A 144,179-nucleotide genomic window follows, 5' to 3' on the forward strand; every position below is an offset into this window, starting at 1 on the left:
GACATGGCTCACTCGGGATATGTTGTCAGAGTCGGTACAGCCACCCGGTTTCTTCATGCGTTGCGCCGACTGAAACGAACAGGTCTCTGTCAAGAAGAAGGGCGGGGGTGTATGCCTCTATGATTACACGAGTCATTAATCATAACATACAGGAACTCAAGTCCTTTTGTTCATTTGACCTATAATTCCTTACAATCAAACCCTGACTGCATTATCTTCCAAAAGTATTCTCTTCGATTATAGTCACAGCCGTGTATATCCCCCCCAAGCAGATACCTCAACGGCCCTGAAAGAACTTCAGTGGACTCCATGTAAACCATATACCCTGAGGCTGCATTTATTTTAATGAAGCTAATTTGAGAACAAGGTTACCCAAATTCTACCAGCACATTGATTATTGCACCCGCTCGAGCAAAACATTGGACCAGTGCTACTCTAACTTCCGTGATGCATTCAAGGCCCTCCCCCCCTTCGGCATATCTGACCATGACTCCATCTTGTTGCTCCCCTCCTATAGGCAGAAACTAAAACAGGTCACGCCCGTGCTTAGGTCTATCCAACACTAGTGTGACCAATCGGATTCCATCGATCACGTGGATATGTTCCGGGTAGCCTCAGACAATAACATTGACATATGCTGACTCGGTGAGTGACTATTAGAAAATGCATTGTACCCACTGTGACTATTAAAACCTTCCCTAACCAGAAACTGTGGATTGATGGCAGCATTCATGCAAAACTGAAAGCGCGAACCACTGCATTTAATCATGGCAAAGCGACTGGAAACATGACCGAATACAAAGAGTGTAGCTATTTCCTCCGCAAGGCAATCAAACAAGCAAAGCGTTACTATAGAGACAACGTAGTGTCGCAATTCAACGGATCAAACACGAGACGTATGTGGCAGCGGCTACAGACCATCACAGATTACAAAAAGAAAACGATCCCGGTGTGGACATCAATGTCTCGCTCCCAGACAAATTAAACAACTTCTTTGCGTGCCTTGAGGACAATACAGTGCCACCGACACGGCCCGCTAACAAAGACTGTGGGCTCCCCTTCAACATGGCAGACATGAGTAAAACTTTTAAACGTGTTAACCCTCGCAAGGCTGCTGGCCCAGACGGCATCCCTAGCCGCGTCCTCCGCGCATGCACAGACCAGCTGGCTTGTGTGTTTACAGACATATTCAATCAATCCCTATCCCAGTCTGTTGTCCCCACATGCTTCAAGATGGCCACCATTGTTCCGGTTCCAAAGAAAGTTAAGGTAACTGATCTAAATGACTATCACCCCATAGCACTCACTTCTGTCATCATTAAGTACTTTGAGAGACTAGTCAAGGATCATATCACCTCCACCCTCAACTGCAAGGCTCTCCAGAGGGTAGTGCAGTCTGCACAACGCATTACCGGGGGCAAACTGCCTGCCCTCCAGGACACCTACACCACCTGATGTCACAGGAAGGCCAAAAAGAATCTAGAACAACAACCACCCGACCCACTGCCTGTTCACCCCGCTATTATCCAGAAGGCGAGGTCGGTGTAGGTGCGTCAAAGCTGGGACTGAGAGACTGAAAAACAGCTTCCATCTCAAGGCCATCAGACTGTTAAACAGCCATCACTAACAGAGTCTGCTGCCAACTGTAACAGATTTGACTTGAGGTTATTGTTTATAGGGGTGCCAGGTAGGTTGTGCCTACCAGAGAAAACACGGATTTCTCCTTTTGGTTTGGGAGGGAATGAGTCCCGTCTGGTCCGTCAAGTCTACACCAATACAAAGGACTCATGTAAAAGTCAGGATGGAAATACACTTTTCTTTCCAATGTTTTAAGGGTTTATGAACTCTTTTGCGTGGGTTGTATTACCAACATAAATGATCACACACACAGAATAATATAACAAATATTGAGCTCTGGTTCCTCCAGAAAAGTCCTGTACCTCGGGTCTAAACGAGTCCAGCCTGGTAAAGGAGTTCAGGGAACTCAAGTGACCTTAGTCCTTAGTCACGCAATGTTTGTCTGTTCATAAGTGTAGCGTAAACCCAGTCTCAATCATACAATCAAATATCAACTCTTTTACCACACAACCATAGAGTATCAAATCTCAACAAGTCTTCAACTGACCACAAATCACGGTATGAATCACACCAAAACAAATGAAATACCTTATACAAAAAGGTGGTAGTCAGTCAGACAATCCAATCCCCCAACAGATCTCCAGTGGAAGAAAGGCCACGAAGAACAACGGAGATGTATAGTCCAAAGGAAGCAATGAGTTACTCCGATCCTGGGTAAACTTGCGATTAGGCTATAAAGCACACTTAAATACAACAAAACAAACGGAGTAAAGAAGCTGAGTAACTGAGGGTTGAACACATCCTCATTCGCGTCTCCATCACAACCACTTTTGCGCAGCTCATGCTAGCTATTTAATTGGGAGTTAAAGGGGAAGCGCCCTATTGGAAGGAGAAACACTGAGATGGTTCAGACAAATTCAGGGCCGTCACACACCCCTCCCCTGGAAAAAGCTGACCATTGCCCTGGAAGGCACATCTTGGTCTGTGAAACCGAGAAAAGTCTTCATCACTTTCCTCCACAAAAATATTCATGATTTTGTGGCACTCACGCTCCTCAGCTGAGGGGGTAACAGGCCTTAAGGCGTTGGACACGGACAGCGCGCATGTCTTCACCTTTGTCCTCTTTCACCACTCGGTAGTTCAGAGGGCCCATCTGCTCCACAATCCTATATGGTCCTTGCCATTTAGGAGCGAACTTGGCTGAGAAGAATTGTTCAGCTTTTGAGTAAGGATGAAAGTGAAGCCACACCCGATCACATGCCGGTCCAGGTTAGTCTCTTATCATAATTTCTCTTCTGCTTGAGTCGAGCCTGGATCATGTTCTTTGAGACAAGAGCTCTCAAGTCGTGGAGATGGACTACTTGGTCATAGCATGCAGAGTCTGGAGTAACCTGCCGGGGCTGTAGTACCATCTCCAAGGGTCCTCGGAGAGGACGACTCAGGTTCAGTTCTGCAGGTGTGACTCCAGTGGACTCTTGCACAGCAGAATTCAGGGAAAATCGAAACTCGTGAAGGTGCTTGTCCCAGTGTTTGTGTTGGGTCCCTACATAGGAAGCAACCATTGTCTTCAAGGTTCGATTAACTCTGTGAGGTTGGTCTGTGGGTGATAGGCTGTGGTCAACTTCTGTCTCAGGTTCCATCTTTCGCACATCTCCTCAAAGAGATCAAAGATGAATTGTGAACCTCGGTCAGACAGGATGTAAATCAGGCACTCCACAGCGAGTCAGGATCTCTTTCGTGAGGATGTTAGAGATTATCCTCGCTGTGGCCTGACGCAGGGCAAAGAGCTCCACCCACTTGGAATAGTAATCAACAAAAACAAGCATGTACACATTCTGATTGGAGCTTCTAGGAAATGGACCCATCAAATCCACTCCTAACATTTCCCAAGGTCTGGTAACCACCGTTTTCTGCAACTTGCCAGCAGCCTTTCTACCTTCTGGTTTGGACATTTGACAAACCTGACAGTTTCAGTTTTTTTGCCTTCACATCCATGCTCAGATGTGGCCAGTAAGGTAATGCTGGAAATATTCAAATATTGCAGCAGTTAAAGGCGTAGAGGTTCAGGCATGTACATTTGGTAGAGTGTTCTGTGAGGTAGTTGTACAACTCGGTAGACTTTGTCTTCAATGATGGTCAGCTTGGTGGTAGGATTGACCATCTTTTCTCCATCTTCCAGGATAGTCTGGTACAAAGCCTGTACGTCTGGATCATCCTGTTGGGCCTTCCATATGGCCTCAGAGATGGGAAAGTCAGTGTTGGGTGAGTCGCAACTTCTAGACAGGACAGTAGCACATGTAAGATGAGGGCCACCATTACCACCAGCAGGAGCTCTGGATAAGGCGTCTGGAACAGTGTTGTCTTTTCCTTTCCTGTATTCTACTGCAAAGGTGAACTCTTGCAACCGTAGAGCCCATCTGATGAGTCTGGTACTTGGTTTGTTGGTCTTCAACACCCACGCAAGGGAGGAATGGTCAGTGACCACAGTGAAGTGTCTTCCCTCCAGGTAGTACCTCCACTTTTACAAAGCCCAGACAACTGCAAGGCACTCTTGCTCAGTTGTGGAGTAGTTCCGTTCTGCTCCATTCAATGTCTGACTGGCGAACGCTAGCACTTCTTCAGTGCCAAGTCCCATCTGTTGGACTAGGACAGCACCAAGTCCAACATCACTTGCATCAGTGTAAACAACAAAGGGGCAGTGACATGGTGTCGTTTCAGGTTTGGCACTCTGCTGTCCAACGGAATTCCGCTCCAACGCGTTGAGTGGTTCTGCCACCTGGGAGAAGTTCGACACAAACCGATGGCACCATCCAGCCATCCCAAGGAACCGTTGAAGGGCCTCGAGTGTGGTTGGCACAGGGAAGTCTTGTACAGCCTTGGTCTTTTCAGGATCCACATGAATGCCATCAAAAGACACAATATGGCCAAGGAATTACAAGGAGGCATGGCAGAAGTTGCACTTCATGTTCAGTGTCAGACCAGCTTCTCTTATCTTGTCCAACACTGTTTGAAGATCTAGAAAGTGTTGTGCTCTGGTCTGGAAGTAGATAATTATATTGACCAGGTAGACAAAACAGATCTTCACTTTGAGCTCACCTAAAGCAATCTCCATGAGTCTTTGGAAAGTGGCAGGTGCATTCTTTAATCCAAAAGGGATCACCTTGAAGGAAAACAAGCCCTCAGCACAGACAAAAGCAGTCTTGTCCTTGCTTTTCTGGTCCATCTCAACCTGCCAATAGCCACTATTGAGGTCAAGGGTAGTGAACACAACAGTGCCAGACAATGACTCCAGGATCTCTTGGATGGTGCGAAGAGGATAGGCATCAGTCTGGGAAACATTGTTGGTCTACAGTCCACACAAAATCTAAGACAGTCTGTCTTTTTTTGGATGAGGACAACAGGAGCAGCCCAGAGAGAGGAGGAACGTTCAATTATATCTTGTGTCAACATATCATTAAGAGTCCCTTTTGGATGATTAGCGTCACTAGGGACGACGATATGGCTTCTGCTTGATCGGCATTTCCCGTGTAAGGAATATTTTGTGCTTCATGAGCCCGGTGCATCCCAGCTTTGAAGTACATACATCAGTTATTCTGCAGCTGTTCCAACAGCCTTAACTCCTCTGGCTGTTCCAGCTGAGCTCTTCTCACAGCCTGTAAAAGGAGATCAGAAGGTTAACCAAGGGTTAGTGGTACCAGAGCAATGGCAGAGAAGACTGACACATTTGGACCCCAATCATGTAACTTCGTAGCTTCTGATTGGAAGAAATGCTTCTCGCTCTGATTGTGTGGAAACCAGTAGCAATTGTGTGCGATATCCATCTGGACACCACTGAAGTACATGAAATCAATTCCCAAGACAACAGGAAAAGCAAGGTTCTTGGTATGTAGAAAAACTGAAGGAATCATATAGCAGTGGTTACAAAGGCAGAACTCCACCTCACTCCATCCAAGTGGTCGTTTAGCCTCACCATCAGCCAGATAGAGTGGACCTTCTGTCCACTGCTTCAAGTTGTAGTGTGGACCTTTAACCTCCTTCCCCAATTTCTCAGTGTGAAGGATGACCCGGGGTCTAGGATGGCTCTTCCTGTCCACGGGCCTATGGACAGGGATAACACCAGTTGGTGCGGTTTTAACCTCTGGGCTAGGCGGGATGAAATCGTCCCACCTACGCAACAGCCAGTGTAATCCCGTGGCACGATTTTCAAATACCTTAGAAATGCTATTACTTCAATTTCTCAAACATATGACTATTTTACACCATTTTAAAGACAAGACTCTCGTTAATCTAACCACACTGTCCGATTTCAAAAAGGCTTTACAACGAAAGCAAAACATTAGATTATGTCAGCAGAGTACCCAGCCAGAAATAATCAGACACCCATTTTTCAAGCTAGCATATAATGTCACAAAAACACAGAAGACAGCTAAATGCAGCACTAACCTTTGATGATCTTCATCAGATGACACACCTAGGACATTATGTTATACAATACATGCATGTTTTGTTCAATCAAGTTCATATTTATATCAAAAACCAGCTTTTTACATTAGCATGTGACGTTCAGAACTAGCATACCCCCCGCAAACCTCTGGTGAATTTACTAAATTACTCACGATAAACGTTCACAAAAAACATAAATTATTTTAAGAATTATAGATACAGAACTCCTTTGTGCAAGCGAGGTGTCCGATATTAAAATAGCTTTTCGGTGAAAGCACATTTTGCAATATTCTGAGTAGATAGCCCAGCCATCACGGCTAGCCCTTTAGACACCCACCAAGTTTAGCCCCGACCAAACTCCGATTTACTATTACAAAAGTTTGATTACCTTTGATGTTCTTCGTCAGAATGCACTCCCAGGACTTCTACTTCAATAACAAATGTTGGTTTGGTCCAAAATAATCCATCGTTATATCCAAATAGCGGCATTTTGTTCGTGCGTTCAAGACACTATCCCAAGTGTAAATAAGGGTCACGAGCATGGCGCAATTCGTGACAAAAAAATTCTAAATATTCCATTACCGTACTTCGAAGCATGTCAACCGCTGTTTAAAATCAATTTTTATGCAATTTTCTCGTAAAAAAAGCGATAATATTCCGACCTGGGAATCTGCGTTTAGGTAAACAGAGGAAAGAAAACAAAGCATTCGGTCGACGCAGGCACGCGCCTGTGTCTCACAGTACTGTAACCAGCCACTATCCAAACGCGCTACTTTTTTTCAACCAGAGCCTGCAAAGCCACGATTCAGCTTTTTCCCGGGCTCTGAGAGCCTATGGGAGCCGTAGGAAGTGTCATGTTACAGCTAAGATCCTCACTCTTCAATAAACAGAGACAAGAAGAACGACACCTTGTCAGACAGGCCACTTCCTGCATGAAATCTTCTCAGGTTTTTGCCTGCCATATGAGTTCTGTTATACTCAGACACCATTCAAACAGTTTTAGAAACTTTAGGGTGTTTTCTATCCAAAGCCAATAACTATATGCATATTCTAGTTACTGGGCAGGAGTAGTAACCAGATTAAATCGGGTATGTTTTTTATCCAGCCGTGTCAATACTGCCCCCTAGCCCTAACAGGTTAACTGAAAAGGGGATGCCGACAGGAGGGGGGGCTGTTGTTGATGGTCTGGCTTGGGTAACCGTTTCTTCCTCTGTTCATATTACTGTTGGCATTCTCTGTCCTTCTCGAACTGCTGTCCCAGTCCATCGACAGTGGTGACTCTTTCTCGAAGATGACTGGCTAGTATAGGGTTGATGTTCTTCAAGATCAACTTAATGACCGCTTCCTCCTCAATGCCAGGTTTTCACCTTCTGTACACGGAGTGGTAACCGTATGCAAATTCACAGATACTCTTTCTCTCTTTGCACTCGATTCCTGACTGTCTGCCAACTCATCTGTGTAGTCCTCAGACAGAAATGCAGAGGAAAACTTGGCCTTAAAGTCAGCCCAGGAGGTAGTGGTGAGACGAGCCACATCCCACCAGTCTCGAGGTGTCCCATGCAACACATTCCTTAATGTGGCAAGGAGTTCTTCGTCAGCCAGGGGATTGAGGGCAAGAAAGTCACAACATCTTCCCAGATACATTAAAGGATCAGGACTGTCATCCTTTTTTGCAATTTAATGGGCATCGCCCCCACATTACATCTACTCAAATCACCATGAACAAAAGAGCTAGGAGGGATTGAGGAAGTAGAGGGTGAGGGAGTTATCGTTCATTTTCATGGTCCACCAGGATGCATGGTGGATTGCATCCTGCAAGGGGTGGCTGCAGCATGGCTTTGTCTTGGTTGTTCTGAGGTGCCAGCTTGGCCCTCAGTGGTCTGAACAGAAGTTGACACCAGAGAAGCTCTGTGCAAGGAGTTGTGCCTAATGGAGGCCATGTCAACAGACATCATCCAACATTTTAACACAATTAGAGAGCTCTGTCTGCAAGTGGTCTACAGTGTTAAGAGGAGAAAAAACAGAATTAACGTCCTTGAGGAGTTCAGTGTGATGTTGCAGGCGCCACTGGAGAGTGGCAGTGAGTTGGTTTCGTTGGTAGTCAAACTGCCTGTCCATGGAACCAGTAATTTCCCGTCTTGCACTCTCACTGAGCTCTGTCAGTGTGTGGGTTAGAATGCTCAGTGAGTCTCTGAATTCCATTGCACTCTTGTTGCTCTTCACTCCGACATTTTATGGTGGATTAGAGTTCGGAGATGGTGTTGAGCCCGACGAATATCAAGGATGTCACCTTGAAGTTGTAATACTACAACCTCTGGAGATCAACCTTCCTCCATTGTCTGGTTTGGTATCAGAGGGTGGGCTAGCTCAGTACTTCCACACAGGTCCATGTCAATAACTGAGTAACTAGTTAGAACTCCTGTGGCCTGTGGTCCAGACCGAGCATTCAGATTCCCAGGACTCTGGCCCAAATCAAATACATTATCTCCATTCACATTATGATTTATATTGTCAGCTCAATGGTCAGAATGACCCTGACCCGGTGTATTCCCATTGACAGGTAGGATATGGATGAGCACATTTTCTTGGGGTGAATCCATTGTTTTAATTCAACACAAAATATTTACTTTGGTTATTTCTCAATGTTGACTTGAGGATATTGTTTATAGGGTTGCCAGGTAGGTTGTGCCTACCAGAGAAAAAAAAATGTATTTCTCGTTTTGGGAGGGAATGAGTCCCGTCTGGTCCGTCAAGTTTAGACCAATACAAAGGACTCACGTAAAAGTCAGGATGGACATACAGTTGAAGTTATTCTAATGTTTTATGAAAAGTGTATCTGAACGGAACCTCCGTACCTTCAGGCTCTGATCAGTCCCTACACCCAAAGAAGGGCACTGCGTTCATCCACCTCTGGCCTGCTCACCTCCCTACCTCTGCAGAAGCACAGTTCCCGCTCAGCCTAGTCAAAACTCAGGGGCGGAAATCCTGGGGGGGACGGGGGGACACGACCCCCCCATCCTGGGAAAAATATGATTTGTCCCCCCCAATATATCACTGAAACATAACTATGTAATTTAAATAATATTAATAATACGCAATGAAAGCAATTGTGCTGATTATAGACACTTAATAGCGCGTTTTTAAGTTTCAAAAGATTGCAACCCCCCCACCCTTTGCCTCACAATGGTTTGATCCACTGCCAGTTCCTTAGTTTGCTAGGTAACAGAGAGGTCGTATCTACTGTCTGAAAGGCACTCAATGCATGTAACTGACGTGAGGTTAATCCAGTCAATCGCGCACACACACTAGCTGAATATGCAGAGCTAGCGCACAAATATTAACTATTAAGCTAGCTAGTACCTATTCCATTTATGTGGCGTCGTTAAAGATGGAATCAGCATGCAGATGATGTAAGTTAGTGCTTCAAAGTCCCTGTGATAAGGTTAGCGATAAACTGAAATCCAAACTGAACAGAACTACACTCTCTTCTACCATTGTCTTAAATATATTTAATGGTCTCGTTGCAAAAGCTAAATTGTCGCAAGTGAACTTTTATTTATTTTATTTCACCTTTATTTAACCCGGGTAGCAAAGATTATAGCAAACACCACTGAAACTGAATTGGTGCTCGCTAGCTTTGCAAATTCAGCTATTGTTGGAAGCCAGCCAATATGAAACAAACTATTAAAATTACAAAAGGTTGCAGCATATGTTGTGTAAATGGTGAACTCATACAGCTGTCAACTCTTGTCATTTTAATCCGTTTCACATTTGCTAGCTACCTTTTAGATCGAAGCCCAAATAGAATGATTGAAGATGATAGAAGCCCATCTCCTACTGTAAATAACCTACACACTGTGTGTGTAGCCAGCCAGCCAGGTAGAAAAATGGCAGAAAAATAAAAGACGGACATCAGAGTATTTTTCAATACACCAAAACGCATAGTAAGAACCCTAGTAGCCTAATATCTCAAAGACTAGTTGATAAAATGTTCATAAGAAAGAAATGAAATTCTAATGGAAATGTTTCACAATGATGTCATTAGGCAGAGCAGGCAACAGATGGCACACAGACAGCAGAGTTGGGGACAGATATGCAGGGACAGACTGGCAGAGACAGGGAGTCTCAGGTAAGTTTGTTGAGTCTTTGTTTGGCAACATTATGAAAGGTTCTCAATTTTTTTGACTTGTAAAATAGGAACATAATTGGAAAATGCCATGGATACCCCCACTCTCAACTGGTGACTGAACTAAGATTTGTTAAAGGCAATGGTATTGCTGTTGTGATTAGTTGTGTAGTTTTGGGTACCGGTAGTTAGGAGTATGGCAAACACCTTATTTCTTTGGTTCCTCAATATACATTTACCATATTACAATGTAGGCTATGTGTTACAGCACTACTTTTGGTGTCCCCCTCAGGAATTGCTCTTGAGAAAATTTCATCTAATTGTCCCCTCCAAAGTTGATATCAGATTTTCGCCCCTGTCAAAACTATTCGCTGCTCTGGCACCCCAATGGTGGAATAAGCTCCCTCACGACGCCAGGACAGCGGAGTCAATCACCCCCTTCCGGAGACACTTGAAACCCCACCTCTTTAAGGAATACCTGGGATAGGATTAAGTAATCCTTCTAAACCCCCCCTCAAAAAAAGATATAAATGTACTATTGTAAAGTGGTTGTTCCACTGGATATCATAAGGTGAATGCACCAAATTTGTAAGTCGCTCTGGATAAGAGCGACTGCTAAATGACGTAAATGTAATGTATCTTTGCATGGGTTGTATTACCAACATAAATGATCACACATAATAATATAACAAATATTGAGCTCTTGTTCCTCCAGAAAAGTCCTGTACCTCGGGCCTAAACGAGTTCAGCCCGGTAAAGGAGTTCAGGTAACTCAAGTGACCTTAGTCACGCAATGTTTGTCCATTCATAAAAGTGTAGCGTAAACCATCTCGATCGTACAATCAAATATCAACTATTTTACCACACAACCATAGAGTATCAAATCTCAACAAGTCTTCAACTACAACTGACCACAAATCATCACGGTATGCATCACACCAAAACAAATGAAATGCCTTATACAAAAAGGTTACAGTCGGTTGGTCAGTCAGTCAGACAATCCAATCCGCCAACAGATCTCCAGCGGAGAAAAGCCATGAAGAACAACGGAGATGTGTAGTCCAAAGGAAGCAATGAGTGGCTCTGATGCTGGGTAAACTTGCGACTAGGCTATAAAGCACACTTTTAAATACAACAAAACAAACGGAGTAAAGATGTTAAGGAACTGAAGGTTGACCACATCCACGTCTCCATCACAACCCCACTTTTGCGCAGCTGATGCTGGCTATTTAATTGGGAGTTAAAGGGGAAGCGCCCAATTGGAAGGAGACGCACTGAAACAGTTCAAACAAATTCAGGGCCGTCACACAACGTACAGACTCAAATCACTGGCCACTTTATTAAATTAATTTAATAATGGTATCACTAGTCACTTTAAATAATGCCACTTGAATAATGTTTACATATCCTACATTACTTATCTCATATGTATATACTGTGTTTTATACCATCTATTGCATCTTGCCTATGCCGTACTGCCATCGTGCATCCATACATTTAGATGTACATAGTCTTATTCCATCCCCTTACATTGTGTGTATAAGGTAGCTTGCACTTTATACACACAATGTAAGGGGATGGAATAACATCCAAGTATATCTGACCAAATTATGAAAGACAATCATTGTAATTTTGCATTCCGTAAAGTGAGTGTGGAAGAGGTGAGAAAATGATTGGTGTCTATCAATAATGACAAGGCACCGGCGTCTGGCAACTTGGATGGAAATGTAATGAGGATAATAGTAGATGATATTGCCACTCCTATTTGCCATATTTTCTATTTTAACCTACTAGAGTGTGTGTGCCCCCAGGCTTGGAGGGAAGCAAAAGTCATTCTGCTACCCAAGAATAGTAAAGCCCCCTTTACTGGTGTCACGTCCTGAACAGTAAAAGGGGTTATTTGTTATTGTAGTTTGGTCAGGGCGTGGCAGGGGGTGTTTGTTTTGTGTGTTTCGGGCTTTATGTTCTATGTTATCTATTTCTATGTGTTTATCTAGTTTTCTATTTCTATGTTGGGTTTTGTCAATGACCTCCAATTAGAGGCAGCTGGTTGTCGTTGTCTCTAATTGGAGGCCATATTTACTTGGGTTTGTTTTCTCTTATGTTTGTGGGTGGTTGTTTATAGTATAGTCTGTGCTCCTTACTGGACTGTTTTCGTCGTTTGTTTATTGTGATTAAGTGTCTTCTTTAATAAAATAAGAAGATGAGCACTTTACCTGCTGCGTTTTGGTCCGACGCTTATGACAACTGGCTCAAATAGCCGACCAATCAGCCTGTTACCAACCCTTAGTAAACTTCTGGAAAAAATGGTGTTTGACCAGATACAATAATATTTTACAGTAAAGAAATTGACAACAAACTTATAGGGCTTTACACCCCCTGCTATACTGTGGATAAAGAGTTACCTGTCTAACAGAAAACAGAGGGTGTTCTCTAATGGAAGCCTTTCCAACATAATCCAGGTAGAATCAGGAATTCTCCAGGGCAGCTGTCTTGGCCGATTACTTTTTTCAATCTTTACTAATGATATGCCACTGTCTTTGAGTAAAGCCAGAGTTTCTATGTATGCGAATGACTCAACTCTATACATGTCAGCTACTACAGCGACTAACACTTAATAAAGAATTGCAGTTAGTTTCAGAGTGGGTGGCAAGGAATAAGCTAGTCCTAAATATTTCTAAAGCTAAAAGCATTGTATTTGGGACAAATCATTCACTAAACCCTAAACCTCAACTAAATCTTGTATTAAATAATGTGGAAATTGAGCAAGTTTAGGTGACTAAACTGCTTGGAGTAACCCTGGATTGTAAACTGTCATGGTCAAAACATATTGATATAACAAATCAAATCAAATTGTATTGGTCACATACACATGATTAGCAGATGTTAATGCGAGTGTAGCGAAATGCTTGTGCTTCTAGTCCGACAGTGCAGTAATATCTAACAAGTAATCTAACAAATTCACAATGACTACCTTATTGATAGACACCAATCATTTTCTCACCTCTTCCACACTCACTTTACGGAATGCAAAATTACAATGATTGTCTTTCATAATTTGGTCAGATATACTTGGATGTGTAGTGTCAGTGTTTGTTGCTGATATGGCATCCCTAAGTTTGCTAATCTTGCCAATTAAAAAAATATTAAATTAGTTTGCAAAGTAGTTTCCTAAGTTCCAAAGCTTCTTAATATCATTCTTTTAGTAATTTATCTTTGTTTCATCGTGTAGTTTCTTCTTATTTTTATTCAGTTTAGTCACAGGATTTCTCAATTTGCAATACGTTTGCCAATTGGTTGTGGAGCAATACTTTTTTGCCATTCCTTTTGCTTCATCCCTCTCAACCATACAATTTTTCAAATCGTCACACGGGGATTGAACAATTTTTACAGTAATTTTCTTAAATTAATGAATGCTTATTAGTAACTGGAATAAGCAATTTCATAAATGTGTCAAGTGCAGTGTATGGTTGCTCCTCATTACACACCACAGACAAGCAAATATTCTTTACATCAACAGCACAGGAATCACTACAAAACGTTTTGTATGACCTCTTATACACAAAATTAGGCCCAGCCTTTGGAACTTTGGTTTTCCTAGATATGGCTACTATATTGTGACCACCACATCCGATGGATTTGGATACTGCTTTCAAATCAAATCAAATGTATTTGTCACATACACATGGTTAGCAGGTGTTAATGCAAGTGTAGCGAAATGCTTGTGCTTCTAGTTCCGACCATGCAGTAATATCTAACAAGTAATCTACCAATTCCACAACAACTACCTTGTACACACAAGTGTAAAGGAATGAATACGAATATGTACATAAAAATATATAAATGAGTGATGGCCGAACGGCATAGGCAAGATGTAATAGATGGTATGGAGTACAGTATATACATATTAGATGAGTATTGTAGGGTATGAAAACATATAAAGCAGCATTGTTATGGTGGCTAGTGATACATTACATCAGGATGGCAAGATGCAGTAGATGGTATAGAATACAGTATATACATATGAGATGAGTAATGTAGGTTATGAAAACATTATATAAAGTGGCATTGTTTAAAGTGGCTAGTGATACATCTAATTACATCAAGATGGCAAGATGCAGTAGATGGTATAGAGTACAGTATATACATATGAGATGAATAATGTAGGTTATGTAAACATTATATAATATAAATAATATTTTAGTGGCAAGTGATAAATTGATTACATCAATTTTCCCATTATTAAAGTGGCTTGAGTTGAGTCAGTATGTTGGCAGCAGCCACTCAATGTTAGTGATGGCTGTTTAACAGTCTGATGGCCTTGAGATAGAAGCTGTTTTTCAGTCTCTCGGTTCCAGCTTTGATGCACCTGTACTGACCTCGCCTTCTGGATGTTAGCGGGGTGAACAGGCAGTGGTTTGGGTGGTTGCTGTCCTTGATGATCCTTTTGGCCTTCCTGTGACATCGGGTGGTGTAGGTGTCCTGGAGGGCAGGTAGTTTGCACCCGGTGATGCGTTGTGCAGACCTCACTACCCTCTGGAGAGCCTTCCGGTTATGGGCGGAGCAGCTGCCGTACCAGGCGGTGATACAGCCCGACAGGATGCTCTCGATTGTGCATCTGTAAAAGTTTGAGAGTGTTTTTGGTGACAAGCCGAATTTCTTCAGCCTCCTGAGGTTGAAGAGGCGCTGCTGCGCCTTCTTCACCACGCTGTATTTGTGGGTGGACCATTTCAGTTTGTCCGTGATGTGTACGCCGAGGAACTTAAAACTCTCCACCCTCTCCACTACTGTCCCGTCAACATAGATAGGGGGTTGCTCCCTCTGCTGTTTCCTGAAGTCCACGATCATCTCTTTTGTTTTGTTGACATTGAGTGCAAGGTTATTTTCCTGACACCACACTCCGAGGGCCCTCACCTCCTCCCTGTAGGCCGTCTCGTCGTCTGCAAACTTGATGATTGAGTTGGATGCGTGCATGGCCACGCAGTCATGGGTGAACAGGGAGTACAGGAGAGGGCTGAGAACGCAAACGCAAACAAATCTCTGCAGCATTAGTAAAAGTATGATCAATACATGTTGATGATTTCATTCCTGTACTGTTTGTAACTATTCTGGTAGGTTGATTAATAACCTGAACCAGGTTTCAGGCACTAGTTACAGTTTGAAGCTTTTTCTTGAGTGGGCAGCCTGTTTAAAGCCAATCAATATTTAAATCAATTAGAAAGTAAACCTCTATTGACATACATTATCAAGCATTTCACACATGCTATCCAGATACTGACTGTAAGCAATTGTGGGTCTATAGCATCTTCCCACCAGAATTGGCTTAATGTGAGGCAGATGAACCAGTAGCCATGTTATTTCAACAGTATTTAACATGAGATCCTCTCTAATCTTTACAGGAATGTGGTTCTGAATATATATAGCAACACCATTGGCATTTCTATATTTTCTGTAATTCTTATAACCTTGTATTGCTACCAAAGGTATTATCTAAGTGACTTTCAGAGATAGTCAGAATATGAATGTCATCTGTTACTAGCAAATTTTTGATTTCATTAACCGTGTTTCTTAAGCTACATATGTTAACGTGGGCTATTTTGAGCACTTTTCTTCTGGGATGCTAACTTGTTTTTATTGCTTTACTCGGAAGCTTAGCAGTAGTATATGTGCTCATGTTCTTTACGCTAGTGCAGGGTAAGCTGCACACAGTGTACTTCCTCCTAGGGTACACCAGCTCAGTGCTAACAGTATAAATTGGGTTAGTAGGCATGAGATTGCTGCATACAATAGCTGTAGGATCAGTAGAGGCATTCAGAGCAGTTAAAGGGACATAAATTATGTTACTTATATTGTGTCTACAGACACCCCTGGTGTAATGTACATTTGCTGAAGTATTATGACTACGCTGCATCACAATGGTAGGGATTAGCTGAGCTGGCCTTGGGTCATTGATAAGTCATTGTCTCAATGCAGCCTAAATAATGCTGTGAAAGGATCCAGGAACCCAAATGATTTGGGTTGATCCGATCTTTCTTATAAAACGTGTTTTGTTTCCAAAATGTATTGAAATTGTCAACACAAGTCCACCCATTGAGCTGCAATAATCACAAAGCCAGTTGTGAAGAGAAATAATCCTGCTAAAGCGTTCATTACCACGATTCAGAGAAGGCACAGGGCCGATATGATGGGTCTTTTGTTAGTGTCTAGCAGAGAGTCAATCAGCCTTTAAAATCCAGTTTCAACTGTTCAGAGCTGCCCTTCATAATGTCATTAAAACCCACATGGACTACAATAGAATTGATTTCCATTGTCACGTCCTGACCAGTATATAAGGGGTTATTGGTTATTGTTGTTTGGTCAGGACGTGGCAGGAGGTATTTGTTTTATGTGGTTCGGAGTTTTATGGGATATGTATTTATGTAAGAGGGGTGTTTGATTTATGTGTTCCGGGGTTTTTGGGTAATGTTCTTGTTTTGTATTTCTATGGTTTTCTATGTTGTGTATTTCTTTGTGTTGGCCTGGTACGGCTCTCAATCAGGAACAGCTGTACATCGTTGTTGCTGATTGAGAGTCATACTTAGGTAGCCTTGTTTCACCTGTCCCTTTGTGGGAAGTTGTTGTTGCACTGTTGTGTGTTAGCCTGCAATACTGTTCGTTCGATTGTTTTCGTTCATTAAAAGTCATTATGAGCACTCAACCCGCTGCGCCTTGGTCCACTATGTATGACGACCGTTACATCCATGTCTTGACGTAGTACACTCGGGAGCAGCTTAGTAATGTCATTTACTCTCGCTCCGGGATAGGACATTGTTTTTGCACCAGGAACGGTCACATTTCAAATCAAAATCAATTTTATTTGTCACATACACATGGTTAGCAGGTGTTAATGCAAGTGTAGTGACATGCTTGTGCTTCTAGTTCCGACCATGCAGTAATATCTAACAAGTAATATAACCTAAAATTCCACAACAACTACTTTATCCACACAAGTGCAAAGGAATGAATACGAATATGTACTGTCACAGGCCGGCTCATAGCCTGTGGCAAAAATGAGGGGACATGAACAACAGGTATAGGCCAATCACAAGGTTCTTTATTGTAAACCAAAAACGATTAACTTGAAACAAAGAAAAAGGAATGAGGTGTGGAAATGTCATAATGTAGGGTGTATGTAAGATGCATGAATCTGTGTGTGTGAACATGACTGAGTGGAAACTAAGTAAACCTATGAAGGAACAAACAAAACAGGATCATACCTGGAGGAGCAGGGAGAGAGAGAGAGTGGTTAGTGAAGCAGTATTAACCTGTTTGGGATAGGGGGCAGTATTTTCACGGCCGGATAAAAAACGTACCCGATTTAATCTGGTTACTACTCCTGCCCAGTAACTAGAATATGCATATAATTATTGGCTTTGGATAGAAAACACCCTAAAGTTTCTAAAACTGTTTGAATGGTGTCTGTGAGTATAACAGAACTCAAATGGCAGGCCAAAACCTGAGAAGATTCCATGCAGGAAGTGGCCTGTCTGACAAGTTGTGTTTCATCTTGGCTCTTTTTATTGAAGACTGAGGATCTTTGCTATAACGTGACACTTCCTACGGCTCCCATAGGCTCTCAGAGCCCGGGAAAAAGCTGAACGATATCGAGGCAGCCTCTGGCTGAAACACATTATCGCTTTTGGCAAGTGGCCGATCAGAGTACTATGGGCTTAGGCGCGTGCCCGAGTCGACCGAATGCTTTATTTTCTTTCGTCTGTTTACCTAAACGCAGATTTCCGGTCGGAATATTATCGCTTTTTTATGAGAAAAATGGCATAAAAATTGATTTTAAACAGCGGTTGACATGCTTCGAAGTACGGTAATGGAATATTTAGACATTTTTTGTCACGAATTGCGCCATGCTCGTCACCCTTATTTACCCTTTCGGATAGTGTCTTGAACGCACGAACAAAACGGAGCTATTTCAATATAACTATGGATTATTTCGAACCAAAACAACATTTGTTGTTGAAGTAGAAGTCCTGGGAGTGCATTCTGACGAAGAACAGCAAAGGTAATCCAATTTTTCTTATAGTAAATCTGAGTTTGGTGAGGGCCAAACTTGGTGGGTGTCAAATTAGCTAGCCGTGATGGCTGGGCTATGTACTCAGAATATTGCAAAATGTGCTTTCACCGAAAAGCTATTTTAAAATCGGACACCGCGATTGCACAAAGGAGTTCTGTATCTATAATTCTTAAAATAATTGTTATGTTTTTTGTGAACGTTTATCGTGAGTAATTTAGTAAATTGTTAGTAAATTCCCCGGAAGTTTGCGGGTGGTATGCTAGTTCTGAACGTCACATGCTAATGTAAAAAGCTGTTTTTTGATATAAATATGAACTTGATTGAACAAAACATGCATGTATTGTATAACATAATGTCCTAGGTGTGTCATCTGATGAAGATCATCAAAGGTTAGTGCTGCATTTAGCTGTCTTCTGTGTTTTTGTGACATTATATGCTAGCTTGAAAAATGGGTGTCTGATTATTTCTGGCTGGGTACTCTGTTGACATAATCTAATGTTTTGCTTTCGTTGTAAAGCCTTTTTGAAATCGGACAGTGTGGTTAGATTAACGAGAGTCTTGTCTTTAAAATGGTGTAAAATAGTCATATGTTTGAGAAATTGAAGTAATAGCATTTCTAAGGTATTTGAATAACGCGCCACAGGATTCCACTGGCTGTTACGTAGGTGGGACGATTTCGTCCCACTGGCCCTAGAGAAGTTAATAATTAATGTCCCAATAGCTTCTTCTTGTTAGCGTGTTCCGAAAGCTACTCAAAATGTACCATAGTGCGCGGGACTTCTTGTCACGAATGTGCAAAAAATATATATTTATGTTCGTTCAAACATGTCAAACGTTGTATAACATAAATCTTTAGGGCCTTTTTCAACCAGAGCTTCAATAATATTCAAGGGGGACGATTGCATTGTCTTTCTAAACGTTTCGAAATGGGAGGGTAGCCAGGGGCGTCCGCATCATAATGGTAATGGCCCTCCCCCTATGACCAAGTTCCACAGCCTCTCATTCGGTCAGTTTGTACTGTAGAAGACTCAAACACTAAAGACTGGTGACATCTAGTGGAAGCCATAGGAAGTGCTCAATGAATCCTAACTCACGGTGTGTTTTATAGGCAAAGTGCTGAAGTTGAGTCCACAAATCCAATTTCCACTTCCTGTTAGGATCTGTCTCGGGGTTTTGACTGCCATATGAGTTCTGTTATACTCACAGACACCATTCAAACAGTTTTAGAAACTTTAGGGTGTTTTCTATCCACATCTACTAATTATATGCATATCCTAGCTTCTGAGTTTGAGTAGGAGGCCATTTAAAATGGGCACATATTTTTTTTTTTAATCGCTGTATCCTTGGCGTGCGTCAAGAGGTTTTAATACTGGTAAAAAAATCTGTGGAAAAACAATTCCACTCCGATTCCCTTTATGGATAGGTGTATCTTTGAATTCACTGTTGAATGGCCTGCTCCTTCTCCATTTTCGAAACACCATTCCGCTCCCCCAAAGTGATCGATAGTATATTTTGGCTCGCACTGTGATGATTGTGATTCTGAGCTCTCAGGTTCATACAGCGAGTTATGGTATTCACTGATCTCTCTCCGTCAGCTCCATCTGTGGCGTATAGGGGCAAGACTTGATTGTATACGGATGGTCGTGAGCTCAATCTAGCTGCGTCCTGAGCTCTTTAGGGATGGTCCCGGTGGACCTCTTCTCCACCGCAGCACAGGAACACACTGCCACCCAGGGGTCAGTTTGGCATGCTGTACTAACCGTTCTTTCCTGTTGGTAGAAAACAATTAAGGCATCTATTAGATTATAGTTATACTCAAGAATCACTGCATATACTTCAAATAAACAATATCCTTAGAATGAACATGGATTTGCATGTACCACCTGCCTCCTGCACAGTCTCCTCCAGGATGAAAACATTTTCAGGGATGAAAATGTCCTCCTGAAAACAAACAAACGTTTTGTTAAGACAACTGAACCCAAATAATCAGTTAGCATTAACAAGCTACCTGTTGTATGCTTTGTCATTGTCAACACACACACACACACACACACACACAGCAAATGCAAGGACATTTATTTTTCAGCAGACATTAGCTATGTCATCTTCAGTCTAGCTAAATGAGGTGGAGCTAACAAAATATTACAAAAACAAAATTGTCAACAAAATGTATTTGACTAACTGAGGGGGAAGCTAGCAACAGTAACTAACGTTACCTTATAACCGGTACCCTGATAAAATGTGTTGCAATTTTAGTTGCAGTTGAGTTGCTGGCTACATTTATTTGCTGTGGGGTGTTTCACAAAACAATTCAGACACAATTAGTAAGTTACCTTCAACTGGAATTGCAACAAAGTTGTCCAGTGTCTAACGCTAGCATAGTCAACAACAGTCATGACCGGTTAACGTTACCTCAGGCTCCATTGCATTGACTCCTCCGTTCAGTCGCTTTTGCTTGACTCCAAAGTCAGCGATGTTGATGATGGTCGACCTACACCATAACCCTCGAAATGTTAAATGGAGGAGCAAGCAGAGGGCTTCAACGTAGGCCTATGATTCCTTTCCATTCAGAAACCCCAGTTGCTGCATTGAAAGTGCCCTTCATCGCAAAGTCTGCCTCTGCGAAATGCTGTCTGCAGATCCCGCTAGCTCGAGCTGGCACGTCCTTCCTCTTCAGGACATGGAGCTACTTCTTCAAAAGTTGTAGGTCTTGGTAGTCGACGGTAGTTTACCGAGGGATTTTTTTGGAGACAATTCATACAGCCTGGCGCTATACAGTTCATGTTTGAATTACTACTTGCTGTTGCCATCTTCTTGTCCGCCCCCTAAACTCACTCTCTTCGATTCACTCTCCGCGCAAAATCTCAATACCACAGACAATTTGCTGATTCCTGCCAGTCACGCACTGGTGTCAGTCGTTACTATGACAATTTAAAATGGCGCTGACCATAGCTCAAATAAACCTTGTCGACAATCAAAATACTAAATATAAAGATGTTTTTGTGTTAAATGTACGTTTAGTATTAGTGGATTGAAATCATCTCTTTGCTTAGATTTACTTCCTAAAGTGTTTCCATTCCCCTTTAAAGTAATGATGGACTGTCATTTCTCTTTGCTTAATTGAGCTGTTCTTGCCATAATATGGACTTGGTCTTTTACCAAATAAGGCTATCTTCTGTATACCACCCCTATCTTGTCACAACCCAACTGATTGGCTCAAACACATTAAGGAAAGAAATTCCACAAATTAACTTTTAACAAGGCACACCTGTTAAATGCATTCCAGGTGACTACCTCATGAAGCTGGTTGAGAGAATGCCAAGAGTGTGCGAAGCGGTCATCGAGGCAAAGAGTGGCTACTTTTTTGGTTACTACATGATTCCATATGTGTTATTTCATAGTTTTGATGTTTTCACTATTATTCTACAATGTAGAAAATAGTTTTAAAAAAAGAAGAAAAACCCTAGAATGAGTAGGTGTGTCCAAACGTTTGGCTGGTACTGTACTTTGATCACAGACAGACTGGTATTCATGTCTAGACATCTACTTTTCTTGATCTACACTTGAACAGAACAGATTTTAAAAGTTCAAATTAGTGCTGGTGGACGCCTTCCTCATAAACAGACTAAAGCACCTTATAGACTTACAAACCTTGATCTTTTAAGTGTAAATGATTTCATGAGTCAAGTCAAAACAGAGGATTGTAATATTTTAATATGTGTTTCCTTCATGTTAGATTAGATCTGGTAAAAGATAATACAAAGAAAAAAACGTTTGTTTGTATTATTTTGTACCATATTTGAAATGCAAGAGAAAGGCCATAATGTATTATTCCAGCCCAGGTGCAATTTAGATATTGACCACTAGATGGGAGCATTGTATGTGCAAAGTTTTAGTCTGATCCAATGAACCATTGCATTTTTGTTCAAAATGTTGTATCAAGACTGCCCAAATGTGCCAATTTGTTTATTCATAACTTTTCATGTTCAAAACTGTGCACTCTCCTCAAACTATCTAGGTAAAGCTCCACCTTATCTCAGCTCACTGGTCACGATAACAACACCCACCCGTAGCACGTGCTCCAGCAGGTATATCTCACTGGTCATCCCCAAAGCCAACACCTCCTTTGGCCGCTTTTCCTTCCAGTTCTCTGCTGCCATTGACTGGAACAAATTGCAAAAATCGCTGAAGTTAGAGACTTATATCTCCCTCACTAACTTTAAACATCAGCTATCTGAGCAGCTAACTGATCACTGCAGCTGTACTTAGCCCATCTATAAATAGCCCATCCAATCTACCTACCTCATCCCCATATTGTTTTATTTACTTTTCTGCTCTTTTGCACACCATTATTTCTAATTGCACATCAGCATCTGCACATCTATCACTCCAGTGTAAATTTGCTAAATTGTAATTGCTTCGCCACTATGGCCTATTTATTGCCTTATCTCCTCATGCCATTTGCACACCCTGTATATAGACTTTCTTTTTTCTATTGTGTTATTGACTGTGCGCTTGTTTATTCCACATGTAACTCTGTGTTGTTGTTTGTGTCGTACTGCTTTGCTTTATCTTGGCCAGGTCACAGTTGTAAATGAGAACTTGTTCTCAACTAGCCTACCTGGTTAAATAAAGGTGAAATAAAAAATTAAATAAAAAACAATAGCATGGTATTCTTACACTCTAATAGCTACTGTAAATTGGACAGTGCAGTTAGATTAACAAGAATTTAAGCTTTCTGCCAATATCAGATATGTGTATGTCCTGGGAAATGTTCTTGTTACTTACAACCTCATGCTAATCGCATTAGCCTACGTTAGCTCAACCGTCCCTCAGGGGAACCACCAATCCTGAAGAAGCTAATTATAGATTAGCAATTACATTTACTTTTGCTACTTAAGTATATTTAAAACCAAATACTTTTAGATTTTTACTCAAGTAGTATTTTACTGGGTGACTTACAGTGGGGGGAAAAAGTATTTGATCCCCTGCTGATTTTGTACGTTTGCCCACTTACAAAGAAATGATCAGTCTATAATTTTAATAGTAGGTTTATTTAAACAGTGAGAGACAGAATAACAACAAAAGAAACCAGAAAAACGCATATCAAAAATGCTATAAAATGATTTGCATTTTAATGAGGGAAATAAGTATTTGACCCCTCTGCAAAACATGACTTAGTACAAAACCCTTGTTGGCAATCAGAGGTCAGACGTTTCTTGTAGTTGGCCACCAGGTTTGCACACATCTCAGGAGGGATTTTTGTCCCACTCCTCTTTGCAGATCTTCTCCAAGTCATTAAGGTTTCGAGGCTGACGTTTGGCAACTCGAACCTTCAGCTCCCTCCATAGATTTTCTATGGGATTAAGGTCTGGAGACTGGCTAGGCCACTCCAGGACCTTAATGGGCTTCTTCTTGAGCCACTCCTTTGTTGCCCTGGCCATGTGTTTTGGGTCATTGTCATGCTGGAATACCCATCCACGACCCATTTTCAATGCCCTGGCTGAGGGAAGGAGGTTCTCATCCAAGATTTGACGGTACATGGCCTCGTCCATGGTCCCTTTGATGTGGTGAAGTTGTCCTGTCCCCTTAGCAGAAAAACACCCCCAAAGCATAATGTTTCCACCTCCATGTTTGACGGTGGAGATGGTGTTCTTGTGGTCATAGGCAGCATTCCTCCTCCTCCTCCAAACACGGCAAGTTGAGTTGATGTCAAAGAGCTCCATTTTGGTTTCATCTGACCACAACACTTTCACCAGTTGTCCTCTGAGTCATTCAGATGTTCATTGGCAAACTTCAGACGGGCATGTATATGTATTCTTAAGTAGGGGTACCTTGCGGGCGCAGCAGGATTTCAGTCCTTCACGGCGTAGTGTGTTACCAATAGTTTTCTTGGTGACTATGGTCCCAGCTGCATTGAGATCATTGACAAGATCCTCCCGTGTAGTTCTGGGCTGATTCCTCACCGTGATCATTGCAACTCCACGAGGTGAGATCTTGCATGGAGCCCTAGGCCGAGTGATACTGACAGTACTTTTGTGTTTCTTCCATTTGCGAATAATCGCACCAAATGTTGTCACCTTCTCACCTAGCTGCTTGGCGATGGTCTTGTAGCCCATTCCAGCCTTGTGTAGGTCTACAATCTTGTCCCTGACATCCTTGGAGAGCTCTTTGGTCTTGGCCATGGTGGAGAGTTTGGAATCTGATTGATTGATTGCTTCTGTGGACAGGTGTCTTTTTTACAGGTAACAAGCTGCGGTTAGGATCACTCCCTTTAAGAGTGTGCTCCTAATCTCAGCTCGTTACCTGTATAAAAGACACCTGGGAGCCAGAAATCTTTCTGATTGAGAGGGGGTCAAATAATTATTTCTCTCATTAAAATGCAAATCAATGTACACTGCTCAAAAAAATAAAGGGAACACTTAAACAACACAATGTAACTCCAAGTCAATCACACTTCTATGAAATCAAACTGTCCACTTAGGAAGCAACACTGATTGACAATAAATGTCACATGCTGTTGTGCAAATGGAATAGACAACAGGTGGAAATTATAGGCAATTAGCAAGACACCCCCAATAAAGGAGTGGTTCTGCAGGTGGGGACCAACAGACCACTTCTCAGTTCCTATGCTTCCTGGCTGATGTTTTGGTCACTTTTGAATGCTGGCGGTGCTTTCACTCTAGTGATAGCATGAGACGGAGTCTACAACCCACACAAGTGGCTCAGGTAGTGCAGCTCATCCAGGATGGCACATCAATGCGAGCTGTGGCAAGAAGGTCTGCTGTGTCTGTCAGCGTAGTGTCCAGAGCATGGAGGCGCTACCAGGAGACAGGCCAGTACATCAGGAGACGTGGAGGAGGTCGTAGGAGGGCAACAACCCAGCAGCAGGACTGCTACCTCCGCCTTTGTGCAAGGAGGAGAAGGAGAAGCACTGCCAGAGCCCTGCAAAATGACCTCCAGCAGGCCACAAATGTGCATGTGTCTGCTCAAACGGTCAGAAACAGACTCCATGAGGGTGGTATGAGAGCCCGACGTCCACAGGTGGGGGTTGTGCTTACAGCCCAACACCGTGCAGGACGTTTGGCATTTTCCAGAGAACACCAAGATTGGCATATTCGCCACTGGCGCCCTGTGCTCTTCACAGATGAAAGCAGGTTCACACTGAGCACGTGACAGACGTGACAGAGTCTGGAGATGCCGTGGAGAACGTTCTGCTGCCTGCAACATCCTCCAGCATGACCGGTTTGGCGGTGGGTCAGTCATGGTGTGGGGTGGCATATCTTTTGGGGGCCGCACAGCCCTCCATGTGCTCACCAGAGGTAGTCTGACTGCCATTAGGTACCGAGATGAGATCCTCAGACCCCTTGTGAGACCATATGCTGGTGCGGTTGGCCCTGGGTTCCTCCTAATGCAAGACCATGCTAGACCTCATGTGGCTGGAGTGTGTCAGCAGTTCCTGCAAGAGAAAGGCATTGATGCTATGGACTGGCCCGCCCGTTCCCCAGACCTGAATCCAATTGAGCACATCTGGGACATCATGTCTCGCTCTATCCACCAACGCCACGTTGCACCACAGACTGTCCAGGAGTTGGCGGATGCTTTAGTCCAGGTCTGGGAGGAGATCCCTCAGGAGACCATCCGCCACCTCATCAGGAGCATGCCCAGGCGTTGTAGGGAGGTCATACAGGCACGTGGAGGCCACACACACTACTGAGCCTCATTTTGACTTGTTTTAAGGACATTACATCAAAGTTGGATCAGCCTGTAGTGTGGTTTTCCACTTTAATTTTGAGTGTGACTCCAAATCCAGACCTCCATGGGTTGATAAATTGGATTTCCATTGATTATTTTTGTGTGATTTTGTTGTCAGCACATTCAACTATGTAAAGAAAAAAGTATTTAATAAGATTATTTCTTTCATTCAGATCTAGGATGTGTTGTTTAAGTGTTCCCTTTATTTTTTTGAGCAGTATATAACATTTCTGACTTGTGTTTTTCTGGATATTTTTGTTGTTATTCTGTCTCTCACTGTTCAAATAAACCTACCATTAAAATTATAGACTGATCCTTTCTTTGTCAGTGGGCAAACGTACAAAATCAGCAGGGGATCAAATACTTTTTTCCCCCACTGTACGTGAGTCATTTTCTATTACGGTATGTTTACTTTTACTCAAGTATTACAATTGGGTACTTTTTCCACCACTGCCTACGTCCTACCACACCATCTTCAGAGATAGCTGTGCACATGGAGATGTTTCCCCCACATTGTCTAAGCACTTGGACGGTCGGCCATTGGCCAATGAGGTTCTGCCACAGCGACGAGTTTTGGCCAGGTTGAAGCCTGCTTCATCAAAGATACACTTGTGATGGTTCACAGCAGCATCAAGCACCATCACTCTCTAAAAATATATTTAGGATAGTTCCTTTTACACTATAATTCCAATATGATATTGTGAAGTAGCATTTGCATCAAATAGTAACAGTATATAGTGCGGTACCTGAACATACTCGGCTTGCAGTTGTTTCACCTGGTCGTTGTTTCGCTCAATGGCCTGCTTAATTTCGAACAGCCGTATGTCATTCCTGGCCCTAACCATTTCCACCACTGCCCACTCCTGCTGGTTGGTCAGCTCATGGCCACCACAATGGGGTCTTCTGTCAATTCTGAGGGTAAAACAGAATATACTGTCAATAGTTCATACTGTAACTTGTTTTGTGAATTTACATGCATTACAGAGTAATTTACTGTAAATGTAATGTAATGCATAATGCATAATGCATATCCTGCAGACTTACCAGTTTTCTTGGCAAAATGTTCTCATGATCAAATTGACAGTTCATCTTTTCAGATTGAGGTGAACTAATCTGTTAGCTTCTGCCATGGTAAGGCCCTGGTTTGCCCCATGGTCAACAACGACGGCCCAGACTTCATTAGACACAACAGTTCCCTGCTGCCTGCCTCCCTCTCTCTGATGTCCACCACTTTGATGGGGCCCATGTCCACCTATTTGATGGGGCCCATGCTCACCTCATAAACAGGCCCCTTGTCCACGAGCTCTATGATTTCTTCCTCTCCCTTGCCATCTATCCTGTTCCATATTGAAAGAAAGTGTTCACACCTTGGAGTAAAAGCCAGCAACGACACAGTCCCCCTGCAAAACGAAACATATTTGGTTAGAAGTAATCTCTAGTGGACAGATTAATGGTTAGTGACACTTCTGCAAGAATTTTACTTCTCAGTAACTGAGATTAGGTTAGTAGAGACCATACTGAGTCCTTTCCACCTCACTTTAGCGCTCTACAGTTCAATATGAGTTCCATTGTTATGTTCTATGTTCTGTTGCATGGGTAAACAGTCTCAAACTCTGAAAGACCAAATAATTAGTATTTATTAGCAAAAGATAGTAAAACAACTGCTGGACACAGTACATAGTGTTATAGTTTCACAGAACTAGGATAAGACACATGAGGCTTTAAGCCACTAGGATAAAGATAAGGACAATTTTTTTTATTAATTGACCTTTATTTAAATAGGCAGATCAGTTAAGAACAAATTCTTATTCTTAATGACAGCCTACCGGGGAACAGTGAGTTAACTGCCTTGTTCAGGGGCAGAACTACATTTTTTTTTTTACCTTGTCATCTCAGGGATTCAATCCAGCAACATTTTGGTTACTGGCCCAACGTTCTAACCACTAGGGTACCTGCTGCCCCACCACTAGTGCCATATAATCATCCAGGAATACATCTCAAGCAAACTGGAAATACATTTAAACTGTGATAGGATCTGTAGAACCAAGAAACACCTTTAAGCACAGAACCACTCGTATACATAACATAGCCATTTTTCAATGTGCTCCACCTTACAATATTATTTATCTTATGTAAAGTTGTCATTCTCTTTTGTGCACTATGACTATGAAAAACTGCAAAAAAATATTGATTTCGTATCATACACAGCGTTATACAACAGATGTTTATTTTGAAGGCAAATCGGAAAACCGGAAGTCTTAATGTTGCTGCTGGGAGGCTAATGTTGCTGCCATGACGCTAATAAAGACCAACGAAGCAAGCAGTCCCTACACATAAACCTTCCGGTGAAGAACACGATAGCTCGAAGGTTCTGCCTATGAGAGTGTTGAATCACGCAGGTTGTTTGCATTCGTTTTTTATCAGTCATGATTCATTAATAGTGTCTACAACTCAACAGACACATTTTCTTCAATACCTTTTACTTATAAATTCATTATTTTCAGAATGTTTCACGTCCTGCAAGATTTCAATTTCCCATACCTCCCTATATGTCCGTCCGTAAAATATTCCGACTGATACATACAGGAAGCACATTAAGTTGTGTGTAGTTCAGCTCCTATATAGTTCATCTTAAACATATAGTCAATTTATCAATAATTCTGAAACATGGCTGTATCAAATTATTCATTGAAGGTCAACAGACGGCTTTTGGATCCCAGCTTTGAGAGTTACAGACTGTCTCTGGAGCCCATACCAACTTACAACGTAGAGCTAGATGCTGGTGAGAAACTGCCCGCCACGTCGCATTATCCTTAGAACATGCTAATATTGCCATTATTTTGATTTAGCTACAGGGCTGCTAACTTTTGAAGAAAACTTGGAGTGAGTGAGATTTGCTCTGTGAATTTCATTTCCCCTAACACAACCCATGTTTTAAATCTAATTTCCTGCAATTCTATGTATTTTGACATGGCTTAAGCCTATGACCAGGGTGGAATTAATACAAAAATCACAGGTCAGGAGTGTTCAGGGTGCTTTCAACATTAAATGAACATTCAACATTGGATGACTTTGTTACTTAGCGATTTTTTGGGGGGGATGAAATTTGCTAATAAAGTATGCTAATATTATTTCAATTTGTTTTGTGGTTTGACACTATTCAGACTAATTAAATACTACAAACAGTGGGAAGATTGGAAAGCAGAGATTGATCCCAGTTCTTATGCAACACGTGCCAGGGAGTGTTACCAATACACCAAGGCTCTGCACAGGAAATATTCATGTTTAATGGCAGTGGGTAACCAAATCATAGATTGCAGTTGACTTGTCTATATACTGCTTTCAAGATAAGGACACAAACATTTTGTAATTTGTGTGAACTCTCTCTTTAAAAAAGGTCTGTAAGAAAATCCTGCTTGCTCTCCAGGAGGGTTGGCCACCACCCCTGATCTATGTTTCCCAAGTGCTGGGTGTTTGAAATGTTTTTCTTATTACAAATAATTTCTCAAAATCACCAAACCTTGAAGAAAAATCTGATGAATTTGGGTGGTTTATACCTACTAGGTGAAGATCCTTACCATCATCTTACTCTACCTAGACACAATATTATGCTTTATGAGTTGCCTAGAATGTGCACAATAGTAAAATGTCAAATTATATTTGATTCTTGGAGCATTTACTATCCAATGCTTATTTGTATGACTTGTTCATGAATGGCTGCAAAAATACATGGCCTCATAATTAACTTTCAAAGACACAAGTAGGCATATGAGATTTCTAATATGTGATTACACTGGCAAAATTGGGAAGAAGTGGAATAATAAAATACGTGTGGGGAATAACAGCAGTATTCTTGCTGACAAGCACAGTAATTACCCTATATTTTAGCCCATTGTTAAGAATGCACATTTTTCCACTGATCAGACTAAATATAGTAAATGGATAATAACATCCATTGATGACAAATCTGCCCCTACACCCTAACCAAATTATTTTCCTATTGTCCCCCATCTAGAATCAAATGAAATGGGTTCACAATCTGTTTTACATTTACATTTAAGTCATTTAGCAGATTGTTTTAACAAAATTATTTTCATAGTTACAAATCAGGTCACCCTACCAAACTTCCCTCCTAAAACATACTGTAGGTCTGTCTGCTGCCTTTTCATTGTCACAGGCTAAATGCCAATCCCCAAACGGGACTAATGCAAGTGTTGATCAACTTTAGTACATGCTGTCAAAAGGCTGCATTCTGCAATAAGGACGGGAGTAAAAGCAACCTAATTTTGTCAACAACATTGTACATAAAACAGCGCTACCGTGCTACTCTTTTTACAGTTTTATAAACTCAGTGGAGAACGTTCTAGCTCTCCATTCAGTTCCACTCTAATCTTGAGGGGCCTTTCTTTACAACATGATTCCTTACATAACTAGACCAATCATAATGGTTCAATGTGCCGTGATTCGGAGTGCTGCGGAAAGACAGGACAATGATAGAAGTTCCGCTCGTGATGTTGAATTGCAGGCGCAGATGCTGCAATTTCAAAACGATTTGGAGCACAGTTGAAAAGTCATTAGTAACACGCTGACTATACAGTACAATGGACAAATACTAGCAGTACTTTTCAATGCTTGAGATATGAGGTATGTCGTGAGAGCGGGAGAAGAGGGTCAAATGTGTGTCTCACGGCCAATAGGTAAGAATTGGCAGCTCTATAGCTAGCTATTTTTTTTCCATTGTTTGACTATATACAGTATTACAATAACTGCACATGCAATACTAATGACATGGTCTTTGAAAATCATTTGTCAATGTTAAAGGGATAGTCTGTGATTTCGACAAAGAATGAAGCCCTTTATCTAAGAGTACTTCCCCAGAGCCACTTGTATATATCTGAGTCCGATTTAAAGAAAGTTGGAGGTAGTTTCGCGAGCCAATAGAGATCAATGGCGACTATAGGCTCCTACTCCACCATGGCTCATTGGCCAAAGCCTATGGAAATCATTTTTTGTTGTTGTTGGATTAATGGCAAAAATAAGATCTGTGGTAAACAGGTTTAAGAGATTTTCTATGTTTTGTTCTGAGCATTTTCATCAGCTAGTCACTTTTAGTGAATGTTAAAGCATTTATATAATAAAAGCAAGGACATAAAGCACACAGGCTTAATAATTCATAAAGGCCATGTTAACTGATAATAATTTCACAAATGCAAAATATACATTTGCAATAGTATTTTTTTTCTGTGACAACACGTTTGTGGTGTCTGTCTTCTATTAACACATAGGTGTTCAGAGACGCAGATACCTTAACCTCTATGGGCTACTCAACAGCCAGTGTAATCCCATGGTGCGTTATTCAAATTTCTCAAAAATGCAAAAACTTCAATTTTTCAAACATATGACTATTTTACACCATTTTAAAGACAAGACTCTCCTTAATCTAACCACACTGTCCGATTTCAAAAAGGCTTTACAACGAAAGCAAAACATTAGATTATGTCAGCAGAGTACCCAGCCAGAAATAATCAGACACTCATTTTTCAAGCTAGCATATAATGTCACATAAACCCAAACCACAGCTAAATGTAGCACTAACCTTTGAAGATCTTCATCAGATGACAACCCTAGGACATTATGTTATACAATACATGCATGTTTTGTTCAATCAAGTTCATATTTATATCAAAAACCAGCTTTTTACATTAGCATGTGACTAGCATGTGACTAGCATTCCCACCGAACACTGCCGGTGAATTTACTAAATTACTCACGATAAACGTTCACAAAAAGCATAACAATTATTTTAAGAATTATAGATACAGAACTCCTCTATGCACTCGATATGTCCGATTTTAAAATAGCTTTTCGGTGAAAGCACATTTTGCAATATTCTAAGTAGATAGCCCGGCATCACAGGGCTAGCTATTTAGACACCCAGCAAGTTTAGCACTCACCAAAGTCAGATTTACTATAAGAAAAATGTTATTACCTTTGCTGTCTTCGTCAGAATGCACTCCCAGGACTTCTACTTCAATAACAAATGTTGGTTTGGTCCAAAATAATCCATCGTTATATCCAAATAGCGGCGTTTTGTTCGTGCGTTCAAGACACTATCCGAAAGGGTAAATAAGGGTGACGAGCATGGCGCAATTCGTGACAAAAAATGTCTAAATATTCCATTACCGTACTTCGAAGCATGTCAACCGCTGTTTAAAAGCAATTTTTATGCCATTTTTCTCATAAAAAAGCGATAATATTCCGACCGGGAATCTGCGTTTAGGTAAACAAACAAAAGAAAATAAAGCATGGGGTCGACTTGGGCACACGCCTAAGCCCATAGTACTCTAATCGGCCACTTGCCAAACGCGATAAAGTGTTTCAGCCAGAGGCTGCCTCGATATCGTTCAGCTTTTTCCCGGGCTTTGAGAGCCTATGGGAGCCGTAGGAAGTGTCACGTTATAGCAAAGATCCTCAGTCTTCAATAAAAAGAGCCAAGATGAAACACAACTTGTCAGACAGGCCACTTCCTGCATGGAATCTTCTCAGGTTTTGGCCTGCCATTTGAGTTCTGTTATACTCACAGACACCATTCAAACAGTTTTAGAAACTTTAGGGTGTTTTCTATCCAAAGCCAATAATTATATGCATATTCTAGTTACTGGGCAGGAGTAGTAACCAGATTAAATCGGGTACGTTTTTTTATCTGGCCGTGTCAATACTGCCCCCTAGCCCTAACAGGTTAATAGCACAGGTCTCTGTCTTCCGTCTGTTTTGTGTAAACAAACGCTGTAATGTGGAAATATGGCTGTGCGAGAACCCTATCCCTATGAAGGTGTGTAGTAATTTAACCTTTTTTTATATTATTTCTCGCTGAAATGAAAGATGCGTTCCTTACGTTTCCAATACCGTACTGCAAGCGATGCGTTTTAATGTTTAAAGCAAGCATCGGGGCTCTTAACAAAAACTCCACCAGCCAGAAGATCGTCAATAGGAGCTAAAGGTACTTAGCAACTTCCTTCAAACTGAACACAGAGACATAAAATGGTATCCATGAGTTCATCTGACTCTGGGGAAGTGGATAAAGGGCCTCATTGCCAAAATCCCGAACTATCCCTTTAACCTCTTACATCTAGACGTTCTGCTAGCGGAACACCTGCTCCAATATCCAATGATGGGCGTGGCGCGAAATACAAATTCCTCTAAAATCCGAAAACTTCCATTTTTCAAACATATGACTATTTTACAGCCATTTAAAGACAAGACTCTCGTTAATCTAACCACACTGTCCGATTTCAAAAAGGCTTTACAGCGAAAGCAAAACATTAGATTATGTCAGCAGAGTACCCAGCCAGAAATAATCAGACACCCATTTTTCAAGCTAGCATATCATGTCACAAAAAACAAAACCACAGCTAAATGCAGCACTAACCTTTGATGATCTTCATCAGATGACAACCCTAGGACATTATGTTATACAATGCATGCATGTTTTGTTCAATTAAGTTCATATTTATATCAAAAACCAGCTTTTTTACATTAGCATGTGACGTTCAGAACTAGCATACCCCCCGCAAACCTCCGGTGAATTTACTAAATTACTCACGATAAACGTTCACAAAAAACATAACAATTATTTTAAGAATTATAGATACAGAACTCCTCTATGCACTCTATGTCCGATTTTAAAATAGCTTTTCGGTGAAAGCACATTTTACAATATTCTCAGTAGATAGCCCGGCATCACAGGGCTAGCTATTTAGACACCGACCAAGTTTAGCACTCACCAAAGTCAGATTTACTATTAGAAAAGTTTGATTACCTTTGATGTTCTTCGTCAGAATGCACTCCCAGGACTGCTACTTCAATAACAAATGTTGGTTTGGTCCAAAATAATCCATCGTTATATCCAAATAGCGGCGTTTTTGTTTGTGCGTTCCAGACACTATCCGAATGGTAAATAAGGGTCGTGCGCATTTCGTGACAAAAGATTTCTAAATATTTCATTACCGTACTTCGAAGCATGTCAACCGCTGTTTAAAATCTTTTTTTATGCCATTTTTCTCGTAAAAAAGCGATAATATTCCGACCGGGAATCGGAGTTTCGGTAAATAGAGGGAAAAACAGAAAGACGGGGGCGGCCAGTGCACACGCCTAAGCCCACTGTCCCCTGATCGGCCACTTGACAAACGCGATAATGTGTTTCAGCCAGGGCTTTGAATTACGTCATTCAGCTTTTTCCCGGGCTCTGAGAGCCCATTGGAGCCGTGGGAAGTGTCACGTAACAGCAGAGATCCTTTGTAATGGATAGAGATGATAAAGAAGGCCAAGAAATGGTCAGACAGGGTACTTCCTGTACAGAATCTTCTCAGGTTTTGGCCTGCCAAATGAGTTCTGTTATACTCACAGACACCATTCAAACAGTTTTAGAAACGTTGGAGTGTTTTCTATCCAAAGCTAATAATTATATGCATATTCTAGTTTCTGGGCAGGAGTAATAATCAGATTAAATCGGGTACGTTTTTTTATCCAGCCGTGAAAATACTGCCCCCTAGCCATAACAGGTTAAGTCAATGGCAAAGTATTGCTGAAACAAATCTGGGCTGTAGATTTATTTCTAGGGTTTATTCACTTCAGATTGCTCACACTATTTGGCATAACTTATTCCTTATACTCAAAAAATAAGTGTATGCAGGAAAATTATTTGTGCTTCATAGATGAGAGTTGCAATATCATCTATGCAGAATGATTGTACCTTTTTATAGGTTATGCCATAAAAACACTAGACTAGATAATATTCATCAATGGTATAGCACCCAGTTTTTTTAAATGACATTTCACAAATTTACATTACCTCCTCTCTATAGCTGTGGCGGAGGTGAAACTGAAGGACAGTCAATACACCCTGGACCATGTGCGTGCTTTTGGCATGTACAACTACCTGCATTTAGATCCCTGGTATGAGGACAGTGTTTTCTTTGTTGACTGCAAAGGGCGAGTGCTGAATCTTACGGTTACCCTGGTAAGTAAGTCTCTCAAAATGCTTCATGGGTATCTTGTAAATTTCTTCTGAAAAATGAATACTGCTCCACAGTGGAAATGTTTTTTTAATTTTTTTATACCAAGAGCCCAACACCTCTCAGGACATTGCTTCAGTTATACCTCCATCCAACTTGAAATTGATGCCTCCATAATGCATAGCTTTTGAGAATTATTATTAGTGGAGCAAAGTCTATCTGATACTAATATTCTGACTTGTCCACTCAATACACTGGTAAAACAGCACATGGGTAACCCACTTCATATGTATATACTGTATTCTAGTCAAGGCCTACCCTATAGAACTAGTGTTGTACACACCTTTTTATATTCCTATACTGCCCGTGTCTATCTATACACACCATCATATACATACAGAAAATTCAGAAAGTATTCAGACCCCTTGACTTTTTACACATTTTGTTACGTTGCAGCCTTATTCTAAAATTGATTAAATGTTTTTCCTCATCAATCTACACACAAAGCAAAAACTGTCTTTTAGAGTTGGTGCATCCTGTTTCCATTGATCATCCTTGAGATGTTTCTACAACTTGATTGGAGTCCACCTGTGATAAATTCAATTGATTGGACATGATTTGGAAAGGCACCCGCCTGTCTATAAGGTCCCACAGTTGACAGTGCAGTGTATGTCAGAGCAGAAACCAAGCCATGAGGTCGAAGGAATTGTCCATAGAGCTCCAAGACAGGATTGTGACAAGGCACAGATTTGTGGAAGTGTACCAAAAAATGTCTGCACCATTGAAGGTCCCCAAGAACAGTGTAACCATCAAGACTCTTCCTAGAGCTGGCCTGCTCGGCCAACCTGAGCAATTGGGGGAGAAGGGCCATGGTCAGGGAGGTGACCAAGAACCCAATGGTCCCTCTGACAGAGCTCCAAAGTTATTTTCTGTGATTGTAGAACCTTCCAGAAGGAGAACAATTTCTGCAGCTCTCCACCAATCAGGCCTTTATCGTAGAGCCATGAGATCGAAGGAATTGTCCGTGGAGCTCTCGAGATCGAAGGAATTGTCCGTGGAGCTCTCGAGATCGACGGAATTGTCCGTGGAGCTCTCGAGATCGACGGAATTGTCCGTGGAGCTCTGATACAGGATTGTGTCGAGTCACAGATGTGGGGAAGGGTACGAAACAAATTTTGCAGCTTTGAAGATCCCCAAGAACACAGTGGCCTCCATCATTCTTAAATGGAAGAAGTTTGGAACCACCAAGACTCTTATTAGAGCAGGCCCCCCGGCCAAACTGAGCAATCGGGGAGAAGGGCCTTGGTCAGGGAGGTGACCAAGAACCCGATGGTCACTCTGACAGGCGTGGCTTTGGTACAAGTCTCTGAATGTCCTTGAGTGGCCCAGCCAGAGCCCGGACTTGAACTCTATCGAACATCTCTGGAGAGACCTGAAAATAGCTGTGCGGCAACGCTCATCATCCAACCTGACAGAGCTTGAGAGGGTCTGCAGAGAAGAATGGGAGAAACTCCCCAAATACAGTGTGCCAAGCTTGTAGCATCATACCCAGAAGACTCGAGGCTGTAGTCGCTGCCAAAAGTGCTTCAACAAATTACTGAGTGAAGGGTCTGAATACTTATCTAAATGTGGTATTTCCGTTTAGAATTTGTTTTACATTTGCAAACAATTTTTAAAACCGGTTTTTGTTTTGTCATTACAGGATATTGTGTGTAGATTTGATGAGGAGAAAAAACAATTTATTCCATTTTAGAATAAGGCTGTAACATAACAATGTGGAAAAAGTGGAGGTCTGAATACTTTCCAAATGCACTGTATATATTTATATTCCGGACTCTGACATTGCTCGTTCTAATATTTCTATATTTTTGAATTTCTTTTACATTTTTTGGATTTGTTTGTATTGTTAGTTATTACTGCACTGTTGGAGCTAGGAACATAAGCATTTCATACACCTGAGATAACATCTGCTAAATATGTGTACGTGACCAATACAATTTGTTTTGGGTAAATCCATTTGAATTGAACCACTTTTTGACAGTATCCCTTTTGACTCCAACAACACTTTCCATATGTTTTCCCGTGGAAGAAGTGGTCAGAAAATGACTTTTTGTACCTAAATGCCAAAACATTCAGTAGATAAAGCTGCTCAAATTTTTGCCAATTTTGCACAGCCCACCATACCGTGAGATCCATGTCTTCATCACTGGAAAAGGTATACAGCTGAGTTTTATATCATTTAAAAGGTTACTAACAGTGTTGTCCTTATTTAAACATTATTTTTTTATTTCATAAAAAAATAATGAATCGTTTGAACCATGAACATCAATTATCTATAAAAGCATAAACTAATTCACATATGTTGAAGCTTAGACCCTATTTTTCGTCATCTGAGGTTTTTGTATTGTGCCCGCCATCGGTTGAGACACAACATGCTCTTGAATACAGGGTGGGTCTCATTTCAGTCATAGAAATAGAATTGACTATCCCTTCAAACCGCTGCAATTTAGTTGGTACACCATTGAAATGTAAATTGAATTGACATTTTTACTTCTATTTACTACCACAAAGATGGCTGCCGGTCCACCCACTGTCAAATGTCAACTTAAGTGGTCATGTCCATTCTATTATCTATATTTCTATGGTTTCCTATGGAGGATTGACAGTATACTTTAAAACAGAGATATTCCCATTCAAGTCAACATTCTCTGATGTGTGAGCCTCCAACCATATTTGTGGTACCATTTAAAAGTAAACATTTTAAATGTTATTCCCATTTTAGTACGTTTATCAGCCGAAACATGACACCCACCCTGTATTCAAGAGCATGTTGTCTCAACCGATGACGGGCACAACACAAAAAACAAAAGATGTCAAGTAGGGTTTAAGCTACAACATATGCAAAAAGTTTATGAGTTTTTTGATCATTGAAGTTTAAGGGGGGGGGGGGGAAAGGGAAATTTTACCGCTAGACCCTATTGTTTTTTAACCCAGTCTCTGTACATAATTATGAGTGATGAAAGGTGTTTGAGACATAATTATGCATCATAGCGGTATTTTAGAATTTTGGCGCCGGGAGAGTTCAACCAATCACGTCATTAGTTGATTGAGCCTGCTGCCTGACCTAAAAATGAACGGAGTTATGTTTTGTAGCAATTATTGTGTCCTTTGTTTTGACGATTGCACAATCACGCTAGCAGCATGTAAATATGGTTGTCCTTGTTTAATAGAGCCATTGGACTTGTCTCAGCGTTGTTCTTATCTGCCACGACATTGCAGGATATCTAGATTGACACATTTTTCCTTGTTTTGTAAAGACTACCGCTGACGGGAGCCCTAATTCCTTGTCCAATTGTGTTCCCATCCTCCAAGGAAGCCTTTTAAAAATGGAGACTGTACTAGTTTCTACAGGTTCACGGGAGCTATGTCTAACCAAGATTGCTAAGTAATTACAATGGCTGCTTCTGATGCTTCCTCTTTCCAAGAAGAGCTGGACGACAAAACCGTTTTTTAAATATTATTTTACATAGGGACATACAGCCCTATTAATTTGAGCCGGAATACAATGAAGATGAATTGAGACAGCGAGAACAAGAATTTCGTGACTAGCGTGCAGCGATGGGGAGCAACGGTCAGGTGGTGCCTATACAGGCGCTGTCCGGCCATGCCAACAGAAGAGGAATGTCTGCTGCCACGAATTAGATCGCGGACAGTTGTTACTGGAGAGGGTCACTGCAGACCCCATGGATCGTGTGTGTGTGACCGACATCAAAGTTTCAACGCACATAAGGATAGAGGGGTGCTGGAGACGTTCTTCAGAACCTTCCAGATCAACTTGCGGCGGCAACCAAAACCAGCTGGACCGGGGGGCAAATTACAGAGTAAGTTATTTGGCTGTCAGTAGCTAGCTAGCAATATACACTTTCTTTTCACACAATGCAGTGTTCGGTAACAGTATAATGTTGTGATAGTTTGGCCATAACGTGGCTTGCTAGTACCACTACAAGCCAAGTTGAGCAAGCTAGCTTTGTTTGCTATACCCAGAATGTACTGTAGCCTAATGTAGCTAGCTAGCCAGCCTCCGTGCATCTAGTAGCAAAACTGGATAAATGTTTTGACGATGATGACGAAGAGTAAAGGGATGACTTTGGCTTCGACTCATTAGTCAAAGCTTATACCTGTGTGTTCTAGTTAACGTGTGTCTGAGATGTGTAATGTACTCCATCGTGCTGCGACAGTAGCAATACAGACAGTACACAACGATTGCCCATGAAAGTCTAATCGCATTTTTTTGTCATTCTTTTACAGACAATACCGCTTGGTGGCCTACATATTATTTTTGGAGTTTGGTCTATGTGGGGAGAAGTTAGGCAGAGAACACCGAATACCCTTGCCTGCATGTGTTGTTGGGGCCATTTGAGCAATTTATTGCTCACTTGATGGACAGTATATTGGATACAAAGAAGTTGATGACTCGAGGGGATGCGAAAGGTTCCATAACAACAATCTCCCCTTGTATCAAAGTGACTATGAACACCTCACTGCACCCCCCACACCAAATGCAAGTATTCCCTTTGTATAACTGTAGTATTTATTATAGTCGTTAGTATTTTTTTTATTCTGTTGTATATCATACATTGCCTTTATTTTTTTAGTTTAGCCTTTAACTGTTCCTAGGTCTCCAGAGTAAATAAACGTTGTCTTGAATACAAGCCATGTCTACTTATTTGCTACATAGACAGACTAATCTACTATTTTATTTAAACATATTTACTTGAAAAAATGTATTTGAAATGTTATGCCAACTCCCTGCATAATTATTTTTTTGGCAGTAAGATTGGAGCTATGTACTTTCAAATACATTTCATGAATATCACAATGAATTGATCCAGAAGTTGAAGTCAACACTGTAACGGTCGTCGTAGTAAGTGGACCAAGGCGCAGCGGGTTGAGTGCTCATTTTCACTTTTATTGTGAACACTTAAATAAACAAAACAATAAAGGAACGAACAGTCTTGCAGGCTAAACTCAGCAGTGCAAAAAAACAACCTCCCACAATTCCAAAAACAAACATACTCCTAATTATAGGACCTTCAATCAGAGGCAACGATAAACAGCTGCCTCCAATTGAAGGCCCAATCCCAAATACCAAACATAGAATTAAACACCCTAGAACAGACATAGACCAAAACCCCGGAATACATAAATCAAACACCCCTCTACATAAACACACACCCCGACCCATATAAAACAAATGCCCCCTGCCAGGTCCTGACCAAACAATAATAACAAATAACCCCTTTTCTGGTCAGGACGTGACAAACACTTTTGGTTTCTGATGCAACTGGTCACTTGTCAGTACACTTGTAAAAAGATTATAAAACATTTAATCAAACTCCATTAAATGAGCTAGCAATATCTATAACACAATGCAGTTGTGTGCATACTAGGCATTCTATATTATACGACATCAGTCTAACTGAATATGGATGTTGTGTTGGCTGAATGTTCTAGGCAGGGTCCTGAATGATGTTCAGCTGGTGAACCTCATCTTGTGTTGGGCAATGGCAGCTGATCTGGCAGAACTTCATGAGCTCCATGACCTTGGACTCATAGACTATACACTTTGTCGCTTGCCAGCGTCGTGCAGTCTTTTCCTCTTCCGAGTCAGATGATGTTGAGTTTGTTCCCGGCTGAAATCTTTCATCCAATGGGTCTACATGATCTGTACTATTAAAGCTAGTGTCAAGGTCATCATCAGCAGGGGGCGGCAGGTAGCCTAGTGGTTAGAGCATTGGACTAGTAACCGAAAGGTTGCAAGATCAAATCCCCAAGCTGACAAGGTAAAAATCTGTTGTTCTGCCCCTGAACAAAATTTTACGAACTGACTTGTTGGAAAGCTGGCATCCTATGACAGTGCCATGTTGAAAGTGACTGAGCTCTTCAGTAAGGCCATTCTACAGTCAATGTTTGTCACTGTTCCTAGGCTGTCATTGAAAATAACAATGTGTTCTTAACTGACTTGCCTAGTTAAATAAAGGTAAAATAAAAAAAGCAGCAGGATTAATCTGTAGGACACTAGTCCAGCATTTCCCAAAATTGGGCCTGGGCACACGTTTAGATTTTTGCACTACACAGCTGATTCAAATAATGAACTCATCACGATTTGATTATTTGAATCAGCTGTGTAGTGCTAGGGCAAAAACCAAAATGTTGCACCCCTTGGGGTCCCCAGGACAGAGTTTGGGAAATGCACTACGGTTTAATCACTGCAACACTTAATTAACAAAAAGCTGCAGTTAGTTCCAAATGGATGGTAAATAATAAGTAAGTCCTAAATATTTCAAAAACTTAAAGCATTGTATTTGGGGCAAATAATTTATTAAACCTCAACTATAGTGTATAGTCAAAGGTGTTAAATCACCATTGGCAGCGACTATGGCCTTGAGTCTTCTGGGTATGATGCTACAAGCTTGGCACACCTATATTTGGGGAGTTTCTCCCGTTCTCCTCTGCAGATCCTCTCAAGCTTTGTCAGGTGGGATTGTTAGCATCACTGCACAGCTATTTTCAGGTCTCTCCAGAGATGTTAAATCGGGTTCAAGTCAGGGCTCTGGCTTGGCCACTCAAGGACATTCCAAGACTTGTCCCAAAGCCACTCCTGCATTGTCTTGGCTGTGTGCTTAGAGTTGTTGTCCTGTGGAAGGTGAACCTTCGCTCTAATATGAGGTCCTGAGTGCTCTGGAGCAGGTTTTCCTCAAGGATCTCTCTGTACTTTTCTCCGTTCATCTTTCCCTCAAACCTGACTAGTCTCCAGGTCCCTGCCACTGAAAAACACCCCCACAGCATGATGCCACCACCGCCATGCTTCACCGTAGGAATGGTGCCAGGTGTCCTCCAGACATGCCGCTTGGTGTTCAGGTCAAAGAGTTCTATCAGAGTATCTTGTTTCTCATCGTCAGAGTCCTTTAGGTGCCTTTTGGCAAACTCCAAGCAGTCTGTCATGTGCCTTTTACTGAGGAGTGGCTTCCGTCTGGCCACTCTACCATAACGGCCTGAATTGGTAGAGTTCTGCAGAGATGTTGGTCCTTCTGGAAGGTTCTCCCATCTCCACAGAGGAACTGTAGAGCTCTGTCAGAGTGACCATCGGGTTCTTGGTCACCTCCCTGACCAAGGCCCTTCTTCCCTGATTGCTTAGTTTGGCCGTGTGGCCAGCTCTCAGAAGAATCTTGGTGGTTCCAAACTAATTCCATTTAAGAATGATTGAGGCCACTGTGTTCTTGGGGACCTTCAATGCTGCAGAAATTGTTTGGTACCCTTCCCCATATCTGTTCCTCAACCCAATCCTGTCTCGGAGCGCTACGGACAATTCCTTTGACCTCGTGGCTTGGTCTTTGCTCTGACAGGCACTGTCAACTGTGGGACCTTATATAGACAGGTGTGTGCCTTTCCAAAAATGTCCAATCAATTGAATTTACCACAGGTGGACTCCAATCAAGTTGTTGAAACATCAATGATGATCAATGGAAACAGGATGCACCTGAGCTAAATTTCGAGTCTAATAGCAAAGGGTCTGAATACTTACAATGTGCAGTAGAGGGTAAAGCAAAAAAACTTGGGGGCCAAATAAACCCTGGCATATACTATTTCATTCATAAACAGAATTCATAACAGAGATGAGGTTCTGTAGAAATCCTCCATTGATGACAGGAGACTGACAGGTCTTTGTATTGTGTTGACAGGACACAGCACTGGGGAAGCCAATAGAGGTCTTCCACATGTCCTCTGACCACACTACGTGTGAGGACCGTCTCTGTGCCTCTCTTAGCTTCATCTCTGCCACCTGGGCATCCCTCTCCGACGGTGCGGGCAGACTCTACCTCCTCAGAACCAGCATGAGAAGGGAGAATCGCAGTCTGAAGTGGGAGGTAAGAAGACTTGGACATGCAATATAATCTGTCATAATCAATGTTCAGATATTGACCAAAAACATTGCATCCACTTTGCTCGTAGTTTTTTTCCCTGATTTAAAAAAATAAAACGTTACATCCCATTTTAAAAGGTCAGCAGTTATATCTCACTTGAAAAAGAGATCTCAATTGTCAAATTAACCTACCGTAAACCCTTGGTGGAATATATTAATCCAGGCCTGTTTTATCTTGAGTCCTTTTTTATATACCATTCTGAAGATCAGGTTTAGCATGTTGATAAGCTTGAAAGAAATGAATAACCTCTACTTACGGTAATCACAAGCCCAGCCAGTTAGACATTTGGCTAAAGCTTTACATTAACTCTATCTGCATTAATAACATAGGTTACCCAGCGACAGGGAATTCACATTAAATGAACATTGTACATCATTATTTATAAAAGCTTTATAATGTATTTGACATGATTATTTATGGTATAAATGCATAATAAGATGTAGCTTGTTATATGAAGCTTTACTCACGCTATGTCACATACTCAGTGGACAGTTTGTTAGGTACACCACCCCATTCACGAAAAATTATTCGCTCCTACAGACAGTGAGTCACGTGGCCGTGGCTTGCTATATTTAGCAGGCAGATAGGCATTATGATACTGTTCGATGTAAGGTTAGAATGGGGAAAACGAGTGACCTAAGTGACATTGAGCGTAGTATGATTGTCAGTACCAGGCGCCGGTCCCAGTATCACAGAAATGGCCGGCTTCCTGGACATTTCACGTACAACAGTGTCTAGGGTTTACCGACAAACCAAAAACATCCAGTTAGCGGCAGTCCTATGGGCGAAAACGTTGATGAGAGGTCGAAGGAGAAAGACAAGAATTGTGCAAGCAAACAGGAGGGCCACAAACCGGGCAATATTAATGGCGCAGAACGGGATCTCGGAACGCACAACTCGTCGGTCCTTGTCACGGGTCGGCTAATGCAGCAGGGAACACACCGGGTTCCACTCCTATCAGCTAAAAACAAGAAGTAGCGGTTCCAGTGGGCACACGATCACCAACAATTGAGGAGTGGAAAAACATTGCCTGGCCTGACGAATCCCGGTACCTGTTGCGTCATGCTGATGGCAGAGTCAAGATTTGGCGTAAGCAGCATGAGTCCATGGTGCCATCCTGCCTGGTGTCAACGGTACAGGCTGGTGGCAGTGGTATAATGATGTTGGGAATGTCTTCCTGGCACACATTAGATCCCTTGATACCAATTGAGCAACTTTTCCATGCCCCAATGAATTCAGGCTGTTCTGGAGGCGATGTGAGGTCCGACCCAGTACTAGACGGGTGTACCTAATATCTTGTTCTTATAGATGTGTTATAAATACTACATTTCGTACCCACTGTGCATGGATTGATCTTAACTTAGTTCACAGACAGAAATGTGTTCTAACTAGACTTGTTGATTGTGTGTGTTTGTCAGCCCATGTTCAGTGAGGAGATGGGGGAGCCCTTCACCATCCTCCACAGCATATCTCACGTCCAGGCTGGGGTCCACTCCATGGAGGTCCTGCTCCTCCGCATCCAGAAAGACCCATCATCGGACTCTGATGCAAAGGGAAGTGGCTACTCTGTTTCTTTGGAATGGATCACAGTCTCTAACACTGCAGAACAGGGTGAGTGGGATGGGGCACTGTGATTGCGTCCCAAATGGCATCCTATATTCCATATACTGCTCATAACACTAGGGGATGACGAAACCTAACTCTTCTATATGGGTGCTGGTATAGTGTATGTAGTTCACTATACCATTGTATGTGATCTACCTCGTTGTGTTGTCAATGATGAGGGAGTTGGGAATAGTAACTAAGTCATTCAGGATAATTTTGTGCCTCAGTTAAATTAAACATCTTATTCATATGGAGATGGATCACATCATTGCTTTTTTAGTTTCTCAGTGAAAGAGCATAAGTTGATGACGGCTAGCTAATTAGCATGTAGCTGTGAATTAGAATGTGAACATTTGTGGCATGTTTACCACCTTCATGCACATCATTTCTATTATCAATGGCTATAATTTCTATTATCAAAGGCTGGCCTACAGAAACAACATTTACTTAGGGTTTGGGAAATCGAAATGTGCATTAATTGACTTTAATTTGCTCTGATATCTCAACTGTAGATCTGTGTCTTAATTACTTGGAAACTTCCTTTTGCCATGGAAAATCGAGTATTGCAGTATTGTCATGATACACCACAGGAGGTTGGTGGCCTGGTGCACAACTGAGTAAGAGGACAAGTACATTAGAGTGTCTAGTTTGAGAAACACGCCTCACAAGTCCTCAACTGGCAGCTTCGTTAAATAGTACCCACAAAACACCAGTCTCAACGTCAACAGTGAAGAGGCGACTCCGGGATGCTGGCCTTCTAGGCAGAGTTGCAAAGAAAAAGCCATATCAGACTGGCCAATAAAAAGAAAAGATTAAAATGGGCAAAAGAACACAGACACTGGACAGAGGAACTCTGCCTAGAAGGCCAGCATCCCGGAGTCGCTTCTTCACTGTTGACGTTGAGACTGGTGTTTTGTGGCTACTGTCTCTGGCTTCGTGGAGAGTAATCCACGGAGACTCTGTGCCACAAAATGAGTGACAAAACATTACAAAACCTGGCCAAATAATTTCAAGTCATCAGTCTCAAGTCAAAGACGAGTCCCGAGTCTTGAGGCTCCAAGTGAAGTCGAGTCTCAAGTCATCAAATGTGAGACTCAAGGCCAAGTCATGTGACTCGAGTCCACACCTCTGAAATTGCATGTTTCTTTTGAGTCCGATAGCCTATGCGTTAAGTTTTGTCAGTACGAAAATGTAACAATCCTCTATGTAACAAGCATTTTCTTAATTTGTATACTAGACAAATATTTAGAGGTAATAACTTGAATAATAATGAAATGCTACTGATGATAATAAAGACATGTAATATTGAAGTTGCAGAGAAAATACATGTTTGTAGCCAGGTATGAGAATTAAACCTGTAAATTGCAATCAAATCAGTCTAATAATGCTTGAACATGTATTCTGTTTGTGCTGTATCGGCCATTTTCAGGTCAGGAGAAGAAGTACAAGGTAAGGAAGAGGAAGGTGCTGAGGGGGAAGTCAGTGCCCCACTATGCAGCGTTGGAGCCCCAAGGGAAAGGGCTAATGGTGGCTTCGGAGAAACCCTTTGTTTTTACACATGTGGACGGGGCACTGCTGGAGCAGCCTGCGGCACAGGCCATGGAGATGGAGTCGAGCACTGGTGGGTCAATGCTACAGGTCATAGGTAAAAGCTGCATAGAAAATATAACCTATGAAGAAACTGTTTTAACTATGCCATTTTTTCCACTGCTCAGGATTGGATAGAACATTGAAAGGTGGTGTAAAAGGATTTGTGATTGATCAGTTTGTATTTGAGATTGGAACGGGCGTGTTTATGTGATAAGCATCAGTTGCCAGGGAAATAACATGAAATGGGTGACAGGCAACATTAGACTAAATTCATAGATTTTAGTATTCTGAATGCATTGTCATCCCAGTGTCTGAGTTTTGTGATGAAGTGGCACTTTGTTGTTTTGAAATTGTGATTCAAGTGTAACCCTCTCACCAGGCTCGAATATGACTCTCACAATATTAACTTATGCAGAGTATCTCAGCAGCATGGGATGTTAGGTGAGAAGGATATCTCCAATAGGAATTCCTATTGTAAACTATCTAGGGTTATGACAATAGGGTATTAACTTCAGATGAAATTATTATAGGTTTCTGTTATTGAATCAGGATAAACCATCCCATGCATTAAATGAAATTGAAACAATCAATGACTCCACCAAGGCAATATACATAACGTTCCATATGTGTATTAAAACATTTTCAAACACAAATACATTTTCAGACACAACATCAAAATAAATAAAAAAAGAATCCCCAATGAGTCGTGCACAAACCGTGTCCAAATTATTTCAAGTTTGCTTAAATAAACCGTTGGCGTGCGTTGGAGCTCCAAAAAAACTGACGACACCCAAAAATATCCTGAAGTACCTCACGTTGTGGTTACTCACTCCTTGGTAGATATTCCCTCAGCGAAGTATGGCAGTTCCATGCAGGTTTCCTCACAAAGTCCAAGGCAAGCACAGCTACCCATGCAGACAGTACTCCTTAGCCGTAACCGATATCCCATGGGAACACGAACTCGTTAAGCTTCCCAAGCAATTATCTCCCGGTGTCACACGATGCTAGGCTAACCTCAAGGCTGGCAAATACCTCCACGACGAGACGATAGCTTCAGTCTTTACTAAGTTTTAACAAAATTATAACTCTTTTTTTTATAAAATAAAATATGTATTTCCCTTCATGTCTTAGTAGGTATGGGTTTTGTTCTAGTTCTGTCGTCTTCTTTTATAACTTTTCTTTACCAACCGTCCTAAGGTAACACGTCCATCCTTTCATCAACGTCTTTTTTCCCTCTTTTTTTTCCCAGGCCTCCCGTTAACCAGTTCAACTCCCATTGGCCACAACTTAACAAGTGACCTTATTGGTCAAAACTTAAACTTCAAAGTAAAACAAACTATTCACTTATACATTAAATAAATATTTCTTCAAAAGCATAATGCATTAACAACATTACAGTTTAGGAGCAATTCAATCATCTTAAATATATAACCAATTAATTATAACAAATAAACTCAATACTTGGTTCAAACAAGGGTATTACACAAGCATGGGGGAAACCTGGCACCATTATAATAGGCCTAATGGTCGGCTAATAAAAACTTTTGCTAATGATAAACGAGATGCATTTGCCATTAAGGAGATTGCGTGTAGCCTAATATGTGTCTTTGAGTTCTTTGAGTTTTATTATATGGGCCTAAATCATTATAATATTTTCTGACTGGTTTATTCCCTCTACACAACAAATATTAGGCTACCATTTATCCATCTCTCATTCAATAACCAAGCATGCTCAAAAGTAATAGACTGGTAGCCTAGACAGTATACAGTGCCTTTTGGAAATTATTCAAACCCCTTGATTTTTCCACATTTTGTTTGGTTACAGCCTTATTCAAAAATGTATTAAGTTGTTTTTTTTCTACATCAATCTACACAAAAAGTTTTTTTTTAGAAATGTTTACTAATTTATAAATTTTTTTAAACTGAAATATCACATTTACATAAGTATTCAGACCCTTTACTCAGTACTTTGTTAAAGCACCTTTTGTTAGCGATTACAGCCTCGAGTCTTCTTGGGTATGATGCTACAAGCTTGGCACACATGTATTTGGGGAGTTTCTCCCATTCTTCTCTGCAGATCCTCTCAAGCTCTGTCAGGTTGGATTAGGAGCGTTGCTGCACAGCTATTTTCAGGTCTCTCCAGAGATGTTCGAACGGGTTCAAGTCCGGGCTCTGGCGGGGTCACTCAAGGACATTCAGAGACTTGTACCGAAGCCATTCCTACATTTGTCTTTGCTGTGTGCTTAGGGTCGTTGTCCTGTTGGAAGGTGAACCTTCGCCCCAGTCTGAGGTCCTGAGCACTCTGGAGCAGGTTTTCATCAAGGATCTCTCCCAGTCCCTGCCACTGAAAAACATCCCGACAGCATGATGCTGCCACCACCATGCTTCACAGTAGGGATGGTACCAGTGTTTCCTCAAATGTGACGCTTGGCATTCATGCCAAAGAGTTCAGTCTTGGTTTCAGCAGACCCGAGAATCTTGTTTCTCATGGTCTGAGAGTCTTTAGGTGCATTTGGCAAACTCCAAGCGGGCTGTCATGTGCCTTTCACTGAGGAGTGGCTTCCGTCTGGCCAAACTTCTTCCATTTAAGAATGATAGAGACCACTGTTCTTGGGGACCTTCAATGCTGCAGAAATGTTTTGGTGCACTTCCCCAGATCTGTGCCTTGACACAATCCTGTCTCAAAGCTCTATGGACAATTCCCTTGACCTCATAGCTTGGTTTTTGCTCTGACATGCACTGTCAACTGTGGGACCTTTAATATAGACCGGTGTGTGCCTTTTCAAACCATGTCCAATCCATTGAATTTACCACAGGTGGATTCCAAGTTGTAGAAAGATGATCAATAGAAACAGGATGCACCTGAGCTAAATTTTGAGTCTCATAGCAAATGGTCTTGAATACTTACAGTGGGGCAAAAAAGTATTTAGTCAGCCACCAATTGTGCAAGTTCTCCCACTTAAAAAGATGAGAGAGGCCTGTAATTGTCATCATAGGTACACGTCAACTATGACAGACAAAATGAGAGAAAACAAATCCAGAAAATCACATTGTAGGATTTTTAATTAATTTATTTGCAAATTATGGTGGAAAATAAGCAAGATTTCTGGCTCTCACAGACCTGTAACTTCTTCTTTAAGAGGCTCCTCTGTCCTCCACTCGTTACCTGTATTAATGGCACCTGTTTGAACTTGTTATCAGTATAAAAGACACCTGTCCACAACCTCAAACAGTCACACTCCAAACTCCACTATGGCCAAGACCAAAGAGCTGTCAAAGGACACCAGAAACAAAATTGTTGACCTGCACCAGGCTGGGAAGACTGAATCTGCAATAGGTAAGCAGCTTGGTTTGAAGAAATCAACTGTGGGAGCAATTATTAGGAAATGGAAGACATACAAGACCACTGATAATCTCCCTCGATCTGGGGCTCCACGCAAGATCTCACCCCGTGGGGTCAAAATGATCACAAGAACGGTGAGCAAAAATCCCAGAACCACACGGGGGGACCTAATGAATGACCTGCAGAGAGCTGGGACCAAAGTAACAAAGCCTACCATCAGCAAGGGCATTGAAGATGAAACGTGGCTGGGTCGTTCAGCATGACAATGATCCCAAACACACCGCCCCGGCAATGGAGTGGCTTTGTAAGAAGCATTTCAAGGTCCTGGAGTGGCCTACCCAGTCTCCAGATCTCAACCCCATAGAAAATCTTTGGAGGGAGTTGAAAGTCCGTGTTGCCCAGCGACAGCCCCAAAACATCACTGCTCTAGAGGAGATCTGCATGGAGGAATGGGCCAAAATACCAGCAACATTGTGTGAAAACCTTGTGAAGACTTACAGAAAACGTTTGACCTGTGTCATTGCCAACAAAGGGTATATAACAAAGTATTGAGAAACTTTTGTTATTGACCAAATACTTATTTTCCACCATAATTTGCAAATAAATTCATAAAAAATCCTACAATGTGATTTTCTGGATTTGTTTTCTCTCATTTTGTCTGTCATAGTTGACGTGTACCTATGATGACAATTACAGGCCTCTCTCATCTTTTTAAGTGGGAGAACTTGCACAATTGGTGGCTGACTAAATACTTTTTTGCCCCACTGTATGTAAATACTTAAACTGTTTTTAAAAAATAAATTTGCAAAAAATTCTAAACCTGTTTTTGCTTTGTCATTATAGGGTATAGTGTGTAGATTGCGGAGGAAATGTTTATTTAATCCATTTTTGAGTAAGGCTGTAACGTATCAAAATGTGGACAGCTCATGTTAGCGTCCCACAGTGGACTTCCTACAAGGTTACACTGCCTCAGTGCCAACTGTATCTCTTTCTGGTTTATATGCACATGATTACTGCATACAATAGTTGTATGTTTATTTATTAGGGATCAGCAGAGGCATTCAAGGCAGTTAGAGAAACATACAGTGCATTCGGAAAGGTATTCGGACCTCTTCCCCTTTTCCACATTTTGTGACGTTACAGCCTTATTCTAAAATGGATAAAATCATTTTTTCCAGGTCATCAATCTACATAAAGACAAATCGACAACAATTATTATTATTATTTTTTTCATTTTAGCAAATGTAAAAACACCTTATTTACATAAGTATTCAGATGCTTTGCTATGAGACTCTACTTTTTGCTTGCTTGGTGCATCCTGTTTCCATTGATCATTCTTGAGATATTTCTACAACTTGACTGGAGTCCACCTGTGGTAAATTCAATTGATTGGATATGATTTGGAAAGGCACACGCCTGTCTATAAGGTCCCACAGTTGACTGTGCATGTCAGAGCAGAAACCAATCCATGAGGTCGAAGGACTTGTCCGTAGAGCTCAGAGACAGGATTGTGTTGAGGCACAGATCTGTGGAAGGGTACCAAAATCTCAAAACACTCTTCTTAGATCTGGCCTGCTCGGCCAACCTGAGCAATCGGGGGAGAAGGGCCTTGGTCAGGGAGGTGACCAAGAACCCAATGGTCACTCTGACAGGAATGGCTTTGGTACAAGTCTCTGAATGTCCTTGAGTGGTCCCTCTGACAAAGCTCCAAAGTTATTTTCTGCGATGGTAGAACCTTCCAGAAGGAGAACAATCTCTGCAGCTCTTCACCAATCAGGCCTTTATCATAGAGTGGCCAGACAGATGCCACTCCTCAGGAAAAGGCACTTGACAGCCCTCTTGGTGTTTGCCAAAAGGCAGCTAAAGGACTCTGACCATAAGAAACAAGATTCTGTTCTGATGAAACCTTGATTGAACTCTTTTTGGAATGTCAAGCGTCACGTCTGGAGGAAACCGTGCACCATCCTGAAAAAGATCCCCACAGCATGATGCTGCCACCTCCGTGCTTCACCGTAAGGATGGTGCCAGGTTTCCTCCAGACGTGATGCTTGGCATTCAGGCCAAAGAGTTCAATCTTGGTTTCATCAGACCAGAGAATCTTGTTTCTCATGGTATGAGAGTCCTTTAGGTACCTTTTGTTAAACTCCAAGCGGGCTGTCATGTGCTTCCATCTGGCCACTCTACCATAAAGTCCTGGTAGGTGGAGTGCTGCAGAGATGGTGGTCCTTCTGGAAGTTTCTCCACAGAGGAACTCTGGAGCTCTCTGAGTGACTATCAGGTTCTTTCTTGGTTTTCATGGTCCTTCTCCCCCGATTGCTCAGTTTAGCTGGGCGGCCTTTTTAGAAGAAGGCGTGTGCCTTTCCAAATCATGTACAATCAATTGAATTTACCACAGGTGGACTCCAATCAAGTTGTATTAACATCTCAAGGATGATCAATGGAAGCAGGATTCACCTGAGTTTCATAGCAAAGGGTTTGAATACTTATGTAAATAAGGTATGTCATTGTATATTTCTTTGGGGGGGGGGTCAATGTAATCCGTTTTTGAATAATGTGATGTATATTTGGATATATGGTTCCATTTGTAACACACTGCTTTTTAATCAGCTATGACTCAGAGAGACTGATGTAAGACTATTATGGAACTGTCAGTTTGTCAGAGGCCGGCAAGACGGGTGAGGCATTGAGGTCTGTCACTGAGCATATATGCCTAGCTGTTGAATCATTTTCTTATAGAGGAGGATTTACCCAAAGGGCAATGCCTGAATGTTCCTTAAAGGGATGGGCTACAATTACAACATCTGTCTGATTCTCGGCCTGTTCCAGCTATTACCCCTCTAATAGGGTAGTCTGTGATTGCTACATACATTTCTCCAGCCCCATACCCTCAAAGGTATACCAATATAGTGGCAGGGTGTCTGCTTTGCTGTTGCTTTGGACTGCAGATTGCCCCTTTTTAATACGAGTAATGTGTTGTCTCATGCTGGTGTGGTGCGGACGGTCGCCCATTAGGCTAGTGATGATAAGAGCTTCCGAGCTCATGGGAGAATACCCCCCCCCCCAAGGAAAAAAAATAACCGCGAACTGCAACATGACCATTTATCATAGTTTTAGGATCCTCATTTCCAACTTCAGACTTGGTTTTCATGGTAATTTGATACAGTTCATGCTTTGTATTACATGTTTTATTTATATATTAATCAGATACGAGTCTATAGAAATCTTAATGTGCTCAACATTATTGACCGTTTCATTTTTATTTCTCCCCATTGCCATTCAGATCCAATCTACTTCTGGCAGCAGACAATAGAGGATATAACAGTATCTGTGCGTATGCCTGAGGGCATCACCAAAGACGACGTGCTCTTCAAGCTCTCCATGGAAAATGTGAGTGTGGGGGTGCAGGGTTTTGCCCCCTTGCTGGAGGGGCAGCTGCACGCCCCTGTGGACCCCGAAGCCAGTGCCTGGATCATCAAAGACGAGAAAAGGTTAGCTGCCTTGCCAGCCCGTCCTGGAGGATTAAGAGATATTGATGCCCTGGTTGAAAGTAGTGCACTACATGGGGAATAGGGTGCAATTTTGGATGCAGGCACACATCTGCTTTTACTCAGCCCAGAGTCGTGAGTCAGATTTCCTTTCATGGTGAATTCGCTTTTGTGAAAATATCAGAGCATTACCACTATCTACAAACAAAGAGGAAAGTATAGTTTGACTCAAGAGTTCGTTTTTTGTTCACTATTTGTTAGATACCATTCAAATACAATTACATTTTATTCGTCACATGGTTCGTAAACAACCAGTGTAGACTAACAGTGAAACGCCTTCTACGGGTCCTTCCCAACAATGCAGAGGAGAAAATAGAGCAATAATGGAAAAGTTATAACATGTAATAATAAATACACAATGAGTATAATGATAATTTTGCTATATACAGGGGGTACCAGTACAATGTCAATGTGCAGGGGGTACAAGGTAATTGAGGTAGGTATGTAGTGTGTGTTTACTGTGAACACAGGCTGTACCCGCTTTAAGTTACAGTTTTAACAGTGTAGGCTACTGTGACTAACAAATGCATTAGTTTTCTCATACCATTATTACAGAGAATCAGACAATTTATGCTACCCTCTGCCTGTTGTCTACTTAGTTTATTTAAGCCTGTCTCAAAATACAACACTGTCCCTTTAAAACAAAAAAGCTTTTTACTAAAATGTCTAGAAACGCTCTTGTTGGAAGCAATCACTCCCCTATTGCTGACTACAAATTATCTAAAACTGGGCTAATAACGCAATAACTAGCAAAGGATATGAACAAAATGCTGCTCTCGCTTTGATCTCAAAACAAGCACTTCTACCCACGACTGCTCATGCTGTAAACATAGTCCAGTTCAAAGTAAATGGCACAAATCCATATATGGCAATGGTCTATTTGCATATAACCCTACTGCAGCTCTGATTGTTTATGCCGCACCGGTCTGTGTAGAGTACAAGCTGAGTAGTGTGTGTCAATGCAATAGAATCCTGCTCCGATGCGTTCTGCCTACAACAAAATCTCTTGCATTGTTCGTTTTGTTTCGGTATGTTGCATTGAAAGTGGCTAATATTGCGTTGATTTGATCACTATTGCCACAGTAAAGGGAAACGTTGATAGTGTAAACAGAGAACTCTAGAACAGTGGTCACCAACCTTTTCTGAGTCAAGATCACGGAGTCAAAATGCAAACCGAGATCTAGTGCTCCGATTTTTTTGAACATGACTTAAAAACGTAAGCCTATGCAACATTAACTAATTAAAAACAGTACTGTAGCAATGAGGTTTGTGCAGTAAGCTATAGGCCCAATACATTATCACCACATATTGGCATTGCTTGAATTGCCCTGCCAGTGCATTTTTGTTCGGGTGTTTTTTATATACAGTGGGGCAAAAAAGTATTTAGTCAACCAACAATTGGGCAAGTTCTCCCACTTAAAAAGATGAGAGAGGCCTGTAATTTTCATCATAGGTACACTTCAACTATGACAGACAAAATGAGAAAAAAAATCCAGAAAATCACATTGTAGGATTTTTTATGAATTTATTTGCAGATTATGGTGGAAAATAAGTATTTGGTCAATAACAATCTTTGGAGGGAGTTGAAAGTCCGTGTTGCCCAGCGACAGCCCCAAAACATCACTGCTCTAGAGGAGATCTGCATGGAGGAATGGGCCAAAATACCAGCAACATTGTGTGAAAACCTTGTGAAGACTTACAGAAAACGTTTGACCTGTGTCATTGCCAACAAAGGGTATATAACAAAGTATTGAGAAACTTTTGTTATTGACCAAATACTTATTTTCCACCATAATTTGCAAATAAATTCATTAAAAATCCTACAATGTGATTTTCTGGATTTGTTTTCTCTCATTTTGTCTGTCATAGTTGACGTGTACCTATGATGACAATTACAGGCCTCTCTCATCTTTTTAAGTGGGAGAACTTGCACAATTGGTGGCTGACTAAATACTTTTTTGCCCCACTGTATATATATATATATAAATATATATATATTTTTTAATTTGAGGTAGGCTATATGATCAAACCGGTAATAGATCCATTGTTGTATTACTTGTGAAGCATAGCAGAGTCAGCATACATTTCAATAATTTGCTTTTTTTTTTTTTTTTTTACTGGGGTGATGGTGCCTGCATCTGATGGTTAGTATTAGCGGACGGGGAGAGCAGGACACTGCGGCCCACCTCTCAACATCCCTCCCTTCTCCCTTTCCTCCACTGACCAAAAAGGGACAGCGTCTTCCAACTTACGGCGAAACTCGAGTCGCACTTCATTATTTCTGCCTCGTGCACAAATTCATGTTACTCCTATGAACAGAGAAAGTTAAATATTCCTTCATATTAAAAAAGACCCAAGCCGCTAATAATAACAACAACAACGCAAGCCTATAGATACACTTTCCTACTCATTCATTACTGCTGCAGTGCTTGTTGAAGCACTAAGTGGAAATAGGAAGAACGTGCATTTTAAGGCACACAGTGCCTTTGGAAAGTATTCAGTCCCCATGACCTTTTCCACATTTTGTTAGGTTATAGCCTAAAATGTATTAATTTGTTTTTTTTCCCTCATCAATCTACACACTCCCGAGTGGCGCAGCGGTCTAAGGCATTGCATCTCACTGCAAGAGGCGTCACTACAGTCCCAGGTTCGAATCCAGGCTGTATCACACCCGGCCGTGATTGGGAGTCCCATAGGGCGCTGCACAATTGGCCCAGCGTCGTTCGGGTTTGGGCGAGGTAGGCCGTCATTGTAAATAAGAATTTGTTCTTAAATGACTTGCCTAGTTAAATAAAAAAACATAATTCCACAACTACAAAGAAAAAACAAGAAAAATTACAACTGAAATCACATTTACATAACCTCTTACATCTAGACGTTCCGCTAGCGGAACACCGCTCCAATATCCAATGATAGGGCGTGGCGCGAAATACAAACTCCTCGAAAATCTGAACTTCCATTTTTCAAAGATATGACTATTTTACACCATTTTAAAGACAAGACTCTCCTTTATCTAACCACACTGTCCGATTTCAAAAAGGCTTTACAATGAAAGCAAAACATTAGATTATGTCAGGAGAGTACCCAGCCAGAAATAATCAGACACCCATTTTTCAAGCTAGCATATAATGTCACAAAAAACAAAACCACAGCTAAATGCAGCACTAACCTTTGATCTTCATCAGATGACAACCCTAGGACATTATGTTATACAATACATGCATGTTTTGTTCAATCAAGTTCATATTTATATCAAAAAACAGCTTTTTACATTAGCATGTGACGTTCAGAACTAGCATTCCCACCGAACACTTTCGGTGAATTTACTAAATTACTCACGATAAACGTTCACAAAAAAACATAACAATTATTTTAAGAATTATAGATACAGTACTCCTTTATGCAATCGCGGTGTCCGATTTTAAAATAGCTTTTCGGTGAAAGCACATTTTGCAATATTCTGAGTAGATAGCCCGGCCATCACAGGCTAGCTATTTTGACACCCACCAAGTTTGGTACTCACCAAACTCAGATTTACTATAAGAAAAATTGGATTACCTTTGCTGTTCTTCGTCAGAATGCACTCCCAGGACTTCTACTTCAACAACAAATGTTGGTTTGGTTCCAAATAATCCATAGTTATATCCAAATAGCGGCGTTTTGTTCGTGCGTTCAAGACACTATCCGAAGGGTAACGAAGGGTGACGAGCCGGCGCGTTTCGTGACAAAAAAATTCAAAATATTCCATTACCGTACTTCGAAGCATGTCAAACGCTGTTTAAAATAAATTTGTATACGATTTTTCTCGTAAAATAGCGATAATATTCCGACCGGGAGTCGTTGTTTTCGTTCAAAGACTGAAAATGTAAAATGGCCTCTTCACGCACGCACCCGTCTCATTGTTCTCAGATCGACCACTATCCAAATGCGCTACTGTTTTTCAGCCAGAGACTGCAGAGTCATCATTCAACATTCTGGCGACTTCTGAGAGCCTATGGGAGCCTTAGAAAGTGTCACGTTACAGCAGAGATCCTCTGTTTTGGATAGAGATGACAAAGAAGGCCAAGAAATGATCAGACAGGGTACTACTTCCTGTACAGAATCTTCTCAGGTTTTGGCCTGCCATATGAGTTCTGTTATACTCACAGACACCATTCAAACAGTTTTAGAAACTTTGGAGTGTTTTCTATCCAAAGCTACTAATTATATGCATATTCTAGTTTCTAGGCAGGAGTAATAACCAGATTAAATCGGGTACGTTTTTTTATCCGGCCGTGAAAATACTGCCCCCTATCCATAACAAGATAAGTATACAGAACCTTTTACTCAGTACTTTGTTGAAGCACATTTGGCAGCGATTACAGCTTTGAGTCTTCTTGGGTATGACGCTATAACTTAGCACACCTGTATTTGGGGAGTTTCTCCCATTCTTCTCTGCAAATCCTCTCAAGCTCTGTCAGGTTGGATGGGGAGCATTGCTGCATAGCTATTTTCAAGTCCGGGCTCTGGCTGGGCCACTCAAGGAAATTCAGAGACTTGTCCCGAAGACACTTGTCTTGGCTTTGCGTTGTCTTGGCTTTGTGCTTAGGGTCAGTGTCCTGTTGGAAGGTGAACCTTCGCCCTAGAACGGGGGTCCTGAGCACTCTGGAGCAAGTTTTCATCAAGGATCTCTGTTCTTTGCTCCGTTCATCTTTGCCTCGATCCTGACTAGTCTCCCAGTCCCTGCCGCTAAAAAACATCCCCACAGCAAGATCCTGCCACCACCGTGCTTCACCGTAAGGATGGTATTGGCCAGGTGATGAACGGTGTCTGGTTTCCTCCACACGTGACGCTTGGCATTCAGGCCAAAGACTTCAATCTTGGTTTCATCAGACTAGATCATATTGTTTCTCTTGGTCTGAGGGTCCTTTAGGTGCCTTTTGGCAAACTCCGAGCGGGAGCTCATGTGCCTTTTACTGAGGAGTGGCTTCTGTCTAGCCACACTACCATAAAGGCCTTATTGGTGGAGTGCTGCAGAGATGGCACTGTGATGTTGGAGGCTGAGCTGTATTCGATGAACAGCATTCTTGCATAGTTATCCATGTTGTCCGGATTGGATAGGGCAGTGTGCAGTGTGATGGCGATTGCGTCATCCGTGGATCTGTTGGGGCGCTTTGCAAATTGTAGTGGGTCTGGGGTGTCCTGATGACAGAAGTGAGTGCTACGGAGTGATAGTCATTTAGTTCACTTACCTTAGTTTAGCTTTATTGGGTACAGGAACAGTGGTGGACATTTGAAGCAAGTGTGGACAACAGACTGGGTTAGGGAGAGATTGAATGTCTGTAAACACACCAGCCAGCTGTTAGGCACATGCTTTGAAGACGTGGCTTGGGATGGCGTCTGGGCTGGCAGCCTTGTAAGGCTTTTCATTTATTTTATTTAACCTTTATTTAACTAGGCAAGTCAGTTAAGAACAAATTCATATTTACAATGACGGCCTACACCGGCCAAACCCGGACGACGCTGGGCCAGTGAGCCCCTATTGGTTAACATGCTTAAATGTCTTACTCATGTCTGCCACAGAGAACAAGAGCTCACAGTCCTCCCCCTGTGATGGCTAATTTCTTTATTATCAAATGAGAGACAAACTTATCACACAAGTCAGAGTTATACTTAATCACTTATTAATAAGGGAGCAGGTCAATACAACGTACACATATAAAGCGAATCGATTGAGTGCTCTACAATAATGATGGCTGGTCGACGATTCACGCTCAGATGATTCGTTAAGAGCCCCGAGACAAAAGTACAAAGGTATTTTATAGCCAGATACATCCCTTTCAAACTAGTTTTGGCAAGGACATCTACTTTGTGCATGACACAAGTAATTTGTCCAACAATTGTTTACAGACAGATTATTTCACTTATAATTCACTGTATCACAATTCCAGTGGGTCAGAAGTTAACATACACTAAGTTGACTGTGCCTTTAAACGGCTTGGAAAATTCCAGAAAATGATGTCATGGCTTTAGAAGCTTCTGATAGGCTAATTGACATAATTTAAGTCAATTGGAGGTGTATCTGTGGATGTATTTCAAGGCCTACCTTCCAACTCGGTGCCTCTTAGCTTGACATCATGGGGAAATCTAAAGAAATCAGCCAAGACCTCAGAAAAAAAGTTGTAGACCTCCACAAGTCTGGTTCATCCTTGGGAGCAATTTCCAAACTCCTGAAGGTACCACTTTCATTTGTTCAAACAATAGTACGCAAGTATAAACACTATGGGACCACGCAGTCATACTGCTCAGGAAGGAGACATGTTCTGTCTCCTAAAGATGAATGTACTTTGGTGCGAAAAGTGCGAATCAATCCCAGAACAACAGCAAAGGACCTTGTGAAGATGCTGGAGGAAACGGGTACAAAAGTATCTATATCACAGTAAAACGAATCCTATATCAACATAACCTGAAAGGCCACTCAGCACAGAAGAAGCTATGCTCCAAAACCGCCATAAAAAAGCCAGACTACGGTTTGCAACTGCATATGGGGACAAGATCATGCTTTTTGGAGAAATGTCCTCTGGTCTGATGAAACAAAAATAGAACTGTTTGGCCATAATGACCATCATTATGTTAGGAGGAAAAAGGGGGAGGCTTGCAAGCCGAAGAACACCATCCCAACCGTGAAGCACGGGGGTGGCAGCTTCATGTGGGGGTGCTTTGCTGCAGGAGGGACTGGTGCACTTCACTAAATGGATGGTGTCTTGATGAGGGAAAATTAAGTGGATATATTGAAGCAACATATCAAGACATCAGTCAGGAAGTTAAAGCTTTGTCGCAAATGGCTCTTCCAAATGGACAATGACCCCAAGCATACTTCCAAAGTTGTGGCAAAATGGCTTAAGGACAACAAAGTTAAGGTATTGGAGTGGCCGTCATAAAGCCCTGACCTCAATCCCATAGAAAATGTGTGGGCAAACTGAAAAAGCATGTGTGAGCAAGGAGGTCTACAAACCTGACTCAGTTACACCAGCTCTGTCAGGAGGAATGGGCCAAAATTCACCCACCTTATTGTGGGAAGCTTGTGGAAGGCTACCCAACATGTTTGACCCAAATTAAACAATTTAAAGGGAATGCTACAAAATACTAATTGAGTCTGTAAGCTTCTGACCCATTGGGAATGTGATGAAAGAAATAAAAGCTGAAATAAATAATTCTCTCTACTATTATTCTGACATTTCACATTCTTAAAATAAAGTGGTGATCCTAACTGACCTAAAACAGGGAATTTTTACTAGGGTTGAGTGCCAGGAATTGTGAAAAACTGAGTTTAAATGTATTTGGCTAAGGTGTATGTAAACTTCCGACTTCAACTGTACATGATGAACAACAGATGTATAGAATGGGTCACAAGGTTAAGATTTGTATGAAAGATACCTATAATTCATAGCAGGCAGTATCTGCTGTAAAAACAGTCATCTTTGTGTGCAGACCAGCGTCTGGCCCTGGGGTCATCTCTCCCTGGTACCATATAGAACAGAAACATTAACTCATGCTCTGGAATGCTCTTTAGGTTTTATCACCCAAAAGACATCATAAATCTCCTGTCAGTGTTATCTCCCAGAGGCCAATCCTCAGTAGAACACACACACAATAGTTATGAGAATTCTCTATTCTGTTGCATAAAACAACCATTTGATGTATTAAATGTATTATAACGTAATCTTGCAATTTTCCACCATAATCCCCCATTTTGGGAATCCTCTCAATTTAAAAGAACATTTCAAGATTTAAGAACATTCATTTACATGTAAAAAATGCCTATGTTCGACATAAACCAAGAAGCATAAAAGCAATAACTCATTGCATGGGTTTCTGCACTTGACCGGCTGCTATAGCACTGGCTCAGCCTCCTTCCAAGAAACTTAGCACTGTCTCCCATTTCAACCTCCAACACATATTCTAAGCGCACTAGCAATTTGTCTGGGGAGGTTATGATACACAGTCACCTGCACGAACCCATGAAGAAAAACAAAAGATGCATACAGTTTATGAGATTCAAAGCTATATCTTCATAGACAGTGAAAAGCACATTTAATGCATAATGTAGTGCATGCAACAATGGAGCTTAATAAAATAAGCTTTAGGTATCTCACACTCCAATGGATCAGCATGGTGGAATTAACTATTTCCATCCCAAAAACTAAAATTAGCATATCTTGTTGGACAAATCCAGGTAGTGACTCCTAGTTAAAGTAAAATGTATTCTGTTGGTGCCTAATAAACATGACCCAAGACAAGCATCATGATTCCACTATTTATAAGGCAATGCCTATAGATCAAATAGATTAGGATCAGTTTCACTCTCCTGATCAGAGTTCACCCTCTCCATTCACCATGGCATGTTTAGAATAGTGTCAACATCTTTAGTTCATAACAATCAAAACAATCAATCAATCCCTAATACATGAATTGCTTCACTCATATAGTTAACATACTAAACTCAAATCAATCCTTCAGTTTTAAAAATCATTCAGTTTCCAAATCATAATCAAAAACCCAATTATCCAACCAAAATTTTGAATGACATTACTCAGTGATTGAAATTGGTCCCGTCACTCAGTCAAAAACCCCCAATTTAACACACATCAACATTGGCAGAATATACATTTATATTAACATCCAGTATAATTATCCTATAATTCTACTATTAACTTTTTTTTATCACGATTATATTACAGATCAGTATCTCAATGCATTCTTAATCTAAATTACTAGAATTCTATGTAGTGTGTAGACCTCTACAATCAACCTGATGCCCCAAAAGTCAAACAATTTTGGGCACAGTTTGTCAAGGAGAATAACAACACATTCTATTGAAACTATTATTTCAAATTGGCTTATACTCCCCATCACACTGTTACCTTCATTGCAGAGCCACAGGATCAGGAAGTTAGACCTAATAAAAACTTCATCTTCAAATAATATTTTTGCAGGAATCTCCTTGCGAATGATTTTGCCGAAGATTGTATCTCCGCCGGCCTGGGCAACCTGAGCTTTTGCTATCTCATCCGACATGTTGCTAGACTTTAATCTTAAGTAACTCTTCCCACAATCAAAACAGTGGTGAGATTTCTCTCCTGTGTGTGTTCGCTGGTGAAGTTAGACCATCGGAAACGGAACAGAACAAACAACACAACAATACACTCCTTCACATATCACTCCATACACTCCTCAAGTAGTGTAAACTTTAATCCAAAACCTCAGAGGACTGTTCCCTCCCCAATTTTGACACACAACTCCCAATGTGAGTAATGTGTAAAAAGAAAAACCCCACTACTGGTCAAAAAATAAAAACATTTCAAATAACAAAATCGAATTAAAATCACTACCCTTAAGAAAACCATAAAGAACAATAATTGTACCCATACGGTGATAGGAAAATAGACTTAAGGCAGCCTACCCTTAGTCAAAAGCAAAACCCTCTCCTTCTTCACATTGGTCCAAATCACAAATATTGCTAAGAACTATACACTTCATAATTATCAATATTACAAATGACCTTTAAATCAGTATTACAAATGACCTTAAATTCATTATCCAAATGGCTTTCCAATGAGAGTGATCAAACCACACTGGAAAGTCATGACAGAGGTCATACAAACCCTTCAGAAAAGTTTTTTACCATTTTAGACAAATTAATGAAAAACAGTCAAACATTTCATACATGTTGTATCCCGGGTTTCCAGTACATGTCTTTTGTCAAAAGAATTCATGTTTTAATTAAAGCTCAGAAAATAAAAACGTATGAAAATTCCATGTGTGTGCGTGCCCCTTAAGTAGAAGACCACTTCCCTTTTTAAAAAAAGGCCATTTTAACACATTTTATAGAAAAACCAGGAAGAATACATTACAATGCATTTGGTACGTTTAATAGTCCTAAGACAAATGAAAAACTCACCAAACCCAAAGGAAATAGAACATACAAATCAAACATAGTATTTTAAAAACACCAACAAATAGACATAACAAGTGTGTTGTGTGTGGGTATTTGCAAACCTTAAGGTAAAAACAAACAAAAAATGGCCAGGCCTTATTTAATTTGGTAGTTTACGGTCTCAATCTCACTCACTCTCCCCAAGATTATAGCCCCGGGAAACATTTCAAAGAGAGACAATGAAACCCCATTCTCCCGGAAAAAACACAAAACATGTCGTTAGCATTCATTATACTACACCGATTCAGCATGCCAAAAGTTTTAACTACAAAGAAAACCTTATAATAATGATAAATCCACTGTACTCCCTCAAATCATTAATCGTTAGTTTTAATCTACCTCGGTGTTTACGTGCGCTTAGTTTAGCATGCGCTACCCTTAGACACAGCAAAATATATCTCGCCACCGAGTCTAACAATTCACTCCCATATTATATGACTGGTCTCTCTTTTCCATAATTATGTAAAATTATCCTGGTATCGTTACTAGACCAATGTCCAGCTAATATGTGTTTCGTCTTAGATTGTTCCTGTTACCCCTCTAAATGTAATACTTTTTCCTGTCGCAAATGTAGTACATTTCTCAGCGTAAGGAATCAGTGATATTTAATCCCAGGCATTTAATAAAAAGTTGTTTGAGACGTATTCTCCTACGCCTCCCTTAAAACCTCTTACATCTAGACGTTCCGCTAGCGGAACACCTGCTCCAATATCCAATGATAGGCGTGGCGCGAATTACAAATTCCTCAAAAATACAAAAACTTCAATTTTTCAAACATATGACTATTTCACAGCATTTTAAAGATAAGACTCTCCTTTATCTAACCACACTGTCCGATTTCAAAAAGGCTTTACAGCGAAAGCAAAACATTAGATTATGTCAGCAGAGTACCAAGCCAGAAATAATCAGACACCCATTTTTCAAGCTAGCATATAATGTCACAAAAACCCAGAAGACAGCTAAATGCAGCACTAACCTTTGATGATCTTCATCAGATGACACACCTAGGACATTATGTTATACAATACATGCATGTTTTGTTCAATCAAGTTCATATTTATATAAAAAAACAGCTTTTTACATTAGCATGTGACGTTCATAACTAGCATACTAGCATAACTAGCATAAGTTTGCGGGGGGCAAACTTCTGGGGAATTTGCTAACAATTTACTAAATTACTCACGCTAAACGTTCACAAAAAGCATAACAATTATTTTAAGAATTATAGATACATTACTCCTCTATGCACTCGATATGTCCGATTTTAAAATAGCTTTTCAGATGAAGAATATTGCAAAATGTGCTAAGTACATAGCCCAGGCATCACGGGCTAGCTATTTAGACACCCGGCAAGTTTAGCACTCACCAATATCAGATTTACTATTATAAAAGTTTGATTACCTTTTTTTTGTCTTCGTCAGAATGCACTCCCAGGACTGCTACTTCAATAACAAATGTTGGTTTGGTCCAAAATAATCCATCGTTATATCCGAATAGCGGCGTTTTGTTCGTGCGTCCCAGACACTATCCGAATGGTAAAGAAGGGTCGCGCGCATGGTGCATTTCGTGACAAAAAAATTCTAAATATTCCATTACCGTCCTTCGAAGCATGTCAACTGCTGTTTAAAATCCATTTTTATGCCATTTTTCTCGTAAAAAAGCGATAATATTCCGACCGGGAATCTGTGTTTAGGTTCAAAGGACAATCAAATCCATCATCACAAAGATCTAATCATAACAATCATTCATTATTAACATCATTTAGGGAATTCAACAATCCAGTTCATTAATAAGTCAATAGGAATCATCGGTGAGTAATTTAGGCTCGTAACTATTTATCATAAATCATGAAAGAATAATACAAACAGTGATCGGTTATTCAATCTATAATCGCCATTAGTTGGATATCAGTGCCGATCAGTTCAACAAACAATTACTTTCTTATTTCAGCCTTTCAAGTGTCTTCATGTGTACACGGAATTTCATTACATATTAACCATACCAATTGCATAATTGGCCTATTATGAACCGTAGGGCCGGAATCATTGACCATTCACATTAGACAAAATGTTTGAAGCGTGCGCTCCAAGCCACGCGATAATAACTTCAAACAACAACTGATTGGCCCACTCTCCCGATCGCAACAGATAGTTCAGATGAAAGGTAACAGAGTCGGTGGACTTACGTGGATTCATGGACGCACAGAACTTCTGGATTAGACAGAGTGAAGGAAGAGAAAGCAGCGCGATCAGGCGATGGTGATTTCCTCCTTTTATGGAGTGGAGATCTGTCGGACATTTCCACCTGACCTAATTAAAGCGCCCCTGGCCCAGCTGAGTAAGTGGCAATGAATTAAAGGATTATTCCACCAACTCCATGGGCTTTTTGTACACCCTGGCCCCTCACACCTACGGACCGCACCAATCCCCACTGTGATCAATTCAGTGTCAGGACGGCTCTAGGTCGCCCGCAACCCGACCAATGATAGGTGTCTTTGAGTCGACTAACTCTCAGATCATCCTCCACTGACTCAGCCCTGTTTACGCCTCCAAGGTGCCCCCCTCACACAGGAATACACACTCGGAGCCTACGTAACAGGCTTTTCTTAAAAACTTGACTTTGCGTGTTTCGCTCACCTCTTTATTTTACTAAGTTTGCGATGTGGTATCCACTCGGCTCGCTGCCTCTCAGATCAAAGGTGGGTCCATCTGCTTCGTTCCCGAAGTGTGGTCTCCCTGAGATCCCAAGTTTGAGGGATCCCTCGTGCACGATTTATCCAGGTCGTCGGGAGCGGTCCCCGTCGCCAAATGTGGTGGCTAATTCCTTTACTATCAAATGAGGAGAGACAAACTGATCACACAAGTCAGAGTTATACTTAAACTAAATTTTGAATCACTTATAAGGGATCAGTTCAATACAAAGCACACATATAAAGTGAATCGATTGAGTGCTCTACGATATGGATGGTTGGTTGACAATTCACGCTTCGATCATTCGTTGAGAGCCCTGAGACAAAAGTACAAAGGTATTTTATAGCCAACACACACCCCTTTCAACCTACATGACAAACAGGTGTATAGAATGGATCACAAGGTTAAGATTTGTTTGAAAGATACCTATAATTCATAGCAGACAGTATCTGCTGTAAAAACAGTCATCTTTGTGTGCAGACCAGGGTCTGGCCCTGGGGTCATCTCTCCTTGGTACCATATAGAACAGAAACATTAACTCATGCTCTGGAATGCGGTCTCTTTATGTTTTATCACCCAAAAGACATCGTAAATCTCCTGTCAGTGTTATCTCCCAGAGGCCCATCCACAGTAGAGCACACACACAATAGTTATAAGAATCCTCTATTCTGTTGCATAAAACAACCATTTCATGCAATAAAAGTATTATAACAATCTTGCAATTCTCCACCATACCCCTCAGCCAGTATAGTCCTACCACCCTGTCTGTCTCTGTGTGTGTTCCTAGCCTGGAGGTGACTCTCCAGAAGAGGAGCGAGGGGCCCATGTGGCCAGAGCTGCTGACTGGAGGAGACAGGAGAGGAGAGTTCCTGATGAGTGAGGAGCAGACGGCCTTGCTCCACGAGAGACTGACATACCTCACTACTGAGGACATGGTGAGACTCACTGACATATGCTGAGCCTTGTCTTTTAATTTTGGGAAGTGTTCATTAGTCATGAAACGGAAGAAAAAGGAGTGAAACAGGGAGTGATTACTTAACCTGAAATGCATCTTTCCATTTTCCATTGCTCTAATGAACATGACCCTGGGTTACTGATGATGAATCCAATCCTATGCTCTCCTCAACACCCTCAGTCTTTATTTATCCTTTATGAACCCCTCATTTGCTGTCCATCTCTCTTTTTACCTCCAATCTTGATGTTACTTTCTGTGCCTCTATGCATCTAATCTCCCCTAAATTGACCCCCCTCCAACCCCCTCACTGAGCCCTCACTTTTAGCCTCTTATTGCCCCTTTCGCCTACCTTCAGGTCTTCTCACTCTCACCCCTCCCTCTTTAGTTTTTCAAAGCAGCTCTACTTCTCCCTCACACCATCATGTCCAATTCTCTTGAGCTGCCTCGGTCTCAGCTTCCTATTTTTTATTATATTTTCAGTCCAAACTTGTTTAACCACTCACTGCTCATTTAGGGATTTAGCGTTCCCATCGCCATTGGCTTCTAATGAATGAATTCAATGCATCCTCTCACTGTTAACGCTATCCAATCTCTCTGCTTCCATCTCCCTGAGTTCAGAATGCCAACCCAGACAAGGACAAGCCCCCGTGCAACGCCCAGGAGCTGGAGGACTGCGATGGCTTCCCAGAAGACAGCTCCAACCTGACACGCTTCGATGGAGAGTCTCTCAAGCCCACTCACGTGGTGAGACCCTTTTCGCCACCCTCCTTTAATCCACTCCCTCCATTGTTAACATCAGCCCCTCTCCCCTAAGAGGCCCCACAGTGGCGCAGTAGACATGCACACCTTCTCCATTTGCGTCGTCAGCGACGCTCGTCTTGATTTAATGAACATGGAATTGTCCACACACATATCTTGGGGTTCTTTATTTGAAATTAAGAGAGCTATCCATTAGACTCAATTAGGATGGCTAGAATGTCTCAATTCAGATGCCTAGAATGTCTCTCAGGCTGCTGTGTGAGTAGAACCAATTGAGTACACTTGGCATTGGCTCAGAGCCACCAGAAAACATGTGGCGAGACAGCATTTGCCACAGTAATTTTATATTTGGTGTAGCACCGCCACACCACTTTCAAAGCAGCGGCAGTGACCGGGCTATTTACTTCTCAGCGCATTTTATGCGTTCCAGTTCAACATTTACCTGCTCTGTCGCGGTCTACCATGGAAAACTATTGAAGACTACACGCAGAATAGTCGTGCTCTTTGTATTTGAGCAATATGATTGGCCGTTCATTCAAGTACAGCATTCTACTGCAAGTCACAACTTCTCAATCAGTACAGAAGTTGATAGCTACATTCACACAGAACCTGCGAGCTGTCCTGAGCAAAAAAGAAGCACCCATCAATCTACTCACTGATCTTATTTATTTTAGGGAAAGTCATTTACAAAAGTTAAACCTTCAATAGTTAACATAGCAGCAATATGCTGGCCAATGTTGATAGTCACTTACTATTTACACTTTAGCATTGGCTAGCCTACTGCAGCCAGGTCGATATCTCTTTCAGAAACGGAATTGTCTTAAAGGGGCAGCATTCTATTTTGAGTGGGGGGAAAGAAATATTCTCAAAATGACATACTTTAGAAACAAAAATGAATGCAATTAAGACAATGCAATGCTTAAGAATGGAGTAATGACTTACGTTGCTAAATTATATTAAACACAAATTCTGTTCGGCCGGTCGGGCCATTGAGTAAAAACGTTGGACCCTGTCATAGCCTATAAATAGGACCCAGAGTTTTACCTGACCAGGTCATTGTTAACTCGAAATGACACAACGACAAGGTTCCAGTTTAACCTGTTGGGTCTAGGGGGCAGCATTTGCACGTCTGGATAAAAAAAATGTACCCGATTTAATCTGGTTACTAATCCTACCCAGTAACTAGAATATGCATATACTTATTATATATGGATAGAAAACACTCTAAAGTTTCCAAAACTGTTTGAATGGTGTCTGTGAGTATAACAGAACTCATTTGGCAGGCAAAACCCTGAGACATTTTCTGACAGGAAGTGGATACCTGATGTGTTGTATTGACTTTAAACCTATCCCATTGAAAAACACAGGGGTTTAGGAATATTTTGGCACTTCCTATTGCTTCCACTAGATGTCACCAGCCTTTACAAAGTGTTTTGAGTCTTCTGGAGGGAGATCTGACCGAACAAGAGCCATGGAACGGTGATGTCCCATTAGACACCTGGCGCGCTAGTTCATGTTGGGTACCCTCGTTCCAATACGTTATAAAAGAGTATGCATTCGTCCACCTTGAATATTATTCATGTTCTGGTTAAAAAAGGCCCTAATGATTTATGCTATACAACGTTTGACATGTTTGAACGAACGGAAATATATTTTTCCCCTCGTTCATGACGAGAAGTCCGGCTGGCTTACATCATGTGCTAACGAGACGGAGATTTTTGGACATAAATGATGAGCTTTTTTGAACAAAACTACATTCGTTATGGACCTGTGATACCTGGAAGTGACATCTGATGAAGAGAATCAAAGGTAATGGATTATTTACATAGTATTTTCGATTTTAGATCTCCCCAACATGACGTCTAGTCTGTATCGCAACGCGTATTTTTCTGGGCGCAGTGCTCAGATTATTGCAAAGTGTGATTTCCCAGTAAGGTTATTTTTTAAATCTGGCAAGTTGATTGCGTTCAAGAGATGTAAATCTATAATTCTTTAAATGACAATATAATATTTTACCAATGTTTTCTAATTTTAATTATTTAATTTGTGACGCTGACTTGACTGCCGGTTATTGGAGGGAAACGATTTCCTCAACATCAATGCCATAGTAAAACGCTGTTTTTGGATATAAATATGAACTTGATAGAACTAAAAATGCATGCATTGTCTAACATAATGTCCTAGGAGTGTCATCTGCTGGAGATTGTAAAAGGTTAGTGCATCATTTTAGCTGGTTTTATGGTTTTGGTGACCCTGTCTTTGACTTGACAAAACATTACACACAACTCTTGTAAATGTACTGTCCTAACATACTCTAAATTTATGCTTTCGCCGTAAAACCTTTTTGAAATCGTAAAACGTGGTTAGATTAAGGAGATGTTTATCTTTCAAATGGTGTAACATAGTTGTATTTTTGAAAAATTTGAATTTTGACATTTATTTGGATTCAAATTTGCCGCTCTTGAAATGCACCTGCTGTTGATGGAGTGCACCACGGGTGGCACGCTAGCGTCCCACCTAGCCCCAAGAGGTTAACAAAGTTTACTATACTGTATGAACACACTACAAGGTAGCCATTACAGTCACGGCTAGGTCCATCCACAAACTAATTTCCTGCGCAGGCGCACTCTTGACTGAGTGATAGCCCCGTAATAACAGAAATATAGGGATACTTAAAACATTAACTTAACAATCTCCCCCTTTTCTTTAAAGACAAATTAAACATCAACAACATAATTAAATGTCCAAGTATTATTTAAGTTCCCCATTACAAATGGGTTGTGTGACAGTTTTTATTTGTATTACTCAAGCTGCCACTTTCCATTACTGAGAGCCTGTAGGAGCACAAGACCGGATGCTCCTTTTTTAGTCAGACAGTCAGCAAGCTGTTCCTTTGTGGTCGACCACAGAATCCGCTGGATTCTCTGAGCTTGAATAAATTCCTTGATGCTGCTAATCTCAAGACGAAGTCTTTTCTCTGTGACCGACTTGGTTGACTTCAAAGCATCAACTAATGAGTAGTTGTCAGTGACACAAACTACAGGTAGAATGTGCCGTTTTGTCTCACCAGTGGTAAGCTCTGAGAACAGAGTTGCAAGAAAGATCGCATTGTCAATTCCATCCGCAAGAGCAAGTGTTTCTCCAGCAAGTGTGCTTCGGACAACCCTTCTGATCCTTTTTGACTGCCAACAGATAGGCGAGAATCTTCCTCCTTCACCCATTAACACGATTAGATGTCCACCTTGTGTGCCTCCATCTGTAAGGTTCCCTAGCGAAGCATCACTGAAGACAACTAGTTTCAAAGAGTCATCTTTTCCAACATGCTGAAACTTTAAAGTCACTTGTTGTGATTTCAGTTTACGAACAACTTTGTTTGCCTCATGAATGGTTTGTACAGTGGCGTGTTTTGTGTTAGATGCCAAGTTGCAACCATCAAACATTACATCAGGTCTACTCTGTCTAGCAACCCATAAAATTTGTCCTATCTTTGACCTCAATTGATCAGCTTCAATTCCACATAGAGGGGAATTCCTTTGTACGGCTCTTGAAGAATCCCTGTGAATGGGTTGAAGATTCTTGATATAGCTCTCCTGTTGCATCAGTATTGTCCCATCAACTGTAATAAACTCTATGCCAACATAACAAAAATTATCATGCTCCTCACGGCCGACCTGGAAAACAGATTTGAGGTGTGGAATCACAGTTGTAGCAAAGGTCTGTGAGCCACCCCAGATAAAGTCATCAACATGACAGGCAAGTACTCCAGTCACACTGCAGTCTTGATCAAGCCAATAGAAGACTGCAGGATCCACTTGTGACAGTTTTCCACCTGTACTCAGCATTGTTGCCTTGACTTTGTTGTACCAGTAGAGTGATGCATCTGCCAGTCCATACACACACTTCTTTAGTTTCCACAGTGTTCCTTCGCATTTAGCTTCAGGCGGAGGTCGGATGTGAATGTCCCTTGACAGCTCTGTTCCCTGCCAAAAATGCAGATTTGATGTCTATGGAATTAAGTTTCCATTGTTTCTGGCAGATCACTGACATCAGCAATCTGAGTGACTCTGAGGCGCATGTCGGTGAGTCTTTTGGGAGTTGTTTAGCAGCCAGCTCCTCAAAACCTCTAGCCACTAGACGTGCTTTAGGCACTATTCCAGTTAAGGACTCTTTAAGGGTACACACCCACCTTGTTGAGACACATTTTTGGCCAATGTCTGTAACTTCCTCAAACACTCAATTTTTCCTCCAATTACTGAGCTCATCTAGCTTAGCTGAGTCAAATGACACGTCCTTTGTTTCAAGTACATCATCATTTTGAATGTCATTCTGTTTTTTTCGATTTTCCATTGGTTCAATTCTGAGATTATCTACAAGTGACAGGTCAGCTGACCCTGTTGTACCAGAAAGTGTAACTGGTTCAGAGTACTGCAAGTTGTACCAGTTCTGGTGTTTTCCTTTGGCTTTTCCTGCTCGTCCAATGACGGTTGCTGTATGTGGAATACCACTTTCTCTGTCCATGTATTTAACAGTTTGTCCAGTTTTCAGATTGGAACAACCATGTTCTCTTAACACATGTGGCTGTTGTTGAATGTTTTCCTCATTTGAACGCTCAACAGTATTATCTGTGGCATGGTTGAAGGTCTCTGATCCATTTCCTGTGTCAGTTTCAGTGTCCATATCATTGGATGTGACATCTGGTAGGTTTGTGTCTGTTACTGTCTCCTTTTCATTAGGATGATTCTCAGCAACAGCCCCTCTATCTTGTTGATTATTTACTTTCCGCAATCTTGAGTGATGCACCCTGACAATGATGCCTCCGTGCCTCACAAATATCACCACACCATCTTGGCCAATGACTACTCCCGGTCCCTTCCACTCTTGACAGTCAACTCGTTTGTAGTACACTTTGTTTCCAGTTTCGTACTTCTCATCGGTGGGTCGTAGCTGTTTACGCAGAGCCCTGCGAATTCTTTCTGAGCACTCTGCTTCAGTGAACGCTTTTCTCGCTGCATGTAGTGCTGAAAGGTGCTGTCCCACCCATGCACTGACACTGGCCCCTTCTAGTGCTGGTGGCTTGTCAACCAGTACAGAGGGAAAATGAGGGTTCTGCCCGAACACTAGTTGGTATGGGCTGTAACCATGAACATTGTGCATTGAGTTTTTTGCCATCAAAGCCCAATCTAGGGCTGTGTTCCAGTCACATCCATTGTCTTGCTTCACTTTCAGCATGATCTCTGTGAGTGTTTGATTGTGTCTCTCCAGAAGTCCATTGCTCCATGGACTGTATGCAGCAGTTGTCTTTACTTCCATGTTGAATTTCTCTGCCATTTCTCTTATTTCATTATTATTGAATTCTCCTCCATTGTCACTGTACAATTTCTGGGGAGGGCCATGCACACTTACCCAGGAATGCATGAAGTGCCTGACGATGTCACTGGGTTTCTTTGTATTCACAATGCTTCCAGCGCTGAAGCGTGTGAAGTGGTCGATTATGTGAAGGTACCACACACTTGGTGCTAACTCATGTAGATCTACAGCCACTGTTTCATTGTACTTGGAAGCTAGTGGCAAACCAACAGCTGGTTTGGGCTTAGGTTTACTGTATTTTTGACATGTCTCACAATTGTTAACTATCTGCTGTAGAATGGAAATACTCTCATCATCATTATTCCCTGAACTGCTGAGTAACTTCTGAAGTCTGTCAACTGTAGCATGTCCAAACTGTTTGTGAAGCTTTACCAATACTTTGTTTTTCTTTTGTTTTCATGTTCTCTGTGACTGTCAGAATCTCCATGTGCTCTGTGTCCGTCCGAATCTCATTTTTTGCATGGACTCTGTGTGATGTCTTTGTCTAAAATGTTTACACAATAGTGGCCTGAGGTAGTAAGTTCAAGAGTCACTGGTTGTTAAAACATCACTGCCTTGTCATTTTTTATGTCTAGTACAGCCCCTGCCTTCTTGAGGGAAGCTTTGCTTAATAGTAAGGGGATATCTGTAGGGACCACCTCTGTTTCAATGTGACACTTAGTCTGACCAATTTTTGCTGGTATCTTAACTCTCTTGGTAGAATGGACAATTCTCCCATCTCCAAATTTGAAAGCTCTGTTGCTTGGTGTGTCAATCATATTTTGTACTTCTTTCATATTTAGTTCACTAACATAGCTATCAAGCCATTTTGCACCACACACTGTCCGTGTACATGCAGTATCAATCACAGCAGATCCTAAGGATTCAACTATAAAAATATCAGTATCAGAAGCAGATTCATTTGAAAACAGTGTAATGTTACACTGCTCTATATCTGTGTTTACATTTTCCTCTGTTAGTTTAACTTGTTCATTTTTATGAGGACAGTCTTTAACCCAATGGTAAGTGCTTTGACAAACAGCACATTTTGATCTCCTTCCATATTTGTCCAGTGGATTTGTTCCGGGAAATGGCGCCCTCTTCAGGTTGTCTTGAGAACGTGACTTTTTGGCGCCTTTTCTCTGCTGCTCAGTGTAATATGCTCCGTCACTCGCTTGCATTCCATCTGTTAACGGCGCGACAGACGTCTTTTCACCAAAAATTATTTTTTGTGCCGACTTCATTGATGCAAAAGTCAGTACAGTACAAGCAGTCAAAGCCAACTGTTTCTCCCTACCATCTAGACAGGCAGTATCTAGCAACTTGAAAGCTAACACTGCATCCGGGAGAACCATGTCGTACTTGCGCATCCTATTGTACCTTTGTTCGAAATCAATGATGTAGTCCGTCATTGCAACCTAAATATCTCTCGAAACACTGTCAAAGTTTGAATATGCCTCGTAGGCACGGTCTTTCTCTTCTTTAAGAAATACAGAATCCAGTGCTCTGATCAAAGTTCCCATACCATCATCATTGTTCAAATCCTCAACGGATATTTCCAGTGCTGTATCTCTCGCTCTTCCCTCGAGCGATAATTCCACCGCAAGTGCTTGCTTTTTCGCGTCCAGATTAGTAACCCGTGTCCAGATTCCAAGTTCATTTTTCCAACTTTCGTACGACCTCTTCTCGTCGAAGCGAGGTGGCACATTGTAGTTATTAGCCATCCTCTGCTACCAATGTTAACTCGAAATGACACAACGACAAGGTTCCAGTTTAACAAAGTTTACTATACTGTATGAACACACTACAAGGTAGCCATTACAGTCACGGCTAGGTCCATCCACAAACTAATTTCCTGCGCAGGCACACTCTTGACTGAGTGATAGCCCCGTAATAACAGAAATATAGGGATACTTAAAACATTAACTTAACAGTCATGAGATAAGGAAAAACTCCAGGCCACAGAAAAGACACGTAATGATTTTTAACCTGTGGTGCAATGGCTTAACAAGCTGCTGGTAGTTTTTTTTCTGGATTTATGTCACAACTGAGACCTATCTGGGTCTTAAAGGAGTAGTCGTGTCATCTGACCACTTCCGTATTGAGCGAGGCACTGGTACTTCCTGCTTTAGTTTTTGCTTCTAAGCATGAATCAGGATGACAGAATTATGGTCAGATATGCCAAATGGAGGGCGATGGAGAGCTTCGTACGTTTCTTTGTGTGGAGCAAAGGTGGTCTAGAGTTTTTTATTTTTTCTCCTCTGGTTGCACATGTGACATGCTGGTAGAAATTAGGTAAAACAGATTTAAGTTTGCCTCCATTAAAGTCCTCAGCCACTAGGAGTGCCGCTTCTGGATAGGCGTTTTCTGGTTTGCTTATGGCCTTATACAGCTCATTGAGTGCGGTCTTAGTGCCAGAGTCGTTTTTTTGGTGGTACATTGAAGGCTACGGAAATATAGATGAAAACTGTCTTGGTAGATAGTGCTGTCGACAGTTTATCATGTGATACTCTAACTCAGGCGAGCATTATCTCGGGACTACCTTAAAATTAGACATTGTGCACCAGCTGTTAATGACAAATAGACACACCCCAACCCCTCATCTTACCAGACGTAGTTATTCTGTCCTGCCGATTTAACGGAAAACCCAGCCAACTGTATATTACCCGTGTCGTTGTTCAGCCACGACTCAGTGAAACATAAGATATTACAGTTTTCTTTGTCCCGTTGGTAGGATAGTCTCGTACGGAGCTCATCCAGTTTATTCTCCAGTGTTTGCATGTTGACCAATAGAACGGATGGCAGAGGCGGGTTACCCACTCGCCGACAAATTCTCACAAGGCACCCAGATCTCTGCCCCCTGTATTTCCTTCATGCGAATGACAGGGATTTGGGCCTGTCTGGGAGCAACATTACTTCCTTCTTCTCGTCAGACAAATAAATATTTTTTTAGCTTTGTCCAGTTCGAGGTGAGTAATCGCTGTTCTGATATCCAGGAGCTTTTCGGTCTTAAGAGACGGTAGCATTAACATTTCGGACAAGATTAGTTCCAACAATGCGGAAAAAACACACAAAATAGCACAATTGGTTAGGAGCCCGTAAAACGGCAGCCATCCCCTCCGGCGCCATTCTTCATCGGGATTCGCTGTCTGCTCCAGACAGTCATTTTAAAGCCTGGGATTTAGGATTTGACAGGCCAAATTATAGACAGTGAATGTAACAAAAACTGGTTTATATTGATGTTTTGTAGTATTATATTAAAGCTTTTATCTCATATTAAGTAGGTAGAAACAAGCTTTTCTCTGCACCTGCGATAACATCTGGAAAACTGGTTACGCGACCAATGAACTTTGATTTGATGTAAAGTGATTATATGAGATATTAAAATGTTCAGTCTTTTTTATGTTCACCTTGTTTGTTTGGAGCCCTCTCTTTCTCCCCCCCCCCACACTCTGCCTCAAATTGACATCGTTTTTTTTTGTTACCAAGTCTCCTTGACGACCTGCTCTCTCATAGAAATATAATAATTATTTTTCTATGTCTGCTCTCGTGGTACCCACTCCTGAGTGGTGACATGGAGCTTCTGTCTGTCCCTCAGAAGGAGTGTCTGGATACAGGAAGTTGTTCCTTATAAAAGAGCTGTGTGTGTGTGTGTGTGTGTGTGTGTGTGTGTACACTGCTCAAAAAAATAAAGGGAACACTAAAATAACACATCCTAGATCTGAATGAATGAAATAATCTTATTAAATACTTTTTTCTTTACATAGTTGAATGCTGACAACAAGATCACACAAAAATAATCAATGGAAATCCAATTTATCAACCCATGGAGGTCTGGATTTGGAGTCACACTCAAAATTAAAGTGGACAACCATACTACAGGCTGATCCAACTTTGATGTAATGTCCTTAAAACAAGTCAAAATGAGGCTCAGTAGTGTGTGTGGCCTCCATGTGCCTGTATGACCTCCCTACAACGCCTGGGCACGCTCCTGATGAGGTGGCGGATGGTCTCCTGAGGGATCTCCTCCCAGACCTGGACTAAAGCATCTGCCAACTCCTGGACAGTCTGTGGTGCAACGTGGCGTTGGTGGATGGAGCGAGACATGATGTCCCAGATGTGCTCAATTGGATTCAGGTCTGGGGAACGGGCGGGCCAGTCCATAGCATTAATGCCTTTCTCTTGCAGGAACTGCTGACACACTCCAGCCACATGAGGTCTAGCATTGTCTTGCATTAGGAGGAACCCAGGGCCAACCGCACCAGCATATGGTCTCACAAGGGGTCTGAGGATCTCATCTCGGTACCTAATGGCAGTCAGGCTACCTCTGGCGAGTACATGGAGGGCTGTGCGGCCCCCCAAAGAAATGCCACCCCACACCATGACTGACCCACCGCCAAACCGGTCATGCTGGAGGATGTTGCAGGCAGCAGAACGTTCTCCACGGCGTCTCCAGACTCTGTCACGTCTGTCACATGTGCTCAGTGTGAACCTGCTTTCATCTGTGAAGAGCACAGGGCGCCAGTGGCGAATTTGCCAATCTTAAGTAGTGACTCAGCGCTACTTAGTGGTATATCATACAGCCAATTAAAAAATATTACATTTCATAAGACATTAAGTGTGGCTTCTCAGGCCACTACTCAACTATCACATATCTACAAAATCCATGTGTGCGTGTGTGTAGAGTGCATGTCTTTATCATGTGTGTCTGTGCCTTTGTGTGTGTCTTTTCACAGTACCCACTGTTCCATAAGGTGTATATTTATCAGTTTTTTAAATCTGATTCTACTGCTTGCATCAGTTACCTGATGTTGAGTAGAGTTCCATGTAGCCATGGCTCTATTTAATACGGTGTGCCTCCCATAGCCTTTTCTTGACTTGGGGATTGTGAAGATACCTTTGGTGGCATGTCTTGTGGGGTATGCATGGGTGTACGAGCTGTGTGCTAGTAGTTTAGACAGACACCTCTGTCTTACAAAAACAAGTAGTGATGAAGTCAATCTCTTCTCCACTTTTAGCCATGAGAGATTTACATGCATATTATTGTTAGCTCTACGTGTACATTTTAAGGGCCAGACGTGCTACCCTGTTCTGAGCCAGTTGTAGTTGGACAGATTTCTTCCCATCTTAGCTACTGTCGCGTGATGACTGCTATTTATCGAATAATTACCTACTACGTAAAATTTTTACTCAATTTAAATGAATCATGTAATAATTAACTCATTAGGAATTTGGGGCACCTACTCCAATTCGCATACTGCCCAAAAAAATTCATAGATGACGCAGTCTCAATTGGACTCCACCCTGCCCTTTCCCACCTGGACAAAAGGAACACCTATGTGAGAATGCTATTCATTGACTACAGCTCAGCGTTCAACACCATAGTTCCCACAAAGCTCATCACTAAGCTAAAGTCCCTGGGACTAAACACCTCCCTCTGTGACTAGATCCTGGACTTCCTGAAGGCCGCCCCCAGGTGGTAAGGGTAGAAAACAGCACATCTGCCACGCTGATTCTATATACGGGGGCCCCTCGGGTGCGTGCTTAGTCCCTTCTTGTAGTCCCTGTTAACCCACGACTGTGTGGCCAAGCATGACTCCAACACCATCATTAAGTTTGCTGACGACAACAGTGGTAGGCCTGATCACCGACAACGATGAGACAGCCTATAGGGAGGAGGTCAGAGACCTGGCATTGTGGTGCCAGGACAATAACATCTCCCTCTACGTGAGCAAGGCAAAGGAGATGATTGTGGACTACAGGAAAAGGAGGGCCGAACATGCCCCCATTCACGTTGAAGGGGCTGTAGTTGAGCGGGTCGAGAGTTTCAAGTTCCTTGGTGTCCACATCACCAACAAATTATCATGGTCCAAACACACCAAGAAAGTGGTGAAGAGGGCATGACAACAACGCCTATTACCCCTCAGGAGACTGAAAATATTTGGCATGGTTCCCAGATCCTCAAAAAGTTATACTGCTGTACCATCGCGAGCATCCTGATCGGTTGCATCACCGCCTGGTATGGCAACTGCTCGGCATCCGACCGTAAAGCGATTCAGAGGGTAGTGCTTTACTCTATTCTTACATAATGTATTATGTTTGAACGTCATTGCAGACTTTAAATTACGGCCAAAGCAGTTGTTGACAACTTTCATTGTCATTCTATTTACACAAACAAGACTTCTGAAATCCCAATTGGCTGATTTGACAATGTGAGGGACGCAGCCACAAAAAAGTGAACTATAGCTTTGAGGATTGTTCCATGTCCGTGGAACTGTCACCAATCGCCAACTATCAATCACATACAGGCCTGTTTATGATACAAATGTTAAATAGATGTCAAGTGAGCATAGAAACTGGAGGGGAGAACTGTCTACCGATAAAACTTGTTGGCAAAGAGATTCACATGTGAAACACTGGATGACCAGACCTTTCAATACAATAATAGCACAAGGTCGTGTATAAAGAGGGACAACGTCATGGTATAAATTGTGTGAACATGTGCTTCGAAATGGGACTCAATCGTTCTCTGGCTTTCTCTTTGGCTTTCTCAATTTCTTTTTCTCTTTCTATCTCCGTGTCTATCTCTCTCTGTCACGCTCTTTCTTTTTCTCTCACTTTCGCCTTCTCTCTCCCTGCCTCCACTGTGGGAGGAATAATGAAGGCAGACTGATGCATTCAGAAAAACTGGTTGCATGCACTGGTTCCATGTCCTCTCCTGATTAGAATACTTTGATTCTCTCTCCCTATTGATTGTTTTTCTGTCCTCAGTTAATAGACAATTAATTTGGAATGTTGTGTATGTTTCATGGATGTTTATGTATAATTTGATTAAAAGGAACCATAATATTCTCTGGTTTTGTTTGAGGGAACTATTTTACTTTTTTCTTTTTTTTTAATAGAGTTGAGATTCACTGGGCTCTAAAAGCTATGATTGGAGAGATGAAAAGAGATGCCAGATGAAGAACTGCATATCTTTAGGTTACGGGTTAGGGTTAGTGGAAAGTTAGTTGAAATGTCTACATCTACAAACCATCTTTTTGGGACTAATAAAGTCTTACTACAGTATATCTCTTTCTCCAGGTGAACTTAGGGAGCCATCAGTACCTGTTCACGGTGGACTTGAACCCATCTGAGATGCCTAGTTTCTGTCTGCGTCATGACGTGGACGCCCTGCTGTGGCAGCCCCGTCCGGACCAGCCCAGCAACATGTGGGAACACATCGCCACCTTCAACGCCCTCGGTACGTGTAGAAACTTTTTAGATTAGTAATTATTAGTACTGGCAGTTCTGTCAACACCTCAGACACACCTCTTACAACGCTAAATCAGGGAAACAAATTTGTTTTCAGATGGCATCTTTGTGCTAGTCTCAGGACATTGCCTCAGACTGAGTTTATTTAACATGCTCAAAACACTCATGAAAATTGACCCCAAAAAGAGTGCTAGTGGCATATTGTTTTAAATTACAGCCTGCCAGTCACGAGAGTACATTTAGGTATTTCAAGGACATGATTGTGATTGCTGGATGCCATTATTGCGATGTTCTCTTTGTGTGAAGAGTGAGTGTAGATGGAGACCTGTAAACTACTATAGAAATGGCACAATAGTAATTAAAATCTAATCAAATTGTATTGGTCACATACACATATTTAGCAGAGTGCAGGAGTATCCAAAAATTCACAACAATACACACACATCTAAAAGTAAAAGAATGGAATTAAGAAATATATAAATATTAGGAGGAGCAATGTTGGAGTGGCATTGACTAAAATACAGTAGAATAGAATACAGTATATACATATGAAATGAGTAAAGAAGTATGTAAACATTCGTCCCACCTACGTAACAGCCAGTTGAAGCCTGTGGCGCGATTTTCAAAAACCTTAAAAATCCTATTACTTCAATTTCTCAAACATATGACTATTTTACAGCTATTTAAAGACAAGACTCTCGTTAATCTAACCACACTGTCCGATTTCAAAAAGGCTTTACAACGAAAGCAAAACATTAGATTATGTCAGCAGAGTACCCAGCCAGAAATAATCAGACACCCATTTTTCAAGCTAGCATATAATGTCACAAAAACCCAGAAGACAGCTAAATGCAGCACTAACCTTTGATGATCTTCATCAGATGACACACCTAGGACATTGTTATACAATACATGCATGTTTTGTTCAATGAAGTTCATATTTATATAAAAAAACAGCTTTTTACATTAGCATGTGACGTTCAGAACTAGCATGCCCCCCGCAAACTTCCGGCGAATTTACTAACAATTTACTAAATTACTCACGATAAACGTTCACAAAAAGCATAACAATTATTTTAAGAATTATAGATACATTACTCCTCTATGCACTCGATATGTCCGATTTTAAAATAGCTTTTCGGTGAAAGCACATTTTGCAATATTCTAAGTACATAGCCCGGCATCACAGGGCTAGCTATTTAGACACCCAGCAGGTTTAGCACTCACCAATATCAGATTTACTATAAGAAAAATGGTCTTACCTTTCCTGTTCTTCGTCAGAATGCACTCCCAGGACTTCTACTTCAATAACAAATGTAGGTTTGGTCCAAAATAATCCATAGTTATGTTCCAACAGCGACGTTTTGTTCGTGCGTCCCAGACACTATCCCAATGGTAAATAACGGTCGTGCGCACGGCGCATTTCGTGACAAAAGATTTCTAAATATTTCATTACCGTACTTCGAAGCATGTCAACCGCTGTTTAAAATCAATTTTTATGCCATTTTTCTCGTAAAAAAGCGATAATATTTCGACCGGGAATCTGCAATTAGATAAACAGCCGAAGGAAAATATATCACTGGGTCGAATCTGATGGGCCACTTGGAAAAGGCGATAATGTGTTTCAGCCTGAGGCTGCCTCGTCATCGTTCAGGTTTTTCCCGGGCTCTGAGAGCCTATTGGAGCCGTGGGAAATGTCACGTTACAGCTAAGATCCTGACTCTTCAATAAACAGAAGCAAGAACAACAACACCTTGTCAGACAGGCCACTTCCTGCATGAAACCTTCTCATATTTTTGCCTGCCAAATGAGTTCTGTTATACTCACAGACACCATTCAAACAGTTTTAGAAACTTTAGGGTGTTTTCTATCCATATGTAATAAGTATATGCATATTCTAGTTACTGGGTAGGAGTGGTAACCAGATTAAATCGGATACGTTTTTTATCCGGACGTGAAAATACTGCCCCCTATCCCAAACAGGTTAAAGTGACCAGTGATTCCGTGTCTATGTATATAGTGCAGCAGCCTCTAAGGTGCAGGGTTGAGTAACTGGGTGGTAGCCGGCTAGTGATGACTATTTAACAGTCTGATGGCCTTGAGATAGAAGCTTTCTTTCAGTCTCTCGGTCCTAGCTTTGATGCACCTGTACTGACCTCGCCTTCTGGATGGTAGCAGGGTGAACAGGCCGTGGCTCGGTGGTTGATGTCCTTGATTATATATTTGGCCTTCCTGTGACATTGGGTGCTGTAGGTGTCCTGGAGGGCAGGCAGTGTACCCCCGGTGATGCGTTGGGCAGACCGCACAACCCCGTGGAGAGCCTTGCAATTGTGGGCGGTGCAGTTGCCGTACCAGGCGGTGATACAGCCTGACAGGATGCTCTCAATTGTGCATCTGTAAAAGTTTGTGAGGGTCATCGGGGCCAAGCCAAATTTCTTCAGCCACCTGAGGTTGAAGAGGCACTGTTGCGCCTTCTTCACCTCAGTGTCTATGTGGTGGATCATTTCAGATTGTCACTGATGTGTACGCCGAGGAACTTGAAGCTTTTCACCTTCTCCACTGCGGTCTTTTCGATGTGGATGGGGGCGTTTCTTGAAGTTCACGATCAGCTCCTTCGTTTTGTCGACTTTGAGGGAGATGTTATTTTCCTGGCACCACTCCGCCAGGGCCCTCATCTCCTCCCTGTAGGCTGTCTCGTCATTGTTGGTAATCAGGCCTACTACTGTTGTATCGTCTGCAAACTTTATGATTGAGTTGGGCGTACAGGAGGGGGCTGAGCACGCACCGTTGTGGGGCCCCAGTGTTGAGGATCAGCGAAGTGGAGGTGTTGTCGTACCTTCACCACCTGGGGGCGGCCGTCAGGAAGTCCAGGACCCAGTTGCACAGGGTGGGGTTCAGACCCAGGGCCCCGAACTTACGTGGTTGGTTTTCCCTTTGTAATCTTGTCTGTAGACTCTGCCACATACGTCTCATGTCTGAGCCGTTGAATTGCGACTTCACTTTCTCTTTACTGACGTTTTGCCTGTTTTATTGTCTTACACAGTGTCTAACTCCTCTGTTTGTATTCGACCATATTCCCAGTCACCTTTCCATGGTTAAATGCAGTTGTTCGCGCTTTTAGTTTTGCGCGAATACTGCCAACTATCCACGGTTTCTGGTTTGGGTAGGTTTTAATACACCCAGTGGAAACAACATCCCCTATACACTTCTTGATGAACTCAGTCACCGTGTCCGTGTATACGTCAATGTTATTCTAAGAAGCTACCTGGAACATATTCCAGTCCACGTGATCAAAACAATCTTGAAAAATGGGTTCCGATTGGTCAGACCTGCATTGAATAGACCTTACGATGGGCACTTCCTGTTTGAGTTTCTGCCTATAGGAATGGAGGAGCAAAATGGAGTAGTGATCTGATTTGCCGAAGGGAGGGTGGGGGAAGGCCTTGTAGGCATCCCGGAAGGGGGAGTAACAGCGGCCAAGCTTTTTTTCAGCGCGAGCACTATAGTCAACGTGTTGATAGAACTTCGGTATCGTGTTTATTCAAATTTGCTTTGTAAAAATCCCCAGCTATAATAAATGCGACCTCAGGATATGTGGTTTCCAGTTTGCACAAAGTCCAGTGTAGTTCCTTGAGGGCTGTCGTGGTGAGGGGGAATATACAAGGCTGTGACGATAACCAAAGGGAATTCTCTTGGGAGGTAATACGGTCGACATTTGATTGTGAGGTTTTCTAGATCGGGTTAACAAAAGGACTTGAGTTTCTGTACGTTATCACAATCACACCATGAATTGTTAATCATGAAACATACAGCACCGCCTTTCTTCTTCCTGGAGAGTTCTTTATTCCTGTCTGCGCGATGTACTGAACACCGCTGGCTGTACAGACGGGGACAGTATATCTGGAGAGAGCCTTGATTCCGTGAAACAGAGTATGTTACAGTCCCTGATGTCTCTCTGGAAGGAGATCCTTGCCCTGAGTTCGTCTACTTTATTATCCAGAGACTGAACATTAGCGAGTAATATACTCTGAAGCGGTGGATGGTGTGCACGTCTCCTGAGTCAGACTAGAAGTCCACTCCGAATACCTCTTTTCTGCTGGTGGCGTCTTGGTGCAGCCTCTGGGATAACTTCAATTGCCCTGGGGGGTACGAACAAAGGATCCAATTCGGGAAAGTCGTAATGCTGGTGAGTTACCGCCGCTCTGATATCCAAAAGTTATTTCCGGCTGTATGTAATAACACAAAAAAATGTTCTGGGTCAATAATGGAAGAAATAACACACAAAAAAAGAAAATACTGCAAAGTTGCATAGGAGCTAGAAGCAGAGCTGCCATGTCTTTCAGCGCCATCTTGAGCTAGTTCGATGCTAATTCCCGTGTGGCTGATGTTTGTCACAACAAGCCCTGTGTTTCTCCGTGTCTTTGGAGATGAGTAGAAGGTATTCTACCAACGTGACACGAGGTGCAACCAAAAATGTTTTTATTTTCTTCCAACTTACTCATTGTCTTTTTCATTTTTCGGATCTCCTAGGCTACGTCCAGGCGTCGAAACGTGACAAGAAATTTGCCACCTGCCCCCCAAACTTCTCCTATGCCGCCTTGGGGGAGTGTCTTCGCCGGGTGTTCATCTACCGGCAGCCGTCGCCGGTGGACACAGTCCTGTTCAACAGGATGCAGGGTCGTCAGGTGGGCCAGGTCGCTAAGCAACAGGTGGCCAGCCTGGAGTCAAACAACATTGTCCTAGGCTTCAGAGCAACCAATGAGAGACTGTTCGTCCTGACCTCTAACAACCTATTTGTTCTGAAGATCAACAATTAGATCTGGGACTACTTTTATGGCCAGTTTTACAGACACATCTGGGATGGAGAATCCCCATTGAGATAACATTTTAGTCCAGGACTAAGCTTAATCTGTGTCTGGGAATCTGCCCCTTAGAATGTTTCCATCCACCATACACACTGTCTACCCCTGAGACAGCTATACCATTCCACAAAGTAAAAGGAGTGTATCTAGAACCTACAGTAAGTGTGGTAGTGTAATGTCATTTGTGGTAGGGGTTTGATCTGTCAGCAATATGTCTAAACTTTCAAATGTCTGTCTTCATATTTGTATGTTATTCTGTGAATATCCTATGGTGTTGACACTCTATAGGAGCCCAAATGTAGTATGATTCATGTTCTCACAGTATAATAGAAGCAGAATGTAATGACAAAATTCCAATAAAACCAAACAACGTTATAATATTTTTGTTGTCAAAAAGAGTTTTGTACCTTTATACCTGGGCTGTCAAACTCAATTCCTGGAGGGCCATGTGTCTGCAGATTTTTGTTATTTCCTTTCAATTCGTGTCCAATTTAAGACCTAGTCAACCAGCTGAGGGGAGTTTATAACTAATCAATTACCTTAATTGATCAATGAAGAACAAGGAAGGAGTGGGCAGGTGGGAAGCCTTATGAGTCCCAAATGGCACCCTATTTATTCCCTTTATAGTGCACTACTTTTGACCAGGCCCCATAGGCACGTATCCAGAGCCTCTGAGCACAGGAACTCACTAAAGCATCCTCTACATTTTGCTAAAATTATAGAAGTGCTGGTAGTAAATGACAAAGAAGCATGTGAACTCAAGCCCAAAATGTGTCATCATATCACCTGTGCTTTTCTGTTTACTCCTTTCCTATTTTGACATGCCTGGGTAAGAGAAGGATAAATTGAAAAAGTATTACTTGCGTAATGGTGATATCAATATAGGATGTGCCCATATACACTCAGTGGCCAGTTTATTAGGTACACCACCCTGTTCACAAATGGTTCGCCCCTACAGACAGTGAGTCACGTGGCTTGTAATATAAAGCAGGCTTCAAGGCATTCAGTTACTGTTCGATTGAACATTAAAAATGGGCAAAACGAGTGACCTAAGCAACTTTGAGGATGGTATGATTGTCGGTGCCAAGTGCGCTGGTTCCAGTATCTCAGAAACGACCGTCCTCCTCGGCTTTTCACGCACGACAGTGTGTAAGGTTCACTGAGAATGATGCGGCAAATAAAACATCCAGTCAGAGGCTGTCCTGTGGGCGAAAAAGGCTTGTGATGAGAGGTTGAAGGAGAATGGCAAGATTCGTGCAAGCTAACAGGCAGGCTACAAACAGGCAAATAACGGCGCAATACAACAGTGGTGTGCAGAACAGCATCAATAAGTTTATATAGGATGGCTTCTGTCAAACTATCAATCATAACCAGGTCTGTACCCAAACAATTTGAACTTCTACTTTTAAAACTCCATCTCTCTAAATACAAGTCTCTCACCATTGCCGCCTGCTATAGACCACCTTCTGCCCCCAGCTGTGCTCTGGACACCATATGTGAACTGATTGCCCCCCATCTATCTTCAGAGTCCGTGCTGCTCGGTGACCTAAACTGGGACATGCTTAACTTCTCTAGGGCCAGTGGGACGATTTCGTCCCACCTACGTAACAGCCAGTGGAATCCCGTGGCGCGTTATTCAAATACCTTAGAAATGCTATTACTTCAATTTCTCAAACATATGACTATTTTACACCATTTTAAAGACAAGACTCTCGTTAATCTAACCACACTGTCCGATTTCAAAAAGGCTTTACAACGAAAGCAAAACATTAGATTATGTCAGCAGAGTACCCAGCCAGAAATAATCAGACACCCATTTTTCAAGCTAGCATATAATGTCACATAAACCCAAACCACAGCTAAATGCAGCACTAACCTTTGATGATCTTCATCAGATGACAATCCTAGGACATTGTTATACAATACATGCATGTTTTGTTCAATCAAGTTCATATTTATATCAAAAACCATCTTTTTACATTAGCATGTGACTAGCATTCCGACCGAACACTGCCGGTGAATTTACTAAATTACTCACGATAAACGTTCACAAAAAACATAACAATTATTTTAAGAATGATAGATACAGAACTCCTCTATGCACTCGATATGTCCAATTTTAAAATAGCTTTTCGGTGAAAGCACATTTTGCAATATTCTAAGTAGATAGCCCAACATCACAGGGCTAGCTATTTAGACACCCATCAAGTTTAGCACTCACCAAAGTCAGATTTACTATAAGAAAAATGTTATTACCTTTGCTGTTCCTCGTCAGAATGCACTCCCAGGACTTCTACTTCAATAACAAATGTTGGTTTGGTCCCAAATAATCCATTGTTATATCCAAATAGCGGTGTTTTGTTCGTGCGTTCAAGACACTATCCGAAAGGGTAAATAAGGGTGACGAGCATGGCGCATTTCGTGACCAAAAAATTCTAAATATTCCATTACCGTACTTCGAAGCATGTCAACCGCTGTTTAAAATCAATTTTATGCAATTTTTCTCGTATAAAAGCGATAATATTCCGACCGGGAAAGCGTGTATACGTACAAAGAGAGAGAAAATAAAAACATCTCGTGCACGAGCCTGAGTCTCAGAGTACTCTGACCAGCCACTATCCAAACGCGATAATGTGTTTCAGCCTGGGGCTGCCTCGATATCATTCAGCTTATTCCCGGGCTCTGAGAGCCTATGGGAGCCGTAGGAAGTGTCACGTTACAGCAAAGATCCTCAGTCTTCAATAAAAAGAGCCAAGATGAACAACAACTTGTCAGACAGGCCACTTCCTGTTCAGAATCTTCTCAGGTTTTTGCCTGCCATATGAGTTCTGTTATACTCACAGACACCATTCAAACAGTTTTAGAAACTATAGGGTGTTTTCTATCCAAAGCCAATAATTATATGCATATTCTAGTTACTGGGCAGGAGTAGTAACCAGATTAAATCGGGTACGTTTTTTATCCAGCCGTGTCAATACTGCCCCCTAGCCCTAACAGGTTAAGCAGCTCTATGGTAAGAAACGTCTCGGTTTCTGGAACAAAAATCCTGTGTTACCCTGGGGCTTGAGTACAGGATATTACTAGACTGCTCCCCACTGTTCTACGTCAGCACACGGAAATTGATCCTGTTGTAGTCCATGTGGGATTTAATGACATTAGGAATGGTAGCTCTGAATGGCTGAAACAGGACTTTGAAGAATTGATTGGGTCTCTGCTGGATAACTAAAAACGTCCTATCATTTCTGGCCCTGTGCCCTCGCTGGCCCTGTGCCCTGGCTAGCTCATCCAGTTCTATTGACTCTTGTGTCACCATGGATACTCCTGATGTTTTCAAATCTCGCAGAGGGCTTGGACTGTTCCATTAAATGTGCGAAGCCTAGTGTCTAAACTGGACTTTCTGGATGTTTGGGTGCATGACACTAGGCCAGTCGTTCTGGTTATCTCAGAGACCTGGCTGAATTATTTGATTATGGATAAGGACGTTGCCATTTAGTCTATATAATAGCCACCCCTCCCTCTTTTTTAAAGTTTATTTATGTAAGACCTGTATGGCATCATGCTTTCTTAGCATCTCTGCCTCCAAAATATTTGAGCTGTTGATTATAAAAAAGTGTCCATAAGCCAAAATATGCATATATTAATTGATGCATTCTATTATTTATGATTATTTAAAACCCCTTCTGGTAACTGAACTGATTGTGTTAGATCTCAATCTTGATTGGCATACACATGCCACAGATCAGTTTAAGAATATCTGTCTTGAGTTCAACTTGACTCAGCTGATAATAAAAACTCCTCCATCCCCATAAATATTTGGCTAGTGGTGCTTTTGCAAATGATATCAGTGAACACTGCCCAATTGCTTGCATTACAGATACCAAATTGAAATACTCTGACCCTTGTATAATTGTGAAGATACATTTTTTTACGTTCTAACCCCGATGCGTTCCTTCATGATCTACAGTACCAGTCAAAACTTTGGACACACCTACTCATTCTTTGTTCTGACTATTTTCTACATTGTAATAATAGTGAAGCCATCAAAACTTTGAAATAACACACATGGAATCATTTAGTAAGCAAAAAAGTGTTAAACAAATCAAAATATATTTTAGATTTTAGATTCTTCAAAGTGGCCACCCTTTGCCTTGATGACGCTTTGCACATTCTTGGCCTTCTCTCAACCAGCTTCATGAGGTAGTCACCTGTAATGCATTTCATTTAACTTGTGTGACTTGTTAATGCGTTTGAGCCAGTTGTAGGGGTGGTATACAGAAGATAACCCCATTTGGTTAAAGACCAAGTCCATATTATTGCAAGAACAGCTCAAATAAGCAAAGAGAAACAACAGGCCATCATTACATGAAGGTCAGTAAATCCAGAACATTTTTCAAGAAGTTCAAGTACAGTCGCAAAAACTATCAAGCGCTGTGATGAAACTGGCTCTCATTAGGACCACCGCAGGATTGGAAGACCCAGAGTTACCTATGCTGCAGAGGATAAGTTCATTAGATTTAACTGCACCCCAGATTGCGGCCCAAATAAATGCTTCACAGTAACAGACATCTCAACATCAACTGTTCAGAGGAGACTGTGTGAATCAGGACTTCATGGTCAAATTGCTGCAAAGAAACCACTACTAAAGGACACCAATAAGAAGAAGAGACTTGCTTGGGCCAAGAAACACGAGCAATGGACGTTAGACAGATTTTTCCATTTTTGGTTCCAACCGCCATGTCTTTGTTAGACGCAGAGTAGGTGAACGGATGATCAACGCATCTGTGGTTCCCACCATGAAGCATGGAGGAGGTGTGATGGTGCTTTGCTGGTGACACTGTTTGTGATTTATTTAGAATTCAAGGCATACTTAACCAGCATAGCTACCACAGCATTCTGCAGCGATGTGCCATCCCATCTGGTTTGCGCTTAGTGGGACTATCAATATCATAAGGTGAATACACCAATTTGTAAGTCGCTCTGAATAAGAGCGTCTGCTAAATGACGGAAATGTAAATTTGTTTTTCAACAGGACAATGAACCAAAACACACCTACAGGCTGTGTAAGGACGCCAAGGAGTGTGATGGAGTGCAGCATCAGATGACCTGGCCTCCATAATCACCTGACCTCAACCCAGTTGAGGTGGTTTGGGATGAGTTGGACCGCAGAGTGAAGGAAAAGCAGCCAACAAGTACTCAGCATATGTCTGAACTCCTTCAAGACTGTTGGAAAAGCATTCCTCAAGAAACTGGTTGAGAGAGTGCCAAGAGTGTGTCTGTCATCAAGGCAAAAGGGTGGCTACTGTCATGACGTTGCCCTCTTTGGGTTTTCTATGTACCATCCCCCTACCTCCCCCTACTCAAGCCCTGTTGAGCGGTCATAAATTCCTAAGAAAATGTCCCGCCTCATGGCCACAGACAGAGTGTTTTCAGAGAGAGACAAAGGAATTCTTCCACCTCACAGGACTGGGGAACCGAACGACATTTATGTTCTGGAGAAGGTATAAAATATCGGTGAAGAATCCAGCTACGAACTGGTCCGTTGGTACAATTTCGTGAAACTCATGAGAGACAATACGGCCACATTACCATGGCTCTGTTTATATAATAGCCTCAGTTGTGAGACTTATATCTAATGGTTGTATAAAATGAATGAATAAGGATGGAACTGTTTGTGAAATTGTGTAAATGTGATTTTGGACTGTTTAACCTGTTAGGGCTAGGGGGCAGCATTGACACGGCTGGATAAAAAACATATACCCGATTTAATCTGGTTTCCACTCCTACTCAGTAACTAGAATATGCATATACTTATTACATATGGATAGAAAACACCCTAAATTTTCTAAAACTGTTTGAATGGTGTCTGTGAGTATAACAGAACTCAAATGGCAGGTCAAAACCTGAGAGATTCCTTTACAGGAAGTGGCCTGTCTGACCATTTGTTGAACTTCTTTTCCATCTCTATCATTTACTAAGGATCTCTGCTCTAACGTGACACTTCCCACGTCGTCCATAGGCGCTCAGAGCCCGGGAAAAAACAGAATGTCGTCATTCCAGCCCCAGGCTGAAACACATTATCGCCTTTCTCAAGTGGCCGATCAAGAGACACTAGCTTATGCGCGTGACCCCGACCGCCCCCGCCTTTGGGATTTTTTTCCTCTGTTTGCCGAAAAGGAGATTCCCTGTCGGAATATTATCGCTTTTCTACGAGAAAAATGTCGTAAAAATTGATTTTAAACAGCGGTTGACATGCTTCGAAGTACGGCAATGGAATACTTAGAATTTTATTGTCACGAATTGCGCCAAGCGCGTGACACTTCTTTACTATTTCGGATAGTGTCTGGAACGCATCGAACAAAACGCCGCTATTCGGATATAACGATGGATTATTTTGGACCAAACCAACATTTGTTATTGAAGTAGCTGTCCTGGGTGTGTATTCTGACGAAGACAACAAAAGGTAATGACATTTTTATAATAGTAAATATGATTATGGTGAGTGCTAAACTTGCCGGGTGTCTAAATAGCGAGCCCGTGATGCCTGGGCTATGTACTTAGAATATTGCAAAATGTGCTTTCACCAAAAAGCTATTTTAAAATCGGACATATCGAGTGCATAGAGGAGGTCTGTATCTATAATTCTTAAAATAATTGTTATGCTTTTTGTGAACGTTTATCGTGAGTAATTTAGTAAAATGTTAGCGAATTCCCCGGAAGTTTGCGGGGGTATGCTAGTTCTGAACGTCACATGCTAATGTAAAAAGCTGGTTTTTGATATAAATATGAACTTGATTGAACAAAACATGCATGTATTGTATAACATAATGTCCTAGGGTTGTCATCTGATGAAGATCATCAAAGGTGAGTGCTGCATTTAGCTGTCTTCTGGGTTTTGGTGACATTATATGCTGGCTTGAAAAATGGGTGTCTGATTATTTCTGGCTTGGTACTCTGCTGACATAATCTAATGTTTTGCTTTCGTTGTAAAGCCTTTTTGAAATCGGACAGTGTGGTTAGATTAACGAGAGTCTTATCTTTAAATGGCTGTAAAATAGTCATATGTTTGAGAAATTGAAGTAATAGGATTTTTAAGGTTTTGAAAATCGCGCCACAGGATAGCCGTGGCTGTTACGTAGGTGGGACGAATTCGTCCCGCCTAGCCTAGAGAGGTTAATGAAGGAAACTCAAATTCCCTTTGGAGTCTTAACTAAGTCCTTGGCACGCCCCCAGGGACACAGACAGGACCTGGCGTCATGAGACAGCCTTTTCTATGTTCTGAATATAAACCCCACCCAGATTTTCTATCAGGAGACCAGCTTACCTCGAGAAGAGAGGGCCAAGGTTTTTTATTTATTTATTTGCAAGGTTTGACCATGCATTCCTCATTCTGAACTTTAACCATACCACGTGGTTAAACTCTTAGACTATTGAAACCGACAGAATAATAACAAGTCTTTGATATTAATTACTAGTCTGCAGCTAGGAATTCGGTATCATTGAACGCAAAGACAGACGAAACATCCATTCTATAATGAATGTCTCTAGAGACAGACAGACAGACAGACAGACAGACAGACAGACCCACCCACCCCTTTTGTCTAACAAGCCGCCATGCCGGTTTAGCCCACTAGGGCACATTCTCCTATCATTTCCTTGTAACCATATCTGTGTTATGCATTTCTGTGAATTATTTAGTTAGTAAATAAATGATTTTAAGACAATTGATGTATGGATGACTCAGACAAGACTGGGTTCGTGCAGATAACCAACAGTTTACGAAGTTTGGAATGAGACTGACGAGGTAAAGAATACGTCATTAAATCAGAAGACTCATAGATCAGATATTATGATATCTGAAAGTTTTATATTAGGAAAATTATAACTTTGTAATCTGACCTCCTAGTTAATTACAGTTACACGATTAATATGTTTAGTTGCATAATAATAATTTGAGTTATTTGATAAACATGTCTTCTGTTTTAATGATGCCAAAGACACGACACTACTTTGATGAATGTAAAATATATTTTGATTTGTTTAACACTTTTTTGGTTCCTACATGTTTCCATATGTGTTATTTCATAGTCTTCACTATTATTCTACAATGTATAACATTTTTTTAAATAAATAAAAACTCTGAAATGAGGATGTGTGGAACAGGTCAGTGCCTCTTGGAGTAACTGTCAGTTGGCTTTTCATATCCTAGCATTCAGTGGGAGAGGTAGAGGGAGAGGGAGCGGTAGAGGGAGAGAGAGAGACTCAAAAACAGCACATCCGGTGAACAGGTCAGGGTTCCATAGCCGCAGGCAGAATAGTTGAAAAAAGAGCAGCAGAATGACCAGGTGGGCTGGGGACAACATAGTGTATGTTTTTTCGTGTTATCTGTAAGTTATTTTGTACATAATGTTTCTACCACCGAAAATAGCTTCTAGATATCAGTACAGCGATTACTCACCCCATACTGGAGGAATACTTTTTCTTCAGTGAGTTAGACAGGAAGGATTTACTTCAGACACACAAGACCCTCATTCCCGTAATTTGCAAGAGAAAGTGACGGAGGTATCATGGACAAAGATCCGGGTGCCTTGTTAAGATCCAACGCCGAGAGGGTAATCTACCTTTTCCATCGGTCCTATTAGCCAATATACAATTAATCGATAATAAAATAGACGAACTACGATAACGTATATCCTACCAATGGGACATTAAAAATGGTAATATCTTATGTTTCACCGAGTCGTGGCTGATCGACGACATAAATAACATACAGCTGACGGGTTTTAATCATTTTCGACAGTATAGAACAGGCGGCCTCTTGTAAGACGGGGTGGCGGTCTATGTATATTTGTAAACAACAGCTGGTGCACAAAATCTAAGGAAGTCTCGATGTTTTGCTCACCTGAGGTAGATTATCATGATAAGCTATGGACCACACCATTTACCAAGAGTTTTCATCTGTATTTTTCGGAGCTGTCTACATTCCACCACAAACCGATGCTGGCACTAAGACCACACTCAATGAGTTGTATAAGGCCATAGGTAAACCGGAAAGCGCTCATCCAGAGGTGGCGCTCCTAGTGGCCGGGGACTTTAACCTCTATGGGCTAGGTGGGACGCTTGCGTCCCACCTACTCAACAGCCAGTTGAATCCTGTGGCGCGTTATTCAAATCCTTAGATATGCTATTACTTCAATTTTTAAAAAAATATGACTATTTTACACCATTTTAAAGATAAGACTCTCGTTAATCTAACCACACTGTCCGATTTCAAAAAGGCATTACAACGAAAGTAAAACATTAGATTATGTCAGCAGAGTACCGAGCCAGAAATAATCAGACACCCATTTTTCAAGCTAGCATATAATGTCACATAAACCCAAACCACAGCTAAATGTAGCACTAACCTTTGATGATCTTCATCAGATGACAACCCTAGGACATTATGTTATACAATACATGCATGTTTTGTTCAATCAAGTTCATATTTATATCAAAAACCAGCTTTTTACATTAGCATGTGACTAGCATTCCCACCGAACACTGCCGGTGAATTTACTAAATTACTCACGATAAACGTTCACAAAAAGCATAACAATTATTTTAAGAATTATAGATACAGAACTCCTCTATGCACTCGATATGTCCGATTTTAAAATAGCTTTTCGGTGAAAGCACATTTTGCAATATTCTCAGTAGATAGCCCGGCATCACAGGGCTAGCTATTTAGACACCCAGCAAGTTTAGCACTCATCGAAGTCAGATTTACTATAAGAAAAATGTTATTACCTTTGCTGTCTTCATCAGAATGCACTCCCAGGACTTCTACTTCAATAACAAATGTTGGTTTGGTTCAAAATAATCCATAATTATATCCAAACAGCGGCGTTTTGTTTGTGCGTTCAAGACACTATCCGAAAGGGTAAATAAGGGTGACGAGCATGGCGCAATTCGTGACAAAACAATTCTAAATATTCCATTACCGTACTTCGAAGCATGTCAACCGCTGTTTAAAATCAATTTTTATGCCATTTTTCTCATAAAAAAGCGATAATATTCCGACCGGGAATCTGCGTTTAGGTAAACAGACGAAAGAAAATAAAGCATTCGGTCGACTTGGACACGCGCCTAAGCCCATAGTACTCTGATCGGCCACTTGCCAAAAGCGATAATGTGTTTCAGCCAGAGCCTGCCTCGATATCGTTCAGCTTTTTCCCGGGCTCTGAGAGCCTATGGGAGCCGTAGGAAGTGTCACGTTATTGCAAAGATCCTCAGTCTTCAATAAAAAGAGCCAAGATGAAACACAACTTCTCAGACAGGCCACTTCCTGCATGGAATCTTCTCAGGTTTTGGCCTGCCATATGAGTTCTGTTATACTCACAGACACCATTCAAACAGTTTTAGAAACTTTAGGGTGTTTTCTATCCAAAGCCAATAATTATATGCATATTCTAGTTACTGGGCAGGAGTAGTAACCAGATTAAATCGGGTACGTTTTTTATCCGGCTGTGTCAATACTGCCCCCTAGCCCTAACAGGTTAACTCTATCTACATGTACATATTTCCTAAATTACCTTGACTAACTGGTGCCCCAGCACATTGACTCTGTACAAGTACCCCCTGTATATAGCCTCGCTATTGTTATTTCACTGCTGCTGTTTAAATATTTATAACTTTCATTTTTTTCTTTTTTTTAACCTCTCTGGGCTACGCGGGACGAATTCGTCCCACCTACGCAACAGCCAGTCTAATCCAGTGGCGCGATTTTCAAATACCTTAGAAATGCTATTACTTCAATTTCTCAAACATATGACTATTTTACAGCATTTTAAAGACAAGACTCTCGTTAATCTAACCACACCGTCCGATTTCAAAAAGGCTTTACAACGAAAGCAAAACATTAGATTATGTCAGCAGAGTACCCAGCCAGAAATAATCAGACACCCATTTTTCAAGCTAGCATATAATGTCACAAAAACCCAGAAGACAGCTAAATGCAGCACTAACCTTTGATGATCTTCATCAGATGACACACCTAGGACATTATGTTATACAATACATGCATGTTTTGTTCAATCAAGTTCATATTTATATCAAAAACCAGCTTTTAACATTAGCATGTGACGTTCAGAACTAGCATACCCCCCGCAAACCTCCGGTGAATTTCCTAAATTACTCACGATAAACGTTCACAAAAAACATAACGATTATTTTAAGAATTATAGATACAGAACTCCTCTATACACTCTATGTCCGATTTTAAAATAGCTTTTCGGTGAAAGCACATTTTGCAATATTCTCAGTAGATAGCCCAGCCATCACGGCTAGCCATTTAGACACCGACCAAGTTTAGCCTTGACCAAAGTCAGATTTACTATTACAAAAGTTTGATTACCTTTGTTGTCTTCGTCAGAATGCACTCCCAGGACTTCTACTTCAATAACAAATGTTGGTTTGGTCCCAAATAATCCATCGTTATATCCGAATAGCGGCGTTTTGTTCGTGCGTTCCAGACACTATCCGAAATGGTAAATCAGGGTCGCGAGCATGGAGCAATTCGTGACAAAAAAAATCTAAATATTCCATTACCGTACTTCGAAGCATGTCAACCGCTGTTTAAAATCAATTTTTATGCCATTTTTCTCGTAAAAAAGCGATAATATTCCGACTGGGAATCTCCTTTTAAGTAAACAGAGGAAAGAAAACAAAGCTTTCGGTCGACGCGGGCACGAGCCTGAGTCTCACAGTACTGTAACCAGCCACTACCCAAACGCGCTACTTTGTTTCAGCCAGAGCCTGCAAAGCCACGATTCAGCTTTTTGACGCCTTCTGAGAGCCCATGTGAGCCGTAGGAAGTGTCACGTTATAGCAGAGATCCTTTGTAATGGATAGAGATGGCAAAGAAGTTCAAGAAATGGTCAGACAGGGTACTTCCTGTACAGAATCTTCTCGGATTTTGACCTGCCATTTGAGTTCTGTTATACTCACAGACACCATTCAAACAGTTTTAGAAACTTTGGAGTGTTTTCTATCCAAAGCCAATAATTATATGCATATTCTAGTTACTAGGCAGGAGTAGTAACCAGATTAAATCGGGTACGTTTTTATCCAGCCGTGTCAATACTGCCCCCTAGCCCTAACAGGTTAACACTTTTCTTGTTAACTTCTTAAAGTATTTCACTGTAAGGTCTACACCTGTTGTATTCGGCGCATGTGACATTTACAATTTTATTTGAGTAATATGGTACGTTTTGGGGGTTTTAGTCAAGATTCTTGCAGCCGTGTGTAGCACTAACTGAAGCACTTTATTTAGTGCTTTATCGGGTAGCCGGAGAGTGGAGCGTTGCAGTAGTCTACTCTAGAAGTGACAAAAGTATGGATTAGCTTTTCTGCACCATTTTTGGACAGAACATTTTAGATTTTTGCAATGTTACGAGGATGGAAAAAAGCTATCCTTGAAATATTCTTGATACGTTCGTCAAAAGAGAGATGAGGGTCCAGAGTAACGCTGAGGTCCTTCAGTTTTATTTGAGATGACTGTACAACCATCAAGATTAATTTTCAGACACAACAGCAGATTTCTTTGTCTCTTGGGACCTAGAACTAGCATCTATGTTTTTTCCAAATTTAAAAGTAAAACATTTGCCGCCATCCACTTCCTTATGTCTGAAACACAGGCTTCCAGATTAGGCAATTTTGGGGCTTCACCATGTTTCATCGAACAGCTGTGTGTCGTCTGCATAGCAATGAAAGTTGATATTTTGTTTCTGAATGACATCACCAAGAGGTGGGATATATAATAAAAACAATAATGGTCCAAAAATGGAACCTTGAGGAACACCGAAATTTACAATTTATTAGTCAGAAGAAAAACAATCCAGGGGACGCTGTTGGAAGCCAAGGATGTAGAACGTTTCCCTATCGCTCCTGAGGTAGTGACCAAATGTATATATTTAACCTTGAAAATTGTATATATTTGTGTTTGGCCAGGTGTCTGAAGAGACCCATAAACAATTCAGATCAAGTTTGAGAAATTTAAGTTTGTAATGTTGTCTACCCGGCCAAAAACGGAGTCTGCAAGAGCAGGCCGCAGAAAGCCCGCGCCCTCTCCTGATTCACCCCCACCACCGGACCCTGCTAGTGCCGGCCCCACGGAAAAACTGACTGTGGAGATGCTACAAATCCGTGATAGGCACCCTCAAAACTGATATTTTCAGCACAATTTACTCTCCCTCTACCAATCTCAGGTCAGAGATATCAATTGTCAAAGACGAGCTTAAAAAATCTATTGAGATTATACAGAATAAGCTCGACGCACATGGAGTGGCCTTATCGGATTTGGAACGAGGTGCTACAGACCACAGCACTCGCATTGGCGAGCTCGAGGCTAACGTTTGCTCATTGATAACTAAGGTGGCATACCTCGACAATAGATGTGAAGATATGGAAAGTAGAATGCAGAGGAACAACATTTGTCTACTGGGAATACTGGAGGGAGTGGAGGGCCCAAGACCCACGAAGTTCATGGCCCACCTGCTTCAGGAGCTGCTCGGTCTGGAGGAGAAGCCACTGCTAGACCGGGCCCACCGCACTCTGCGTAGCCGACCCCGGGATGGAGAACCCCCGCGACCATTTGTCATCAGGGTGCATTTCTTTCACGTCCGCAATGACATACTGAGGAGATCGGGAGAAGCATCCCCTCTCCTCTATAAGGGTAAAAGTGTCTCGATATTTGCGGACTACACCACAGCTGTGGCTAAGAAGCGGGCTAGCTTTGGAGCTGTGAAGCACCAGCTACGCGCCTGCCCGGGCTTGATGTTCGGGCCTCATCTACCCTGCTGTTCTGAGACTGACTTTACCGGATGGCTCCATGCACAGATTCGAGGACCCAGCTTTAGCGGCAGATTTCATCAACAAGAACGTGAAAGCGGCTGTTGTACCGCATGGTGTGGAACAAATGGTTGGTTAGGTGGTATTCTTAGCAGGCTAGTTAGCAGGCCGAATGGTTTGCTAGCGAAGCCAATTTTGCTGGGTTCATCGACATTTGAATGTCATTCTCTTTAAAAAAAAAAATCATTTCTAACCCAGGTTGCCGCCTCGAATGCCAATATCCGGCTGTTTTCATGGTTCAGTCATAGTTTTACCTTCTGTATTGCTGTTAAACCTCTCTTAACCGAGGTTAGTTTGTTGGGACCAATCTATGTATGTTTGGCTTACTCTAGTTAAATGGTCACAAATCTCAGTTAGCACAGAGTAAGAGTTATCATGCTTTGCTCTAAAGTCAGAAGAAATACAATCCAGGGGGCGCTGTTGGAAGCCAAGGATGTAGAACGCGTTTCCCTATCACTCCTGAGTTAGTGACCAAATGTATATATTTAACCTCTATGGGCTAGGTGGGACGCTAGCATCCCCCCCCCCCCGTGGTGCACTCCATCAACAGCAGGTGCATTTCAAGAGCGGCAAATTTGAAACCAAATAAATGTCAAAATTCAAATTTTTCAAACATACAACTATCTTACACCCTTTGAAAGATAAACATCTCCTTAATCTAACCACGTTGTCCGATTTCAAAAAGGTTTTACGGCGAAAGCATAAAGTTAGATTATGTTAGGAGAGTACATTGACAATAGCTGTGTGTAATGTTTTGTCAATTCAAAGACAGGGTCACCAAAACCATAAAACCAGCTAAAATGATGCACTAACCTTTTACAATCTCCATCAGATGACACTCCTAGGACATTATGTTAGACAATGCATGCATTTTTAGTTCTATCAAGTTCATATTTATATCCAAAAACAGCGTTTTACTATGGCATTGATGTTGAGGAAATCGTTTCCCTCCAATAGGAGGGAAGGACCACTATTGTTTTCACTATATATTTTACCTCTTGGGGATGTCATTCGAAAACATAATGTTAAATTTCACTGCTATGCGGACGACACACAGCTGTACATTTCAATGAAACATGGTGAAGCCCCAAAATTGCCCTCGCTAGAAGCCTGTGTTTCAGACATAAAGAAGTGGATGGCTGCAAACTTTCTACTTTTAAACTCGGACAAAACAGAGATGCTTGTTCTAGGTCCCAAGAAACAAAGAGATCTTCTGTTGAATCTGACAATTAATCTGGATGGTTGTACAGTCGTCTCAAATAAAACTGTGAAGGACCTCGGCGTTACTCTGGACCCTGATCTCTCTTTTGAAGAACATATCAAGACTGTTTCAAGGACAGCTTTTTTCCATCTACGTAACATTGCAAAAATCAGAAATTTTCTGTCCAAAAATGACGCAGAAAAATTTATCCATGCTTTTGTTACTTCTAGGCTGGACTACTGCAATGCTCTACTTTCCGGCTACCCGGATAAAGCAGTAAATAAACTTCAGTTAGTGCTAAATACGGCTGCTAGAATCCTGACTAGAACCAAAAAATTTGATCATATTACTCCAGTGCTAGCCTCCCTACGCTGGCTTCCTGTTAAGGCAAGGGCTGATTTCAAGGTTTTACTGCTAACCTACAAAGCATTACATGGGCTTGCTCCTACCTATCTTTCCGATTTGGTCCTGCCGTACATACCTACACGTACGCTACGGTCACAAGACGCAGGCCTCCTAATTGTCCCTAGAATTTCTAAGCAAACGGCTGGAGGTAGGGCTTTCTCCTATAGAGCTCCATTTTTATGGAATGGTCTGCCTACCAATGTGAGAGACGCAGACTCAGTCTCAACCTTTAAGTCTTTACTGAAGACTTATCTCTTCAGTAGGTCCTATGATTAAGTATAGTCTGGCCCAGGAGTGTGAAGGTGAACGGAAAGGCTGGAGCAACGAACTGCCCTTGCTGTCTCTGCCTTGCCGGTTCCCCTCTTTCCACTGGGATTCTCTGCCTCTAACCCTTTTACAGGGGCTGAGTCACTGGCCTACTGGTGTTCTTCCATGCCGTCCATGGGAGGGGTGCGTCACTTGAGTGGGTTGAGTCACTGACGTGGTCTTCCTGTCTGGGTTGGCGCCCCCCCCCCCTTGGATTGTGCCATGGCGGAGATCGTTGTGGGCTATACTCGGCCTTGTCTTAGGACGGTAAGTTGGTGGTTGGAGACATCCCTCTAGTGGTGTGGGGGCTGTGCTTTGGCAAAGTGGGTGGGGTTATATCCTGCCTGTTTGGCCCTGTCCGGGGTATCATCGGATGGGGCCACAGTGTCTTCTGATCCCTCCTGTCTCAGCCTCCAGTATTTATGCTGCAGTAGTTTATGTGTCGGGGGCTAGGGTCAGTCTGTTACATCTGGAGTATTTCTCTTGTCTTATCCGGTGTCCTGTGTGTATTTAAATATGCTCTCTCTAATTCTCTCTTTCTGTCTTTCTCTCGGAGGACCTGAGCCCTAGGACCATGCCTCAGGACTACCTGGTATGATGACTCCTTGCTGTCCCCAGTCCACCTGGCCGTGCTGCTGCTCCAGTTTCAACTGTTCTGCCTGCGGCTATGGAACCCTGACCTGTTCACCGGACGTACTTGTTGCACCCTCGACAACTACTATGATTATTATTATTTGACCATGCTGGTCATTTATGAACATTTTAACATTTTAACATTTTGACCATGTTCTGTTATAATATCCACCCTGCACAGCCAGAAGAGGAGGCACCCCGTTTTTTTCTAGCCACCGTGTCTAGCTTGTTTTTTTCTGCTTACAACACAGCACCACAAATTAAATAATTAAAATTAGAAAACATTGGTAAAATATTATATTGTCATTTAAAGAATTATAGATTTACATCTTTTGAACGCAATCAACTTGCCAGATTTAAAAATAACCTTACTGGGAAATCACACTTTGCAATAATCTGAGCACTGCGCCCAGAAAAATACGCGTTGCGATACAGACTAGCCACCATGTTGGGGAGATCTAAAATCGAAAATACTATGTAAATAATCCGTTACCTTTGATTCTCTTCATCAGATGTCACTTCCAGGTATCACAGGTCCATAACGAATATAGTTTTGTTCAAAAAAGCTCATCATTTATGTCCAAAAATCTCCGTCTTGTTAGCACATGATCTAAGCCCGCCGGACTTCACTTCATGAACGAGGGGAAAAAATATATTTACGTTCGTTCAAACATGTCAAACGTTGTATAGCATAAATCATTAGGGCCTTTTTTAACCAGAACATGAATAATATTCAAGGTGGACGAATGCATTCTCTTTTATAACGTATTGGAACGAGGGTACCCAACATGAACTGCCTTCCCCGTAGCTCAGTTGGTAGAGCATGGTGTTTGCAACGCCAGGGTTGTGGGTTCGATTCCCACGGGGGGCCAAGTACGAAGAAGAAAAAAATTGTATGAAATGTATGCATTCACTACTGTAAGTCGCTCTGGATAAGAGCGTCTGCTAAATGACTAAAATGTCAAAAAAAAAAAGTCAAAAATGAACTCGCGCGCCAGAGTCTAATCGGCCATCACCGTTCCATGGCTCTTGTTCGGTCAGATCTCACAGTAAAAGACTCAAAACACTTTGTAAAGGCTGGTGACATCTAGTGGAAGCAATAGGAAGTGCCAAAATATTCCTCAGCCCCTGTGTTTTTCAATGGCATAGGTTTAAAGGTAATACAACACATCAGATATCCACTTCCTGTCAGAATCTGTCTCAGGGTTTTGCCTGCCAAATGAGTTCTGTTATACTCACAGACACCATTCAAACAGTTTTAGAAACTTTAGGGTGTTTTCTATGCATATATAATAAGTATATGCATATTCTAGTTACTGGGTAGGATTAGTAACCAGATTAAATCGGGTACGTTTTTTTATCCAGCCGTGAAAATACTGCCCCCTAGCCCCAACAGGTTAACCTTCAAAATTGTATATATTTGTGTTTGGCCAGGTGTCTGAAGAGACTACCTGAGATTTTTTTTTGTATTTAGGGTTTTGCTTGCATCTCAGTTGGGGAGATGCTTCAGCAAAGGAGGGTGTGAGGGAAGGGTTTTTTACCTCTTTATTTGTATATAGTTTTTATGTCTTTTGTGCCTCGTCACTTGTCATTGTTTTTTAAATTTGCGCTTTTAGGTTCAACTAAGATTTTTAGTTTACATTGTACCTTCTCCTTTACACGTCCTTTCTCTCTTAAGACATGACTCAGCTGGAGGGAATGCCTTTAATTTTCTCACTTGGAACTGCAGGGGCATAAATAACCCAGTTAAACATATTAAGGTGCTAGACCACCTTCATCAATTGAAAGCTCACATCTTTCTCCAAGAAACTCATCTGAAGGTATCACAACACTCAAGTCTTAGGTGCAGATGGGTGGGTCAGGTGTTTCATTCCTCATTTCAGAGTAAGGCAAGAGGGGTGGCTATTTTACTTCACAGATCGGTACCTTTTACATGTTCCAATGTGATCGCAGATCCCCATGGTAGATACATAATTGTGTGGTAGGCTCTCTACACTCCCAGATATGTCTTCCCATATGTTGATTTTAGGTGGTGACTTTAACTGTTGGTTAGATCCATATTTGGATCGATCCTCCACTAAACCTACCAACTTATCAACCTCAGCTAGAGTTGTCCGAACCTTTGTCTGAATTCGCCGTTTCAGATCCTTAGAGAATGTTTAATCCAGCTGGAAAAGCATACTCCTTTTTTCTCATCAGTTCACCACACTTTTACACGCATAGACTACTTCCTTGTAGATGACAGGCTCCTCCATTCCATATCTTCATATAATCCAATTGTTGTATCTGACCACGCCCCTGTTACTATGGAAGTAGCCTTTCAAAATGTTGACAATCTGCGACCGCCTTGGCAGCTAAATACCCAACTGCTCAGCAATTAACACTTTGTCAATTTTCTTTAGAGTCAAATCAACTTTTTCATGATTACAAATAGAACCCCCGAACATTTCTGCGTCTACTCTCTGGGAAACTTTGAAAGCTTATATCAGAGGTGAAATTATTTCTTACACCGCACATGAGAACAAACTGAAAACGGATAGGCTATCTATGTTAACACGCTGTATTGTCCAATTAGATGACATTTATGCCGTTTCACCGTCCCCGGATATTTATAAGGAACATTTAACTCTGCAAGCAGAATTTGACACATTATTAACAGACCAGGTTACTGAACTGCTTGTCAAGTCTAGGAGCGCTTACTATGAACAAGGAGATAAAGGCAGTAAATTATTAGCTCAAGTTACGTCAAGTATCATCATCATTTCAGAATCCTAAAATTCGTACATCATCTGGGATATCATTAGATCCTAGGTGGATCAATGATGAGTTCAAGAGATTTTACCAGTCTCTATATACTTCTGACGGCTACTCGGCAGAGTTTTATAAAAAGTTTATCTCCAAAATAGCCCCTATTCTAATTGAAATGTACAATGAAGCATTTGTAAATGGTGCTCTCTCACAGACACTCACTCAGGCAACCATTTGTCTTATTCTTAAAACAAACAAAGACCCTCTTGACTGTGCATCATACCGTCCAATTAGCTTGCAAAATGTTGACTATAAAATTCTTGCCAAACTTCTGGCAACGCGTCTGGAAACAGTCCTCCCATCAATTATCTCACCGGATCAAGCAGGATTTATTAAAAATAGACACTCATTCTTCAATCTTTGGCGATTATTTAATATTATATATAATCCTTCTGTCGTCAATACTTCTGAAGCAAATATATCCCTGGATGCGGAGAAAGCGTTTGATCGGGTGGAATGGAAATACCTTTTTTACACTAAATAAATTCGGCTTTGGCTCCAAATTCATGGCTTGGATAAGACTTCTGTACTCATCCCCTCAAGCCTCTGTCAGGACTAATAACACTCAATCAGACTGCTTCCCTTTGCAACGATCGACACGCCAGGGTTTCCCTTTAAGTCCATTACTGTTTGCCCTCGCCATAGAACCACTTGCAATAACACTTCGCTCCAAGCCCCTCATCAAAGGTATAGTCAGATACGGACACGAACACAAACTGTCCTTTTATGCAGATGATTTATTATTATACACATCCAACCTTTCTGTCTCTGTTTCTGCTGCTCTTGCCACTTTCGCATCCTTCGGTCACTTATCAGGGTATAAACTGAATCTCAGTAAAAGCGAATTGATGCCGCTGAATATGGCCGCAAAGAATTCCCCTTTACATAACTTGCCATTTAAAATTGCTCACACTAGTTTTATTTATCTCCGGGTACATGTCACAATCAGATTTGAAAACCTTTTTCAAGCCAACTTTGATCCTCTTTTAACCCGTACTAAGGACGATTTGGAACGCTGGTCTTTGCTACAACTCTCTTTAGTCGCAATAATTATGATAAAACAAATACTCTCCCAAAATTCTTATCTCTATCATTGCCTTCCGATTTTTCTTCCCAATACATTTTTCAAAAAGATTGACGGCCTAATACTACCCTTTATATTGGGCAAAAAGCCCCCCAGGATGCGAAAACAGCTTTTGCAGAGGCCCAAACCAGACAGCGTAGCTCTACCGGATTTCAGAATCTATTATTGGGCCGCCACTGTGAGGACACAATGCAGTTTACGACAAAATGTTATCCTTCTTCCTCTTGCTGAGGAGCAGCAGGGGGTACACTCCTATCTTGTGGAGCCTATGTACCTGGAATCATTAATGACAAAATAACTTCCAGAAACACAACAAATATCAGTCAAATAATGACATTTAGATTTACAGTCTTAAATGACACAATGAGACAACAACAAATAAGTGCATAGGGCCTATCATATCCCTAAGCTAGAAATGCAGAAATCTTTTTAGAGGAAAACATAATAAAGCTTACCAGCTTGTTTGCTGCATTAACCAAGGTTGCATATCTTCCATGTTTCATTGTCTTATTTGCCCATTAATCTGTTGCCTTCATTTTTTGGGGCCTTTAACTTGACCTTTAGCTGTATTATTGCACCACAGAACTTGCACTTCTTTGATGCTACTCCTATTGATGTGTTACAACTAGGACACAGCTTACGGCTGGAGCCATTCTGCATGAAAGGTGGATACGAAAGTGTCAGAAAGAATAGCCCTATACACATAACTTTGACTGATGGAATGCACCAGGGAGGTCTACTCTGGCATGAGGCTTGAATTGACACGGAGAATTAGAGATTGTGAGATAAAAACTATACTAACAATAGCAATTAATAAAGAGAGTTTGGCCAACTAAGGAGCTGACGTTGAGTTCGCATTAAACATCAAGCCCTGACCCTTCTCAAACCCACTAAAGAAGTGCTGTGTGTGTGTTTGAAGGTGACATGGGTTTCAATGACTCAATCATATGGGTCAGATCTGATAATGGGCCTCGCCTAGTAATAAAACTAAGCCTGAGGCTTTAACATGCCACACTGTAACGTAATGTGTCATACTAACTGTTGTAATCTAGATGTAGGCTACCTGCCATAGCCTTAGGTGCATAGTGCAATGAGTGTCGTTAGTTGACAGATGAAACAGTACCTGGGCCAGTGAGATTCAGTTACTTATTATAAGATACAATTTTTGAATAATCTCCTCCAGTTAGTTTGCATTTTTAAACTACAACCTGGTTTGTTTTTGAAAACACAAGAAATGAAAAAAAGCTGAATTAAAAGAGAAAAAGTTTCCACTTACTTAAAATGCAGCCAGAGGATAGATCAAGAGATCTGTATCAAGAGGATGGATAGAAAGAAAGAGAGAGAGATAGACTAAAGGTGTCAGCCCGTAGGTCTGAGTGGTCTGAATAGAAGGGTGGTAGGTGTGAAAGGTCTTTATTTGGAGCTACAAAGAGAGAATAGAACAAGTTTAGAATTGTATTTCACCGCTGTATATGTAGGATATTTTTTAACTGAGCATTAAAATGTACTTAATTTGTAAGTGGATCACATCACAAAAACTACAGGTGGTGTACATCCACATTCACTGTGGATGGGAGCAATGCTGTCTGGTGGTCCCAATTCATCCATTGTTTGGAATTGTTTTCTCCACAAGATCTAAAACTGTCTTTTGAAAGGCTTTGCAAAGACAAGTTGAACTAGCTCTATTAGACAGGGGTGTCAAACTCATTCCACAGAGGGCCGAGTGTCTGTGGGTTTTTGGTTTTTCATATCAATTAACACCTGGACAACCTAACCAGGTAAGGGGAGTTCCTTAGTCATATGTGACCTTCCTTTATCATTCAAGGGTGGAGCAAAAACATGCAGACACTCGGACCTCCCATGATAGGAGTTTGACACATGTAGATTAAAGTAATTAACCACTCAAACTAGTTTAATCAGGTGTGTAGATGTTGCCCAGAACAAAATCCTGCGCCCACCATGAAACTCCATAGACTGTAGCCTAGCTCGCTAGCTAGCTGAAACTGTTGAGTAGGCCTATAGCTAAGATTTTCATTGAAAACCTTGACAGATCAGTGAAAATGCATAGTGGTTTGAGAAATGTCGTAAAAAGCAATAAATCAATCTCCATAACATTACATACTAACGATTACAATCACGTTGTTTTACTGCATACTTCACTTACCGGGAAAGAGAATGATCGCATGGGAGGATCGGGTACGTTCCAAGTTGCCTTCTTTGTTGAAGTCATGATGCGCATTTGTGTTGTAGGTCAACATACACAGATTCTGCACAGAATAAGAATATACATTCAAACTGCCTGGAAAAGCGTTTCTTAGATCACCCGCAAGGGTTTTGATCGGCCAACATATCTTTTCTGACTGCAATGAGCGCAACACCCAAAAATATTAAGTGAAATCAAGCATAGACAGTATTTGCCATTGATAATGTATTTAAATGTTCCCTGGCAAAGAACCCAAAGACTGCCATTACTTGGAGTAATCTCTGAACGGTTTCAAAATGCCTACCTGTTAAATACATTGTCTTGTCTGCAGCAAAAACATGTATCGGAAGAGTGGAGTGGAAGATTAAATATATTTGTTTCAATGGAAAAATCACCCATAGCCTACATCTGTCTTCAGATTTATTTTATGTATGTTGGCTAAACATTGGATGTAGGTGTCACGTCCTGACCAGCAGAGGGCGTATTGCTTAGTCTTGGTCAGGATGTGGCAGGTGGTTTGTGTTTGTTGAATGTTGTGTTGGTGATTGGGACTTCCAATTGAAGGCAGGTGTGTATAGTTGCCTTTGATTGGAAGTCCTATATAGGTGTGTGTGTTTGTCTTTGGCGTTGTGGGGAATTGCTCTTGCACTGCGTTTTTGTATGCCTGTAAGACTGTGCCTGTCGTGTGCATTGTTTTTCCAGTGGATGCTTTACTCCTTTTTTGAATTAAAACATGAGCATCCACAATCCCGCTGCGCCTTGGTCCTTCTCTCTCACATACGACATATTCGCCGAAGAGTACGACATATTCGGTGACAGAATTCCCCACCAAACCAGGACCAAGCAGCAGAAGAAGTCTGGCGATGACTGGGGAACACGACGGGTAAGGGAGACCGAGAGGCACCCCCAAGATTTTTTTAGGGGGGGGCACAAGGGCTGTTTGACGGGGCAAGACTGGAGTGCCAGTCAACAGTTACCAGAGCTGCCCGCCAGTCAACAGTCACCAGAGCTGCCCGCCAGTCAACAGTCGCCAGAGCCGCCCGCCAGTCAACAGTCGCCAGAGCCGCCCGCCAGTCGTAAGTCGCCAGAGCCGCCCGCCAGTCGTAAGTCGCCAGAGCCGCCCGCCAGTCGTACGTCGCACGTCGCCAGAGCCGCCCGCCAGTCAGGAGTCGCCAGAGCCGCCCGCTAGTCAGGAGTCGCCAGAGCCGCCCGCTAGTCAGGAGTCGCCAGAGCCGCCCGCTAGTCAGGAGTCGCCAGAGCCGCCCGCTAGTCAGGAGTCGCCAGAGCCGCCCGCTAGTCAGGAGTCGCCAGAGCCGCCCGCTAGTCAGGAGTCGCCAGAGCCGCCCGCTAGTCAGGAGTCGCCAGAGCCGCCCGCTAGTCAGGAGTCGCCAGAGCCGCCCGCTAGTCAGGAGTCGCCAGAGCCGCCCGCTAGTCAGGAGCCGCCAGAGCCGCCCGCTAGTCAGGAGCCGCCAGAGCCGCCCGCTAGTCAGGAGCCGCCAGAGCCGCCCGCTAGTCAGGAGCCGCCAGAGTGGCCCGACTGCCGGGAGATGCCAGATTGGCCCGACTGCCGGGAGATGCCAGAGTGGCCCGACTGCCAGGAGATGCCAGAGTGGCCCGACTGCCAGGAGATGCCAGAGTGGCCCGACTGCCAGGAGATGCCAGAGTGGCCCGACTGCCAGGAGATGCCAGAGTGGCCCGACTGCCAGGAGATGCCAGGAGATGCCAGAGTGGCCCGACTGCCAGGAGATGCCAGAGTGGCCCGACTGCCAGGAGATGCCAGAGTGGCCCGACTGCCAGGAGATGCCAGAGTGGCCCGACTGCCAGGAGATGCCAGAGTGGCCCGACTGCCAGGAGATGCCAGAGTGGCCCGACTGCCAGGAGATGCCAGAGTGGCCCGACTGCCAGGAGAGGCCAGAGTGGCCCGACTGCCCGGAGCTGCCAGAGTGGCCGGACTGCCCGGAGCTGCCAGAGTGGCCGGACTGCCCGGAGCTGCCAGAGTGGCCGGACTGCCCGGAGCTGCCAGAGTGGCCGGACTGCCCGGAGCTGCCAGAGTGGCCCGACTGCCCGGAGCTGCCAGAGTGGCCCGACTGCCCGGAGCTGCCAGAGTGGCCCGACTGCCCGGAGCTGCCAGAACCGGAGCCACCTCCAGAATATAGGTGGGTTGGGGAGGGGGGGTGTAGCACAGTGCCGTCGGTGACGGCAGCCACCCTCCCTTCCCTCCCTTTTTTGTTTAGGGGTTATTGTTTGTTGGTTTTGTTGGGGTATTGGGGATTTTCTTGTTTTTCTTTTTTAGGTGCATCCCGGAGTCTGCACCTTGAGGGGGGGTACTGTCACGTCCTGACCAGCAGAGGGCGTATTGCTTAGTCTTGGTCAGGATGTGGCAGGTGGTTTGTGTTTGTTGAATGTTGTGTTGGTGATTGGGACTTCCAATTGAAGGCAGGTGTGTATAGTTGCCTTTGATTGGAAGTCCTATATAGGTGTGTGTTTGTCTTTGGGGTTGTGGGGAATTGTTCTTGCACTGCGTTTTTGTATGCCTGTAAGACTGTGCCTGTCGTGTGCATTGTTTTTCCAGAGGATGCTTTACTCCTTTTTTGAATGAAAACATGAGCATCCACAATCCCGCTGCGCCTTGGTCCTTCTCTCTCACATACGACATATTCGCCGAAGAGTACGACATATTCGGTGACAGTAGGCTAAACATTGGAACCACTCCAATATTATTGTGTAGACATGACTTAGTCTTAAAGCAAACAAACATTTGTTTATGTTATATTTTATTTTTTGCATTTATTTCCTTATTAATTTATTTCCTTTAGTTTGTTAATTCTATAGTTATATTGTTTGTTGAATAGCCTGTATCTCAGACGACCAGAACCTTAATAATAATCCCCATACTTACGTCACAAACAATAATTATACTAGTTGACTGCAAGGACACATAGTAGGACACTGACACTCACACCGAGGTGGCCGTGAATGGGTATGAGGGCTGGATACGCCGCGACCCAGACCCTACTATTGTCTATTACACATACCAATGCCTCGTTCAGGTGCTATCGGAGTTCTCAGAAATTCCTAGTTCCGACTGGGAAGTTTCACTTGAATGACCCTCATATTATAGCATATCACCCCCATCCTCTGTGAACTCCGCTGGCTCCCTGACTTCCACCGCATTAATTACAAGATCCTCCTGACCTAAAAAGCTCTCCCCCACCTTGCGACCCCTTACCTCTGACCTTCTTCTCTCCTACCAGCCCTCATGCTCTCTCTGCTCAACCACAGTTGGCCACCTTGTCATCCCCAGGTCCAATCTCCAGAGTTTCAGTGACAGGGCCTTCTCCAGGGTTGCTCCCAGGTTCTGGAACTCACTCCCTCCAGCCATTCGTGACTCTGAGTCCATCATCATCTTTCAGTCCTGCCTAAAAACCCACCTCTTCACCATGGCCTACCCTTACCTCCCCCGCCATGATTCCCACACACACCTCTTCTGTTTCACACACTCGCACACAACTCACACATACGCGCAACACCTGCTCGCTCACTCACCTGCTGTCTCACTCACATACTCACACATCACACCCTTTCCTTGAGCCCTTCTTACCTCTATTTAGCCCCGTTCATACCTGGTTCTAACATGCATTATTTGTCCTGATCTTGTCCACAGTCTGATTGTTCCCACATTTTCAGACAGGTGTAGACGATTAAAAGAAGCATTGTGATCAGATCTTCCTGACCACGTCTGGAGTTGACAGTGAAACCATTTAAATCATCCTACCTTCTAAAATCATTGACAGGTGGCACCATTGACTTATGGAATATATGTCTTAAAATAAATAAATAAGTATTATTTTGAAAGAATATCTGTCAAAGAATTAGCATACAAGGCGGGACCAGTAAATCTGTTCACAATGCGGACACAGTGGACTGATAAGACCATGTGTAGACGCATTTCTAAAAATGTGGGCATGATCAGAATGTGGACAAGATCAGGTCAAAGGATGCATGTTTGCGCCAGCATTTTGGATTTGAGAACAAATGTTTCATATAAGGCAATAGTAAAGGTCACCTTTTTAGAATTAAGAAATGAAATAATTTTATGTATATAGTCCCCCCAATTTGAAGAAGCCATAAGTATTTGGACAAATTCACTTAGAGTGTATCAAATTGTACATTTTAGCTTCACTGTCCAAATACATATAGTGTTGAATGTACAGTATATCCTCTATTCATTCTAAGAGATTAGTTGGGGGGACTATATACATAAAGTGATTTATTTTCTTAATTGTAAAAAGGTGACCTCCTTTACTATCACCTTATATGAAACATTTGTTCTCAAATCCAAAATGCTGGAGATTAGAGTCAAATTGTACATTTTAGCTTCACTGTCCAAATACATATGGTGTTGAGTGTACAGTATATCCTCTATTCATTCTAAGAGATTAGTTGAAGTAAACATACCATCCAGAGCATGGCTTCCACCTCACTTTCTGCTCCTGACCCTTTATTATGCAACAGATAAAAATGTCTGTTTTGTTTTAAAGCTGCACTATGCTGAAATTGCTCCCCAATGTCATGGTAGCTAATATCAGCTGTTTGAAGCTGTTGTACAAAACTTAAGAATGGGAAGCATAGCAATAACGCACACTGTAGAACAGATCTAACGCTTCTTAGACTTGCTTTCAAGTAGAATGATGATCTGTAACTAACATTTCTATGTGAATTTGGTCGTGCCACCCAAAAAGTGACATATTGCCACTTTACCTACAAGCTCTATGCACTGCAAGTTAACTACAATTGGTGTTGCACTAGGATTAGCCTGTAAATACAGTCACAAGAATTTCAATGTACTGCTGATTTACCTCCTTTGAAGTTCTATTGGCAAGAATCTTGAGAATAGGGAAAATCGTTTGCCCCGGATGCACTGGACACTGAAACAATAAATGCATGTATTTATTTAATCACCACCCACCAGAACATGAATAAAGGTAGCGGGACAGTGATTCGCATTATTCATTTTACATCTATGCCTAGCCTTATACTACACTCTTAGAAATGGTTATTTGGCTGTCACCATAGGAGAACCCTTTTTGGTTCCGGGTAGAACCCTTTTGGTTCCATGTAGAACCCTTAAGACAAAGGGTTCTACATGGAACCCAATAGAGTTCTACCTGGAACCAAAAAGGGTTCTCCTTTGGGGATAGCTGAAACCTTTTATTTAAAATACTAAATTCTGGAGTATAGATCCAAATTTCACATTTTAGCTTCACTCTCCTAATTGCATTTTTATTTTACCTTTATTTAACTAGGCAAGTCAGTTAAGAACAAATTCTTATTTTCAATGACGGCCTAGGAACAGTGGGTTAACTGCCTTGTTCAGGGGCAAAACGACAGATTTGTACCTTGTCAGCTCGGGGATTCGATCTTGCAACCTTTCAGTTACTAGTCCAACACTTCAACCACTAGGCTACCCTGCCGCCCAAATACGTATGGTTTTGGCTGTACCTTGGTATTGGACATTACAGTGCCTTGCAGAAGTAGTCATACCCCTTTGAAACGCCTTTGACAGTGATTACAGCTGTGAGTCTTCTTGGGTAAGTCTTTTAGAGCTTAACACACCAGGATTGTGCAAAATTAGCCCATTATTCTTTTCATAATTCTTCAAGCTCTGTCAATATGTTGGGGATCATGTCTAGACAACAATTTAAAAGTCTTGCAATAGATTTCCAATCAGATTTGTGTCCAAACTTTATCTTGGCAACTCAGGAACATTCACTGTCTTCTTGGTAAGCAACTCCAGTGTAGATTTGTCATTGTGTTGTAGGTTATTGTACTGCTGAAAGGTGAATTCCTCTCCCAGTGTCTGGTGGAAAGCAGGCTTTGCATTTAGGCCAGAAAGTATATTCCTTTGCATTTTTTTTCAGTATTAACTCGTGCCTTGTTGCATACAAGATGCATGATTAGATTTTAAAAAATTCTGCATATTTGTATTCTTCTTTTCACTGTAATTTAAATCATTATTGTGGCATTACTACAATGATGTTGATGTTTCAAAAAGCTCCCTGGCCTTTGTAGTTGAATCTGTGCTTGAGATTCAGTACCTAACTGAGGGACCTTACAGATGTTCTATGTATGGGGTACAAAGGTATGGGTAGTTATTCAAAAATAATGTCAACCCCTATTGAGTCCATATAACATATTATGTGATTTGTTAAGCCAAATGTAACTCGTGAACTTATTTAGGCATGCCTTTATAAAAAATCAAAATTTTCTTCCACTTTGACATTAGAGTACACCATTTTGAGTTGCTTGTTGACAAAAAAATCTAAATCAATTTCACTCCAACATTGTAACACAATAAAATGTGAAGAAATCCAAGGGCTATGAATACTTTTGCAAGGTACTTTATGTAGTTGAACTCTTGAAGACCCCTTCGAGATACAATCCCGCTAAAGGGATTGGTTGGACAACAACCAGTGAGATAGCACGGCGTGATATTCAAAAATAAATTATCTCAAAATTAAAATTCAAGTACTATACGGCATTTTAAAGATACTCTACTCGTTAATCCAATCACATTGTCCGATTTCAAAAAGGCTTTATGGAGAAAGCAAAACATTAGATTATTTTAGGATAGCACCTTAGCAAAAAAAAAAAAAAAGACATTTTCCAAGCACGGATAGCCATCACAAAACCAGATATACAGCTAAAATTAAGCACTAACCTTTGACAATCTTCATCAGAAGACACTCCTAGGACATCATGTTAGACAATACATGCATTTTTTGTTCGATCAAGTTCATATTTATATCCAAAAACCCTATTTTTACATTGGCGCGTGATTTTCAGAAAATGTTTTCTCCCCATAACTTCCTGTGAATAGGCATATTCATTTACAGAAGAATTCATAAACGTTGACAAAATGTATAACAATTATTTAAAGAATTAGAGATAATCTACTCCTTTATGCAACCACTTTGTCAGATTTCAAAATAACTTTACAGAAAAAGCACATTGTTCAATATTCTTAGTACAGAACTTAGCCTTCAATGCTAAGCTATACAGTTAGCCTACAACCACAGCTTTGACAAATCTCTAAAAATATGTTCGAAATATTTTATTACCTTTGCTGATCTTCGGCGGAATGCACTCGGAAGGGCACCCACTTCCACAAGAAATGTTCATTTGTTCTGCAAAGTCCATCATTTACATTTATCATCAATACGTCCGTTTTGTTGACCCATCCAGAACACTTTACAATGCCATGTGGCGTGGACGCAAATCCATAGACGAAATGTTCAAAGTTCCATTACCGTTTGTAGAAACCCGTCAAACGATGTTTACAATCAATCCTTTAGGGTATTTTTTTACGTAAAATTGCAATAATTTTACAACCAGGCAATAGGTATTCATCCCAGAATAAAAATAAAAAACAACGAAGTCATGTGCACGCGCGTCACGAGACACCTGTCCTCAGACTGGCCAGTGATTGACGGAGCCACAATTTTCTGCCCGGTAACAGGTGACGGATGAAACCAGTTCCTAAAGATTGTTGACAGCCAATGGAAGAGTTAGGAGGTGCAACGTAAATCCTATGTCACTGTAGTTTTTCAAGGGATTCAAAAGAAAAACTACATTTCTAATTTCTCCCACTTCCTGATTCAATTTTTCTCAGGTTTTTGCCTGCCATATGAGTTCTGTTATACTCACAGACACCATTCAAACAGTTTTAGAAACTTCAGAGTGTTTTCTATCCAAATCTACTAATAATATGCATATTCTATTTTCTGGGCCAGAGTAGTAACCTGTTTAAATTGGGTACATTTTTCATCTGGCCGTAAAAATACTGCCCCCTAGCCAGTATTTGAGAGGAGAAGAAGGCGCTTGACCAACGTGAGATTAGGTTTAACCAAAAATCATAAAACCCTTTGAAAGGAATAGGTGCAACCCTTGCTCACGATTATATATTGAATGATTTATTTTCTATTTCTGCTTAAAAACATGACATTCCTTTTTATGTTTTCTTTCTTGTCTTACAGTGGCAAGAAATGGGACGATGACTGGATCAAGGCCGAGGACCGGGTTTCTCCAGTTTAACCTACTTTATGCACAAATGTATTCCTCACTCTCCCTTCACATGTATCACTGTCAATCATAAATGGTTGGCCAAATTCGCCATGATTTACCATTGAAACATTTGTGGAGCATCAGCGTGCCAACCATTTGATCTCAATCAGTTTCATGAGAATATGCATTTAGATGATCTTCATATAATGTGAGCTACAAAAGTGTTGTGTACAGTGACACATTTTTTGTTGTTTTGGATCTGTACTCCAGCACTTTGTATTTCAATATGAGATTAAATTGCAGACTGTCAGCTTTAATTTGAGGGTATTTTCATCCATATCTGATGAACCGTTTAGAAATTACAGCACGTTTTGTACATAGCCCCCCCATTTTAGGGGACCAAAAGTATTGCGATAAATTCACTTATGTGTAGTTGAGTATGTTTGTCTTTTATGTTTGCATTGATTCATTTTACTATGTTGTTAAATATATATGTTTAATTTCACTCTAATTTTTTACCTTTAGTCTATGCCTATTTCTATAACACAATGCACATAGCTGATTATCTTATGGAGTAGATACAATTATATTTACTAAAGACAGTTAATTTGCAAGTTTAATAGACTATTTTTCTCCAGATCAAACGTGTTGGTCTTTCAGCCAAAGCACCCCATACAGAAGCAATCAGTTGATATAACAAAGAACAAACATAAAAAATCAGTCTATATGAATCAGACAGTAGTAGGTCAGATGGTTGAAAATCACAGATTCATATTGTGATTTGAAATGCCAGTGTTTACAGTAGGCAAAAATCATCTTGTGGTCTTCTTTTTTGTTGTTAGTGACACTCTCCAGGCTCCACTGCCGTGGTTCTGAACTTGCTACGCTGCATTTCTGCCGCACTAGCTAACAGTAGCTGTCTGTGGAACTGAAATAAAACGCTGGCGCAATATTAGAGAAGGCGTACAGGTTAACATACACGGTTCTTCATTTTACGTGGGCCTTTTCCAATATAGTAAAGCTATTACATTCTGTTATAGCTTTAGGAAACAAGGTCACTTGTTTCCTTCTGTCTTTCTAATGGAATAATGTTAGTTCAATGGATAAAGGTACTGGATCATTTCTTTCCAAATGCTACCCTATTCCCTTGAAAGTGCACTACTTTTGACCAGAGGCCTAGGCACATAGTAAAATGTTGATACATTAGTTATGAGCAGCGGATTGGGCTGATCAACTTTAGTACTTAGTGAATGTCTCAGTAATGACAAAATAATCATCAAAAGTGATGAGAATGTTGAATTTTTTGGCCGACTGACCTTCACAATTCATATCTAAGTTTATTATAGGCCAATAGGCTAGACATAGCTAGGCTATATATTATAATACATAGGACTACGTGTATATCAACATAGCTTACATATATGGATTATATATACAGTATATATAATGCTATGACATATATTACTTTACCTGCATTTTTTATGTTGGATATAGGCCTACCCCTGAGTCATATTGGCATGCAGAATGTTTAGCGTATAGAGGCAGACCGTCTATCTGCTTGGTCTCTAGGCTAGTTGTCCACGGAAAATATTTAATGAACATGAAAGCCAAATATTTCACAACTGCTTTTTTGAATAGGCAGTGAGAATTAATTTTCATCATTGTTGCTTATCAGGAATATGATGTGCCGAGGACCATGGCAATAGAGGTGCGGTTATAAGGCCATGTGGGTAATGGGTATAGGGGTTGAAAGGCCACATATAGACTGTTGAATGTCTATTTTTGAACTTCTAGAAGCGTCAATATCGATGTAACAATGTTTATATAAGCATTTCTATACATACACTTGTTTTCTGCCATGAACCTTTATCCACCCCTAGGAAACCTTTGTAAGAGGTCAACTCTGGTCATAGAGTCCCCAAAAAATATGTTTTTGTTGTTTTTTGTAGCTCAGTCTTATGGCTTGGCACAAATAATCCTATGCATGAATTAAAGAGTATTTCACTTGCAACTAACTGGCTTGTTCAGGATGGGACAACCCCTATTTCAATAGGAACATTTCCAAGTTTGCAGCTTAACACACAAGGGCTATGCATTATTCTTCCCAAAAGATGTCATGGATCATAATTGGGTCAGCATAATAAAATACAATAATCACTTCAATAATTATATGTCCATACTTTTGATGATTCATTGCGAGTGCCTGTAGATTCTAGGCAACACTTTTTTTCAACTAACCTGTTTCATCTGCAGCAGATGGGAGAGTCAGTTCTTGTACTCAAGTACAAGTAAAGTTGCCCTCTCGAAAACGAATTGAGAGTAAAGAAGTAACTGGTCAAAGTACTCAGTACTAGTTAAGCATTTGTACATCTCATACATACATAAGGAATCATTGACTTAAAAGCCCATGACTAATGTACTGATGTAGCTCCATCGGGATGCAAATGATTACTTGAAGACAAGGATAACCTTTTTTAGTTTTTTATTAACTAAACTAATAAGCACACACAAGCACAGTACATTACAGACTAACAATGTTTAAATCGGAAATCACCAGGTGAAACAATAAATCGTTCTCCCCGCCAATGGTTCTGTAAAAAGCAGAGGGATGGGGCTGGAGAAATGTAACCATAGTTTAAACCATGTTTCCAGGCTATAGTCCAGTGGTGTCAATCTCATTCCATGGAGAGCCTAGTGTATGCTGGCTTTTGTTTTTTCCTTTCAATTAAGACCTAGACAACCAGGTGAGGGGAGTTCCTTACTAATTAGTGACCTTAATTCACCAATCATGGGAGGAGCGAAAACTCGCAGACAATCGGCTCACCCGTGGAATGTGTTTGACACATGCTTGTGTATGTTTACATTTATTTTGTTTACAAACATTGGAGTAAAAAAAATATATATTTTGGGATCTGGGGCCTGTTGCACAAAACTAGGATAAGGGATTAAGCCAGGATATCTTGGTGATCCTGGCTCAATTGATCCGTAATCCGGTTGCACTAAAGATGGATAGGGGGCAGGAGGATATGTTATGGTATAAATTACCATGGAGATTTATTCTGTGGAGCTAGCCTGCTCCAGACCAGGCTAAATTCCAGGATCTATTTAATCTCATCCCTAATGTCAGTCAGCAGTCACCACAAATGGAAACCAATAGTTATTTCACTGCTCACTATACATTGTTATCACATAACTAGACCCACTGTCATTATTTAAACGTTTGTGATCATTAATTTCAATGATTTTGGATAAAAAATAATTTTTAGATTATGTTGCTATCATTAGATAATTTACAGTTTCCCATAGACTATAAGGCTATATATAAAATGATAGAATATTAGGGCCACAGAGGGGAAAAAAACACAAGTAATAATATTGTAACCGGTTGTTTTAAAGGAGGACAGTTGTTAAAATGACAGATGTGGGGCATTTCGTGAAATTGTACTTCAGTATGGTTTCATAAACAAAGACATGCTGATGTGCCAGAATATTAAGTATCACATTGTCATAAGTATCAAAACTGTAAAAACAATATGTAGCTTTTCTGCAGAAAGAACCAGCCTCATAAATTTATGACTTTATCCTTTTTCTTCAGTGTGGCCCTAGTACTCTGTCATATAAACAAATACACATTCCATATGAATATAAAAACACAATGTGTAACATTATGTTCCTTTATTGAATAAGGACAAAACAAAGCAGGTAAACCATCAGCTCCTTTCGAAACTGAAGTCACAGTGACTACAAGATGGAAAGCACAGAATCCAAGCATATTATACAAAATGATACATACACATTCAAAGGTCTGTATATAACACACCCTGCATGTCTGCACACTAAAATAAATGCAGGACAAATCCATACACATCAACTGAACAGACAAATGAATGGATGCAGTAGCCTCCCTGCAGCCTTGTATTACACACAGTATACCGCACAAACATCATAAGAGGCCAAATTCGTAAAAAACGAACCCAAAAAAAACCCAATTCCTCTGCCACCGCAGGACATATTTAACCAAAATTGAAAGCACACATACTAACTAAAATAATTCAACACATATTGGTCCCTCAGCAGCCGACCACTGTCGTCATCAGGGAAGATTGCCGGATTGTCCCAGTCCATGGCTGGTGGCACTCTGGGGGCCCTCTCCTTCCTCAGGCAGGCCACATTGTGGAGGACAGCACAAGCCACAGTAATATCACATGCCCTAACAGGGCTGACCCTTAATTTGTGAAGGCAGTGAAAGCGTGCCTTCAGGAGGCCAAAGGTCATTTCAACTCTGGCCCTGGTCCTGGCATGGGCATGGTTGTAGGCCTGCTGTGCTTCCTGGGGGTCTGTGAAAGGTGTCAGGAGAAAAGGCTGGCAGCCATACCCCCTGTCTCCCAGCAGCACACCAGAGAATTCACCTGTCAACACAAAATCTCATCATTACTACCTCATAAACACAGTGATATTCTTGACACAGCCATGATGGTTATAAATAGGGGTTGTGTGGCTTACCTTGTGATAGGCACTGATAGATTTCAGAGGCCCGAAAGATTCTGGAGTCATGGACTGAGCCAGGCCATTTTGCCACAACATTGCTGATCACACAGTCAGCATTGCAGACCATCTGAAATCATAAGATGAGGAATATTACACCAATCAATGCACATCACTGGCAATGCAGAGTGTTCGTCAATGGACAATATCAAAAAGTTATGTTCACCTGAACATTAATGCTGTGAAAGGATTTCCTATTCACAAAATCGGCCTCATGGGCACCTGAGGGGGCTTTTATCCTTATGTGTGTGCAGTCCACTGCACCAATGACATTGGGGAAACCTGTCACACAAAGTAATGAGTATCCTACTATGTGTTAACAGTTGTCCTGTAATTTGTAGATCCTCTTACCTGCAATCCTATAGAACTCCTCTTTGATGTCACAGAGTCTTCTGTGGCCAGGGAAGGAGATGAAGACATCTGCTAATGCTTTGATAGCCAGACACACACTCCTTATTGTGCGGCAAATTGTGGCCTTGTTCAGCTGTTCTGCATCCCCCACTGAGTACAGGAAGGCTCCACTAGAAAAAAAGCGCAAGGCCACACAAACCATTTGCTCCACACTCAGTGCATGGCTCCGTGCAGTGCGGTGCTTAATCCTGGGACCCAGTAGTCTGCATAGATACCTGATGCCATCTGCAGAAAACCTGTATCTTTCATATAGATGGTCATCAGGGAAGGCCAGTGGGTCCAACCGGTCCCTGAAGACCCTTTCTCGCCTGAAGGCTCTCCTCAGCACAAGTGCTTCTTCATCCACCACATCTCGCACGAATGGGCATGCCATTGTCAGAGCAGAAAGGAACACACAATTTTGGGCCTTCATATAGGCTAGTGGCCACACCTGGTGCTGGGGGGTGGGCAAAAGAGGGCGATGCCTTATAACGATGACTTGGTTGTACTGATTGCTGGGAAAATAAAAAAAACCTTAGAAAGATGCCACCGTCCTGTGTGCTCACAATAAGAGCTCATATGTCATGGCTCACTTGACTTTACGAGAATATACCTAATTTTTATTTTGAGCTGTGTCATCTTCTTGGAGCTGGGGGAGGAAAGAAAAATAATGATTAATACATTTGTGTTACAGTTAGCATACAGTGTACATTGAAGGCATATCTCACCTCCCTCTCAAGTTTTTTTATTTCAAGGTCCAGTTTCCTAATTGTCCTCTTTTTTATTTCGGACTCCAGTGCAAGATTTTCCATCTTTTTCTTCTTGTACTGAATGTCTATGTCTGCCAGTTCTATTTGGCGCCGGAGGTGGTTGCCATACAACTTTCTGATAGCTTGTGAGCTCTGTGAACACAATACAATTAGCGCAGCTGGAATTTGGCAGGATGTGGTGTCCTTTTATTAATACGCACTATGTTGCCAGGCTGGTTTTCCCACTGTATAGCATCTGGGTCCTGTAAAAGAAATTAGATTTTTTGATTTTGATGAGGACTCCTCACCATTGTAGAGTAAATAGTACTTTCACAGTCTTAACATGATACCTCATGCCTTCTGGAATCCAGAGAGATGGTCTCCTCCTCATCATCGTCTCCATCATGTGCTGTTGCTGCTGCACTGGGGCCTTCACCCTATCACATTTAATCGGATTCATATTGAAGCTAGTAGACAAGACATGCCAGGCCTACAGTATGCCTTTGATGGAGTACTCACTGGATCAGCATCGTCTGGTGCTTGTGCTGGTGGCTCTAACAGGAACACAGTGCTGCCAGACACTGCAAGGCAATAGGTAAACCAAAGTCAGACAGTCCAAATTGATTCAATATGAATGTGGTTGTATCCCATGTAGAGATGGAAGGACATACCTTGAATGAAGCGGGTGGCATCTTGGGAGGAACCTATGCTCGTCTCTTTCCCCCCAGGGATCCCCTCTAAGACGGGCCTGCCTTTATTTAGCTCCAAGGCCATGTCCTCTGCTGGGGTAAGGTCAGCCTTTGGTGACCCACCACCCGTGCCTTGTCTGTGGGTATTCTTTTTCACTGCTAAAACAGTACAGACAATGTGTGAGCAGGCACCTTCTGGGTACAATATATGCTTGTGCTTTGTTAAATATTAGTCAGGGACCATACCATTCTGCAGAATGTTCTTGTATTTGATTTTGACCTGCTGCCATGTCCGTTTTGGCCCGTTCATGTTTAATCTACACACACACACACACACACACACACACATTTAATGGAGTCACACTGCAAAAAATTACTTGGTATTTTTGTCTTGTTTTCAGTAAAAATATCAAAAAATCTATCATAGCTTTATACAGTGTGATGGAGTTACTTTACACAATTTCACTCATATCTGCAGTGCATTTCAATTAAAAATTTAACCGTTTCATAATTACAGTACAACTGCATTTTTGGAGATGTGAATTAAATATTTGAATTGTAATTGTGATGTTTCAGCGGAGCGGTGACTGTGTAATTGTGCACTACTTACGCATTCAGGCGGTCTGCAATACTTTGCCACGCTTTTTCTCTTTGCTTTATCACTGTGGCGGTGTTGCCTTTCTTCTTAATTATATATTTTACCTCCTCGTATGCCTCCATGAGGATTTGTGCTTCCGACGGGGAAAAGTACGCGGCTCTAGTTGCCATGGTAAATCAGTTAATCTGTGATCTGTGGCGGGGTCTATTTGAGTGAGCCGTGAGCGCGCACCTATCCAGGATTGGTTTCACCTGGCTTAATGAATCCGTGTCTGCTCATCCTGGCTTGGTCTTTGTGCAACCAATTAAGCCTGGACGCACATGTTTTGGCTTCATTGAGCTCAGCTGAGTCATTTATCCCGGATGTCTTAATTCTACTTTTGTGCAACAGGCCCCTGATGGGGTACGGCAGTTGAACCATGTTCATGAGGTATTTATAAATTATATTCTTCAAGAATCTAAAAGTGGATGTTGCAACTGCAAATTGGCCATTTAAAGGGGTGCATCGGGCCTGGTCATGTAACCGGGCAAAAGCAGTAACAGACGAGCGCCCTTCTCAAATCTGTGCCACATGATCACATTGTCAACAAGGAAGAAACATAAAAGTTTATTTTCCATAAAATGTTCAAACTATTTTTCCTTAGGAAGGCAGATAAAGCACATATGCAAAACAAATGGATCCACTTTTCACCCAGTGCAAACTGCACCCACCAAAATGAACACCTTCAGTCTGTGATAGATTCCTCGTCATCAGAGCTGTAGTGGATGCTGTCATAGATGTCATCTCGGTCCTCTTCCAGGAGGTCATCTATGAAGTTATTTTCTAGGAGGGAGGTGTCTTGGCCCATAACTTTGCTGTATATCAGTTTGACAGAGTCCTGGTGTCTTCTGAGGCTGCTGACTCTACTCTGAAGCATGGAGAAGAGACCACTGCTCCCAGCTTCCGACTGATTCAATTGCCAGCCTAACGCCAACAATCATAATGTGTAGGGTAAATACAATGAAGTATTCCTTAAAAACAATAGCAATTACAGGGTGCCATCATCAATTGTACATATTAATGAAAGTTCCCCTACTTTACCTGCTTAGGTCAAGTGCCACATGTGAAGCAAGGTCTTGCACATTCTCTGATTTCCTCTTTAGGTTTTCCCAGTGCTGCTTGACTTCCTTTAGGACAATTAACTCCTCCTCCTTCAGCCGTCTCAGGAGCATCACCCGGTCAAAGGCTATTTTCTTTGTGAGTAGGTCAGCTGTAAATTCATAAGAATACAATGTGGATTTGTAACTTTGGCGGTGCTGTCTGTTTGCGCAACTGAACAAACACAGATAGCAAAACAGAAACATAGTTATTGTGACACACAAACATACTACTTACTTTGTCCATGCAGCTCCCAAGGCTATGCATGAAGGTCTGCGGAAAGGATCTCATCTGCAGATGGTATTGCTGAATCTGGTACAAGGGTGTTGTACTCCTCTATGGCAGCTGTCAATTTGGCCTTTTCTTCCAATATCTTTCTGAGCAGAGGGTGTCTTTTCTTGCATCCATCTGTCATCAAAACAAAAGGAGAATGGAATTATTTGTTAAATTGCATGGCTTTGAAATGAAAGAGAAATGAAGTGTGTGCAATTCAATATTCATGAAATTTAACAAACCTGTCTGACGGTAGAGGTTCTGTTTCCTTTGTTTGATGCTAAGAAAAAGGACTTCAGTTGTTCTCTTTAGTACCTGGGGTCCATCCATGTTCTCATTTGTTTCCTCTGAAATACAATAAATCAATAAATTAACAACGTATCTCCAACGGAGAGAAGTTGCACTCACTTCCTGGAGGAACATAGGGCCTGTGAAGGTTTCTGTAACAAATTATTTGTTATGTGGGGGGTGAGAGAGCCCCAACCTGGAGAACCAGGGAATGTTTTGTCTGCCTCCTACCCTTCCACCTGTCCGGCTTGATTGCACCTGCCGGTGGAATACACCCTCTAAGGGTTAGCTATCTGGGTCATTGGAGTAAGCAAGCCTCTCCACTATGTCAAGGTGACAGTCCAGGATAGTTACATTTAGGATGATTTATTTTTTGTATTCATTTACCTGCATTAGCCCATTGCTGAACTTCCGTTGTACACAGTCTCATTGCCTACACCCAAATCATTCTTAACCTGTTGGGGGTAGGGGGCAGTATTGACACGGCCGGATAAAAAACGTACCCGATTTAATCTGGTTACTACTCCTACCCAGTAACTAGAATATGCATATAATTATTGGCTTTGGATAGAAAATACCCTAAAGTTTCTAAAACTGTTTGAATGGTGTCTGTGAGTAAAACAGAACTCATATGGCAGGCAAAAACCTGAGAAGATTCCTTACAGGAAGTGCCCTCTCTGACAAGATCTTGTTCTTCTTGTCTCTGTTTATTGAAGACTGAGGATCTTTGCTGTAACGTGACACTTCCTACGGCTCCCATAGGCTCTCAGTGCCCGGGAAAAAGCTGAATGATATCGAGGCAGCCCCAGGCTGAAACACATTATCGCTTTTGGCAAGTGGCCGATCAGAGGACAATGGGCTTAGGCGCGTGCACGAGTCGACTCCATGCTTTATTTTCTTTCGTGTTTTTACCTAAACGCAGATTCCCGGTCAGAATATTATCGCTTTTTTACGAGAAAAATGGCATAAAAATTGATTTTAAACAGCGGTTCACATGCTTCGAAGTACGGTAATGGAATATTTCGAATTTTTTTGTCACGAAATGCGTTGTGCGCGTCACCCTTCTTTACCATTCGGATAGTGTCTTGAACGCACGAACAAAACGCCGCTGTTTGGATATAACTATGGATTATTTGGGACCAAACCAACATTTGTTATTGAAGTAGAAGTCCTGGGAGTGCATTCTGACGAAGAACACCAAAGGTAATAACATTTTTCTTATAGTAAATCTGATTTTGGTGAGTGCTAAACTTGCTGGGTGTCTAAATAGCTAGCCCTGTGATGCCGGGCTATCTACTTAGAATATTGCAAAATGTGCTTTCACCGAAAAGCTATTTTAAAATCGGACATATCGAGTGCATAGAGGAGTTCTGTATCTATAATTCTTAAAATAATTGTTATGCTTTTTGTGAATGTTTATCGTGAGGAATTTAGTACATTTTTAGTAAATTCACCGGAAGTTTGCGGGGGGTATGCTAGTTCTGAACGTCACATGCTAATGTAAAAAGCTGGTTTTTGATATAAATATGAACTTGATTGAACAAAACATGCATGTATTGTATAACATAATGCCCTAGGTGTGTCATCTGATGAAGATCATCAAAGGTTAGTGCTGCATTTAGCTGTCTTCTGGGTTTTTGTGACATTATATGCTAGCTTGAAAAATGGGTGTCTGATTATTTCTGGCTGGGTACTCTGCTGACATAATCTAATGTTTTGCTTTCGTTGTAAAGCCTTTTTGAAATCGGACAGTGTGGTTAGATTAACGAGAGTCTTGTCTTTAAAATTGTGTAAAATAGTCATATGTTTGAGAAATTGAAGTAATAGCATTTCTAAGGTATTTGAATAACGCGCCACAGGATTCCACTGGCTGTTACGTAGGTGGGACGATTTCGTCCCGCCGGCCCTAGAGAAGTTTTAAACTTTTCGAGAGTCTGGGTCTCCTCCTGGATTTTTGCTGTTGTCTGAGAATTATGACAAAAACAAAACAGAATAATTAATTGTTTTAAAATAAATGAAATGCATAGATAGAATACTTCTAAAATATATGCATTGATCCACACAATACACATTCAAGTATCTTCTGGACAATACTCTGTGCAGGTTGTTTTTCTTCCTTCTGTTCCACCCATGGCCTGGATGGATAGCATGTCTGTTCTTGCTAGAAAAGCCAAATATAACTCCTTATTCCAGATAAGTATTAACATAGCTGAATAGAACAACCTTAAACAAATTGTTTACCTCCTTTGGACATTTGTTTGGAACAGATTGCAGCCCTCGACAAGAAGCTGTTCCCTTGTTCCACTTCCTCCCCCAGAGTTGTGCCAGCTCCTTACTGATTCCATCCTCCCCTCTTAATCTTAATTTACATAAAAAAATAGACTTAAAATTGCAATTATGTGAATAACAAACATCTAAATTGGAAGCCTTGTAAATGACCTAAGCTGGAAATTCTCTTTGAACAGTTTAATAAAAAAACTTACCTCGCATTTCAAACGATGTGCCTTTGCATGCATGACGGAAAGAAGTGGCTTCATGTCTAGAAGAGTGGCGAGCTCTGGACAATGAAGGGCAACTTTGGTCAGGTATGGCCAAAATTTGCAGATCACATCCGTACACATGAATTGTATGTTCCTGCTGCCAGACAATTCCTTCTGCAAGAACAATGGGTACGCAAGATCCCTCCACGCATCATGTTGAGGCTCCTTAGAAGGATTCCGTGGCGGCAGACGGCAACTTCAAGTCCCTCTTCATCAAGTTTGTTGTTTGTTTTCCTTGACGACTCTTTAGCTGCTGTTCACTGGGATGCTCCACATACCCCTTTTCCATAACCCTAGACAAGGAGGTAGAAGAGTATAGGTAGAAAAAATGTTTTGGGGGGGAAGTGTTAATGGGACAGTGGTTAGGTTTTTAAAATCTAGCTGAGGGCTACCCCCTGTGTTCGCTACAATGGAGATCAGAAGTTGGAGATTGACTGTAAAAAACAAGCACTTGTAAAGTGTGTTGCATTTCTGAACAGAGGGAGTGGTGTAACGACCCTGGACTTGAAGAGAGAGGATTACCATCTCTCCAAAATGTTATTGGAATAGCGTATAACGAGTCTGATGGCCCGAGGCCAGTCCTATTTCACAGGTTAGAAGATACACAGGAAACATACATGTTTAGTCTTTGTATGAACATAATTCACAAAGTCAGACTCATCCTTGTCCCTCTCATCGCCCCTACCTGGGCTCGAACCAGGGACCCTCTGCACACATAGACAACAGCCACCCTCAAAGCATCATTACCCATCGCGCCACAACAGCCGCAGCCCTTGCAGAGCAAGGGGAACAACTACTTCAAGGTCTCAGGGCGAGTGACGTCACCGATTGAAACGCTATTAGCTCGCACCACCACTAACTAGCTAGCCATTTCACATCGGTTACACTTGCAGATAAATACGCCATCAAAGAATCCTTTGTCATCAGTCCTTGAAAGGATACGTGAAATACATTAAATATATTACATATGAAATAGCAATCAACCTCAGTAACTGATTGTGGGACACTTGACAATGTTGATAATTCATTTCATTACAAACTCAAAACATTTAAGCTAAAAAAAGTATTCAACTGCATTTGAAAACGTTCACACTGGACAAAGAAAAGGCAAACCTTGTTTGGATTGTTTAAATGATATAGAGTACGGTGTTATTTGATAAATTATGAATAGTTTTATATACCCTTTTTTGAATCGATACAGATTCTTGTTCCCGTCCACTGACACTGCAAGCATGCCGGGGAACAGGCTGGGCAGGCAAAGTACTGTATATCACAGACCTGATCAATTTCAGAGCCACTCAAAGAAGCTTTTTTGAAAAGTGTCCCCACAGATCATTCCGTTCTGGTAAGGGAAAAACACATATAGAAAATATATGAAATAACTTACAACAGTATAAACAAAACATACTATAATTCACTATGGCTGACTGGATTTGAGTTAAAGCAGGGCTAGTGCTGACAGCAAAGCAGGTGAAAGCCAATGCAAAAGTAGGACGAGTACTTATGTTGTAAAGAGCAGGAAATATTGGATGTAAGAGGGGCACAGATAAGGGCGCATGGCAGGACAGTGGTGCAGGAGGCTAACACATACTGTAGCAAGAGACCTGCAGTTTTAACGTAGTTGTAGAACTGAAAATACATTTTGATACAATGCTTTGTGTAACATAACTTTAACATATTTGTCATAATTGTTGAAGCCGTGTTGAATGGACCAAACTGCAGGCGGAATGTGGATACTCATCTTTTAATGTAAAGAATAGTAAATTAAAGCAAAGTATACACAGGAAACCATGAAACTCACGACATGCTAACAGGCTTACTACAAACAAAAGGACTAGCAGTGTTAGCACAACCACCCACAAACCCAAGTGACAAACATTCTCCTAAATATATGACTCCCAATCAGGAACAACGATCCCCAGCTGTTCCTGATCAGGAGTCACAAGACTAACACAGAAACAGACATACTAGACAACACATACAGACTTCTTCTGCCACGTCCTGACGGAAATACTACACCACTACTCCCTCTGCTGGTCAGGATGTGACAATATTGTTAACCTACATTGGTAAAGCTGAGTATAATTTATTGTTACCCTGCCAAAGAAGTCAGTTCGCTACTCCAAATCCGCATAAACGCCAGACGGGACATTCCTGGGGCTGACACTTTCAGCTCCTCAAAAGAGCTGAACAGATCTACCTGGTATATGGTGTCACAGTTGACAGTGTTAGGCCAGTACCCATTCTTTATCAGATCTGCCAAGTTTGCTGTCCAGGTGCTGAGACAGGTTGTGCAGGTCAGCACAGGCACTGTGACATTGTAGCGACCTTCAGGAAAAAAATGTTGTTAAATTAATGTTGTTTTACATTGCATTGTTACATCACTGTTTGGTTCTTGTAGATATTGCACATACCATTTATTCCTATGAGGATTATATGTTTCCCAGGGCCAACATGGATGGTGGTTGTCAGGCAACCACATATCACCTCTGGTACGTCCAATAGTAAGAAACAATCTAGCGACAATATTTATATACAACAATAAACAAGAATACATTTGAACTTTGATATAATACATTCAGCCGCCCAAAAAAAAAAACACACCCTGTTCATGAAGTGCATATTTGCCATCACTGTGGAGAGATATGGCTGTAGTTGGAGGAAGGGGCGTGTAGAATCCCTCGATCATGGACTGTCTGTTGTGCAGGGGGAACTTTGCATGTGTAGAGACATCGCAGTCTTCGCAGTAAAGGTGTTTTGGCAGACAGTCTCTACATCGCAGAATAGCCCTTTTCACATTGCATGACAGACATATCTTCTGAGAAGCATGCTCTGCAGCCAGCAAAGAATCTACAATCTCAGGCCTGGACTCCCTCCACCTATCCTGTGAGAGTTCCTTCCTCACACTCCAACTGTGTGATGCACCAGGCACAGCAGAATTTGAACACTCAGGGTCTTCTAAGTCAGCTAGGAGGATGTTAATTTCTCAATGAAGAATTGCTTTTTTGAAAAAACAAAAATGGGAAAAGGATTAAATTAAGAATATTATATAATTAATCTATTAAAATGCACATAGGGCTGTAAGTAGTTGACAGCAAATATATCTCTGCACAATCTAAGGTGTGACAAGCCAAAAACCTCAGCTTTGATTCTACAGTAAATTCAATTACAGGGCAGGCCAAAATATTGACTAAAGTCTAAATTGGAATATCAAACAATAGAACTTGATCCCATCGTCGAATAGAAATTCTCAATGTTCTTAAAACAGCAAAAACACACTGAGTGTACAAAACATTCTCTTTCCTTGACAAACTGACCAGGTGAAAGCTATGATCCCTTATTGATGTCACCTGTTAAATCCACTTCAGTGTAGATAAAGGGGAGGAGACAGATTAAAAGGAGGATGTTTAAGCCTTGAGACAATTGAGACATGGATTGTGTATGTGTGCCATTCAGAGGGTGACTGAGCAAGACAAAATATTTAAGTGCCTTTGAAAGTTGTATGGTAGTAGGTGCCAGGTCCAACGGTTTGTGTCAAGAACTGCAATGCTGCTGGGTTTTTCACAATCAACATTTTCCCATGTATATCAAGAATGGTCCACAACCCAAAGGACATCCAGCCAACTTGACACAACTGTGGGAAGCATTTGAGTCAACATGGGCCAGCATCCCTGTGGAACGCTTTCGACACCTTGGACACCCTGAGGAATTGAGGCTGTTCTGAGGGCAAAAGGGAGTGCAACTCAATATTAGGAATATTTTGTACACTCAGTGTATTTTGACTACAGAGTAAACTCTCCTCAAAGGCAAATGCTTCCAGCTTTCACAATTACAGACAGTGGTTGCAAAAGGAACGACACTGTGTAAACAGTCCAATAGTGGATTTGAATGAATTCAACTAAGACTAATTCCATAATGTGGAATGGCAGATTGCGTCATATTAAAGGAAATGTGCAAGAAAAAGCTCTGCCAGGATGTTGTTATTGCACTCCCCTACAGAAGTATTTGGACAGTGATGCTAAAATGTTGAGAAGCAACCTGCAACTAAGCATTTCATTGGATGGTTTTACCATCAGTATCCTGTACATTCGACTAATAAAACTTGCAACTAGGCATATAAAGTGCTTTCATTTCGAAACGGTAAATCAGAAAAGTCTGAAAATATCCTGAAATAAAAGGTGACATTCTGTACTGTAACCTCATATCAAACATTTCATCTCAAATCCAAAATTCTGGAGACTTGAGCCACATTTAAAAATGTTGCATCACTGTCAAAATAAAGATGTAGTGCAGTATAATTTAGTAACACCAAGATGACCCCAATTTTGAAAGTAAAACAATTTAAACATACCTATTTCTTCATCAATGTTTAAACTGGAGTGGATTCCAATCCACTGGTCCTTGTCTCTAAAACAAGATATGCAAAAAAGGAAAGTATTAGACTTAAAGGGGCATTCAGAAGTTGATAAAGCCATTTTTGGATTTATATTAATGATATATACCCATTGATTATAGAAGATTATAACGTATTAATACCTCATGAGTTTAATTCAACTGTCGTAACCCATCAGAACCCAAACTATAAGCTTGTTTTAGTCTAGGTTTGCAAACAAATAAATGTAAAAAAACACTGTATAGCCTTAAAACATGGTTAAAACTATTATTTTAATAACATTGATGGTAAGTAATTGCAATAATAGCTCTGTCAATAAATTGAAAGTGGTTACACGTTTGTTTTTTGTAAGAAATACATGGAACTACAACCGAATAAAACACCATGCCATCATGCATTGCTTACATTCATTCTCTATTGAAAAGTCTGTTAAAAAAAAAATCGAAAACAGTACATATAGGCATACAATCACAATGTTTTAATAGGGATTAAATAAAGACAATATCTATATATTCATAGCGTAAAATAAATCAATAATGAAATATAGGCTATCGCGTCTATGGTTGTTGCAAAGTCTTGTTTGTCGCCTACTGATTAAATTCGTGTCTTTTCGCACGAATTAAGTAGCACATAAATTCGTGTATTTTCAAACGAATTGAACCACACAAAAATGCACAAAAACGCACGAAATCTGCTGAAATACATTTTGTAAATATATGCGCGAATTGAATGTGAGGTTGGGCTGCTTACACACAAAATAATCATTGAGCATTCCTTGTTAAATCGTGCGTAAGTGAGTGCATGCCGTTGTTGTGTCCAGTACTTCTTTCATCCAATGTTTTAACAAGTGGAATAGGGAGCCAGTGAGTGCGGACATCGGAAGTCGCAGTGTGTCGGACTGAAAGGAACGAGGGGAGGGATGCTGGTTTTGGTCCTTTTCTCTTCACCATCATCTATTACGCTATGTTCTCTGAGATTTTGACGATTTGGGGGAGAATACCTGACACCAGTTGCTTTATGCAACTGAATCAATGTAATTGTTCTGTTGGTTGATAAATGTGGTTAAGAATTGTGAAAATAATTTAAATGTTTATGATGAGACTAGTCGAGAATATATTAACCTTTGATACCCTTTTTATGATATCATTGTAAATACAGTATATATTTCATATTTGGTTCCACTTTAAAAGACATTCAGCGTAAAGGCTTCATAAAGCTTTCATAATGCCTTCCAAAGCACTACATAAATGTGTTATAAAGTATCTATAACCGTATGTCATGCTTTATAAAAGGTTCATAAATGTGCTTTATAAAGGGTGACATGTTTTGCTGAAGGATGGCATACGCTCTAAAGTGAAGTCAGGTTAGTTACATTACACCTGATCTCATTCCCAGACACTTCCACCCAAATGCACTGAAGGTCTGGTGGAGCTACGGCTCAAACTTGGCCTTCATTTGTTAATTAGGTTTAAAATCTAATTTTAAGAAAAGAAATTGTGGAAATGGGCAGGGTTTATCAATAATTATGACTTTGTGGCTGTGCTAACTAGTGACGACTACAGGGAATGTTTTTGCTAGCAAAGAACATAGCCTGATGACAAAACAAAATGTGTCCCCACTCTAGCCTAGTGGATAGAGTGTTGGGCCAGTAACCTGAAAGGTTGCTGGATCAAATCCCTGAGCTGACAAGGTGAAAATAAGTCATCTGCCACTGAACAAGGCAGTTAACTCACTGTTCCCCGGTAGGCTGTCATTTTAAATAATAATTTGTTCTTAACTGACTTGCCTAGGTAAATATAGGTTAAATAAAATATAAAAGGTGGTGTCAGAGGATGGCCCCAAAAATAGACTGTTCTCTCTGCTACAGCACAGCAAGTGGTACCGGAGCACCAAGTCTAGGTAATAAAGGCTCCTTAACAGCATTTACCCCCCAAGCCATAAGACTGCTGAACAATTAATCAAATGGCCACCCGGACTATTTACATTGACAACCCCCATTTGTTTTTACACTGCTGCTACTCGCTGTTTATTATCTATGCATAGTCACTTTAAACCTACCTACAGTGAGGGAAAAAAGTATTTGATCCCCTGCTGATTTTGTACGTTTGCCCACTGACAAAGAAATGATCAGTCTATAATTTTAAAGGTAGGTTTATTTGAACAGTGAGAGACAGAATAACAACAAACAAAAAAAATCAGTTTCGTGACAAAAAAATTCAAAATATTCCATTACCGTACTTCGAAGCATGTCAAACGCTGTTTAAAATCAATTTTTATGCAATTTTTCTCGTAAAAAAACGATAATATTCCGACCGGGAAACCCTGTTTTCGTTCAAAGACGAAAAATAAAAACATGGTGTCGGCTAGCACGCGCCCCAGTCTCATTGTTCTCAGATCGACCACTTACCAAATGCGCTACTGTTTTTCAGCCATGGCCTGCAAAGTCACCATTCAACGTTCTGGCGCCTTCTGAGAGCCTATGGGAGCGTTAGAAAATGTCACGTTATGCCAGAGATCCCCTGTTTTGGATAGATATGATCAAGAAGGCCAAGAAATAGTCAGAGAGGGCACTTCCTGTTTGGAATCTTCTCAGGTTTTGGCCTGCCATATGAGTTCTGTTATACTCACAGACACCATTCAAACAGTTTTAGAAACTTTAGGGTGTTTTCTATCCAAATCAAACAATTATATGCATATTCTAGTTACTGGGCAGGAGTAGTAACCAGATTAAATCGGGTACGTTTTTTATCCGGTCGTGCAAATACTGCCCCCTATCCCCAACAGGTGAAAGTGGCTAGAGATGAGTCAGTATGTTGGCAGCAGCCACTCAATGTTAGTGATGGCTGTTTAACAGTCTGATGGCCTTGAGATAGAAGCTGTTTTTCAGTCTCTCAGTCCCTGCTTTGATGCACCTGTACTGACCTCGTCTTCTGGATGATAGCGGGGTGAACAGGCAGTGGCTCGGGTGGTTGTTGTCCTTGTTGATCTTTTTGGCCTTCCTGTGACATCGGGTGGTGTAGGTGTCCTGGAGGGCAGGTAGTTTGCCCCCGGTGATACGTTGTGCAGACCTCACTACCCTCTGGAGAGACTTACGGTTGTGGGTGGAGGAGTTGCCGTACCAGGCGGTGATGCAGCCTGACAGGATGCTCTCGATTATGCAACGATAAAGGTTTGAGAGTGTTTTTGGTGACAAGCCGAATTTCTTCAGCCTCCTGAGGTTGAAGAGGCACTGCTGCGCCTTCTTCACAACGCTGTCTGTATGGGTGGACCATTTCAGTTTGTCCGTGAAGTGTACGCCGAGGAACTTAAAACTTTCCACCTTCTCCACTACTGTCCCGTCGAGGTGGATAGGGGGCTGCTCCCTCTGCTGTTTCTTGAAGTTCACGATCATCTCCTTTGTTTTGTTGACATTGAGTGTGAGGTTATTTTTCTGACACCACACTCCGAGGGCCCACACCTCCTCCCTGTAGGCCATCTCGTCGTTGTTGGTAATCAAGCCAACCACTGTAGTGTCATCTGAAAACTTGATGATTGAGTTGGATGCGTGCATGGCCACGAAGTCATGGGTGAACAGGGAGTACAGGAGAGGGCTGAGAACGCACCCTTGTGGGGTCCCTGTGTTGAGGATCAGCTGGGTGGAGATGTTGTTACCTACCCTCACCACCTGGGTGCAGCCTGTCAGGAAGTCCAGGACCCAGTTGCACAGGGCGGGGTCGAGACCCTGTCTATAGGCTGGGAGCAACAAAATTGAGTCATGGTCAGATTTTCTGAAAGGACGGCAGGGGAGGGCTTTATATGCATTGTGGAAGTTAGATTAACAATGATCCAGGGTTTTGCCAGCCCGGGTCCCGCATTCGATATGCTGATACATTTTAGGGAGCCTTGTTTTAAGATTAGCCTTGTTAAAATCGACAGCTACAATAAATGCAGCCTCAGCATATGTGGTTTCCATAGAGTCAAATGTAGTTACAATCTCTGATGTCTCTCTGGAAGGCAACCCTTTCTCGGATTTCGTCTACCTTGTTGTCAAGAGACTGGACATTGGCGAGTTTCTTCAAGTGCTGTCGCAAAAACCATCAAGTGCTTTGATGAAACTGGCTCTCATGAGGACCGCCACAAGAATGGAAGACCCAGAGTTACCTCTGCTGCAGAGGATAAGTTCATTAGAGTTACCAGCCTCAGAAATTGCATCCCAAATAAATGCTTTACAGAGTTCAAGTAAAAGACACATCTCAACATTAACTGTTCAGAGGAGACTGTGAATCAGGCCTTCATGGTTGAATTGCTGCAAATGGGCATTAGACCGGTGGACATTTTTCCTTTGGTCTGCAGTCCAAATTTGCAATTTTTGGTTACAACCGCCGTGTCTTTTTGCGACGCGATGTGGGTGAACAGATTATCTCCGCATGTGTATTTCCCACCATAAAGCATGGAGGAGGAGGTGTTTTGGTGTCGGGGTGCTTTGCTGTGACACTGTCTGTGATTTATTTAGAATTCAAGGCACACTTCACCAGCATGACTATCAAAGCATTCTGCAGTGATACGCAGAATGGTTTGGGTTTCATGGGACTATCATTTGTTTTTCAACAGGACAATGACCCAACACAACTGTGGACTATTTTACCAAGAAGGAGAGTGATGGAGTGCTGCATCAGATGACCTGGCCTCCACAATCTCCCGACCTCAACCAAATTGAGATGGTTTGGGATGAGTCGAACCGCAGAGTGAAGGAAAAGCAGCCTACAAGTGCTCAGCATATGTGACCCGTTTCAGGAAACTAGGCGTATGTCGCAAGTCATGACTTCACAGGAGAGCCATTTGAACATATTATTAAAAAAATAAATCTAAATCCAGAAATGCCCTCTCGAACATGTGAACTTTCATGTGCCTTAATAACAAACTTTTATGCCATCTGTAAATACAAATATAGATGTTAAATTACGAGGCCAGTTGGATTAGACAAAGAAAATACAGGAACCTTCCTGCTAGCCATTATTGGCTGAGATAATGAGTGGGCTGAAAATGCTGAAGATGAGTTTCAGATTGGTCTGCAGTGTAGTAACTTGTGTCTATAAAATTAGCTGCTCGTTATGCATAGATAATCCTTTCCACTGCAGTTTTTTTTTCGAAAGATATAATGTTAGCCATGGAGAACTGCAAATATGCTGCTACTGCTCTCAATAACATTGCTGCCCTGAATTTATCAGGTGCTATCGACAAAGGTCAGTAGCAAAAAGTTGTGATGGACTATGAAAAATGAATCAGATGATGAGGAAATCCCTGATTTAGGTAAAAACATTTTCATTGAGGAAGACATTGTAGTCTTCTGATGACAGTGATGGGGAAGAAACGGCGATCTACATGTATGCACTCTGTGTAACGTCAGTGACGTTTTCTCAGAAAGCCATTTCGCAATGCTAGTTATAGCCTAATGTTTGCTAGCTAACTAGCTAACATTGAACCTATTTGGTTAACTTTATCTAGCTATGACACTCGGTTTGTATTGCTAGTAAGTACTCTATGGTTTGGGATTATAGTTAATTGTTTAGCTAGCTAGCTAGCTAATGTTAACCTCTCTTGGGTAGGGGGCAGTATTTTGATGACTCCAAAATGGCGGGTATCTGTATTGCTTGATGTCTTTTTCTGAGCGCAGTGCTCAGATTACTGCAAAGTGTGCTTTCCCCGTGAAGCTTTTTTGAAATCTGTCACAGTGGTTGCATAAAGGAGATGTTCATCTATAATTCTTTGAATAACAGTTTAATATTTTATCAACGTTTATGATGAGTATTTTTGGAAATTGTTGTGCTGATTCACCGGCAGTATTGGAGGCAAAATATTTTCTGAACATCATGCGGCAATGTAAAATGCTGTTTTTGGATATAAATATGAACTTGATCGAACAAAAAATGCATGTATTGTGTAACATGATGTCCTAGGAGTGTCATCTGATGAAGATCGTCAAAGGTTAGTGCATCATTTTAGCTGGTTTTCTGGTTTTTGTGACGCCTGTCCTTGCTAGGAAAATGGCTGTTTGGTTTTTCTTGTCTTGGAACTGTCCTAATATAATCTAACTTTATGCTTTCGCCGTAAAGCCTTTTTGAAATCGGACAATGTGGTTACATTAAGGAGACATGTATCTTTAAAATGGTGTAAAATAGTCGTACGTTTGAGAACTTTGAATTATGACATTTTGTGGTTTTGAATTTGGCGCTCTGATTTTTCACTGGCTGTTGAATAGTGTGAACCGTGGGTGGGACTCCCCAAGAGAGGTTTTAACGTTACAAATCTAAACAAAAGACCCCAAGTTAAAGCTTGGTGTTAGCTAGCTAACGTTAGCTGAGGTTAGATGGCTGGCTTGAAAGCTAACATTAACTTACGTGTATGAACTGTGTCTAACGTTAGCTATGTTTTCTCAGAATCCCATTTCGCATTGCTAGTTATAAGCTAGCTATGACAATTGGTTTGTATTGCTAGTACTCTATGGATTGGGCTTATGGTTCATTATTTAGCAAGCTACACATCTAAACAAAAGACCCCAAGTTAAAGTTGCTATTAGCTAGCTAATGTTAGCTGACGTGAGATGGCTGTCTAGCTAGCTAACATTACATGTTTGATCTGTGTGTAGTGACATCTCAGAATGCCATTTCCCATCGACAGTTGAAGTTGAAAGTTTACATACACTCAATTAGCATTTGGTAGCATTGCCTTTAAATTGTTTAACTTGGGCCAAACATTTCAGGTAGCCTTCCACAAGCTTCCCACAATAAGTTGGGTGAATTTTTCCTCCTGACAGAGCTGGTGTAACTGAGTCAGGTATGTAGGCCTCCTTGCTCACACACGCAGTTTTCAGTTCTGCCCACAAATTGTCTATGGGATTGAGGTCAGGGCTTTGTGATGGCCACTCCATATTCAACATAGTGGGTTATGTCACATTTGACATTGGTGATTATGTCACACAGTTATGCCACATTTATCAACCCTTTATAAAGCATGACATATGGTTATAGATACTTTGTAACACATTTATATAATGCTTATGAAGGCATTATGAACGTTTTACGATGCCTTTATAAGCTGAACATCATTTAAAGTGGGACTAAATATGAAATATATACTGTATTTACAATGATATCATAAAAAAGGGTATCAAAGCTTTATGTATTGTGGATTGTTCTCATCATCACCATTCAAATTATTTTCACCGTTCTTACCCACAGTTATCAACAGTAGACTTAAATTGATTAAATTGTTTACTCATTTACTAAACAAAATCACTTTTCACAACTGCATAAAGCAACTGGTGTCAGGTAATTCCCCCAAATCATCAAATCTCAGAGAGCATTGCGTAATGGATGATGGCAAAAAAAACAGGACCAAAATCAGCATCCCTCCCCTCATCCCTTTCAGTCAGACCCAGTCAGACCCACTCACCCTATTTAGTGAGACCACTGCGACCCAATTAAATCAATTTAATTCTGTCTGTTTGTTAGAAAATAGAACATTCAACTCTGCCTAGGTTTGAAAATAGGTCTTATTGCTTTTCTTTTGTTGGGATGATGGCAGCGGTGGCGTGGTAATCTAACCCAAATACTTCTCAGACCTACCACAGATTGGCAGGAATTGGGTCTTCTTATGGTTAACACAATCATCAGGCACTGGGCCCTTCACCAACAGAAACAATGAACAAAATGTACTCAGTGTGATAAAGAAAATAACTTTGTCACAAAAGACTTAAAACCTGTTATCAGACTGACTCTGACTGATTTATGCATAATAATGTTCAGCTGGTTGCCTTTGGATATGGCATTGACTTGAAGGAGGTGTTGTTTACATGGATGCCAGCCATTTAAATACAGAACAGAAGAACTGAAGTCTAAATGAAGCTCCCCATTCCTCTCACAATTCTGCGGTATGAATATGCATAATTATGTAATACTTCACGCTACAGAATATGGCTCTTGCCTCTAGCTCTGTCCATTGGAAGTTCTCAGCCCAATAGAGTAAAAAACATATTAATATGTGAATGCTTGACAGTAATCTAAGGACAAGCAGACCATTTCAATTGTGTTAATTAAGAGTGAAGTTAGCAGGACATGGGGTTTGAATAGACTCGACCCATAGGGACTTTTTTTTTTATAATGTGGTATGAGGGGACAGGGAGCTCTTGATCTAGTTGAGATAATGGGGTTTGTATTTTGTATTTATTATGGATCCCTCTTAGCTGCTGCCCAGGCAGCATCTACTCTTCTTGAGGTCCAGCAAAATGAAGGCAGTTATATACAATTAAAGACATTACATTTCACAACAGATTTCACAGATTTTCAGCAGCTCCCACAATTGTTTTACTATTTGTATTTGTATTTATTATGGATCCCCATTAGCTGCTGTCAAGGCAGCAGCTATTCTTCCTGGGGTCCAGGAAAATTAAGCAGCTTATACAATTTCAAAAACATTACAATACATTCACTGTGACGATCGTTGATAGGAGTAGACCAAGGTGCAGCGTGGAAAATGCTCATATTTATATTTATTGTAACTCAGAACACTAAATCAAAATAACAAAACAACGGAAAACGAACATCACGTTCTGCATGCTTTACTGAGCAGTACAAAAACAAGATCCCACACTGAAGGAGGGATAAAGGGCTGCCTAAGTATGATTCCCAATCAGAGACAACGATAGACAGCTGCCTCTGATTGGAAACCATACTAGGCCAATCAAAGAAAACAACAACATAGAAATATGACACATAGAATGCCCACCCCATGTCACACCCTGACCTAACCAAACAGAGAAAACGGCTCTCTCAGGTCAGGGCGTGACATTCACAGATTTCACAACACACTTTGTGCCCTCAGTCCACCACATATCTACAGTGCAAAATCCATGCGTACGTGTATGTATAGTGCATATGTTATTGTGTGTGAATGCATGTGTCTGTGCCTATGTTTGTGTTTCTTCACAGTCCCTGCTGTTCCATAGGATGTCTTTTTATTCGTTTTTTAAATCTGGCATCAGTTACTTGATGTGGAATAGAGTTCCATGTAGTCATGGCTCTATGTAGAACTGTGTGCCTCCCATAGTCTGTTCTGGACGTGGGGACTGTGAAGAGACCTCTTGTGGCATGTCTTGTGGGGTATGTATGGGTGTCCATGTCTTGTGGGGTATGTATGGGTGTCAACATGTCAATACTCTCATAGATATATATAAGTAGTGATGAAGTCAGTCTCTCCTCCACTTTGAGCCAAGAGAAATTGATATGCACATTATTAATGTTAACTCTCTGTGTACATCCAAGAGCCAGCCATGCTGCCCTGTTCTGAGCCAATTGCCCTTTTTGTGGCACCTGACCACACAACTGAACAGGTGCAACACAACTAGGGCCTGTAGGACCTGCCTTGTTGATTGTGCTGTTAAGAAGGTAGAACAGCGCTTTATTATGGACAGTCTTCTCCCCATCTTAGCTACTGTTGTTGTAACGGTCGTCGTATATAGTGGACCAAGGCGCAGCGGGTTGAGTGCTCATTTTAACTTTTATTTGAACACTTAACGAAACAAAACAAGAAACCGAACGAACGAACGAACGAACGAACGAACGAACGAACGAACGAACGAACGAACGAACGAACGGTAATGCAGGCTACACACACAGCTATGCAAAAACAACTTCCCACCAATGACAGGTGAAAACAGGGCTACCTAAGTATGACTCCCAATCAGCAACAACGATGTACAGCTGTTCCTGATTGAGAGCCATACTAGGCCAACACAAAGAAATACACAACATAGAGAGATCATAGAAATACAAAACATAGAACATAACCAAAAACCCTGGAATACTCTAAACAAACACCCCTCTACATAAACACATATACCAACAAACCCTGAACCACATAAAACAAACACCCCCCTGCCATGTCCTGACCAAACTACAATAACAAATAACCCTTTTACTGGTCAGGACGTGACAGTTGTATCAATATGTTTTGACCATGACAGTTTACAATCCAGGGTTATTCCAAGCAGTTTAGTCACCTAAACTTGCTCAATTTCCACATTATTTATTACAAGAATTAGTTGAGGTTTAGTTTTAGAAATATTTAGGACTAACTTATTCCTTGTCACCCACTCTGAAACTAACTGCAGCTCTTTGTTAAAAACTCTTACATCTAGACGTTCCGCTGGCGGAACACCTGCTCCAATATCCAACGATAGGCGTGGCGCGAATTACAAATTCCTCAAAAATACAAAAACTTCAATTTTTCAAACATATGACTATTTCACAGCATTTTAAAGACAAGACTCTCCTTTATCTAACCACACTGTCCGATTTCAAAAAGGCTTTACAGCGAAAGCAAAACATTAGATTATGTCAGCAGAGTACCCAGCCAGAAATAATCAGACACCCATTTTTCAAGCTAGCATATAATGTCACAAAAACCCAGAAGACAGCTAAATGCAGCACTAACCTTTGATGATCTTCATCAGATGACACACCTAGGACATTATGTTATACAATACATGCATGTTTTGTTCAATCAAGTTCATATTTATATCAAAAACCAGCTTTTTACATTAGCATGTGACGTTCAGAACTAGCATACCCCCCGCAAACTTCCGGGGAATTTACTAACAATTTACTAAATTACTCACGATAAACATTCACAAAAAGCATAACAATTATTTTAAGAATTATAGATACAGAACTCCTCTATGCACTCGATATGTCCGATTTTAAAATAGCTTTTTGGTGAAAGCACATTTTGCAATATTCTAAGTACATAGCCCAGCCATCACGGGCTAGCTATTTAGACACCCGGCAAGTTTAGCCTTCACTAAAATCAGATTTACTATAACAAAAATGTTATTACCTTTGTTGTCTTCGTCAGGATGCACTCCCAGGACTGCTACTTCAATAACAAATGTTGGTTTGGTCCCAAATAATCCATCGTTATATCCGAATAGCGGCGTTTTGTTCGTGCGTTCCAGAAACTATCCGAAATGGTAAATCAGGGTCGTGCGCATGGCGCAATTCGTGACAAAAAAATTCTAAATATTCCATTACCGTACTTCGAAGCATGTCAACCGCTGTTTAAAATCAATTTTTATGCAATTTATCTCGTAAAAAAAGTGATAATATTCCGACCGGGAATCTCCTTTTCGGCAAACAGAGGAAAAATCACAAAGACGGGGGCGGCCAGGGCACACGCCTAAGCCCACAGTCCCTTGATCGGCCACTTGAGAAAGGCGATAATGTGTTTCAGCCTGGGGCTGGGATGACGACATTCAGGTTTTTCCCGGGCTCTGAGCGCCCATGGAAGACGTAGGAAGTGTCACGTTAGAGCAGAGATCCTTTGTAAAAGATAGAGATGGCAAAGAAGTTCAAGAAATGGTCAGACAGGCCACTTCCTGTAAAGGAATCTCTCAGGTTTTGACCTGCCATTTGAGTTCTGTTATACTCACAGACACCATTCAAACAGTTTTAGAAACTTTGGAGTGTTTTCTATCCAAAGCCAATAATTATATGCATATTCTAGTTACTGGGCAGGAGTAGTAACCAGATTAAATCGGGTACGTTTTTATCCGGCTGTGAAAATACTGCCCCCTAGCCATAACAGGTTAAGTGTTGCAGTCATTTCAGTCGTTATAGTAGCTGACATTTATAATGTTGAGTCATCTGCCTACGTGCCTGTGTCATTAGTAAAGATTTCAAAGGGCCTAGACAGCTGCCCTGGTGAATTCCTGATTCTACCTGGATTATGCAGCAGACTATGCAGCAGACCAGATTATGCAGAAGCCTATGATCGATAATGTCAAAAGCACCACTAAAGTTTAACAAAACAGCCCCCACAATCTTTTTGTCATCAATTTATCTCAGCCAATCATCAGTAATTTGTGTCAGTGCTGTACATGTTGAATGTCCTTGCCTATAAGCGTGCTGAAAGTTTGTTGTCAATTTGTTTACTGTAAAATAGCATTGTATCACACATTTTTTCACAAAAGTTTACTAAGGGTTGGTAACAGACTGATTGGTCACCTATTTTAGCCAGTAAAGGGGGCTTTACTATTCTTAAGTAGTGGAATGACTTTTGCTTCCCTCCAAGCCTAGGGGTACACACTTTCTAGTGGGGTTAAATTGAAAATATGGCAAATAGGAGTGGCAATATCATCAGCTATTATCCTCAGTAATTTTCCATCCAAGTTGTCAGACCCCAGTGGCTTGTCATTGTTGATAGACAACAATAATATTTTCACCTCTTCCACACTCACTTTATGAAATTCAAACTTACAATTCTTGTCTTTCATAATTTGGTCAGATATACTTGGATATGTAGTGTCAGCATTTGTTGCTGTCATGTCATGATTAAATTTGCTAATCTTGCCAATGAAAAAAATCATTAAAATAGTTGGCAATATCAATTGGTTTTGTGATGATTGAGCCATCCGTTTCAATGAATGAAGCAGTTTGCATTTTCCCAAATTTTCATTTAAGCTTTTTACCAACATTCTTTATGTCATTTATCTTTATTTCATAGTGTAGTTTGTTATTATTATTATTCAGTTTAGTAACATGATTTCTCAATTTGCGGTACGTTTGACAATCGGTTGTGCAGCCAGACTTATTTGCCATTCCTTTTGCCTCATCCCTCTCAACCATACAATTTTTCAATTTCTCATCAATCCACGGGGATTTAACAGTTTTTACAGTAATTTTCTTAATGGGTGCATGCTTATTAGTAACTGGAATAAGCTATTTAATAAATGTGTCAAGTGCAGTGTCTGTTTGCTCCTCATTACACACCATGGACCAACAAATCTTTACATCAACAACATAGGAATCATTACAAAACGTATTGTATGACCTCATACACGACAGTGGTTCCTCCTTTAAAATTTGCGTCATACAAATTTGACATACAAATCATTAAAATCCAGACGGAAAATATTTACACTAGAAGCAACCTAATATGACACTCAGTCATTTTCTGCGGCACGTCATTTAATTGTCAGCCATTTTTTCTGTTACTGCATGTTATTGCTAGTTTGACCACATTTTTACATTTGAGTCATTTTTAGCAGACACTCTTATCCAG

The 144,179-nt window shown here is 41.4% G+C and overlaps 1 protein-coding gene and 3 long non-coding RNA genes across 8 annotated transcripts; 2 read left to right on the top strand and 2 right to left on the bottom strand.

The window, feature by feature from the left end:
* Positions 1–28,527: 28,527 nt before the first annotated feature.
* On the top strand, positions 28,528–101,281 carry nudcd1 (NudC domain containing 1). Of its 5 annotated transcripts, none has more exons than XM_045693610.1 (10): positions 28,528–28,749; positions 34,832–34,986; positions 42,724–42,909; positions 44,385–44,577; positions 46,001–46,216; positions 52,785–52,992; positions 66,503–66,650; positions 67,289–67,414; positions 79,859–80,018; positions 84,560–85,271. In XM_045693610.1, exons 1-10 carry the CDS (start codon positions 28,635–28,637, stop codon positions 84,844–84,846), a joined length of 1,794 nt encoding a protein of 597 aa, XP_045549566.1. In that variant the 5' UTR covers positions 28,528–28,634; the 3' UTR covers positions 84,847–85,271. The 5 variants fall into 5 exon arrangements, with proteins under 5 accessions (XP_045549566.1, XP_045549568.1, NP_001133829.1 ...); XM_045693612.1 differs by lacking the exon at positions 84,560–85,271 and adding an exon at positions 101,247–101,281 and having other exon boundaries at positions 28,537–28,749; NM_001140357.1 differs by having other exon boundaries at positions 28,541–28,749; positions 46,001–46,192.
* A 57-nt stretch (positions 101,282–101,338) lies between these two features.
* Positions 101,339–117,648, top strand: LOC123726733 (uncharacterized). The gene is made up of 2 exons (XR_006758855.1): positions 101,339–101,383; positions 115,455–117,648. It is a non-coding gene; the product is annotated as an uncharacterized lncRNA (long non-coding RNA).
* A 5,132-nt stretch (positions 117,649–122,780) lies between these two features.
* Positions 122,781–123,974, bottom strand: LOC106569789 (uncharacterized). The gene is made up of 3 exons (XR_001320558.2): positions 123,828–123,974; positions 123,534–123,702; positions 122,781–123,416 (listed from the first exon to the last, which is right to left on the bottom strand). It is a non-coding gene; the product is annotated as an uncharacterized lncRNA (long non-coding RNA).
* Positions 123,975–126,284: 2,310 nt separating this feature from the next.
* LOC106569788 (uncharacterized) lies at positions 126,285–128,158 on the bottom strand. The gene is made up of 3 exons (XR_001320557.2): positions 127,873–128,158; positions 126,635–126,984; positions 126,285–126,312 (listed from the first exon to the last, which is right to left on the bottom strand). It is a non-coding gene; the product is annotated as an uncharacterized lncRNA (long non-coding RNA).
* Between the last annotated feature and the right edge of the window lie 16,021 nt (positions 128,159–144,179).

The sequence above is a fragment of the Salmo salar genome, chromosome ssa14 (assembly GCF_905237065.1).
Source record: "Salmo salar chromosome ssa14, Ssal_v3.1, whole genome shotgun sequence".
In the NCBI taxonomy this organism is placed as follows: domain Eukaryota; kingdom Metazoa; phylum Chordata; class Actinopteri; order Salmoniformes; family Salmonidae; genus Salmo; species Salmo salar.

Excerpts from the sequence above, each read along its gene's own strand:
- nudcd1 (XM_045693610.1), top strand. The coding sequence starts at position 28,635 with ATGGCTGTATCAAATTATTCATTGAAGGTCAACAGACGGCTTTTGGAT. Across the intron at positions 42,910-44,384 it reads ATCGCAGTCTGAAGTGGGAG|CCCATGTTCAGTGAGGAGAT; the intron begins GTAAGAAGACTT and ends TGTGTTTGTCAG. Across the intron at positions 67,415-79,858 it reads CTCTCAAGCCCACTCACGTG|GTGAACTTAGGGAGCCATCA; the intron begins GTGAGACCCTTT and ends CTCTTTCTCCAG.